General features: G+C 53.5%; 3 protein-coding genes, 4 long non-coding RNA genes and 1 pseudogene across 18 annotated transcripts; 3 read left to right on the top strand and 5 right to left on the bottom strand.

Moving 5' to 3' along the window:
• Positions 1-46637: 46637 nt before the first annotated feature.
• On the bottom strand, positions 46638-59702 carry TNFAIP2 (TNF alpha induced protein 2). 4 transcript variants are annotated; one of them, XM_077123650.1, is made up of 13 exons: positions 59460-59702; positions 58803-58902; positions 56440-56799; positions 55640-56270; positions 53328-53442; positions 52485-52607; positions 52198-52298; positions 51601-51711; positions 51110-51233; positions 50326-50448; positions 49937-50092; positions 49608-49729; positions 46638-48428 (listed from the first exon to the last, which is right to left on the bottom strand). In XM_077123650.1, the coding sequence occupies exons 3-13, from the start codon at positions 56783-56785 to the stop codon at positions 48287-48289; spliced, it is 2094 nt and encodes a 697-aa protein (XP_076979765.1). In that variant the 5' UTR covers positions 56786-56799; positions 58803-58902; positions 59460-59702; the 3' UTR covers positions 46638-48286. The 4 variants fall into 4 exon arrangements, with proteins under 4 accessions (XP_076979765.1, XP_076979764.1, XP_076979767.1 ...); XM_077123649.1 differs by lacking the exon at positions 58803-58902; XM_077123652.1 differs by lacking the exons at positions 58803-58902; positions 59460-59702 and adding an exon at positions 58676-58752.
• Positions 59470-63962, top strand: LOC143652252 (uncharacterized). 2 transcript variants are annotated; one of them, XR_013160534.1, is made up of 5 exons: positions 59470-59636; positions 60380-60459; positions 61340-61539; positions 61697-61840; positions 62699-63962. It is a non-coding gene; the product is annotated as an uncharacterized LOC143652252 (long non-coding RNA). The 2 variants fall into 2 exon arrangements; XR_013160535.1 differs by lacking the exon at positions 59470-59636 and adding an exon at positions 59670-59867.
• Positions 62608-80872, bottom strand: LOC143652245 (exocyst complex component 3-like protein 4). 4 transcript variants are annotated; one of them, XM_077123645.1, is made up of 14 exons: positions 80152-80792; positions 76654-77069; positions 74298-74943; positions 73076-73187; positions 72661-72783; positions 72251-72351; positions 72030-72110; positions 71338-71452; positions 70702-70821; positions 70454-70606; positions 69767-69888; positions 68522-68672; positions 64613-64830; positions 62608-64515 (listed from the first exon to the last, which is right to left on the bottom strand). In XM_077123645.1, exons 1-14 carry the CDS (start codon positions 80190-80192, stop codon positions 64341-64343), a joined length of 2574 nt encoding a protein of 857 aa, XP_076979760.1. In that variant the 5' UTR covers positions 80193-80792; the 3' UTR covers positions 62608-64340. The 4 variants fall into 4 exon arrangements, with proteins under 4 accessions (XP_076979760.1, XP_076979762.1, XP_076979763.1 ...); XM_077123646.1 differs by lacking the exon at positions 80152-80792 and adding an exon at positions 80829-80872 and having other exon boundaries at positions 62609-64515; XM_077123647.1 differs by lacking the exon at positions 70702-70821.
• A 5204-nt stretch (positions 80873-86076) lies between these two features.
• LOC143652250 (uncharacterized) lies at positions 86077-90925 on the bottom strand. 2 transcript variants are annotated; one of them, XR_013160530.1, is made up of 3 exons: positions 90602-90925; positions 89946-90100; positions 86077-86210 (listed from the first exon to the last, which is right to left on the bottom strand). It is a non-coding gene; the product is annotated as an uncharacterized LOC143652250 (long non-coding RNA). The 2 variants fall into 2 exon arrangements; XR_013160529.1 differs by having other exon boundaries at positions 86077-86202; positions 90602-90924.
• Positions 90926-95558: 4633 nt separating this feature from the next.
• Positions 95559-111998, bottom strand: LOC143651435 (exocyst complex component 3-like protein 4; the record flags this gene model as incomplete). The annotated part of the gene is made up of 13 exons (XM_077122317.1): positions 111745-111998; positions 107565-107980; positions 105242-105896; positions 104038-104149; positions 103625-103747; positions 103203-103303; positions 102982-103062; positions 102254-102368; positions 101619-101738; positions 101371-101523; positions 100657-100778; positions 99386-99536; positions 95559-95684 (listed from the first exon to the last, which is right to left on the bottom strand). Coding segments are annotated over exons 1-13 (2514 nt in total), but the record flags the coding sequence as incomplete, so codon positions are not given.
• A 3730-nt stretch (positions 111999-115728) lies between these two features.
• On the bottom strand, positions 115729-135874 carry LOC143652249 (exocyst complex component 3-like protein 4; annotated as a pseudogene). The gene is made up of 13 exons (XR_013160528.1): positions 135743-135874; positions 131594-132009; positions 129284-129935; positions 128086-128197; positions 127667-127789; positions 127260-127339; positions 127031-127132; positions 126313-126427; positions 125681-125800; positions 125432-125583; positions 124727-124848; positions 117806-123636; positions 115729-116797 (listed from the first exon to the last, which is right to left on the bottom strand). The product of XR_013160528.1 is annotated as an exocyst complex component 3-like protein 4 (transcript).
• LOC143652251 (uncharacterized) lies at positions 123347-134826 on the top strand. 3 transcript variants are annotated; one of them, XR_013160533.1, is made up of 7 exons: positions 123347-123457; positions 126202-126699; positions 126849-127431; positions 127754-129952; positions 130105-130336; positions 131610-133804; positions 134581-134826. It is a non-coding gene; the product is annotated as an uncharacterized LOC143652251 (long non-coding RNA). The 3 variants fall into 3 exon arrangements; XR_013160532.1 differs by having other exon boundaries at positions 126202-127431; positions 131610-131970; positions 133714-133804; XR_013160531.1 differs by having other exon boundaries at positions 126202-127431.
• LOC143652253 (uncharacterized) lies at positions 134863-139600 on the top strand. The gene is made up of 3 exons (XR_013160536.1): positions 134863-136435; positions 136843-136935; positions 139501-139600. It is a non-coding gene; the product is annotated as an uncharacterized LOC143652253 (long non-coding RNA).
• The last annotated feature ends 462 nt before the right edge of the window (positions 139601-140062 follow it).

Here is a 140062-nt window from a genome sequence, read left to right as displayed (position 1 = left end):
CACAGACTCTGAGGAGGCTTCATTGGAAAAGATTACCATTAAGTGGGAAAGGGTCTGTGGCAGTGCAGGGAAGGGACTTCTGCAACAAGGAGATGGCTCTGACCAGAAGGTCCACAAGAGTCTCAAGGGTTAGGCAAAAGGGTTTTTCCTTTATAGGAGGGTGGCGGGAAAGGGTGGTGTGATCAGGTAGTAGACCCGGAGAATGTTTTAAGCTGTAGCAGCCTGTTTCCTGGGAGGCGCCCTTGGAGTTCAGGGGCCTGGGAGAAGGGGAGAAGCTTCGCCAACTACTGATTAACAAGGATTGATCCGCAGGGTCAGGCAGTTCAGCTCATTGTTTATGAGGCAAAGACTGGGGGTGGGGAGGGTCTGTGCTCTGCCTGGCCATAGGTGAGCAAGGGAAGGGCGGTTCTTTGAGGCAGGTCGTGGGTCCAGGGATTTTTAACCTTGGCTGTCTTCCAGGATCACACCACATTTCCATGGTCTTGCTTGTCAGCAGAAAAGAGCTAAAAGGCCAAGAGCGTGGCCTCCAGCCCCTCCCAACCACCATATCTGGCGTGAGAGGGCCCCTGGAGAACCAGTTCACCCCCAGAGTCCAAGACAGGGTTTGGGGCGTGGTGGGCAGGCTCCGCACAGGCAGTGTCGGGCTCTTCCCTGGAGGCGTTGAGTCACTGCCATACCTGAGTTTCTTCTTCTCCGTTTCTTTCTTTTTAAAAAAAAAAATAAATAAACTTTTAAATTTAAATCTCTGAATCTGAACTCCTGAGTAGCCCAGGAACAGATGGTGTGGTTCCTTCCAACTTGCTTCGCCTCTGGAGCCTCCCACCTTTGGAAAGGGGATCCCACTTGGTTGCTTCCTTTCCCGAAGCTTTCCCAACTCCTCTCCTGCCGCCTCCAGCGCACTCCGGAGGCTGCCCGGGGCTGACGCGGCGGGAGCAGCGTTGGGGGCCGCCTGCAGGTGAACGACGGACGGGTGGGGGTGGGGCGTAGTGGCCCTTCCTCCTTCCTGCACCCCCCACCTCCAACAAGCCCGCCCCGTTCTCTCTTCTACCCCAACCCTCGGCCCGGGGCTCTGGGGCCCAGTTTCGGGACTGGCTGTGGGATCCTGAAGGCACGTGCTCACGAACCAGCCACTGAGGGCTGCAGAATCTGGGGCCTACGGGCTCACCTGCGGAGGGCCGACCTGCCCGGGTCGGGGTGCGGGGACACTAATCAAAGGGCGGCTTCAGGCAGCTAAGGAGGTAGCACCCATTCTGCCCAAAGGCCCAAAGAACCCTTGACGTGGGAGCCTCTTGGAGAGGGAAGGAATTGGAAGTTATCACGGGAGGGCAGGGGCTTACAGCCACCCTGGGGTGGGGGGAGAGGGGCAGGGACGCCCTCACCTGCACACTTCTCCAAACCTCGAGGCCCTTTAGCCGTCCTGACAGGTTTGCATCTTGTAAAGTCACTTTCAAGTTACTTATGCCGCCTTTGATTCCTGAGAGGATCGCCAGGAACTCGTGAGAATACACGCAGGGCACTGCAGACTTGGACGCCGGGATTGGGGAACAAAGAGCACAGAGGTTTGCAGTTGTGGGTAGCAGGGCTGGGCCCCCGCCCCGGGATTCGCGAGGCGCCTACCTGAGGGCGGGGGTCCTGTCATCTGGGCCGTCCGGATCGCCCCGCTGCCTGCCTGCCACAGCCTGGAACTCGCTGGGCTCCCTGGGGGCGCCCCAAACTCAGATCTGCGCGGGGGCCGGGTGGAGCCAGGGTCTGAGGGGAAATGGCTTCTTTGGAAATGTGGTGCCTTTTGACTCGAGGTCTGCTTTCCAGAGAGGTTGAGATGCACAGACTTGGCGGATCAGAGGGAAGAGCCACGCCCTGCATTTCCCTGACAGCCTAGCGCTGGTGCCTTGGCTCCAGACAGGAGAGGGCAGCCTTCCCCATAGTGTCGGGGAAGGTGTCCCCACTCCCACTGTCCCTAACAACAACGAACTCTGGCGTCTCCAGGGGCCTTGGGCACTGGCCGAGCAAACCTGCTTTCTCCATACCTTCCCGTTGCTTCGGACACGGAAGGCGGGGTCCAGAGGTGTAAAGTGACACGGTGGATGGGGCAGTAGCCTCCAAGGACGAGGGCAGCGAGGGTTTTGGGTTTCAAGGCAACAAAAGCGGGTAGTCCAGCCGTGGAGGGAGAGGAAGCTGGTGGAGCCTGGAGAGCTCCCTGCCTCATTTACTGAGAATTCAGATCTTTGGGGTTTGTTCTTGGTTTTGAAGGGTGGTAAGGTAAAACCCTACCATCTTATTTAAATACTATGTAAATATTTAATTATATAAAATATTAATAGAGCTTTCCTTGACAAAGATCAAAACAAGGCTCTGAAGAGTTGGCAGGGTTTTGGGGGGAAGAGGTATTTTATTTTCAAGCATGTTTAAAGGACTAAAGCTGGGCCTCTACAATTGGTGCAATTCAAACACAAACTAAAAGTATTTTAAAAGAGCTAAAAAATTCTAAAGTTATAAAATGTAAAATCTTTCAGGAAAGAGTTCTAGTAGGCCACACCCACAAAACAATACAAAAATGATTTGCTTTATAGGTTATCTTTGCTTCAATGCTGATGCTACTTTTTAAAAATTGTATCATGCATTTTATTGATAGTCTTTATTTTAAATCTGCACTATGACATCTTACATAAGAAAAGTCTTTTTCTTTTAAAAAATAATATTAATCAAACAAACTTGAAATGACTAACTTTTCAAGGTCTTGTTTTGTATTAAAGTTAATTTTAGCAGGTGTAGAGCACTGTACATAAAATGAAAACTCAGTACATTCTCAATATGTAACACAGGGATCTGTATTATATTTCCAACTAGGAGTCTGGTGGATAGATACTAGAGAAGGGTATTATGTTCAGATTTAAATGGAAAGAAAATGAGAAACCAGATAAAGCAAGCCAACCAAATGAACTTCACTGTGTGCGCCTCTCTACTTTTTTTGAAAGTCTCTCCCAGAGATCAGAAGCCCTGGTGCTACTTTTTAAATATCTAAGAGCTGAGACACAATAGATTGATCTGGTCAGCAGTACGGAACAGACCAAGGCTTTTAAAACACATTTGCCAAAACTCAGTGTGGCTTCTTTCTTGTTACATTATTTTGTCCCTCTAATGAAGACACTTATTTGGAAAAGAAGTTTAAAAGCAACCGTGATTGGAAATCATATATCTAACAAGGGTTTAAAGCAGAATATATAAATAACTCCTACAACTCAACAACAAAAAGACAACTGTTCTGGTTTGCTAAAGCTGCTGGAATGCAATATAAATGCAAGCAAATGTTCCAATTAAGGCATAAAATAGCACAATACCTTCTCTGAAGACAGGCTGCTGGCATCCGGGACACCTCCGTCACATAGCAAAGCACATGGTGACATTTGCTGGTCCTTTTCTGGGTTTTGCTGCTTCCAGCTTCTGGCTTCAGTGGCTTCTTCTCTCAGCTTCTGTGAGCTCTCTGAGCTTTTTCTGTCTTTTATCCTCTTATAAAAGACTTCAGTAAAGGATTGAGTTCCACTTTGATTAGGGATCTCAATTGAAACAACCTAACCAAAAGACCCCACCTAAAAGAGGTCTATACCCACAGGAATGGATTAAAAGAGCATGGCCTTTCTGGGTACATAACAGCCACAAACTACCACAACAACACAATTGAAAGTGGGCAAAGGATTTGAATAGACATTTCTCCAAAGAAGATATTCAAATGGCCAATAAGCACATGAGAAGATACTCAAAATCATTAGCCATTAGATAAATGCAAATCAATACAATGACACATCTCACTAGGAAGACTTAAAAACAATAAATGTTGGCAAGAATATGAAGTATGAACCCTCATATATTTTTGATGGGAATGTAAAATGACACAGCTGCTGTGAAAAAAACTGGAAGGTTCCTCAAAAAGTTAAACATATAATTACCATATGACCCAGTGATCCTACTTCTAGGTATATATCTCAAAGAATTAGAACAGGGACTTGATCAGATATTTGTACACCAATGTTCATAGCATAGTCGTAATAGCCTAAAAGTAGAAACAAGGCAAGTATCCATCAACAGATGAATACACAAAATGTGTTATAAACTGTGCTGGTTTGAAAGGAAGTATGTCCCCTAAGAAAAGCCATGTTTTAATATAAATCCCATTTCATAAAGGTAGAATAATCCCTATTCAATACTGTATGTTTGAAACTGTAATCAGATCATCTCCCTGGATGATGTGATTTAGTCAAGAGTGGTTGTTAAATGGGATTTAGGTGGGTCTTGATTGGTTTACTGGAGTCCTATGAAAGAGGAAACATTTTGGAGAGAGTCCCTTTTTGATAGAGCCACGTGAAAGCCAGAAGATGCTGCCATCTTCGCCACGTGCCCTTCCAGCTGAGAGAAAAATGTTGAATGTTGTCGGCCTTCTTGAACCAAGGTATCTTTCCCTGGATGCCTTTGATTGGACATTTCTATAGACTTGTTGCAATTGGGACATTTTCTTGGCCTTAGAACTGTAAACTAGCAACTCATTAAATTCCCTAGATTTTAAAAGTCATTCTGTTTCTGGTATATTGCATTCTTGCAGCTAGCAAACTAGAATATAAACATCCAGTGGAATGTTATTCAGTCATAAAAAGAAATGAATTGTTGATGTATGCTACACCATCGATGGGCATTGAAGCCATGAAGAATGAAAACAGCCAGGCATAGAAGGACAAATATCATGTGGCTTCTCTTATATGAAATATTTAGAATAAGCAAATGCAGAGACAGAGAGCAGAACAAAGGTTACTAGGGGAAAGGGAGAGGGCTTACTGCAGAATGGGTGTGCATGCCTGTGAGGGATGGTGGAAATGTTCTGGAAGTAGATAGTGGTGAAAGACACACAACATTGTCAATGTACTTAATGGCACCGAATTGTGCACTTAAACTGGTTAAAATAATTATTATGGGATGCATGTTTTACCACCTGTGCCAGTTTAAAAGCCATACCCTTTAATTCTCATCCAGTATTGCTGGGTGGCAGCTTTTTGATTATCCATGGAGATGTGGCCCACCCAATTGTAGGTGGTAATTTTTGATTCAATGGTTTCCATGGAGATGTGTCTCTACCCATTCAAGATGGGGTTGCTTATGGAGCCCTGTAAGAGGAACTATTTTGGAAAAAGCTTAAGAACCAGGAGAACCCACATAGCCAAAGACCTTTGGAGATGAAGGACAAAACCGCTCCCTGGGGAGCTTCATGAAACAAGAAGCCTGGAGAGAAAGCTAGCAGATGTCACCATGTGCCTTTCCAGTTGAGAGAGAAACCCTAAATGTCATCGGCCTTCTTGAACCAAGTTATCTTTCCCTGGCTATAGTCTTGCTTGCCTTCTTGAACCAAGGTATCCTTCCCTAGCTATATTTTTGCTTTAATTTGGACATTTTCACAGCTTTAGAACATGATAAACTTGCAACTTAATATATCCCCTTTTTAAAAGCCCTTCTGTTTCTGGTATATTGCATTCCAGCAGCTTGCAAACTAGAAGATCACCGTAAAAAGATGAAAAGATAAAAAGCAATTGTGACAGAGCTTTAAAACCATAGTGATAAAGGGGTGTTCAGGAGGAAACCTTCAGCGGGCGATCTGCAGATGAAGACCCAGGGAGCCTACTCTGGGTCAGGACAGACACATGTGTCAGTGAAGGGCAAAAGTCAGTGCTAGAACCCAGGTATTTTGACCCATGAGATGTTGGGGGGTAGGGTGGGGGAGAGCAAGGAAGAGCTGACAGTTTCTTTTTAACCACCTCTTCGTCTGTCCTCTGAGTACTGTCAAAAGTGGCCTACAATGCTGAGGTGAGGATTTTCAGCCCTTCCAACCCCTCCTCTGGACTCCTCTCCTGCCAACTTACACGAGACAGCCAGAAAGTTTTACACCCTCTAATAAGCCAGAAGCAGCTACAGAAGACGAGTTGACTGTCATCCCTCAGCATCCTTTAAGATTAAGGGGTGAGAACTCTCTGAGGGGGGATTTGAGGCAAGCTAGAATAGGGAGAGAGAGGAGAGAAAAAACTGCGAGGAAGCCCTTAAGCAACATGGGGTTCATGTCCTGGCTTGTCCCCAGGGCTACCACTTAGGGAAACTCAGGCAGCAGCCCAACCACCTGGAGCCAAAGGACCCCCACCTGAGTGAGTGGTCTATGCAGAAGGGTAGAGCCAACTGACCCACCCAAATGCACCCACTACCACCAGACACTGTCCTGGGGAGAGGGGAGGGTGGAAGAAAAAACTCTGAACAAGGAAGGAAAGGGGGAAAAAGTAAAGCTATTCTATAAAAGCAAATGGCTCCACATCACCTATTGCCTCTTGCTTCCCTCACCTCTGTCTTTGCGAGAGCCCAAGTCCTCTTACATGTGTTCTCAGTAAATTTTCTACCTGCTTAAAAAAAAAAAAAGTGGCCCAGCTCCTGTAGGGAGGCAAGGTGGTAAAAGTGTCAATCAGATGAAAGTATTAAAATTTTATAACCTTATAGTCATGGGGCAGCGGGGTAAACATCAATGCATACAGTTGTATTATAGAAAATGATAGGATGGCCAATAAGAGACATTCAGTTAAAATTCTTAGTGGAAAGTGGACTATATATAAATAGGAGTTTCGAGGAGAAAAAGGAATGCTATAATATTTCCAACTATTAAGAAATAACTTACTCATGTATTTTTTAAAAATTCTAGCTTTTTATTATGAATATAATCAAACATACAAAAATGTTGATATATTAATACAAGGAAGGTCCATATACCCACCACTCAGATTCAATAATATGCTCTATTTTTTGCTGAAATATTTGACATTGCAGCCAATTGACACTTCAGTCCAAGTATTATAGCATGTACCTTCTAAATAACATCTTCGTATAAGCCCACCATTGCATCTAAGAAAACAATTTCATAATTCCAAATATCTTGTCCATATTTACATTTCCCCAATTGTCCTTAAAATGTATTTTTTATCTGTGTGTGTTTTCAAACAAAGATCCAATGCATTGCATTATGCATGCATTGCATCTTTTATTCCGGATCAAAATCCTAATTTATTTTAATGAAATGGGCTTTTTGAAAAAAACAGGTAGGTTGAATTGCTCAATATGTCATTCTGGATTTGCCTGACTTTTCCTTCATCCACTTCTTATTTAACTGGTTCCTCTTTCTTCTATATTCCCTGTATAGTAGAGACAGGTCTAGGGGCTTGATTAATTTCAGGTTAAATAGCTTTGGTGAAAGTACTTTATGGGTGATGTTGTGGACATCCCATTGCTTCTCATTAGGAGGTCCCTACTGTCATGTTGTCCCATGTTTCGGTTTGCTAAAACTGAGGAAATGCAATACCAGAAATGGGTTGACTTTTACTATGGGATTTATTAGCTTACAAATTTACAGTTTAAAGCCATGAAAATGTCCAAATTAAGGCATCAGCAAAAACAATACCTTCTCTGAAGAAAGGCCACCATCATCTGGGGTTCCTCTGTCACATGGGAAGGCACATAGCTGGCATCTGCAGGTTCTTCACTTCTGTATTTTGTCGCTTCCAGCTTCTGGCTTCAGTGGCTTCCTCTCTCAGCTCCTCTGGGGGCCTTTTCTCTCAACTCTCTGGCTTTTTCTGTACTTTATCCTCTCATAAAGTACGCTAGTAAAAGAATTAAGGCCCACCTTGAATGAGGTGGGACACATCTCAGTTGAAATAACCTAATTGAAAGGTCCTACCCACAATAGGCCTTCACCCACATGAACGGATTAAAAGAACATGGACTTCTCTCTCCAGCCAATACAACAAGCAAACTCAACACCCTCCCTCTGTCTATGTGGGACATGACTCCCAGGGGTGTGGACCTTCCTGGCAACGTGGGACAGAAATCCTGGAATGGGCTGAGACTTAGCAAGAAGGGATTGAGAAAACCCCTAGAATGAGTTGAGATAGCATCAGGGGATTGAGAAAACCTTCTCGACCAAAAGGGGGAAGAGTGAAATGAGACAAAATAAGTGTCAATGGATGAGAGATTCCAAACAGAGTTGAGAGGTTATCCTGGAGGTTACTCTTATGCATTAAATAGATATCACCTTGTTAGTCAAGATGTAGTGGAGAGGCTGGAGGGAACTGCCTGAAAATGTGGAGCTGTGTTCCAGTAGCCATGTTTCTTGAAGATGACTGTATAATGATATAGCTTTCACAATGTGGCTGTGTGATTGTGAAAACCTTGTGTCTGATACTCCTTTTATCTACCTTATCAGCAGACGAGTAAAACATATGGAATAAAGATGAATAATAGGGGGAACAAATGTTAAAATAAATTTAGAGTGAAATGCTGGTGATCAGTGAGGGGGAGGGGGAGGGATATGGTATATATGAATTTTTTTCTGTTTTCTTTTTATTTCTTTTTCTGAATAGATGCAAATGTTCCGAGAAATGATCATGATCATGAATATGCAAACTATGTGATGATATTGTGAATTATTGATTGTATATGTAGAATGGAATGATCAAAGTTACAAATGTTTGCATTTGTTTGGTGTTTTTTGATTTAAAAAAATTTTAATTAATAAAAAAGAAAGAAGAAAGAGAGGATCTTGAAAGCAGCAAGAGAAAAACAATCCATCACATACAAGGGAAACCCAATAAGACTATGTGTAGATTTCTCAGCAGAAACCATGGAAGCTAGAAGACAGTGGGATGATATATTTAAATTACTAAAAGAGAAAAACCTGCCAACCAAGACTCCTATATCCAGTAAAATTGTCCTTCAAAAATGAGGGAGAAATTAAAACATTCTCAGACAAAAAGTCACTGAGAGAATTTGTGACCAAGAGACCAGCTCTGCAAGAAATACTAAAGGGAGCACTAGAGTCAGATACAAAAAGACAGAAGAGAGAGGTATGGAGAAGAGTGTAGAAAGAAGGAAAATCAGATATGATATATAGAATACAAAAGGCAAAATGTTAGAGGAAAATATTATCCAAACAGTAATAACACTAAATGTTAATGGACTGAATTCCCCAATCAAAAGACATAGATTGGCAGAATGGATTAAAAACCAGGATCCTTCTATATGCTGTCTACAGGAAACACAGCTTAGACCCAAAGATAAACATAGGTTGAAAGTGAAAGGTTGGGAAAAGATATTTCACGCAAATAACAACCAGAAAAGAGCAGGAGTAGCTATACTAATATCCAACAAATTAGACTTCAAATGTAAAACAGTTAAAAGAGACAAAGAAGGACACTATATACTAATAAAAGGAACAATTAAACAAGAAGACATAACAATCATAAATATTTACGCACCGAACCGGAATGCCCCAAAATACGTGAGGAATACACTGCAAACACTGAAAAGGGAAATAGACACAAATACCATAATAGTTGGAGACTTCAATTCACGACTCTCATCAATGGACAGAACATCTAGACAGAGGATCAATAAAGAAATAGAGAATCTGAATATTACTATAAAGGAGCTAGACTTAACAGACATTTATAGGACATTACATCCCACAACAGCAGGATACACCTTTTTCTCAAGTGCTCATGGATCATTCTCAAAGATAGACCATATGCTGGGTCACAAAGCAAGTCTTAACAAATTTAAAAAGATTGAAATCATACACAACACTTTCTCGGATCATAAAGGAATGAAGTTGGAAATCAATAATAGGTGGAGTGCCAGAAAATTCACAAACGCGTGGTGGCTCAACAACACACTCTTAAACAACGAGTGGGTCAAAGAAGAAATTGCAAGAGAAATTAGCAAATACCTCGAGGCGAATGAAAATGAAAACACAACATATCAAAACTTATGGGATGCAGCAAAGGCAGTGCTAAGAGGGAAATTTATTGCCCTAAATGCCTATATCAGAAAAGAAGAAAAGGCAAAAATTCAGGAATTAACTGTCCACTTGGAAGAACTGGAGAAAGAACAGCAAACTAATCCCAAAGCAAGCAAAAGGAAAGAAATAACAAAGATTAGAGCAGAAATAAATGAAATTGAAAACATGAAAACAATAGAGAAAATCAATAAGACCAGAAGTTGGTTCTATGAGAAAATCAATAAGATTGATGGGCCCTTAGCAAGATTGACAAAAAGAAGAAGAGAGAGGATGCAAATAAATAAGATCATAAATGGAAGAGGAGACATAACTACTGACCTCACAGAAATAAAGGAGGTAATAACAGGATACTATGAACAACTTTACGCTAATAAATACAATAATTTAGATGAAATGGACAGGTTCCTGGAAAGACATGAACAACCAACTTTGACTCAAGAAGACATAGATGACCTCAACAAACCAATCACAAGTAAAGAAATTGAATTAGTCATTCAAAACCTTCCTAAAAAGAAAAAGTCCAGGACCAGACGGCTTCACATGTGAATTCTATCAAACATTCCAGAAAGAAGTAGTACCAACTCTCCTCAAACTCTTCAAAAAAATTGAAGTGGAGGGAAAACTACCTAATTCATTCTGTGAAGCCAACATCACCCTCATACCAAAACCAGGCAAAGATATCACAAAAAAAGAAAACTACAGGCCAATCTCTCTAATGAATATAGATGCAAAAATCCTCAATAAAATTCTAGCAAATCGTATCCAACAACACATTAAAAGAATTATACATCATGACCAAGTAGGATTCATCCCAGGTATGCAAGGATGGTTCAACATAAGAAAATCAATTAATGTAATACACCATATCAACAAATCAAAGCAGAAAAATCACATGATCATCTCAATTGATGCAGAGAAGGCATTTGACAAGATTCAACATCCTTTCCTGTTGAAAACACTTCAAAAGATAGGAATACAAGGGAACTTCCTTAAAATGATAGAGGGAATATATGAAAAACCCACAGCTAATATCATCCTCAATGGGGAAAAATTGAAAACTTTCCCCCTAAGATCAGGAACAAGACAAGGATGTCCACTATCACCACTATTATTCAACATTGTGTTGGAGGTTCTAGCCAGAGCAATTAGACAAGAAAAAGAAATACAAGGCATCAAAATTGGAAAGGAAGAAGTAAAACTATCACTGTTTGCAGACGATATGATACTATACGTCGAAAACCCGGAAAAATCCACAACAAAACTACTAGAGCTAATAAATGAGTACAGCAAAGTAGCAGGTTACAAGATCAACATTCAAAAATCTGTAGCATTTCTATACACTAATAATGAACAAGCTGAGGGGGAAATCAAGAAACGAATCCCATTTACAATTGCAACTAAAAGAATGAAATACCTAGGAATAAATTTAACTAAAGAGACAAAAAACCTATATAAAGAAAACTACAAAAAACTGTTAAAAGAAATCACAGAAGACCTAAACAGATGGAAGGGCATACCGTGTTCATGGATTGGAAGACTAAATATAGTTAAGATGTCAATCCTACCTAAATTGATTTACAGATTCAATGCAATACCAATCAAAATCCCAACAACTTATTTTTCAGAAATAGAAAAACCAATAAGCAAATTTATCTGGAAGGGCAGGGTGCCCCGAATTGCTAAAAACATCTTGAGAAAAAAAAACAAAGCTGGAGGTCTTGCACTACCTGACTTTAAGGCATGTTATGAAGCCACAGTGATCAAAACAGCATGGTATTGGCATAAAGATAGATATGTCGACCAATGGAATCGAATAGAGTGCTCAGATATAGACCCTCTCATCTATGGACATTTGATCTTTGATAAGGCAGTCAAGCCAACTCACCTTGGACAGAACAGTCTCTTCAATAAATGGTGCCTAGAGAACTGGATATCCATATGCAAAAGAATGAAAGAAGACCCATATCTCATACCCTATACAAAAGTTAACTCAAAATGGATCAAAGATCTAAACATTAGTTCTAAGACCATAAAACAGTTAGAGGAAAATGTAGGGAGATATCTTACGAAACTTACAATTGGAGGCAGTTTTATGGACCTTAAACCTAAAGCAAGAGCACTGAAGAAGGAAATAAATAAATGGGAACTCCTCAAAATTAAACACTTTTGTGCATCAAAGAACTTCATCAAGAAAGTAGAAAGACAGCCTACACAATGGGAGACAATATTTGGAAATGACATATCAGATAAAGGTCTAGTATCCAGAATTTATAAAGAGATTGTTCAACTCAACAACAAAAAGACAGCCAACCCAATTACAAAATGGGAAAAAGACTTGAACAGACACCTCTCAGAAGAGGAAATACAAATGGCCAAAAGGCACATAAAGAGATGCTCAATGTCTCTGGCCATTAGAGAAATGCAAATCAAAACCACAATGAGATATTATCTCACACCCACCAGAATGGCCATTTTCAACAAAACAGAAAATGACAAGTGCTGGAGAGGATGCGGTGAAAGAGGCACACTTATCCATTGTTGGTGGGAATGTCAAATGGTGCAACCACTGTGGAAGGCAGTTTGGCGGTTCTTCAAAAAGCTGAATATAGAATTGCCATACGACCCAGCAATACCATTGCTGGGAATCTACTCAAAGGAATTAAGGGCAAAAACTCAAACGGACATTTGCACACCAATGTTTATAGCAGCGTTATTTACAATTGCAAAGAGATGGAAACAGCCAAAATGTCCATCAACAGACGAGTGGCTAAACAAACTGTGGTATATACATACGATGGAATATTATGCAGCTTTAAGACAGGATAAACTTATGAAGCATGTAATAACATGGATGGACCTAGAGAACATTATGCTGAGTGAGTCCAGCCAAAAACTAAAAGACAAATACTGTATGGTCCCACTGATGTGAACAGACATTCGAGAATAAACTTCGAATATGTCATTGGTAACAGAGTCCAGCAGGAGTTAGAAACAGGGTAAGAAAATAGGTAATTGGAGCTGAAGGGATACAGACTGTGCCACAGGACTATATACAAAAACTCAAAAATGGACAGCACAATAATACCTAATTGTAAAGTAATCATGTTAAAACACTGAATGAAGCTGCATCCGAGCTATAGGTTTTTGTTTTGTTTTGTTTTGTTTTTTACTATTATTACTTTTATTTTTTTCTCTATATTAACATTCTATATCTTTTTCGGTTGTGTTGCTAGTTCTTCTAAACCGATGCAAATGTACTAAGAAACGATGATCATGCATCTATGTGATGATGTTAAGAATTACTGATTGCATATGTAGAATGGTATGATTTCTAAATGTTGGGTTAATTTCTTTTTTTCCGTTAATTAATAAAAAAAAGAAAAGAAAGAAAGAAAAAGAACATGGTCTTTTCTGGGGTACATAACAGCCTCAAACTATCACATCCCATTCTCGGTGAGCCTGAGTTGTCCACCACCTTGGTTAAGGTGATAGCTGTTATATCTCCCCATTGGTAAAGGTATAGTTTTCTTTTTGAAACAAGCATGTTAGTTTAACACTTGTTGCATCTTGCAAATATCCTGTTCCCCAACCAATTTCGTCTAAGGAGTTTAGCATTGCTTAGATCTCTGGTAGATCATTGTTCCCAATTCTTCACTCATTCCCAGTTTTAGAATTACACACAGTTTTAGTTTGCTAGGCTGCTGAAAGCAATATACCATGACATGGGTTGGCTTTTAACAATGGGGATTTATTAGCTCACATGCGTAGAGCATTGAAGCCATGAAAATGTCCAAATCAAGACATCACTAAGGAGGTGCTTTCTTTCTGAAGACCAGCTGCTGACATCCTGGACTCCTCTGTCACATGGCAAGGCACATGGTGGTGGATTTCTCCCTTCTCTTTCAGGTTTCCTTGCCTTCAGCTTCTTGCTTCCGTGGCTTTTCTGTATGGATTCGTCTCAGTTATGAAGGACTCCAGTAAAAGATTAAGACCCAGCCTGAGCTGTGCCTTAACAGAAGTAACCTCAGGAGGACCTACCTACAATAGGTTTACACTCACCTATTGTAGTGGAATGGATTAGCTTTAAGGACATGATTTTCTGGGGTATATACAGTTACAAACCACCACACACACCAATGCTCTTTGCCGTCTGATTTTACAGCAGAGCAGAGATAATATAGTTCCCCATCCCATTGATTCTGACCCTGGACATGTGACTTGCTTTAGTAGGCTTAGTATGGACAGAGGCTTTGCATATATACTTGTGCCATTTGGCTTGGGCTCTTTCCCTGCTGCCATCTGCCTTCAAAAGTACATGCCCAGGTAGAGGCTGGTGCAAGAAGAATGAGGAACACATGGGGTCAAAGGGAACCCAACCCACAGCCTGCAGACAATCCCAGTCAAGCATTCATGAAAACTGCAAACTCTTGAATGAGAAATAAATGCTTCTTAGTGTTGCCTTTTGGAGTTGTTTGTCATGCAACACTACTGTTGCAAAAACCTGATTCAAGAATGATCCTTTCCTGAATCAGTTATTTCACCGAAGTTTTCAAAATTGGTGATTTTCTAATTCTTTATTTGTTTCTCCATTTACTAGCTGGCATTCTTCTATAAATATGAACGTTCCTTTTTTCTTTTCCACTTTTTTAAGTATAAGAATTAAGTCATAGATTTTATTTATTGAATGATTTACAAATCAATTACAATCATGATTCCTTTTAGTGCTAAAATCGTCCCATCACTGACTAATAAGAGTCCCTTTCACGTAGGCTCCTGTGTCCTTTTAACAACCCCCCCCCCCCAGTAAACTCTGAGCACTTTTATGCTTTTCTAGCACCATGAGATGTCACAAGCTTTCTGAATCAGTCATCAAGCCCTGATAACTTTTGGTTAGAAATGGTATTTGGAAACCAAGACCCGGTAGTAGTGTGCCCATTGCTACTGGGGTGTCATACCTTCTAGGAGGCCCTTTCAGGAAGCCTATCGAGGGACTGTGAGGAAATACGTGCGTGTGTCCATGTAGATATCTCCAGTGCAAATTTAACATTCAGAGTGTTCTTCTGAAATTATTTAATTTTATATTTATATACCTTTACCCTTTCACCAAAAATCTTGTTTCAGATAAGTACTCCTTATTTATTCACTTTACCTTTTGATTCCTTCAAATAGCTTATCCAGCATTTTTTTCAATTAGCTTCAACATTCCAATACCAGTACTTCTACTAACAATAAAACTACCGAATGATTTAAGCTTTTCTTTGTAATTCACTTGGCTCTTACAATATATCCCACTAAAGATGTATCATCAGAGCACAGGTTCAAATGCTACAAGAAATAATTTTTTTTTTTCCTGTATGGCTATGTTATCAGTTTGAAATAAATTAGATTCATATGGTTTCGTTTTTGGAGTAAGTTTACTTTTCCCACTTTTGAATTAATTTTGATTTTTAAGTTACGATTTAAGCCACTTAAAGAGATATTCTCGGAGAAGTTTCATTTTCATCCCTATGCCCTCCACTCCATTCCAACCACCACCGTCCCTTATTGTAGCCACATCTGTTTCCAGTTTATCCTTTCAACAGTTCTTTTTGCCCAAATAAATATATCTGGGTCAGAAAGGCTCTAAGGTGGTCTCCATAACCCCTGCCTCCTGACATTCAACCTTTATGTGACCCCTTCCCCTTGAGCAGCACGTGTGCTTTTCTTCTGAAGGGCAGAATATGGTAAAGGCAACAGGACAGACATGGTCACAATGCACATAGGATTAGCAAGCTGCTATCTCATGAGCTACTCTACGGAGAGCCTCATGTGACTAGATGCTGAGGACAGTCTTTGGCCAACAACCAGCGAGAAACCAAGGTCCTGGGCCTAGCAGCCTGCAAGGAAGCAAATGCTGCCACCAATCGTGTGAGCTTGGAGGTAGGGCCTTCTTAGGTAGCCTCAGATGCGACTGAGCTCAAAAGCATTGGGAAACCCTGAAGTAAACCCAGCTGAGCAAGCTCAGACCCCTAACCCGCAGAAACTGTAAGCTCATAAATACATATCGTTTTAAACCACTAAATTTGTGGCGATATTGTTACACAGCAATAAAGAGCTAATACAGTATCTTTTCTTTCCTTTCTTTTCATTCAATTATTTCAACCACTCCAAAACAAAACCCTGTACCCAATAAGTAGTTTCTGCCTCTTTTGCCCTTCTCCCATCCCCAGACAACCACTAATCTGCTTTCTGTTCCTGTGGATTCACCTATTCTGGACATTTCATATAAATGGAATCATCCAATAGGTAACCTTTGTGTCTGGTTTCTTTCACGTAGCATAATGTTTTTGAGTTGTGGCATGATCAGTAATTCATTGTCTTTTCTTGGTCAAATAATAGCCCACATTTTGTTTATCTATTCAACCATTGTTGGACGTTTGGGCTATTGTGGATAATGCTGCTAGGAACATTTGCATATGTGTATTTGTGTTCTTTGGGCTATATAACAAGGAGTGGAATTAGCAAATCATGCGATAATTCTATATTCAGCTTTTTGTGTAAATGCCAAATTATTCTTCACAGTGACTGAACCATTTTACATTCCCACCAGCAATATCAAAGTGTTCCAATTTCTCCACATCCTCACCAATACTTTTATTTTCTGTTTTTGCTTTTTATTATAGCCATCCTAGTGGTACCTCATTGTGGTTTTTTTTTTTTTAACTTTTTTTATAAATTAAAAAAAAATTAACAAACAAAACATTAAGATATCATTCCATTCTACATACACAATCAGTAATTCTTAATATCATCACATAGTTGCATATTCATCATTTCTTAGAACATTTGCATTGATTTAGAAAAAGAAATAAAAAGACAACAGAAAGAAATAAAACGATAACAGAGAAAAAGAAAGATTATACATACCATGCCCTTTTACCCCTCGCTTTTATTTACCACTAGCATTTCAAACTAAATTTATTTTAACATTTGTTCCCCCTATTATTTATTTTTATTCCATATATTCTACTCGTCTGTTGATGTAGTAGCTAAAAGGAGCATCAGACACAAGGTTTTCACATTCACAGAGTCTCATTGTGAAAGCTATATCATTGTTCAATCATCATCAAGAAACATGGCTACTGGAACACAGCTCTACATTTTCAGGCAGTTCCCTCCAGCCTCTCTGCTACATCTTGAACAACAAGGTGATATCTACTTAATGTATGAGAATAACCTCCAGGATAACCTCTCGACTCTGTTTGGAATCTCTCAGCCATTGACACTTTGTCTCATTTCACTCTTCCCCCTTTGGTCGAGAAGTTTCTCTCAATCCCTTGCTGTTAATTCTCAGCTCATTCTGAGGTTTTTCTCAGTCCCTTGATGCTGAGTCTCAGCTCATTCCAGGATCTCTGTCCCACATTGCCAGGAAGGTCCACACCCCTGGGAGTCATGTCCCACGCAGAGAGGGGGAGGGTGGTGAGACTGCTCGTCATGTTGGCTGGAGAGAGAGGCCACATCTGAGCAACAAAGGAGGCTCTCTTGGGGGTGACTCTTAGGCCTAAATTTTAAGTAGACTTGACCTATCCTTTGTGGGGTTAAGTTTCATATGAACAAACCCCAAGACTGGGGGCTCAGCCTATAGCTTTGGTTGTCCATACTGCTTGTGAGAATATCAAGAATTCAACTTGGGGAAGTTGAATTTCTCCCCACTCTCACCATTCCCCAAAGGGGGCTTGCAAATACTTTTCCAGTCACTGATCAAATCACTCTGGGATTCATTGGGGCATCACTCTGGACAAACCAAGAAAATCTCATGTCCTACCTGGGATTCCAAGTACTTATGACATTCAATCAAACTATCTACATGAGTTATATTAGGAAATGCTCTAGTCAAAATAAAAATTTTGTAACAAATAAACATTTTTTGCTTTAGTCTCACACATAAGGTGACATTTTAAAGTACTAATTATCATCTATTTTCAGCACCCTGCAATAATGACATTCCTTTGTTCTTCCTCATGCAAAAACATTTTTAAAATTTGTACATTGTACATTTCACTATTATTATACACTCTAGACATTCCTAGATTATACCATCTCAATTTTTACCATCTATCTTTCTTTCTGATTTCATTTATGTCCCCAGCCCTCCTCCCTCTATCATTCTCGCATGCAGCTTCATTCAGTGTTTTAACATAATTGTATTACAGTTAGGTAGTATTGTGCTGTCCATTTCTGAGTTTTTATATTCAGTCCTGTTGCACAATCTGTATTCTTTCAGCTCCAGTTACCCAATATCTTACCCTATTTCTACGTCCTGATGGTCTGTCTCTGTTACCAAGGAAATATTCCAAGTTTATTCACTAATGTCAGTTCATATCAGTGAGACCATATTGTATTTGTCCTTTTGTTTCTGGCTAATCACACTCAGCATAATGTCCTTAAAGTCCATTCATGTTGTTACATACGTCATAACTTTATTCTGTCTTACAGCTGCATAATATTCCATCTTATGTAAATGTCACAGTTTGTTTAGCCGACTGTCTGTTGATGGACATTTTGGCTGTTTCCATCTCTTGGTAATTGTTAATAATGCTGCTATAAACATTGGTGTGCAAATGTCTGTTTGTGTCCTTGCTTTCATGTCCTTTGAGTGGAGACAGCATATAGATGGGTCCTGTTTTTTAATCCATTCTGCCAGACTATGTCTTTTGATTAGAGAGTTTAATCCATTAACATTCAGTGTTATTGCTGCATGGGTAGTACTTTCTTCTACTATTTTGCCTTCTGGATTTTATATGTCATATCTGATTTTCCTTCTTTTTACCTTTACTCATAGTCTTCCTTTCTACACTGTTCTCCACACCTCTCTCTTCTGTCTTCGTATCTGTCTCTAGTGTTCCCTTTAGTATTTCTTGCAGAACTGGTCTCTTGGTCACAAATTCTCTCAGTGATTTTTTTGTCTGAAAATGTTTTAATTTCTCCCTCATTTTTGAAGGACAATTTTGCTGGATATAGAATTCTTGGTTGGCAGTTTTTCTCTTGTAATAATTTAAATATATTAGCCCACTGTCTTCTTGCCTCCATGGTTTCTGCTGAGAGATCTGCATATAGTCTTATTGGGCTTCCCTTGTATGTGATGGATTGCTTTTCTCTTGCTGCTTTCAAGATTCTCTCTTTCTCTTTGACCTCTGACATTCTGATTATTAAATGTCTTGGAGTATGTCTATTTGGATCTATTCTCTTTGGGGTACGCTGCACTTCTTGGATCTGTAATTTTAAGTCTTTCATAAGAGTTGGGAAATTTTCAGTGATAATTTCTTCCATTAGTTTTTCTCCACCTTTTCCCTTCTCTTCTCCTTCTGGGACACCCACAACACGTATATTCGTGCACTTCATATTGTCTTTCAATTCCCTGAGTCCCTGCTCATATTTTTCCATTTTTTTCCTATAGTTTCTGTTTCTTGTCGGATTTCAGATCTTCCGTCCTCCAGTTTTGAAATCCTGTGTTCTGTCTCTCAAAATCTACCATTGTAGGTTTCCATTGTTTTTTTCATCTCTTCTACTGTGTCTTTCATTCCCATAAGTTCTGTGATTTGTTTTTTCAGACTTTCAGTTTCTTCTTTTTGTTCTTTCCTTGCCTTCTTCATATCCTCCCTCAATTCATTGATTTGGTTTTTGATGAGGTTTTCCATGTCTGTTCGTACATTCTGAATTAATTGTTTCAGCTCCTGTATGTCATTTGAATTGTTGGTTATTCCTTTGACTGGGCCATATCTTCAATTTTCTTAGTGTGATTTGCTATTTTTTGCTGGCTTCTAGGCAGTGAATTACCTTAATTAGTTTATTCTGGAGATTGCTTTCACTTCTTTTATAGGGTTTTCTTGCTAGATGAATTTGTTGTCTATCTGTTCTTTGACATTCTCTTCAGCTTTATCTGGACCTTTAGCTTAAGTTTTGTTTAACAGAGGAGAATTTTTCAGTTCTTGTTTTCTTGTTTCTTGCCCTGCTTGTGTGTGCCTTCCCCCCACACACACTTAGGAGGGTCTACTTAGATATTATAGACCCCAGCCAGATTTTCCCAGACCAAACTGGCCTCCTATCAGGAGGAAAGAGTCACCTGCGTCGGTTTTCCCTGAGGGTGAGACCCAGCAGGTTGGAAGACTTTCCTGTGAAGTCTCTGGACTCTGTTTTTCTTATCCTGCCCAGTATGTGGCGCTTGTCTGACTGCAGGTCCCACCAGCAAAAGATGTTGTGGCTCCTTTAACTTTGGCAGACTCTCCCTGCTGGGGGCGTGGTGAAGACAGAGGAGAGGTTGTAGGCTGGTTTTAATGGCTTCAAATTACCAAGCCCTGGTGTCTGAATTCCTTGATGGAGGGATTCCACCTGGGTGGGGCTTCACCCCTCCCCTGGGGAAGGCACAGGCTCCAGATAAGCCCCCCAAAGAGCTCACTTCTGCCTATGCCTGGGGCAGTTGCAGCCTGAAATGTCCTGCCACTGTATCCAGAGGCAGTCAAGCCTTTGTAGATACACAGCCACAAAAACCTCTGTTTCCTTCTTTTTTTTCCCCCCTTTTTCTGTCAGTCCTGCCCCTTTGGCACCGGGGCAAAAATGAGCAGCCTCTGCTTTGATCAGGTTCACCTATGCTGGGGGCCTATTTTTAGTAGTCAGAATGTGTTAATTAATTCCACAATTGGCGTTTGATTGTGCCCAGTCCCTGGTGCTGGTAAAGTCCTTTCCTTTCCCCTCTGGGAAGCGGCCTGTGGGGGAGGGGTGCTGGCCGCCGCAGCTTTGGGAACTCACGGTTCTGGGGGGTGCTCGCAGCCGGTCCATTTGGTCCAGACTGGGATATGCTGTGTGTCTGGTCACTGACGTGGCCCCAGAGGCTGTTCTGTACTGTTTCTGGTTATTTAGTAGTTGTTCTGGAGGACGAACTAAAATGTGCACGTTGTTAAGCCGCCATCTTGACCCGGAAGTCCCTCATTGTGGTTTTGATTTGCATTTCCCTAATGACTTAAGAAGTTGAGTATCTTTTTTTGTGCTTCTTGACCATTTGTATATTCTCTCTGGAGAAATGTATATTAAAGACCTTTGCCCATTTTTAAATTGGGTTCTCATTTTATTGTTGAGTCGTAAGCATTCTGTATTATTCTGGATACTAGATCTTTATCAGATATATGATTTGGAAAAGTTTTCTCCTATTTGGCAGGATATCTTTTCATTTCCTTAGTAGTGTCTTTTGATACACAAAAATTTTTAATTTTAATGAAGTTGAATTTATCTATTTTTTTTTCTTGGTTGCTTTTGCTTTTGATCTCATTTCTGAGTCCATTCCCTAATCCAAAGATCATGAAGATTTACCTCCAAATTTTCTTCTAATCTTGACACCTTTGTCAAAATTAATTGGCATAGATATGTGAATTTATTTCTAGACTCTCAGTTCTGTTCCTTTGGTCTATATGTCTATCCTTGTGCCATGATCACACTGTTTTGATAACTGCAGGTTTGTATTAAGTTTTAAGTAGGAAAGTGTGACTATCCAAGTTTTTCTTCTTCAAGATTCTTTTGGTTTTTTGGTTCTGCTTGGAACTCCTTATGAATTTTAGGATTGGCTTTTCTATTTCTGCAAAGCGCTATTGGGATTTTGATAGGGATTGCACATTGACTCTGTAGACCAAATTGGAGAGTATTGTCGTTTAAAAAAATATTAAGTCTTCCAGTCTATGAACACAAGGCATCTTTCCACTTATTTAGATCCTCTTTAATTTCTTTAAGCAAAGTTTTGTAGTTTCCAATGTGTAGGTCTTACATTTTCTTAGTTAAGTTTATTTCTAAGTATTTTATTATTTTTCTGGTTATTGTAAATGAAATTATTTTCCTAATTTAATTTTCAGAATGTTTAAGGCTGATAAATAGAAGCACCATTGTTTTTTTGTGTGTTATCTTGCACCCTGCAACTTTTCTGAATTCATTTATTAGCTCTAGTAGTTTTTGCGTGTCCCCTTCTTTCTTACATGAAAGTGAAATACTAGATCACTGTCCTTTACCTTGTTTTTTTCCTCTCTGAACAATGTATTACTCTTTGTCAGAAACTAAAGATCTTCCCCATTCTTTTTTGTACAAATTATGTCATAGTGGAGATGGAGCATATTTTATTCAACCAATTTCTCTATGTGTGTGTATTACTTCAAATACTTTTCACTTTAAATCATATTTCAATATGCCACCTTTTGCATAAGAATTTTTGTAGGTTCATGTGTTTTGTTTTGTTTTATTTATTTATTTTGGCATGGCATATCTTTGGCATAAATTCTGAGATTAGTAATTTCTGGGTCAGCAGGTAAATGTATATGTAATCTGGCTACATAGAACAAATTCCCTTCCATGGGTTTTTTCCATTTGGCATTCCAAATAAACAGCTGTATATCTCTTTGGCTTTCCCAACAGAGTAGACTGTCAAACTTTTGGATCTAATGCATGAGAAATAGTATCTCAGAGTGGTTTTACCTTTTCATTTCTTTTACCATAATGAAGTTAAGCATCGCCTGATAAATTTAATGGCTGTTTTCTTGCCTTTTCTGTAAACAATCTCTTCATGTATTTTGTCCATTTTTCTTTTGGACATTTTTTCTTCTTGTTGTTTTAGTTTTATTTTCTTGATTTTTAAGAACTTTTTCCTATGATTTTTCCTGGCACCTGACTGTATACTAATATACCCAGCAGCTATTATAACCCTAGCCTATGGAATAGATTACCAACTCATTTTCTAACATAATGGAATAACAGCCATTATGGTAAGAAAGCCAAATGTAAATTACTAAAACTGATTCCCACCCACCATGAAGCAACCAGAAGTAATACTGTAACCAGGAGGAATTACAGAGATTGGTACTAACTTCAAAAACATAAAGAACATAGGACGAGTAGTCCCCATAATGTTTCTGATCTGTTCATCTGTAGGGATCCTGAAAAATGCAAATGACCAAGGATGCTGATGGCAGGTATTGTCAACCAGGTAGTAGCCAAAATTGCTGCCGCTGTGCCAGATGTATTATCTTCACTGTAAAAGACTGGCAGAAGCTAACTGGCAATGCATTTCAGCTACTGATCAGGCAAGTACATTCTTTCCCATTATCGTCAGTAAAAAGGATCAAACATAATTTGCATTTATATGGAAAAGAGTAGAACACGTTCACTGTCCCAAGGATTATTTTAACTCTCCTCTCTCTGTCACATGTATTTCACAAAGATCTTAGTCATTTTGACATTCTGCAGAATTTTGCACTATCCCACTATTGCTATAAAATTGTGCCAGTCAAATATGTTCAACAGTTTGCTGGTTTGAATCTGTGGTGCACCCCAGAAAAGCCATGTCCTTCAATCCTCATTCAATATTGCTGGGTAGGAGCATTTTGATTGTTCCCATGGAGATGTAACCCACCCAATTATGAGTGGTAACTTCTGATTAGAAGATTTTCATGGAGGTGTGTCTCTACCCATTGAAGGTGGAGTTGCTTATGAATCCTTTAAAAGAGGAAACGTTTTGGAGAGAGTCCCCTTTTTTTAGAGCCATGAAAAAGCCAGCAGATGTCGCTATGTTCACCATGTGCCCTTCCAGCTGAGAGAGAAACATTGAACTTTATCGGCTTTCTTGAACCAACGTATATTTCCCTGGATGACTTAAATTGGACATTTCTATAGACTTGTTTAAATTGGGACATTTCTCAGCCTTAGAACTGTAAACTAGCAACTTATTAAATTCCGCCTTTTAAAAGCCATTCTGTTTCTGGTATATTGCATTCTGGCAGCTAGCAAACTACAACAAAAAGGAAGTGGCAAGTTTTCTGATTGGACTGTTAAATCACATGTGTGCCAGAGGGTGAGACATACCTTTTGAGTCCTGACACATTGACAAAGGTTTTAGGGATCCAGGGGTGTTCAATATGTCTGGATATTCCCTGTATAATAAAAGACAAGTTATTGTACATTGACTTTTTAAAAAAATTTTATGAATAAAACCAATCAACATACAATATGAACATTATTTTTTTCATCACATAGTTGTATATTCATCATCATGATCATTTCTTAGAACATTTGCATCAATTCAGAAAAAGAAATAAAAAGAAAACAGAAAAAAATCATGCATACCATACCCCTTACCCCTCCCTTTCATTGATCACTAGCATTTCAATCTACTAAATTTATTTTAACATTTCTTCCCCCATTATTTATTTGTTTTAAATCCATATGTTTTACTCATCTGTCCATAAGATAGACAAAAGAAGCATCAGACACAAGGTTTTCACAATCACACAGTCACATTGTGAAAGCTTTATCATTATACAATCATCTTCAAGAAACATGGGTACTGGAACCCAGCTCTACATTTTCAGGCAGTTCCCTCCAGACTCTCTGTTACGTTTTAACTAAAAAGATGATATCTATTATAATGCATAAGAATAACCTCCGGGATAACCTCTCAATTCTGTTTGGAATCTCTCAGCCATTGACACTTTATTTTGTCTCATTTCTCTCTTCCCCCTTTCGGTTGAAAAGCTTTTCTCAATCCCTTGGTACTGAGTCCCAGCTCATTCTAGGATTTCTGTCCCACTTTGCCAGGAAGTTCCACACCCCTGGGAGTCATGTCCCACATAGACAGGGGGAGGGTGGTGAGTTTGCTTGTTCTATTGGCCGAGAGAGAAAGGCCACATCTGAGCAACAAAAGAGGTTCTCTTGGGGGTGACTCTTAGGCCTAATTTTTTTTATATAAGCATTTCAGTTTATTTCTGCAGTAGTTGGGAAAAGGATGGTGGCTTTTTAAAATAATTTTTTATTAATTAAAAAATTACAAGAAAGAAACGCAAACATCCTTAATATATGCTCATTCCATTCTACATATATAATCAGTAATTCACAATATCATCACATAGTTGCATATTCATCATCATGATATTTCTGAGAACATTTGCATCAATTCAGAAAATGAAATAAAAAGACAACAGAAAAATAAAACAAAAACAGAAAAAGAAAAAAAGAATTTTACATACCATACCTCTTACCCCTCCTTTTCATTAATCACTAGCATTTCAAACTGAATTAATTTTAACATTTGTTCCCCCTATTATTTATTTTTATTCCATATGTTCTACTCATCTGTTGACAAGGTAGATAAAAGGAGCATCAGACACAAGGTTTTCACAATCACACAGTCACATTGTGAAAGCTGTATCATTATACAATCATCATCAAGAAACATGGCTACTGGAACACAGCTCTACATTTTCAGGAAGTTCCCTCCAGCCTCTCCATTACATCTTGGATAACAAGGTGATATCTTCTTAATGAGTAAGAATAACCTCCAGGATAACCTCTCGACTCTGGAATCTCACAGCCATTGACACTTTGTCTCATTTCACTCTTTCCCCTTTTGGTCGAGAAGGTTTTCTCAATCCCTTGATGCTGGGTCTCAGCTCATTCAGGAGTTTTTCTCAATCCCTGGATGCTGAGTCTCAGCTCATTCTAGGATTTCTGTCCCATGTTGCCAGGAAGGTCCACACCCCTGGGAGTCATGTCCCACGTAGACAGGGGGAGGGTGGTGAGTTTGCTTGTTGTATTGGCTGGAGAGAGAGGCCACATCTGAGCAACAAAAGAGCTTCTATTGGGGGTGACTCTTAGGCCTAATTTTAAGTAGGCTTAACCTATCCTTTGTGGGGTTAAGTTTCATGTGAACAAACCCCAAGACTGGGGGCTCAGCCTATAGCTTTGGTTGTCGTACTGCTTGTGAGAATATCAATAATTCAACTTGGGGAGGTTGAATTTTCCCCCGTTCTCACCATTCCCTGAAGGGGGCTTTGCAAATACTTTTCCACTCACTGATCAATTCACTCTGGGATTCATCGGGATTTCACTCTGGATAAACCAATAAAATCTAATGTCCTACCCAAGGTTCCATGTACTTATGTTGTTCAACCAACTGTCTACATAAGTTATATTAGGAGATGCACAAGTCAAAATATAAATTTTGTACCAAATAGACATTTTTTTATTTAGGTTCACACATAAGTTGAAATTTTAAAATATTAATTACCATCTGTTTTCAGCACCCTGCAGTAATGACATTCCTTTGTTCTTACTCATGCAAAAACATTTTAAAATTTGTACATTTAGTCATTATCATTATACACTCTAGGCATTCCTAGATTATACCATCTCAATCTTTAATGTCTATCTTTCTTTCTGATTTCATTTATGCCCCCAGCCCTCCTCCCTCTATCATTCTCACATTCAGCTTCATTCAGTGTTTTAACATAATTGTATTACAGTTAGGTAGTTTTGTGCTGTCCATTTCTGAGTTTTTATATTCAGTCCTGTTGCACAATCTGTATCCTTTCAGCTCCAGTTACCCAATATCTTACCCTATTTCTATGTCCTGATGGTCTCTGTTACCAATGAAATATTCCAAGTTTATTCACTAATGTCAGTTCATATCAGTGAGACCATACAGTATTTGTCTTTTTGTTTTTGGCTAATCACACTCAGCGTAATGTCCTTAAGGTCCATCCATGTTGTTACATACTTCATAATTTATTCTGTCTCACAGCTGCATAATATTCCATCGTACATATATGCCACAGTTTGTTTAGTCACCCGTCTGTTGATGGACAATTTTGGCTGTTTCCATCTCTTGGTAATTGTAAATAATGCTTCTATAAACATTGGTGTGCAAATGTCCATTTGTGTCCTTGCTTTCATGTCCTTTGAGTAGAGACAGCATATAGATGGGTCCTGTTTTTTAATATATTCTGCCAGACTATGTCTTTTGATTAGAGAGTTTAATCCATTAACATTCAGTGTTATTACTGCATGGGTAGTACTTTCTTCTACCATTTTGCCTTTTGGATTTTATATGTCATATCTACTTTTCCTTTTTTTTTTTTTTTTTACCTTTACTCATAGTCTTCCTTTCTACACTGTTCTCCACACCTCTCTCTTCTGTCTTCGTATCTGTCTCTAGTGTTCCCTTTAGTATTTTTTGCAGAGCTGGTCTCTTGGTCACAAATTCTCTCAGTGATTTTTTTGTCTGAAAATGTTTTAATTTCTCCCTCATTTTTGAAGGACAGTTTTGCTGGATATAGAATTCTTGGTTGGCAGTTTTTCTCTTTTAATAATCTAAACATAGCATCCCACTGTCTTTTCGCCTCCATGGTTTCTGCTGAGAAATCTACACATAGATTTATTGGGCTTCCCTTGTATGTGATGGGTTGCTTTTCTTTTGCTGCTTTCAAGATTCTCTCTTTTTCTTTGACATCTGACATTCTGATTAGTAAGTGTCTTGGAGTACATCTATTTGGATCAATTTTGTTTGGGGTATGCTGCACTTCTTGGATCTGTAATTTTAAGTCCTTCATAAGAGTTGGGAAATTTTCAGTGATAATTTCCTTCATTATTTTTTCTCCTCCTTTTCCCTTCTTTTCTCCTTCTGAGACACCCACGTATATTTGTGTGCTTCATGTTGTCATTCAGTTCCTTGAGTCTATGCTCATATTTTTCCATTCTTTTCCCTATATTTTCTTTTGCTTGTCAGATTTCAGATGTCCTGTCCTCCAGTTCACTAATCCTATCTTCTGCCTCTTGAAATCTAGCATTGTAGGTTTCCATTGTTTTTTCATCTCTTCTACTGTGCCTTTCATTCCTATAAGTTATGTGATTTGTTATTTCAGACTTTCGATTTCTTCTTTTTGTTCATCCCTTGCCTTCTTTATATCCTCCCTCCATTCACTGATTTGATTTTTGATGAGGTTCTGCATGTCTAGAACCAGAATGTTTTGTTCAAACATTCTGAATTAATTGTTTCAACTCCTGTATCTCATTTGAATTGTTGGTTTGTTTCTTTGACTGGGCCATATCTTCAATTTTCCTAGTATGAGTCATTATTTTTTGCTGGCTTCTAGGCACTTAATTGCCTTAATTGGTTTATTCTGGAGATTGTTCTCACTTTTTTTTACCTAGGATTTTCTTGCTGGATGACTTTGTTGTCTGTCTGTTCTTTGACATTCAGTTCAGTTTATTCTGGACCTCTAGCTTTTTTGTTTAACAGATCAGAATTTTTCAGTTCTTGTTTTCCTGTTTCTTGCCCTGCCTGTATGGTGCCTTTTTCCCCCCTTAGGAGGGTCTACTTAGGTATTATAGACCCCAGCCAGATTTTCCCAGACCAAACTGGCCTCCTGTCAGGAGGAAAGAGTCACCTGCATCAGTTTTCCCTGAGAGTGAGACCCAGCAGATTGAAAGGCTTTCCTGTGAAGCCTCTGAGCTCTCCATTTTTCCTATCCTGTGCAGTATGTGGTGCTTGTCTGCCTGTGGGTCCCACTGGCATAAGGTGATGTGGTACCTTAAGTTCAGCAGACTCTCCCTGCTGGGGGCATGGTGGAAACAGAGGAAAGGTTGTAGTCTGGTTTTAATCGCTTCACTTTTCCAGGCCCTGGGGTCTGAACTCCTTGATGGAGGGGTTTCACCTGAGCTGGGCCCCACCCCTCTCCTGGGGAAGGCACAGGCCCCAGACAAACACTCAAACAAGCTTAATTAGGCCTATACCTGGGGCAGTGGAGCCCAAGAAGTCTTGCAGCTGTATTCAAAGAGCAGTCAAGCCATAGAAACACAGCCACCAAACGAAAGAGAAAAATCCTTTTCAGAACAGGACCCCCATTCCTCAGGTTTGCCAATCAAGAACTTAAGTTGGTACGTTGCTCTGTGTATCTCCAGGTCCTATGTGCCCCCTCCTTTCCTTCAGGACCCAGACCCTTTCAAGTATTTTGCACTGCTGATCCAAAAAACCTCTGTTTCTTTTTTTCCTTTTTTCTTTTTCTGTCAGCCCTGCCCTCTTGGTGCCAGGGCAAAAACCAGCAACCTCTGCTTTTACTCAAGGTTCAGCTGAGCTGGGGGCCTATTTTTAGTAGTCAGAGTTAGTTAATTCCACAATTGGAACTTGGTTGCACTCAGCCCCTGCTGCTGGTAAAGTCTCTTTCCTTTCCCCTCTGGGAAGCAGCCTGTTGGGGAGGGGCACCAGCCACACGGCTTATGGGACTCATGGTTCTGGGTGGGCTCACAGCTGGTCCAGCTGGTCCAGACCAGGGAACGCTGTGTGTCCGGTTACTGACGTGGCCCCAGCAGTTGTTCTGTACTGTTCTGGCTATTTATTAGCTGCTCTGGAGGACAAACTAAATCCTATACCTCACTAAGCCACCATCTTGGCCAAGACCCCTATACATTGACCTTTAACTGCTAAGAAATAAGTGTGGCAATTTAGGTTTTGGAAGCAACATATAGCACACTTGGCACTACTACTCTAACCCATTTACCAAATGTGGTAGTTAGATTCAGTTGTCAACTTGGCCAGGTGAAGGCACCTAGTTCTGTTGCTGTGGACAAGAGCCAATGGTACGTGAAACTCATCTGTTGCTGATTTACATCTGCAGTCAGCTAGGAAATATGCCTGCTGCAATGAATGATGTTTGACTTAATTGGCTGGTGCTTAAATGAGAGAGCTCAACGTAGCACAGCCCAAGCAGCTCAGCATACCTCATCTCAGCACTCACAGCTCAGCCCAGGCCTTTGGAGGTGCAGAGAGAAATCAGCCCAGGGAAAGTTGTTGGAACCCAGAGAACTGGAGAGAAGGCCAACAGAGTCCTGTGCCTTCCCACGTAAGCAAGAAATTCAGATGAAAGTTAGCTGCCTTTCCTCTGAAGAACTAATGAAATAAATCCCCTCTTATTAAAAGCCAATCCATCTCTGGTGTGTTGCATTCCGGCAGCTAGCAAACTAGAACCAAATAATTCAGAAGGCTGCTAGAATTTAATAGAACTCAGAGCTACAGTACCAGCTGCCCTGTCACAGTATTATCCATAGGTACTTGAAATATCTGTATGAAATCAAGATGCAATATGAAGTCTCTGGTGTGCCTCCATTGAAGAGCCATAGGGCAGACCCTCTAGGGTTCTGGGACAAGGCTGTGTATCTGTAGGAGAAAACCATGCACAATTTGAAAAATATTGCATGCAACTAGATCCCAGTAGAGGCTGTGCATCTACCCATAGAATATTAAGTGACCATAACTGCTCATTTTGATTGAGATACGAAGTCTTAGGACAAGGAAGGTCTAGCAGAAATTCATCAGGAAAATGTAAGTTCAAGTTCATGAACAAGTCCAGAGGACACAAATATGTTACATGAGCAGATAACCCAGACCCATGTGCTACCCAACTCTGTTACACCAACATCTCTCCTTCAACACACACCTATGCATTCATGAGAGGTTTCCTTGGACCATCAGATAGAAAAAGAAAAAATTGGCCTCACTCACAAGTAAGTCAAGTTGATGTTTTGGTGCAAGCTGACTATGGATTCCTTCCACACCTGGGCTTGTCTCAAAGAAACAGTGGCAAGGTGAAATCCTCCCAGTAGGGCAGAGCTGTGAGCAGTATCATGGTGTTCTACTTTGGAGTTGGGGAAATGGTCTGAGAAAAGGATATATCCTGATTCATTGACAATGGTGAATGGTTAGCCGTCTAGTTAGAGACCAGAAAAGAACAAGACTAGAAGACTTGTAATGAGGAGATCTGGAGACAAAGCATATGAATGGACCTAAGGGGGGTGGAATCCAATTAAATGGATCTTTGTGTCACTAGAGAGCCTGCTAGAGAGCCCCTTCCTTAAGGAACTATTCAACAACCTGTACTTGCACAATGGACCGTGAACAGAATAGCAATGATGGCAGAGATGGAAGCTATGTATGGCCTACCTCTCACCAAGATTTACCTCACCACTGCTGAGTACTTAACCTCAGTGTTGGCAGAAGAACTGAAATCTTCAGGGGTAACCCTCAAAATGACACCATCCTTCAGGAATACCAATTAAACATCTGTCGAGTTTGTTATAAACAGACCTCTTCTAAATAGGAGAGGAAACAAATGTTTCTTACCATAATTGATACCTAGTCTGGATGTAGACTATCCTTCTGTGCCCACAGCCCCTCTGTCAGCTGTGCTATCTAAAGACTTACCAAATGCCTGATATACTGACACAGAATGTTATATAACATCACCTGAGAATAAGGGCCACATGTGACAATTGGTTATGAACCCAGGATCTTTTATTCCTAATACAGATCATATCATTCTGAAGCAGCTGGCCAGATAGAAGATTGGAATAATCTACTAAATATTCAGCTATGGCACCATATTGGGGATGTCACTCTGCAGGGCTGGGGCTCTATCTACCAGGATGTGGAATATGCCCTCAACCAATGGCCCATATATACTACTAAATCCCAATAGCTGGAAGACACTGGCTGGAACTATGAATGGGCACTGTCATCATCATTCCCAGAAACCTATGTGAAGAATTCACATCTCCAATCCTGAAAACTTAAACTTGGGGTCCACTCTGTTGGAGACTCTAGTATCCAAGGGGTGAATTCTTCAGTAAATGTTCCACTGAACTTGAAGCTATGACTTCTATGGTTTGGGTCTGTATGCCCCCCAGAAAAACATGTTCTTAAACTTAATCCATTCCTGTGGGTGTGAACCCCTTGTAAGTTGGACCTTTTGATGAGGTTACTTCAGCTGTGTGTCCCAACCCAGTCAGGATGTGTCTTAATCCTATCACTGGAGTCTTTTATAAGCAGAGTGAAATTCAGACACACAGAAAGAAAGCCACAAGAAGGAGCTAAAGGTCAGTGGAAGTCAGAAGAGAAGAGAGAGATCAAGAGAGGCTGCCATGTGTATTGTCATGTGACAGAGGAGCCCAGGACCAAGGATCACTGGCAGTTGGCCCCAGAATGCCAGTTTGATGGCACCTTGATTTGGATTTTTTCTTATCCTTAAAACTATGAACTAATAAATTCCCAGTGTTTAAGCCAAACCATTGCATAGAATTTGCTTGAGCAGCATGGAAACGACAATAGCTACCATCTGGTCATTTCAGGCTCCTTATTCTGATGTGGCACCAGGAAAAGCAAGGAGTTATTTCACTGATGGTGGTAATTGACTGTGATTGTCATGAGAAGCTAGGGTTGCTGCTCCACAGTGAAGACAGAGAGGAATATATCTGGAACTCAGATGAACTGGGCTATCACTTGATACTTACAGACTAAGAAAGAGTGGTGAATGGGCAATTTCAACAACCACATCTTGGCAAAAGCAAGGCAACTTGCTTAAGTCTGAAGGTCTTGGTCACCCTACTAAGCAAGCAATCTAGACCAATTAAAGTGATTGCTGAAATTGAGGGAAAACTAGAATGGGTGTGCAGGGGGAAGAAGATCAATATAAATTACAATCCCAGGACCAATAACATCAGCAACTGTGCCTGTTTGAATATTGTTTACCCCAGAAAAGCCATGTCCTTTAATACTCATTCAATATTACTGGGTGGGAGCTTTTTGATTATTCCCAGGGAGATGTGATCCACCCAGTTGTGGGTGGTAACGTTTGATTAGGTGGGTTCCATGGAGATGTGTTTCCACCCATTCAAGGTGGGGTTCCTAACTGGAGCCCTTTAAGAGGGAACCATTTTGGAAAGAGCCACGAGAGCCCACACAGCCAGAGACCTTTGGAGATGAAGAAGGAAAATGCCCCCGAGGGAGATTTATGAAACAAGAAACCTGGAGAGAAAGCTAGCAGGCATCACCATGTTCGCCATGTGCCCTCCCAGCTGATAGAGAGAAACCCCAAACTTCATCGGCCTTTCTTAAGTGAAGGTAACCTCTTGGTGCCTTAATATGGAAAATTTTACAGCTTTAGAAATGTAAACTTGCAACTTAATATATTTCCTTTTTAAAAAACCATTCCATTTCTGGTATAATGCATTCCAGCCGCTTGAAAACTAGATCAGCAACTCTAACTTACTCTCCTAATTTTTGTGTATTAAGCCTTTTATAGAGATGGAAAGAAACTGTGAAACACTGGACTTGAAGTATGGCATGAAAGGATCTGAGCAATGCCAGAAGTAAACTGTAGCTGAACCCTCTGATGCCCCATGCCACAGACAATCAGCCCACTCTGGCTTCAGTCACAGTTGTGTAAAGTTCTCTGTAAGCCCAGATTCACCTCAGGCTGATAGCATCCCAGCTCAAGTGAGCACCTTCCTACTTCCTACTTTGTATAGTGGGATCATGATAGATTTTTTTTTAATGACCCCAAATTCTTTGCTGATCTTCTCATTGTTGATGGGGGGTTATCTCTCTACTTAAATTTAGGCTTAGACATGTGACTCTGGCATTAGTAAATATTTCACAAACAGAGGCTTGAAAAATGCTTGCAAATTGAAACTTGCCATTTTGATTATTCCCTAACTGTAAAGTATAGGCTACTATGATAGGAAGAAGCAAGCAATCATACCATCATCAAAAACTTTAATGGTGCAGAGATTGTGGTTCCTTCAAAATATTCATTCAACTCACCTGACTGGCTTCAACATAACCTAGTGAATTATGGCAGATGATGGTGGACTAACACAAATGTGAGTCGCTGGCAGTTCCCATCACATTACTGTGCTGGATTTAGTATTTTTGCTGGAGCAGAACAACAGTCTCTGGAATTTGATATATGGTTATTGATTTGGTGAGTGGTTTCTTCCCAATACCTATGACTAAGAAGGAACAAAAACAGTTCAACTTTATATGGTAAGGGTATTAATATCACTTCACACCGTGCTGCAGCACTGTGCTAACTCTACTGCTTTCTGTTCCAATACAGTCTCTAGAAACTTTATCATCTTAATACTTCGCATAACATTACTCCAGTCCACTATTTAATGACATAATACCAATTGGACCTGTTAAACAGGAAGTGCTAAGTACTTTGGATATGCCAGAAGTTTCATATGTGCCAGAGAATGGGTGATTCAACCCTAATAAGATTCAATAGCTGCTACATCAGTGAAGTTTTTATAGGATCACTGGTCTGGGGCAAGTTGAAATGACTCCTTGAAGGTAAAATACAAGTTGCTGCTACTTGAATCTCCTATGGTTAAAAAAGTGGCACAGCACTGTAGAGGTCTCTTTGCATTTTGGAGGCAACAAATAATGCACTTAGGAATACCACTCAAACCCATATATTGAAAGATCCATGAACTTCCAGTTTTGAATAGGGCCAAGTGAAAGAAAGGGCTTTGTTTTAGGACCAAGGTGCCTCTTAGGACACATGATCCAGAAGATCTAATGGAGTGGATTTGAATAGCACATCGATTCTCTGGCAAGCACAAATAAGAGAGTTGCTTACAGCTGAGGGAAATGAGCATCTTTTCATGTGCTTTTTAGCCATTTGTATTTGCTCTTTGGAAAAATGTCTGTTCATATCCTTTGCCAATTTTATAATTGAGCTGTCAGTTCTTTTGTTATTGAGTTGTATAATTTCTTTATGTACACATGATATCAAACCTTTGTCTGATATGTGGTTTCCAATATTTTCTCCCATTGAATTGGCTGCGTCTTCACCTTTTTGACAAAGTTCTTTGAGGCACAGGAGTTTTTTATTTTAAGGAGTTCCAATTTATGTATTTTTTCTTTCAATGCTTGTGCTTTAGGTATAAAGTCCAAGAAGCTACCTCCTATTACTAGGCCTTGATGATGTTTCCTTATCTTTTCTTCTAGGAGTTTTATGATACTGGCTCTTATATCTCTCCCTGTGTCTTCTGGTTCTTGCCACCAGCATATGTTTAATTGACATGCAGACATAGCTTTTTCTTGATTATTAGTTTTAGATGTTCTCTATTGAGAACATCTTTTAGATCTTGAACAATTGTTTTTTTAACTTACTCCCATGCTTTTCATAGTTTTAGCTAATATTGTGAATCAGGTCTTTTCCCCATTGTACTAGGCAGGGTTCTCTAGAGAAATAGATAGAAAAGGAGATATCTGTATATATTGCAAGATCTTATAAGTGTCTCACGCAACTGCGGGGATGCATGAGTCCACATTCTTATATATTGTAAGATCTTATAAGTGTCTCACGCAACTGCAGGGATGCATGAGTCCACATTCTGTAGGGGAGGCTGCAAGCTGGCAACTCCAAAGAGGGTTTTCCATGAATTCCCCAGGAAGAGCTAGCTGGCTGAAGTAGTCTCTTTTCACTGCTGAAGTCATCATCTCTCCTTTTAAAGCCTTCAACAGATTGGTTGAAGCATCTCTTATTGTTGAAGACACTCTCCTTAGTTGATTGTAGGTGCAATCAACTCGCTGATGATCTAAGTCCACAAAATGTCGCCACAGCAAAAAGCAGGCCAGTGCTTGCTTGATAAGACAACTGGGCACCATCACCTGGCCAAGCTGACCAACGAACCCAATCATCACACCCATTAAATATCTTATCAGGTGTTGTACATAAAATGTAAACCTAATGAGTGTACATTTATCTTGTAAGCTTACCAATTACGTTGCTTGTTCACATAGGTTTTTATCTCAGTCTCTTGGATTTTCCAGGTAAACTATCCTATCTGTTCATATATGCATTGTGTAATGGCTGTACAAGATGCACATAAGCAGTATAATGTATGGATAATATGTATATAAACAGTTGTCAGATGATCACATTGTTTCTGGGGGTCCAATAAGTATCCTCCACCCAACCTGAAAGTGGCAGGCAGGTGCAGGTCAAAATAGCATCTTCATTCCTGATAAAGCTGCTGCGGAGAACAAGGCTTAAATCTACAGGCTCCAACAGGCATTCCTGCCCAGGCACAGGGCAGGGGCTTCCCTAGGCAGATTCCACCCTGAGAAACTTCAGAGGGAGAGAAGGAAACAGATTCAAAAGTAGAAATAGAAAAGCTGGTCAGGTGAGTCCCTCTTCCTCCTCAGGGGTGGGGGAGGGGAAGAGAGGTGAGGCCCAGGCGATGGCCCCATCCAGGGACTACATGGACCCCTGTCAGCACCCATATTGGAACAGGGAACTTAAATATTATAGACCCCAGCCAGATTTTCCCAGACCAAACTGGCCTCCTATCAGGAGGAAAGAGTCACCTGCGTCGGTTTTCCCTGAGGGTGAGACCCAGCAGGTTGGAAGACTTTCCTGTGAAGTCTCTGGACTCTGTTTTTCTTATCCTGCCCAGTATGTGGCGCTTGTCTGACTGCAGGTCCCACCAGCAAAAGATGTTGTGGCTCCTTTAACTTTGGCAGACTCTCCCTGCTGGGGGCGTGGTGAAGACAGAGGAGAGGTTGTAGGCTGGTTTTAATGGCTTCAAATTACCAAGCCCTGGTGTCTGAATTCCTTGATGGAGGGATTCCACCTGGGTGGGGCTTCACCCCTCCCCTGGGGAAGGCACAGGCTCCAGATAAGCCCCCCAAAGAGCTCACTTCTGCCTATGCCTGGGGCAGTTGCAGCCTGAAATGTCCTGCCACTGTATCCAGAGGCAGTCAAGCCTTTGTAGATACACAGCCACAAAAACCTCTGTTTCCTTCTTTTTTTTCCCCCCTTTTTCTGTCAGTCCTGCCCCTTTGGCACCGGGGCAAAAATGAGCAGCCTCTGCTTTGATCAGGTTCACCTATGCTGGGGGCCTATTTTTAGTAGTCAGAATTTGTTAATTAGTTCCACAATTGGCGTTTGATTGTGCCCAGTCCCTGGTGCTGGTAAAGTCTTTTCCTTTCCCCTCTGGGAAGCGGCCTATGGGGGAGGGGTGCTGGCCGCCACAGCTTTGGGAGTTCACGTTTCTGGGGGGTGCTCGCACCCAGTCCAGCTGGTCCAGACTGGGGTACGCTGTGCGTCTGGTCACTAACGTGGCCCCAGGAGCTGTTCTGTACTGTTTCTGGTTATTTAGTAGTTGTCCTGGAGGACGAACTAAAATGTGCATGTTGTTAAGCCGCCATCTTGACCCCGAAGTCAAAAAAACAGGACTAACATTTTAATCATAAGCCTAGAACTGTTGTTTGACTTTCTCAACTATATTCCCATGTAACTCTAGGAAAAATGTAAATCAAAACTTTAGAAGTTCACAGGAAAGAACAAATTTGTGAGAAGTGACAAGATATTTTTGAACCCTTGGAATTAACTTCTTTAAAAAATCAAATCACCCAACTCCAGAAAGTTTGTGTGAAAATACTGCCCCCGGCAGTGCATGTGTGTTTTTAATTTCAGACAGTCTCATCCACAGCATGCATGGTTTTAAAATTTTCTATTTAGAAAGGTAAAGTATTTCCTCATTCTACACATAAACAACATTTAATTTTAAAACAGGCTCACACTTAACGGAACTGCACAGTCCTGTCCTTACCCTTGAGGTAAGCTTCCAACCCCACACCATCATCGCCCCTGGGTACTCTCATGGGTATTTTCTGCAAACCCCACCCAGCAACAATCAAAAGTAGGATTTTAACCGTTTTAGTTTCCTAGGCTATTTAGGTAAACACCATGAAATAGTTCACTTTAAACAATAGGAATTTATTCACTCATGGTTTTGAGGCCAGGAAAATGTTCAAATCAAGACATCATGAAGGTAAAGCTTTCTTCCTGAAGACTGGCTGCCAGTGATCCTTGGCTCCTTCGCCACGTGGCAAGGCACATGGAAGCATCTGCTTGTGCCTTCCTGTCCCTGAGTACAGAGAGTTCCAGGTTTCCTTGATTTCAGCTTCTTGTTTCCGTGGCTTTCTCTTTGTCTGAATTTCATTCGCTTATGAAGGACTCCACTAAGAGGATCGAGACCCATTCTGAATGAGGTGGGCCACACCCTAACTGAAGTAGCCTTTTCAAAAGGCCCTACTTACAATGGGTCCCCACCCACAAGAAGGAATTAGATTTAAGAACATGGTTTTCTGGGGCACACACAGCTTCAAACCATCACTCCATCTAATTCTCAGACCCATGCAAGCTTTGCCATTTATCCCAAATAACATCCTTCATAGGGGAATGAACCACTCATTGCATTTAATTGTCATGTCTCTTTAATCTCCTCCTGTCTGGATAAATCCTTAGGTCTTGCCTTGACTTTCATGACCTTGACACTTGTGTAGATTACGATGCTGTTATTTTGTAGCACGCCCCTCTATTTGGATTTGTCTGATGGATTTGTCATGGTTAGACTCAGACTGCGCACCTTTGGCTGGGTTCCTCTCAGTGTAGCCTGTCTCACAGGCCCACTGTGTTGATGATATTATGCTGATAGGATCTGGTCATCTGGAATCAGCAAGTACTTTAGATGATGTTCTAGTTTGCTAGCTGCCGGAATGCAACACACCAGAGAAGGATTGGCTTTTAATAAAAGGGGATTAATTTTGTTAGTTCTTCAGAGGAAAGGCAGCTAACTTTCCACTGAGGTTCTTTCTTACGTGGAAGGCACAGGATGGTCTCTGCTGGTCTTCTCTCCAGGCCCCTGGGTTCCAACAACTTTCCCCGGGGTGACTTCTTTCTGCATCTCCAAAGGCCTGGGCTGAACTGCTAGTGCTGAGATGAGGAATGCTGAGCTGCTTGGGCTGTGCTATGTTGAGTCTCTCATTTAAGCACCAGCCAATTAAGTCAAATGTCACTCATTGCAGCAGACACACCTCCTAGCTGACTGCAGATGTAATTAGCAACAGATGAGGTTCATGTACCGTTGGCTTATGTCCACAGCAACAAGACTAGGTATGCTCACCTGGCCAAGTTGACAACTGAATCTAACTATCACAGATGACATGATAAGACATATATGAACTAGAGGGGAGAAGATAAACTCTGTGAAGATTTAGAGGTCTGTGGTCTCTACACTTCTAGGGGTTAAATAGTTTGGAGAATTTCTTTCACCCTCTAAGGTAAAAAAAAAGTTGCTGCACCTCACACCACCAATCATGAAGTAAGAGGCAGAGGCTTGGTAGGACTTCTGGAGTTTGGAAGTGACTGTTTTCGTGTGCTTTGACCCTTCTACAGAGACACCCTGGGCATTCAGTTTCAGGTGGGGACCAGAACAAAAGAAGGCCCTGCGTTCTCAGGCCCCTCTCTGCACACTCATTCCCCTCGCTGCTCACAAGCTGCTCTACCTTTGATCTAGCAGGTGCAATGGCACCTAAGTACCCAGGACACACAGAGGGGTCATGGGAGCCTCTGACTAGCACCATTAGGGGAGCCACAGCCCAAACCTCTAGAATTCTGCAGCAATTCTCTACTCTCTTCTGCAAATAATTGCTTTCCTTTTGAGAAATCATCCTGGCTTCCTACTAAGATTCAATGGAGACCAAATGCCCAGCCAGGGGACATTGGGTGGCCATGCAGCCTGAGGTTCCCATCATGAACTAGTGTTGCTGGGCCCACGCAGCCACGAGGCTTGGTGTGTGCAGCAATGATCTGTCATCACATGGAAACAGCATAGAAGAGATCAGTTTGGACAGTGCCAGGAGGTATTGGTAATTGGCACAGGGGTGGCTCCGACTCCTCCAGCACCTATTCCTGTGGCACTGCCCCTACCCAGCCCTGTACCTGTGGCCTCCTGACCAGCTGACTGAAGAAAAAGAACTCAATCCACCAACCTGGTTGCCAGGAGGGTCTGTACACTGTGCTAGCTCTACCTTCAAGTTGGCAGCTGCAGTACCAGGTCACTAAGGAGTGACTTTGAAGGAGTCTCATGGAAAGTCTTCCCTGTGGGCTGAGCTTTGAGTCAAGGCATTTGGTTTCTCGCTGCACCTAGCATGAGATGGTTAGGGGTGCGGTCCCACACTGACTTATAGACAGTGGTTGGTGGTTTGGCTGCACGGCCAGGGACTTGGAAGAAACAGGACTGAAGTGTAGTGACCAGGGAGTCTAAGAAAGAAGTATGTAGCTAGAGCTCTCAGAGAGGCACAGACTAAAAAGATCTTTGAGTGCTGTCTGCAGGCCTAGTGAAAGGTATCCAATTTGGAAGAGACCCTTATACTCGGGAAGGGAAGAATGAAACTCTCTGTGGATGCCAGTCAGCCCCGTCTCCCCAGCCACCCAGTGCTTCCTCAATGGACTCAGGAGTGAAGTAGCTAGGGTGACAGGGGACAGAGGCCATGTGTGGACTCCCTAGTGTGGGCTGCCTCTGGCCAGGCTGACCTGTCTTCAGCCACTGCTGCTGTGTGCCCTAACAACAACACAGAGATCCACACTGAGCTCCCCAGTGGTCCCCATGCCCAGCAGGGACCAGCCAGGCCCTGGAGATTCTTCCATAAGGGAGGAGCAGAGGTCACCCCCCTCCCAGAACAGGCACGCTCTGGACGCGGGTTTGCTTTCATTGCACACAATTCTTCTGCCAGCACCCCATTCCCAGTCTCGCAGGACACCTGGGCCACCAACACGCTGTTTCACACACCTTCCCTCTGAGGAAGGGACTCATTTCCCAGCACAGGAGACCGTGCGGTGAGCTCAGGTCTGGCCACGTATCCGCCCCCAAAGCGGCAGTTCTGGCGGTCAGATGACTTAGTGAAGACTCAGTTAAAGGAATTGGGAGACAGCACCAGGAAGGATGGGTCCTGTCTTTCAGGACGGTACATGTTTGAATCAGAGACTGTTGTGTGGGTCTCTCTTCCACAGAGCCAGATGGTGTTGGTGCAGGGGCCAAGGAGCGGAGGGGGGCAAGTGTCCTCCTGCTGTTATACCCAATAGCCCACTGGCCAAAGTTTTGCTTCCTGTCCCAGCAACTTGAGCTCTGTTGATCTTACCCGACACGGGAAGAATGCCCCAACCAGGGGATGCCACAACAGTTCCATGACTTTGGAAGATGATACTGCCAGCTGGCCATTTGGGGGTCACTCTCCTGGCTGGAGGGACTGAATCTGCCAAGAAACTTGTGCTGCTGCTGCACAGGGTGAGCTGGGAGGCTGGCTGGAAAGCAGGGGACCCTCCGAAGCACCTCTGAGCACTTCCATGGACAATTGGGAAGGTTAGTGAAGTGGTTCCGCACCCAGGGAAGACCAGGCACCCCTAAAATGGTAGCACCCCTAAAACGGCAGAATAATCAAGGGTTCAGACCCTTCAGATTTGCTGAGATAATTTCATCCAGTAAAGAGTCCCAACTAGCTGAGCTCCTCACTTAGGGCACGGAAGTATGAGCTCAGCAGTAGAAGAGGCCAGAGCTCTCAGGTATGCGTCGTCACCTCTTATAGAAACAAGGACTAGAGTTGCTTTGCTTTCTTGGTTGTTTGTGTGTGTTTGCACAGCTAAACATGTGCTTTTCTCTCCTCACCATGTTTATTTTATCTGCAAACCATTGGAGTTTAACTTTTCAATTTCGTTTTTGTGTGACAGAGTGCTAAGGGACTGTGAATTTGAGGAGCAGCTGATATAGCCAGTGGTGGACAGAGTTACTACACTGACCCCTTGTTCTGGAAAAAAAACGTGAGAGCTTCTCGACTTGCACAAAGGATAGCTGCATCTTGTTTACAGGGCCTTTAGAGCTGGTGCGTTGTCTTGTAAAAGTTCAAATTCATGTACCAGGGCACACCCAAAAGCTGATGTCCAGTTATCTACTGCCGCTTGGCTCCAAATCCATCCTCCACTGCCCTGCTTGGGATTCTGGGACATTCTCTCTTGCCCAGGGCACAGTGTCGAGCCTCGTCAGCAGAGGGCGCTGGAGAGTGAACGAAGGAAAACATTTTCTTCCTGCCTCACCTGAGCTTTTGTTATCTGGTCACCTCAAGGCCCCTCCCCGGGGACAGCTCCCCTCCCCTGTCCCCCTAGGGCAGCTTTGCAGCTCATAAGGTGCTCAGCGAGCTCTGCCATCCCAAGGGCTGAGGTCGCACCTCTCCATGAGGTCTGAATCCCAGTCTGGTGGGAGTGGGGGGTGGGGGGGGAGGTAGACAGGGGCTGCAGGCTTCCAGATGTTTGCTTCCTTGGGAGCCTGCCCCCGCCTCAGGAGGAGGTGGTTGCCCCCTCCACCTGCAATTCCTGGAGGTTTAGAATTCCTTTTACTCCTCAGTGGCCAATCTCTTGTTCCTCTGCTCCCCCACTATAATCAATAATTCCTTGTATTGACCTGTCCTTATTCAAATGTTGGTGTGGTTCCTACCTCTGGATTGGACCCTACGTGATACAAAGACTGAGAACATTATTCAACCACACAAGTGGGCCACTTTTGGGGGAAAAGGGGGGCTTCTCAGAGGGCAGGGGTTAGAATCAAGAGCTGGACGTAAGGATGCACAGGGTGAGCCGGGAGGCTGGCTGGAAAGCAGGGGACCCTGCGAAGCACCTCTGAGCACTTCCATGGACAATTGGGAAGGTTAGTGGAGTGGTTCTTCACCCGGGGAAGACCAGGCACCCCTAAAATGGCAGCACCCCTAAAACCCCAGGGAACAGGATCACCAGGGGACAGGCCCCCCAGGGAACAGGACTCCCAGGAAACGGGACCACCAGAAAATGGAACTCAGGGGAACTTGAACCCCAAGGGATGGGACCCTTAGGGAACAGGGCTCCCAGGGAATTGGACCCCCGGAGGACATATCTGGCCCAGGTCTAGGAGTATTCCCTCCCCTAGAGTGGGGGATGCAGCAGTATGGAGTCAGCTGGGTTTCAGAATTGCCTCCGTCCCTTCTGAGTAGCAGTGACCACGCCGCTGTCCACCCTTGTTCCCCCACTGTAGGTGGGGGCTGCTGGGGGTCTCCCCCATCTTTAGTCCTCGGGTCTCTGCTTCAGGGGTGGCTGTACCAAATGAGCTGCCCTTGAGGAGCCCCTTCTCCACTCAGAACTGTTGGAGACCACTGGGTCACGAATCTCAGGATCCCCTGGGAACTTGCCAGACCCAACTGCCCTGGAAACCAGGACCCAGGGGGCAAGAGGCTGAGGGTCCATCCTCTAGGGGCCACCCCAAGCCACCGGCCAACAACCCCCTACCCAAGAGTGCAGAGTCTGACCCATGGAGCCACAGCTGGTGCCTTCGCCTCCTCCGGGACCTGGGGGGTCTCTACAGGAACAATGACCATCCCTCCACCAGGAGCACAAGCACTGGGCTCACTGCATCTACAGCAACCCCAGAAAGAGCAAGAAATCGGGGCCACCCCACTCTGGCCCTCCCAGCCAAGGCCCTGACCCAGCCAAGGACCCTAAAGAAAGGGTCCCTGACCCAATGCAAGAGCCCTAGAGCAAGGGGTAGCATCTGTGCTAAGGACATGTCCTCAGCTGGTGGACGTGTTCCCTTCCCGTCTTCTCATCTCCACCCGCTGACACCCATCCAGCCATGCCAGGGGTGAGGTCCCCTCCCCCCCCCCCACCACTGCTGCATCCTTGCCCATAATGCAGCCCACCTCCCCCAATTCAGTCCAGGGGCCTCCTCTGTGATGTGGACCCTGTCCTTCCCCTCACTCCCCTAATGGCACCCAGCCGCCCCCACTAGCCTCTGGGCCCCCAAGCCTCTGAATCAGCACCATCTCATAGCCCTTCACCCCTTATGTCCCCACGACCTTCCCCGTGTGCCGAGACCTCGCGGCCGGCCACTCTAACATCTTGCGAGACCCCCACACACCCCTCAGCTCTGCTTGTCCACTGTCGCCACCGGTTTTGAGTGACTCCAGCTCTGGTGACTCCAGGACTGCACCCGAGCAGTTGAATGTGGCTGCAGAGGACACAGGCGGTTGCGGCCCCCTCTCCTGGCTGTGCACCACCGCGGGGCCACCCCACACCCAGGACGTGCCCTCTCCTCTCGCCTCCAATCTCCAAGAGCACCTACTTTCATTTCCACAAGCAAACTTCAGATATGTAACGTTGTGATGGATGATACATTTCCATGGTTCGATAATCAAAAACCCTGACAGAACCTACAGTGAGAAAATCTTCCCATCTCTCCATCCCAGCCAGTTCACACTCACACCACTCACACTCACACACACACACACACACAACCACTGCGCTTGGTTTCTATTGTATTCTTCCAGACTGCCTGAATGTGCACATGCAAATACAAAGGCATGTTTCCTCCTTCTCCCTTTATTTGAAGGCAGCTCGCCACACTGTTTTGCAATGTGCTTTTTCCTCTTAACGACTCTATGTTGGCACAATTTTTTAATTACAATGTCAAGAACTTCCTTATTCTTTTTCTGCTGCTGCACAGTATTCCATTGTGTGTGTACAGGGTAATTATTTAACCAGGCTTTACTGATGAAATCTAGGGAATTTCTAATATTTTCCTCCTACAGACCTGGTATCTGCATCCTTTGGCCTCTAGGCTAGAGTAAAGATAAGATAGGAGACCTTGCTCAGAGCTGTGCATTTGTTGGTTTGATCCATGTTGCCAAACAGCTCTCATAGGGGCCGTGCAAAACTGCACCCCGAAAGCAGTGTATGAGCAACTGGCTGCCAACTCCTGTGCCCCAGAGTGTCCCCACCCATTGGTCCCAGTCTCATGAGCAGCGCCCCACTGTGAAGACCTCTCAGGCTTCACTTGTATCCTGTAGCCCCCCCAGGCCTTCCCCTCCGCCACCCGGTTTGGTTAGGGTTAGGGTCTTAAAGACCCCTCGGCTCTTTCCTTCCCATCTGCCTGGCCAACCCCAATAAGTGTTTCCTGCTCCACGTCCAGAGCCAGCCTAGTCGCCCCTCTGCAGCCACGGCCCCAGGCAACCTCTTCTCCCTCCTGCAAAACCAACACCCCTGCCGGGCCCCCAGCCTCCCCTCTGCCCCCACTGTCCACAGAGCCCCAGGGGCCTTCCTGCCCGAAACCCCAGCAGGCCAGCGTGGCCCTGTGAACCCCTGCACTGCTGGAGGGACAACCCCACCCGTACCCTGGACCACCCCGGCCCTGACTCCTGCTTGCCCAGGCCCGGCCCCACTCCCTGCCTTTGCCACCCTGCCCTGGCTGCTTTCCTTCCCTAAACCCAGGAAACTTCCTCATGCCTAGCTCGCAGCCTGAGCCCAGCTGATCCCTCCCTGTCTGGCTCCACCACGTCTGGGCAGAGGATTCCTCAGGCCTGGGTCCCCATCAAAGCACCCCCCTCGGGGAGGCCACCCCGTTGCCAGGGACTTGACGGGAATTTATGGTCTCGGGACTTGGGCACTAGAAGCCCCGAGCAGGGTGGCAGCAGAGCCCACTTCCCCACAGTGTGGCATCTTACTGGCCATCGTCACTTGTCCCTTCCTCTGTCTGTCTCTGCATCCGTCTCCTGAGTCTTCTCCTCTGAAGGCCTGTCATATTAGGGTGAAGACCCCTGGACCCGCTTTGGCCTTCACCTTAGCAGTATCTTCAAAGCTCCTGTTTGCAAATGAGTTCCCTCCCCAGGGCTGGCGGGCAGTGCTGGGGAGGGCTAGGTGGGGGGCTGGGTAGGGGGTGACTCAAACTGACCCCCCCACTCCATCCCCTGCAGAGTCGACCCTGGAGCTCCCCACTACACCCCATCCCCACCCAGCCTGGGCCTGAGATGCCTGGTGGACTTGGGCAGCATCTCAAAGCTCCCCTGGCATGTTGGCCCTTTGGGGGGCCTGTCCAACTGCTCCCGGTTCGTGTCCTCTTGGTCCCAGTGGGTGATGGGGCCTCATTGATGCTTGGTGCTCCCAGGCCTCTGGGGCTGGGGTCACGTCCTCGTAGGAGCAGAAGCAGGTGCCAGCCCAGCCCACCAGCCTTGCCCCCACCTGCACCAACTCCTTCCGGGATTCTCCTGCATTGAGGAGGAGGTGGGGAGGTGGGTGATGCAGTGGGGTAGGCCTGGCCAGACTCCACCCCATGGCAGGAACAGATGAGGTGCCAACCCCACTCCTGCTTCCCCATTGGGCCTCAGCCCTGCCAGACCCCGAGCCCAGCCTCCCCCGGGAAGGCAGTGGCCACAGTGGCACCAAGGGGTGGGCAGGGAAACCCCAGGTTCAAGAGGATCCAGGGCTGTGGGGACCCCAGCCTGGCCCGGGGTGCAGCGATGACCCCCTGGGTGTTAGCTCCTTCCACCACGGGTCCCTAAGAGCTGCCCGAGACATGTCAAACTGCAATATGGTCTTCAGGTCCCATCTCTCCTCCCTGCTCATTCCAGGGAATGGTTTCAGAGGAGGGGAGCACTCTCTGGTGCCCCATGTCCCCCCACCCCAACCCCTCCACCCCCCCCACCCCTCCACAGCCCAGTGCTGCCCCGAGAGGGGTGCAGGAAAGCAGCCAGCTCTTCCACGGCTGCTGTCCCCTTGAGTATCAAATCCACCCCAGGACCAATGCCACATGGATAGGTGGGTGCCCCGAGAGGGGTTCCTGGGGCTGCTGTCCCCCTCCAGGTTCCTCCTTCCCTCTCTGCTCCCCAGTTCTCTGGGGGGGGGTCAGTCTCCATGGGCCCCATAGAAGGAACCCCCTGGAAAGGCTCCCTGGTCCATCCCTCAACTTTGTCAAGGCACCCCTACACACATCCAGGGTCTCTGCTCCACCACAAATCCTCGGCTAGGGTGGGGGGCAGGACCCTTCCGGAAAGCCTAGGGTGCCCAGGGCAGTCCTTCCCTGCAGGCTGGAGCCATCCTGAACCAAGACTGGGCACCTCGGCTGCTTGTTTGCTGCCGAGCCTGCGACAGCCACTGCAGAGGCACGAGCCCCAATGCTCAGTGCCATGGAGCCGAGAGGTTAGCAGTGGCTCCCACACCCCACCCGCCGGGGTGAAGGATTTGGGGTAGGCCCAGCAGGAAGCCAATGCACAGAGGGGCGAAGTCAGTGGCCCGGCCCTTCCAAAGCTCCAAGGGGTGAGGGGTGAGGGCTTTCTCCCTCATGGACCTAGGAGGCACTGGGGGGCTGCCTGGCCGGGCACTGGATCCCACCTAAGAGCACAAGGCTCGCCTTGGCCCAGGGGTTGAGGAAGCCACCAAGGATAACCTGAGTTGGGGTAAAGAACCCCACACCCCCACTTTGTAGTTCCCCCAAAAAACTACAGCACAGGCACTTTTGACATCAGTTTTATATCAAGTTATAAAAACTCGGGTCCCACCCGACTACACATATACAATGACAGTGCTATCAAAAAATATATAAAATAATAATAATCATATTAATATCAAGCACACAGACGCCTTACAAATGTACAAACGTTTCTGTGCACCAATCACACGGGCCACTTCCTGGCCAGGTGTGCAAGGAAGTACCTGAAAAAGGGGGTCCACCCCTCCCGGCACGCTCAGGGGCAAAAGCATGGCTGAGTGCACGCCTGACCTCACCCTCAGGCTCACAGAGCTGCAGACCCAGGGAGAAGCGAGGCCTTTGGGTGTACAGAGGTCGACGGGGCCTGCAGGGCAGGAGATGGAGGGACCGTGGTGGGTAGAGTTAACAGCCCCAACGGGCATCTGCCTCTGAATCCCAAGCCCTGTGAATCCGGGAGGGGACATGGCAAGGAGGAGTCCAGGTTGCAGGTGGATTGAAGGTCACAAGGAGCTAACCTTAAAACAGAGAGGTGCACCTGGTTTATCCAGGTGGGCCTTACAAAGGGAGTGGGAGGCAGAGACGAGCCAGGGAGATGGTACCATGGGAGGGACAAAAATGGAAGGGGCCATGAGTTGGGGCTCCAGAACTAGAGAAGTTAAGGAAAGGCTTCTCCCCAAGAGGCCCCAGAAAGGAGCTAGCTTGCCAACGCCTTGATTTTAGCCCAGTCTGTGTCAGACTTCTGGCTTATAGAACCGAAAGACAATCAACTCTTTAACAATCATCAGTTTGTAGTAATTGGTTGCAGCAGCAATAAGAAACCAACACCGAGCCCAGGGGTCAGAGGTCAGGTTTGCCCTGCCACTGCCCAGGCCTCAGCCCAGCTTCCAGGAGGGGTGCCTGGCAGCAGGGTCCGTGGGGTCGCCTCTGGGCCTGCCCCCATGCAGAGCAGGAGGGCCCTGAGAAGGTCCAGGAGGGCCTGGCCTGGCAGTTATGGACGCTGAGGCCCCCTGGGACCACCTCTTGGGAAGTGCAGGGAGGGGGCGTGGGCCAAACTCCAGAGCCAGCCTACATGGGCCCAGGGGCAATCTGAAGGTGGGGTCTGATGCTGGCTCCACAGCCCCCCGCCAGAGTCCCTGTCCCCATCTAGGGCTTCCAATGACACTTCCAGGCCCAGAGGGAGCCCATCTTCTCCACTCTTCCCTCCAGGTGACACCTTCCATCCCACAGACTTGCTGGCCTGGCTCATTTTGGCCTTGGGCTGGAGGAGACAGCATGGATGAGGCCCGGCGCCAGCCTGGGGAACTGGGATGAGTGCTCCAGACCACCCATGATGGGGGCGGTTAAGAAGCAGACCAAGGAAGGGCTCTGCAGACAGGAGGTGGCCATTCTCCCTCCTCTCCCTCCTTTTGTGCATGCATAGTAAACAATAACTCACAAAGTGTCCTCTCAGGCTCTGCCTGGTGGGCTCCCCACATTGGGAGCTCCTGCCCCACTAGATGGATACCCTGGGGTCTGTCCAGTTCCAGCCACCCAGGGGCTGCGTCACGGCCAGGGCTGGGCAGAAGCAGCGGCAGGCAGCAGGCGTCAAGCCGGGGCTGGTTGGATCGGGGTGTCCCACATGGGGGTACACGCTCATCTGCTGTGCACAAGCAGGTCCGGCCACAGGAGAAGCTAACCAAGCTTTACCAGTGAAAAGAGGGGCCTGGAGGGCTTGTGCTCCCCCGTGCTCACATCCAAGATGCTCCGGATGCTCTTAACGTCGCTACTCGACAGGTTCCCCTTGATGGCCAGGATGGCACTCAGGTGGTCTTTGCTGGAAGGAGAGGAGCCATCAACCCAGACTGCCCACCAGCACCCCTGCTCCCTGAGCCCCTGCCCACTGCTGGGACTCACCCTCCCTTGTCCCCCATGCTCCCAGCACACTGACAGCTTCCTGTCTCCTCCTGGTCCCGGAGGTCTTGGCTAAAGTGTCCTCCCACCTCCCTGGCTAAAGTCAGCACCCCTGCTATGATGACCTGCCGTGGTGTATTCTGCTGCATGGTTGTGTCAACACACTGTACGCTACTCGACAGAAGACTGGGAGCCAGCCTGTCTTGAACCCCACAGCATCTGGGCCTGGAACTGAGCCTGGCCCAGAGCAGGAGCTCCTTAAATAACTGTTGGTGGGATGGATGGGTGGATGGACGGGAGGATGGATGGGAGGACGGACAGAGGGACAGGAGGAAGAATGGAAGGAAAGAAAGATGGAAGGATGGATGGGCATGTGGGTAGTTAAGTAGATGGGGGATGGGTGGCTGAGCAGACAGCTGGGCAGCTGGGTGGGGGGAGTAGATGGGTGAGTGAGTGAATGGATGCATAGACAGGTGAAGGGGTTGATATGGGTGGGCGAGTGGATGGATGATGGGGAGGTGAGCATACTGGGTGAGTAGACAGATGGATGGGATAAGTAAGCCAGGGGACAACCCAACTCAAGACCTGTCCAGACGTTCCTGATCATGTCAGAGAACCTAGCCTAGTGGGCAGCCAGGGAGCCAGGAGCTAAGCCTCACTCCTGAACAGGTCGCCAGGACATAGTTGCAAGCCCGAGGACCCCTAGGCTGAGCAGGGGACCTCAGCTTCACTACCGATTTGCCACGGCCTCTAGCAGATCCCCGGCCTCTCCTGTCTGTGTCTCTTGTGAGAGGCAGTGGCATGGAGAGGTTAACAGCAGAGGCTAGGGAGCCCAGCCACCCAGCTTGGTCATCTTAGCGCTCCCCTGCCTAACTGTCACTTGGGCACACTCCTATGCTCCCTGGGCCTCATCTGTAAAATGGGGTCAGAAAGCATCAGCCTCCCAGAGCTGAAGCAAGGAACAGTAAACAGATCCCCGAAAAGACCTCAGCAGGGTGCCCAGCACCTGGTAAGCTCTCAACAAGGGTTATCTGCTGCTGTCACCACCTCATGACCTGTGTCTGAGGTCTGGGCAGGGGTGCACTGTGACCCTTGGGCTCACCTGAAGTCAGGGTACTGGGTGGCATAAGTGGCCACTGCAATCTTGATGGCGCTGGGGTCTTGCAGGCGGATGACCTCGGCCAGCATGGGGAGGGCAGGACCCAGCCAGGTAGCTTGGGAACCCTGTGGGCACAGGCCTTGTTGGAGGAGGTTACCCTTGCCCCCTGCCCAGCCCCCTGGGCCCAGGGGGGCTCAGGTCAGGAAGTGGTTAGGGTTTGGAGAGGTCCGGGGGTGGGGGGGCAGTTGGGGGGGGGATTCTGTCCTGGACCCAGAAGGGGCTTGGGGGAGGAGCAGCCACCCATCCCAGGGGCGCGGGCAGCAGGCGCTCACATGCTGCAGGCAGAAGTGCTGGATGCGGTCCCCATTGGCCTGGACGAGCTTCGCCAGCTGCTGCTGCTGCTCAGCCGTCTTGAGCACCAGGCTCCGCTTGCTGAGGCGGACGAGGTACTCCTTCACCAGATGCAAGTGCACGGCCTCCGTGAGCTCCTGCGCAGGTGAGCAGCCAGGGGCTGAGTCTCCCCCTCCCTTGAAGCTCCCTGGCCCGCACACCAGAGACAGGGGTCCAGGGAGGGGCAGAGCAGAAAGGGCATCATGTGTACGTGTGCGTGCAGGCTGTCACGTGTACGTGTGCGTGCACGTGTGTGTGCGCGTGCACGTGTGTGTGCAGGCTGTTGGGACGGCCCCCCTCCCGCCCCACCTGCAGCCCAGAGCCTGCCCACCTCCCGGAAACAGTCTTGCAGTTCCAAAAACTCGGGCAGCCTCTCGCCCACGGCAGAGATGATCCTCTCCAGGGTCTCGGCCGGGTCGGCCCAGTGGGTCTGTGTGAACCTCTTGAACAGCGGCTGTGACAGGAGAAAGGCAAGCTGCCCAGGTTACACCCTGCAGATGGCAGTCGCTGCCCACAGCTGGCGCAGCCTCTAAGTGCTGACCCCTCTCCCAGACACACATGGCCCAGCCTGGGGAAGGACTCCCACGGGACCCAGGCAGAGCTCAAGTCCCCGTTTCTGGGCAGGAAGCAAAGGCAAGGTCTCTGTGCCCTTCTCCAAGGCCACCCAGCTGGGGCACAGGACCCAGGACAGCCTGGCTGTCTGCCCAGAGGCCCAGGCCATGGCACCTCGTGGATAAACACAGCCCTGCATAACCAGGCTCTGCACGAGGCCGGGACTGGGAGAGTCACTGCAGACCTTCACCACTGCCTCCAGGCCAGGTGTCTGGCTGCCACAGACTCCCACCCTGGGGATCAAGAGCAGGCAGGGAACCCCCTCCTCTTCCTTTTGGGGAGACAGGAACCCATGATGAAGGACCTCAGGGGCTTCTGTGGACTCCTCAGCCCCAAGCAGATGTGATGGACAGCTACGAGAGGCTGGGCATCAGGAGCCCTCCAGGGCCCCATCACCTGCATGCCACCAACCCCATTCCACCCCTGGCCCACTTCAGGCCTACGCCACCCCCACCCGCTACCCTCATGCCCTCCAAAGCTGGGCTCAGCGTGGCTCCAGCTACCTTCAGAATCGCGAACAGGTTCTGAAGCAGGATGTCAAAGCCGCGACTCTTAAGCTCATTCAGGGGCCCCAGCAGGTAGCCAAGGGCATCTGGCAGAGTCTGCCAGTTCTGCTGTATGGACGTCCTGGAAGGGGAAGGCAGGGAGGTCACGCAAGGCCCACCCAGGGCAGCCTCACACCCAGAGAGCAGTTAGTCCCGGACAGGCCTCCTTCCCTCTAGGACCAACAGTGGCTCCCCATGCCCTGGATTGGGGGGCATCAAATGCAAGTCATCCCACCTATGCTCCCCACCCCCCAGCCTTGCCTCTCAGCACACCTGCAACCACCCACAGCAGACAGTTCCCAGATAAAACAAAACAAGAGGACAGTGAGGTACAGCGGCGCAGGCAGCCAGAATGACCGCATCTCCGCGTGCCTCCCTTCATCGCCGCTGCCACCCGGGAGCCCTCCCCGCTCCCAACTGGCCCTCCACCCGCAGCCCCGTGTTCTCACCGGAAGGACAGGCAATTGTTGATGTTGGCCATGACGTTGGCCCTGAAGTTGGCCCTGAAGTTCCGCGGTGGTTTGCACTTCTCCAGAAATTCGTCAAAGGCCCGCTGGTAGCTGCAAAAGCGGAAGGGGCATGTGAGTTTGGGGCGCCAAGCTAGAGAGCAGCCTGCCCACCACCTTGAGCTCCAGGGTCTCTGACAGCGTGGGGAGGGGCCGCCAGTCCACTGGCAGCATGGAGCCCAGCTTCCAGACCCCACCCCACCCCCTGGCCCTGCAGCTAGGGCCAGGCTTTCTGATTGGGAGTCTGGAGGGGGCAAGGGCTGGCTGGAGGAGTTCTTGAGGTCCTGGAAGGAAGGACCCTGAGAATTGGGGGGGGGGGGGGGAACACGTGAAGGAGAGGCAGGGGTCTCACTCCCTCCTGGGTCATCCATCTTGAAATCGGAAGCAACACGGACCAGGTGAGGCCTGCACTCACTCTCTGGGGAGGGGGCAGGGCCAGGATGGGGCAGGCCCAGGAGAGGGGACTCCCTGGGGGTGGGGAGGGGGAAGAGCCACAGCTTGGAGGGGGGCAGGGACCCATCGGGACACACTCACACCCACCTTCTCAGGAAGCCAGCCAGCTCCAACAGCAACACCTGCTTCATCTTCACACCCAGTTCAGGGGTGATAGTCTCGGCCTTGGCCTGGCCCTGGGAGATGATCTGGGGGTGATAGGGGATGGGGTTGGGGTGAGCCGAGCAGGGGTCACCTGTCCTATCCTGGGGCTACAGCCTGGGAGCGGGCTGGTGTTGGGCAGGGGACAAGAGAGTGCCCCAGGGAGGAGGTAGGGTAGGGACACTGTCTGTGCCCTGTGGCCCTTGCTTGGGTATCTGTTGCAGAGCGTGTACCTGGATGACGTCGATGGCCAGTTCACTGTGGCAGCGGCCATCCAACCTCTGGGGACCCACATCCTGGACCCAGTGCTGCGACTCCAACTCGAGGGCTCGGGCCATCAAGTCTTTCACACTGGCCTTAGGGGATAAGGGGCGGGTCAGGGTGGGGTGCCCTGCCCAGTCGCGCTGCCCGGGCACCCTGCCTGTCCTGCCCCTTGCTCAAGTGAAGGTCCCTCCCTTTCAGGAACACCCATGGGTGAAGGCCTCTCTTCCTTGCTCCTTCCTGGCCAGGTGTGCAAGGAAGTACCTGAAAAAGGGGGTCCACCCCTCCCGGCACGCTCAGGGGCAAAAGCATGGCTGAGTGCACGCCTGACCTCACCCTCAGGCTCACAGAGCTGCAGACCCAGGGAGAAGCGAGGCCTTTGGGTGTACAGAGGTCGACGGGGCCTGCAGGGCAGGAGATGGAGGGACCGTGGTGGGTAGAGTTAACAGCCCCAACGGGCATCTGCCTCTGAATCCCAAGCCCTGTGAATCCGGGAGGGGACATGGCAAGGAGGAGTCCAGGTTGCAGGTGGATTGAAGGTCACAAGGAGCTAACCTTAAAACAGAGAGGCTTAAGGGGCTGCTTCCACCCAGGTGGGGAAGGCAGCCGGGGGATGGTTACCACGCCCTCCGCCCTGCTGTCCTGGCTGTTCCCTGTTTTGCCCACCTCCCTCACTGGCCTATCCCTCTGCCAGCCCTCTCTGGACTGTCTCAAACTTTCTTGTCCATCTGTCTGTCTGTCCTCTACCTGGGATTCTGTCTGTCTCTGGGCCCCCCGCTTCCCTCCCGGCTGCCTGGCCCAGGTGCTTCGCTCACCGCCTCGTTGGACAGGAACGTGGCCTCCAGCAACTGGATCTGACTGGGGGGCAGGAGGCTCCCAAGCTGGACGCCCTGAAGCTCAGACGCCAACTTGGGGCTGTTGATGACGTCACTGGGCAGAGGGAGGCTGGCATGAGGACAGCTGCCCATTCTGCTCCATCCCTTATGCAAGACCCACCCCCACCGCCTCTGCCGCACGCCAGCAGGCCCAGCACTGGCCTGTGCCCTCACCCCCACCCCTACCAGGGCTTCCCCAACTCCCACGGTGGCTTCTCCACCCCTTAGTTGATTCATGCCAAAACCCTTGGACACCACGCCTCCTTTTCCTCTTACCTCTTCTGCCCCTGTCCCCAAATATGCCCTGGAATTGATGAACCTCACACACACACACAGCCCACCCTGTGCCCAGCTCTCGCCTGGCTCATAGTAAGGGATGCTCACTGCTTCCTTCCTTCAGCCCTTGTCTCCGACTGTCCCTTCCACACCCCGCAGCAAGAGCCACCTTGGAAGCTGAAGCTTGGTTGCTCCTGCTCTCTGCTGCACCGACCTGGCCACCACCCCCACCCCCCAACACTGGTTCCCCTCTTACTCGGAAAAACAAGCTTCTTATTGCAGCCACTGAATGCAGTCTGGCCCATTCCCCTCATTGCTGCACCCAGTCCTGTCGACCTCAGGGCACCCCGCCAGCCACTGCTCCCTGTCCAGCTGGCTCTGCTGGGTGCACCAATCAGGGCAGAAAGGGTGGCCCAGACTGAGACGCCTCAGCTCACACTCGTGGTGCTTCGGCAGGGTCCCAGAGCTTCCAAGGGACCAGCCCTGGTACTTCCTGAGGGATCTCTGTCCCTTCAGAATGGCCCTCTCTGTGTCCCTCACCCAGCCTGACACAGCTGTGTCCCTTTGTCCCCCACTGTGGCCCTCTGGGCCTTGACAATGCTTCCCTGGACTTTCCCACTCAGGGATTCGTGCCCAGGTTTGGCCTCGATTCCCAGGAAAGCTAACCCTGCTGGGCCCCTGGCTGAGTGACCCTCAGGCCACTGGGACAGGAAGGCTGACCAACAGAGTGCCATGGCTGGCACTTCCTGGAGACTCAGGACAGGCAAGAACTAGCTCAGGGCTGGGTGGGCTCTCCCCCAGCCCCTGCCCAGGGCCACAGTTTCCTCGGTCCTGCTGAGCTCCTCACCTCCCACTCGCATTGGGTCCTTCTGCCCCAACTGAGCCCTGGCATTGCCCACCCACCCGGGTCTTACCATGGACGTGCCCCAGGACACACAGAGACACCTCGCAGAATCTATACCTGCAGGGTTTGTGCCTTGGGGCTGGGGCTACAGGGACCAACTCCCAGCAATTACAACCACTGGCCTCCCTGCCTGGGCATTTCCACCCTGGAGTTCTGCTCTCTCTCTGCCCAGCAGTGGTTGGTGAGAATGGTGACCAGCCGTGGAGTTGGGGTAAATCAGGAGATGCCTAAGGCTGTACCCAGCTGAGTTCTCAGGTGCCCTCCACTGGCACTGCCACTTCCACTGTCGGCAGCAGGGCCCTGCACAACAGGGATCTTTCCAACTTGCTGTCTGTCCGTGCCCATCCCTGACCCACTCCCCTGCCTGCGAGGGCCCCACAGCTGTCAGGTACTCCAAATCCTCTGACAAGCTCTGCATAGCTCCTAGAACATTCCATGGCTCAGCCTCCCTTTGCCAGGAATATTGTTCTTCCCCACCAGTCTGCCCCCTCTACACCCAATTACACTGGGAATCCCCAGGGCAGGGACATGCTCTCCTGAGTCAGGCAGTATTCTCTTCAGTGACTCCTCCTCCAGGTTGCCTTCCATGACCCCTGCTCTGGGCTCCCAGCCTCCCTGGCCTCCTCTGCCACAGCCCTTCCTGCTCTGGATTGTCATTACCTGTCTTGCCCTATCTCCAGACTGGGAATTCATAAACGAATGATGTAGTTCCTGCCATTCTCCTGCCTCAGTTTCCCCAACTGCAGAATGTGACTGGGTGTATCAAAGGCCCAAGAAAGTAAGGATTCCAAGGGAAAAGCAGACCCATCCCAGGCCCCTCCCATGTGCTCCGGCCCCACTCAGCCCCACCCCTGAGTCCTGGGACTGCGGATCACCAGCACAAACCTCTCCCTGCACACCCTGACCCCCTCCTGCAGACCAATCCTCTCCACCTGGCCCAGCCATCTCTGCCCCCGCACATGGCCCAAGCCTCCTCACTCCAGCCCCATCCCTGGCTCAGCTGCACCCCCCTCACCCCACCCCACCCCACCCTGCCAGCCCTGGCGCACTGGGTCCCATTGCCCCTGCTCACTTGGGGTAGAAGTTCTTCACCCAAACCAGCAGCATGTAGGTGTCCCGCTCACACAGCTCGAACTGCGCCATGGTGGCCAGGTGGGCCGCGAAGTGCTCGTGATAGCTCTCAGCGTAGGTCGCCACGACGTTGAACTCGGCAGGGAACAGTGGCTTGAGGCGCTCCACCACCACCTCCAGGTCCTCCCTCATGGTACGGCCCAGGTGCAAGAAGGCGCGCTCGGCCTCTGAGCGGCCAGGGGACTCTGCAGCGGGCTGGCGAGCCAGGCGCTCCTCAGCCAACCGAGCCACTTCACGCCGCCACAGCTGCAGCCAACTCCGCGGACGCGTGGCCATCAGCACCGAGGTTCTGGGCCTCGCTGCCGCCTGTCGGTCCTCCCGCTCCTGCTCGGCCACCACGGCAAGCGCCTGGCGCAGCCGCTCGGGTGCAGCGTCCAGGGGCCGTCGCAGCACGGCTAGCACCTGGGCGCGCAGCAGCACATACAGCGCCTCCACCTTACTCTGCCGCTGCACCAGCTCCTCCTCCTGCAGGCCGCCGGCCGCCGCCGCTGCCAGCAGCTCCCGCTCCAGCACCAGCAGCGGCCACGCTGCGTCCAGCCGTCCATGCTCCAGGTCTGCCTTGAGCTCTTCCACTGTGCAAGGGACACAGCCATTAGGGCAGGACTGGGAGACACCCAAGGCCAAGGGTCTTGCCCACAGAGACAGGACTGAAGCCCAGGCCTCCCCTCTCCCAGGTCCCATGGTGGGAGAGAGCAGGGAGGGAGAGACACCTCCTGCCCATGTGGGTCCCGGCCAGCCTACCTGAGGGCAGGGGGCCACCCGTCTGGGAGTCAGACTCCAGCTCCGCCTCCGGCTCCGCAGGGCTGGGATGCTTCTTCTTCTTCCTCCCTTTGGTGAAGATGCTGAACATGTTAGCTAGTCCTTTCGACTTCTTCTTCTCCTTCTTGGTGGCCTCCTCATCCCTCTCCAGGGCTGCCCCCACCTCCAAGGGTGGCACCAGGTCCTCAGAGGAGGCCTCGGACATGGAGGCCTCAGACTCCGCCTCCAAGATAGAGGGCTGCTGCGGGGGGCTTTGGGAGAAGTCACGATCCCCTGGCACAGGCTGATTGCCCAGAAAGCCCTGGAAGGTAGTCATCATCTTCAACATCACTCTGGTCAAGCCTGCAGGTTGGGGAGGGGTGGATGAAGGGGTCAGTAGCTGCAGGGGACAAGCCTGGCTCCCAAATCCAAATGCACAGGTGATGGCAGAAAACACCACGCTCGATTCAACTTTGACAACCGCCAGGGCTCCGGCTAACTCCTGGCCCAGATGAGGAGAACTCAAACCCTTCCCTGGCCACGAGTGTCTCCCCAGCCACAGCTCCTCTTCCAATACCCTCCCCCCCAGAATCACCCCTGAACAAAGAAGACACGAGGGATACCCGGCCTCCCTGGTGGAGGGGCTTTCACCTCACTTTGGCCAATCCTTCCTTGGCAGCCCGCTCTCCGGGCAGGGAGAAGAAAACGAATGCTGGATCCCCCTAGACCCTGGAGAGGAGACAGAGCCTGGGCTGCCTCCCACTGGACAGATGAGAACTGGGGTCCTGAGAGGACAGAGCTAAGCTGGGGTCACAGAGGACCTGGCATCAGCCTGGGGTCTAAGCCTAGGCCCCTGACTGCCAGCATCAGCTCCCTCCTCCTGCTGAGAACAGAAATCCAGCAGAGCCTGATCCTCCTATCCTGGCCTCAGGGCTCAGGCTGTCAAAAACCACAGCACCTCATCAAACATGGCCATTTGGGGCCAAGCTTCAAGGGCTGGGAAGGGACCTTGGAGAGCCTTCATGTGTCATGCAGGGCCAGGGCCCCGGTGAGGCACTGAGGTTGGGGACCCACCCTAAAGCTCTCCAATGGGGCGACCACAAAAGTACCCTTCCTGGGTGACCTTCCCAGCTTGTTCCACTCCCACAAAGGAGGAATATTACTCTTCTTTTACAAAACTGACCCAGAGAGGTTTGAAGTGTCCCCAAGATCAGCAGTTGGGAACTCAGGACACTTGGCTCCAGAGCTCAGCAATTCCTCTGCCCTGAAAGCTGTATTCAGAGAAGTGGGACCACTTGTACCCAGCAGCCCCCTCCCCAGGGAGTGACCATTGCCAGCAGGGCTGAGACCCAAGCACTTGAGAGAAACATGCCTCCATGAGGGAGGGAGCAGGGCAGGGCTAGGCAATGGGAGCAAAAAGGAGCTGGGCCTCTCTGATAACTGGGGTGACCCTTAACCATGGTGCCACCTGCCCGCACCATCCCCCAAGTGCAAACACAGCAAGTCTTGCCTCACACAACATGTTGACTTCACTTAACCCCTGTGACAGTACCATAAGGTAAACAGGTGGATCCATCAGCCAGATGGGGAAACTAAGGCTGAGGGGCAGGTCTGGCTCTTCACAAAACCCGGCTGTCCTATGCCATTGCCGCAAGCAGAAATCCGGGGCTTGGCCGGAGACATTTGGGGGACAAGAAGTCTGGGTTCCTCCCACTCCCAGCCCCACCAGCCTCTGTCCTGGGCTAAACTCCATCACCCTGGGCCTCAGTTTCCTTTCCTTGCCATTTGGGCTGAGAGTCTTTCTGCAGGGTTCAGCAGGGAATGCTCTGAGGTCCCCAGGTAGGAGGCCACCAGGCCCTTCTGCCCTGCTCCCACTAGCCCAGCTTCCCCTCAACCCCTCTCGCTCTCATGCCAAGCATCCACTGCAGCTGGGCCTACCGGCCTAGCTAAGCTGCTCAGCCCTACCCTGGCTCCCAGGCCCCACCTCTGCCTTCACTGTCCCATACCTCCCAGTGGGACACAGCTCCTGGGTCCCCAAGACATGGCAGACTCCATCTCACCACAGGCCTGGCTCCTGCCTTGCTGGTTTTGCATCTGTGCCTGCAGGCCTCAGCTGCACAAAACCCTCCTCCCCTCTGGGGTCCTGCACAACCCCTCTCAGCCCCCTCCCTGCCCTTAGTCTTGGAGGCTGCTGAACCAGTAGAAAGGAAAGTGGCTGGGAGTTCAGTGCCCCACTCACTAGCTGTATGCACTGGACATACCCTTCCTTCACAGGCCTCAGTTTCCAAACTGTGGAGTTGGGGCAAAGACACCCACCTCAGTGCTGTAGAGAGGATTCTGGCAAAAACACAGTCAGGCCTCAGTACCTGTGAGTATCCTGTCTGTCAGGCCAACCCTGGGGGGTGCACAAGCAGAGGGACTGCAGGGGGGGCTGTCCCTTTAAGCCCCAGCTCCCAGATGAGGACACTGAAGCAGAACAGAACGGGACTGCTCAGTCACAAAGTGTGGCCCCAGCCAAACTCCCCAAGCTCCTCCCCACTCCCCAGCGCTCCACATGCACAAATATCCCAACCCCCATCAGAGCCTCCCCAGCTCTGTGCCTGGCTTTCTCTGCCCTGGGCTGGATAGCACAGCCCACCCCCAACCCAAGACCAGGACCCTGGGGCACAGGGTGGAGACAGTGACTCGACCTAGGTCACATCGTCGGGAACCACGCCCCTGGGCCTCGGTCTCCCTACTGGCCAGGGAAGGGAGCCCCTGGGCCTTACCCCACAGCCCCTCCTCCCTGCCTTCCGTGAGACAGAGCCCTGCGCTGCGGGTGCCAAAGCTGAATCCTCTGTGTCCCGACCCCAGGCGCTCAGCATGGGGTTGGGTTTCCCCAGCAGCGGGTGGGACCGCCCAAAGCCCGGGCCTCGCCAGCACTCAGCTGCCCTGGGCCCGGACGCTTGGCCGGGCCGCTCCCTCGGGAATCCGGCCGGGGGATCGGGGCGGTGGAGACGGACGCACGGCGGAGGTCAACTTACTGTGTCCGGGCCGGGTTCCCCGCTACCCCGGCCCGAGCCCAGCACGGCCTGAAATAGTCCCCGGCTCCGCCCCGCCCCGCCTGGCCCGCCCTTTCGGCAACCTCGGAAAACCCGCGGGCGGAGGCCAGAGCCCGCTCGGGTCGCTGTGCTGCGGGAGAACGGGGGAACAGGGAGGAGGTAGCAGGGGAGGGGAGGGGAGGGGAGGGGAGGCCCGGCAGGCCCCGGGTCTGTGGGAAGCAGGGCTGGCACCCCTGGCCCCGGGATTGGCCAGGAGCCTGGCCCATTGTCCGACGGCGGTTCCTGATTGGCTGCCTGGGAGCCGGCCGAACTTTCCCGCATCCCAAAGTCAGCACCCACTCCAGCTCAGGAGAGCGCCCCCACCGCCCCCCCGAAGCGGGGTGCGGGAAGGTCCTTAAACCTTACTTAGGGTCGCCCTCTGCAACAAGAAGGCCCCCTCCTGGCCAGATCCATGGCTGCATAGAGGCACAGGGTTGGGCTTACTGGAGGAGGGGCCCTAAGGGGACAGCAGGGTGGCTCAGAGTCTTGACACAGCACCACTCTGGGCTGTCCTGGGCTGGGGGTGGGCACAAACCTTCATTATCTAGCCTTGTTGAAATGAGGAAACTGAGGCTCAGAAAGAGCACATGATGGACTTAAGGTCACACACAGATCAGAGATGGCAGAGTCCAAATTCACACTCAGGCCTGGGACTTGTCCTGGAAGCACTTCTCATTGCTAGCACTGGGCCAGAATGGAATCTTGCAGGCAGACAGGGGAGAGGGACACACCTTGGCACACCTTGACCAGGTCACACTCCTTTGGGGCCTCAGTCGCGCCCATCTAAGCCTTGTTTCTCTTGAGTCTTGGGGGGAGGGGTGAAAAGGACCCCCCCACTGACATACCCCTTCCTCATTTCACAGCCCAGGAATTCCTGCGCTCTGGAACTGACCATGTCATTCAGGAATTTCCCCCTTGGGCACCAGCTTCCCTTTCGATTCTGGCGAGTACTCCTCCCCCTGTTCCTCCACCCCCTTCCCCTGCTCCCCTCCCCAGCCTAGACTCAGGGAAGAACAGCCTAATTTGGGGGGGGGGGGGCGGCATTCCTTGGGGCTGAGAACTTCCTCTTCCTCTTTGAGAGACCAGTGTGTTTGGGCCTGGACTGTCATTAAGCCATGGTGGCGGGAGTGGGGGTGGGGGGGTTCCAGGAGGCTGTCAGGCTGAGAGGCACCCCACCCTTCTCTCCCTATGACCCTGGGGGTGACCACCACCCCAGTTTTCAGATAAGCTAACAGTCACTGCACCCCTGGGCTCAGAGGGTCAGCCTCTGCTCCCCAGTGTACACACAAGGAAACTGAGGGCCGGGCCAGGGCCCAGCCTAAGGGGGTGAGGAGAATGAGAACTGAGGGTCTTGGCCGGCTGCCCCTTGGATTCTTTCTTTGGACTTGTTGTGCAATCTCCGTGCTGCGTTACTGCTGCTGCCCACTCTTTTAACCCCACCCACATTAGGGAATCACTAGTGAATTTGCATCTGTGCACAGCGAGGCGAAGGAGCTGGGCTGCAGACCTGGCCTCCTGGTCTCAGTCCCAGTTAGCCTGGGCAGGTGCTGGACCCCCCATCTCATACCTGGCTGCCTGCAAGTCTGAGCAGCCCCACATCCACACCAGCAGCAGGGTTTGGAAAAGCTGATGCTGCCTTCTCCTTATGTGGCTGCATTGTCCACTTCTCTGTGCACTCCAGGAGTAAGGGTCAATGGTCATGCATGTGAGGTCCCCAACACCCTAGGAAAACTTGAGAAAGTGGGGCTGCAGAGTGGGCCAAAGGATGGTAGCCAGTGGAATCGATTGGGCAGGCTGGAGCTATTCTTATTCCCTTTTGACAGATGAGGAAACAACCTCCAAGAGTCCAGGGACTTCCAGAGGGAGGCAAAGGCCAGCCAAGAAAGCTGCCCCAGCAGGAAATGAATATCAGATGCTGGCCCAGAATGTTCACAGTCAGCTGCTGCCCCCTACCCTGCCTCCCCAAGGATGGGCATTGAGCTGGCTGCACCTGGCAGAGGATTCAGCTGACAGGAGCCGACAGGTAATGCAATGTTGCTCAACTGTCTGAAATGCAGCTTGAAGAACTTGTTAGACACAAGGAAGGACTGCCAGGCCAGACAGTTTAGATACAGAAATGGGAGGTTTCACTACATTTTGCTCCTTTTTCATCTTTGAAAAGATTTCCCCATCTTTTTCAGCACCTTGTTGAACCAGTTAATTGAAACATCCACCTCTGTCTATGGGACAGCAGGAGGGTCCCACCAGTCCAGCCACCCTCAATGCCAGGATAGAGGACACATCTGGAGGGTCGGAGGCCAGAGAACGATACAGAGTGATGTGTGGTAAGTGGGCCTCCCACTGACCACTCTCTAGACTGTGCAAGAGCTTGGCTGGAGGGAAGCTCCCTAGAAGGTGGAGAATAGAGGGTATCTGGGGGCAGTACAAAGGCTAGGTGGGGGTACTGTGGCCCCCTGGGCCTGGCTACAGCAGCAGGACCTGGCCATAAGGCTTGACAAATGGCCTGGGTCAAAGGGTGGTACTGCCCATGGGTGGACTCCCCAGGAGGCTGGAAAAGGCATTCCTCAGTGTCCACACGGCCCCTCCCTCTCTGGCCCAGGCAGCCCAGGCCTCCGCAGACCCACTTCCCTCTGCACGATGACTTGTGCTTCCCGCTGCCCTAACCTTGGCTGTCAGGACGCGGCACCTGACCCTGCTTCTCCCTTTCACTTCTCGGGCCATCAGCACCCATTGAGAGCCTTCCTGGGCCTCCTTCCTGGGACATTTCCAGGGCATGTCCCACTCACAAAATGCACTGGGCAGAGCCATTTTATCCCCTGTTGACAGATGTGGAAACTGAGTCTCAGAGAGGTTAGTGGATACATAGGTTGAGGCTTTGAGGCTAGGGTCCCTGCTGCCACCCAGCCTTCCCCAAGATGGGAAGTGACCTGCCCAAGCTCATTCATAGCATACGGAGCCTCAGCTAGGGTCTGCTGGCCTCCCCTAGGCCCATAGGGTGGCTCCTGGTCAGCTCTCCTGGGTGGCCAGGACAGCTGACCAGTAGCCACCCTCATAGCATGTCCCTTCACTGAAGGAAGGGGCTGAGGATAGTCAGCAGACCAGGCACACACCAGCAGGCTGTTTCCCTACCCCTCCACCCATGGGGAGTTGTTTATTTAATAGCTTCTTCCTTTTCTCCCAAGAGGAAGCCATGCCAAGGACGACTCTGGGTCTGGCAGACAGGGAAATTGAGGCCTGAGGGGGAATGCTCACCAAAGGTGCTCAAAGGGCCTGACCCACTTGCCGTGGTGGAGATGGGCCTGCACAAGAGAGTACAGACCAGGAGACAACAGAACCCCAATCCTGGCAGCCCTCCAAGGAGTGCAGTGCAAGAGGACTTCCTGGAAGAGGCGTTGAGGCAGAACTCAAAGGCCTCAAGGACTCTCCTCGGGGAGGCCAGCTCACTCTTCTAATAGGGCCTTTCACAAGACTCTGGGCAGCAGAGAGTGGGGCAACCACCCAAGTTTGGTTCCCACCCCTTCTGGCCTGGGACTGCCCTGTTGCTCACAGCACCGTGGACGCTTCCCAGAGCTGCCATGATTTCCGGGAACACAGCCATGAGCCTTAGACCGCTAGGGCCCTGGTCGGTACATAACAGAAATTGGTCACATGGCAGGGGCTCTGGTGGGAACCCCAGCACTGCATGGAGCACGGAGGGAGGGGGAAAGAGGAGGAGAAAGGGGAAAGGAGAGAGCCTGCCCCAAACCACCACAGGGCTCGTCACTTCCCCTCACCTCACCCAACAGCCAGGAGGTCCAGGCTCCTGGACTTTAGGGAAGGAAGACATATGTGGGAGTGGGTATGGGATCAGCTCTATCCCAGACAATTCTGTCATGTCCATCTGTGTCTTTGGACACATGGCTTCAGTCTTTCTCGCCCTCAGTCTTTCCTCCTAGAAATGGCACTGACACATCCTCAGAGGATGCCTCATCCTCAGAGGATGCCTCCAGGCTTAAAGGACAGGAGGCTGGTCTCCCAGCCTCATATGTGTATTTTCTATGTCATCCTCCCATTTCACACAGGGAGACTGAGCCCAGAGAGGTGGAGTAATTTGTCCATGGTCACACAGCTAGGTGGGTGTTGTACTGCGATTCCAGCCCAGGGGTATCTGAACCCAGAGGCTGAGCTCTTAACCACTGCATGGATTCCGTGGGAAGCAAGAAAAACATAATTCACTGAGGGGAAATTCCACCGTTCCTGTTATATTCTTTGGATAAATATTGCCTTTTACAAGTTCAAGAATCCTACAAGGACCAGTAACACTGGCTGCTTCTGGAGAAGGGGACAGAGTGAAGAAGAACAAGAAAGAGACTTGTCACTTTATATCCTATTGACCCTTTTAAATACTGGACCTTATAAATATGCTCTAAGACATTATCACAATTAAAACTGAAAACCTTTTTTTCTTAGCCCACCTTTTTCTTTATTTCAGTGTCTGTGCACATGATATAGGTCATATGTGAGGTGACACATAGATGCTCAAATACGCTGAAAACTGAAAAGTTTCAACAAAGTTGAAAAGGATTATAGGTGGGTGGGTGGATGTGCAGGTCGAGAAAAGTCCTAGGAGGAGAACAGGTCTCTGCAATGGCTACTGCAGGCTCCTGGGACCCCAGGAGAGGAGTGGACCCAGGGGAGGGTGTGACTTGTCCAAGACTGGTTCCCCACGAGTGTTTGCAGAGCAGGGACCCAGGAGGTGGGCTAAGAACTCTGGGGGCACGCACCCACAGGAGATCCTGGCTCCTGCCAGGCAAGTTCCCTCCATACCACAATCAATACTCCCTACTAAGGGGTGCCTGAATTGCCATCCAGCAGGACATGACCCTCCAGACGTGGGGTGGGTGGGTTGGCCCTGTGCCACCAGAGCTTGCTGTGTGCCTTCAGCTGCGTTGTGGAGTCCATGATCGTCTCACTGCAGGGCTGGTCACAAGACAGCTGCCCAGCCCTGCAGACCGCGTGACTGTGGAAGGACAATGTCGTGAGGTGGGGTGGGGGTGGGGCGTGGGCAGCCCTGGGCCTGCCCCCAGGCCTGAGGTGACTGGCAGGCAGACACTGACCTTGGCAGGCAAGTCTCCAAGCTGTCCCTGCTGGAGGTTCCAAAGGCACCTCTTTGAGTCAACAAAGGAAGGAAGTGAGGTTGTGAGGCCGTGGTGACCCTATAGCGTCCCTCTCTTCTCAGGCAGCAGGGAAAGATCCTGCAGCAAGATCTGAGACCAGATCCCAGAGCAGCAAGGACGCCGTTCCAGTGTATAGGGGGCCTCCCAAGGACGGGGGCCTGGAAGAAAAGGTCAGGGTCACCAGGCGAGGAAGGAAGAGGGAGAGGCCATCCAGGCACGCTATGCCACGGCTGACCGCCATGTCTGGTGTGTCCTTTGTGCCAGGACTTCCAGGCTCATTGACCTGTGAGCTCTCGGGCCGGCTGGGCCCTCTCTCCTGCGTGGCAGACAAGACAGAGTCTGAGAGGAAGGTGCCTCCAGGTGACCAGTAAGAACCCAGCACAGCTGGGGTCCACAAACAGTCCTGCGGACTCCACCTCGAGGGCTTTCCCACCACGACACACAACAGCAGGAGCAGGGGCAGGGCCCGGGCAGCAGAGGACCAGAGGGAGAGGCAGCCACCGAGGGCCGCTTGGCCCAGCCTGAGGCAGGAGGACATGCACATCTCCTCCCCTCCCAATACCTCACGTGCTGTCCTTGGCCAGGAGGGCTGTAGTTCATCAGACCTCGGCACCCTGCCTTGGGCCGTCCTGCCCTCTGGACCCTGTGCCTTCCCTTTGCTCTCCTAGCCTGGCTTGGGCCCAAACCCAAGAAACTTCTCCGAGCAGGCCCAGGGACAGAAATGGAAGCCACCTCCTGTTCACGAAGGAACCCAGGGAACCGGTGGTCAAGCTGAGCCACTCAGGCAAGAAAGAGGGGAGCCAGGCAGAGGCTGGGAACCAGGGGCCATCTGGCCAGGCCTGGGTTCCAAGCTCTCCAGGCAGAATAAGATGTCCCCAGGTTATGCTGTCCTAGGGAGGGGCTGAGGCCAGGCAAGCCTCTTCCAATCCAAGGAGCTCTGAAAGGGGCTAGCATATCCCTTCAATGCGCACGCGCGCACACACACACACGTATACTTCCTTATCAGCAGGACAATCTGGCCAGTGAATCCGGAAGCTGTTCTCTGAGAGCAACCCACCCCCAGGCCCCCACGCCTAGCCTAGACAACAGGGTGGCCAAGGAAACCCTCCATGCTCTTTGCAAGGCCTCCCAGGACCGGCCCCAGGACAGAAAGGTCAGTGCTCAGAGACCTGGGCCTGAGCCAAACCGCCCCCTGAGTCTCAGCCCCACCTAAGGCGCTCTCCTAGGAGCTGGGGGCAGCCTCCTTCCCTCCCCGGTAAGGCCTTGGGACGTCGACCTGGCCGCCAGACGCCACTGGGCACACGGAACATGCACACCCGTGTGCACACCTACCACAGGTCAGAGCGTTGAGTACACACGCGCACACGGTTCCTGCCAGGAAGACTTCGCTTAGCCTCGAAATCCTCAGGAAGACAGTCCTGGTCAGCCTGAACCCCCGTGCCATCAGGGAACCGTGACATGCTGAGCGTCTCTTCCCAGCTCCCCTGGGTTCTTCCCTATCCAGTGACCCCTACCCGCCTTGGGCTGTCATCCACACTTAGGGTCCCTACCTGGCACCCAAGACCTTCTTAGCATCTTCTTGAACCATGGCCTGCTTGGAGCCCTGGGAACATGGGTTCTGAAGGGGCAGGAGCCTGGCTTTAGGGTTCACACTATGTCACCCTCCCAGCTGGGAAGCATCCCCATTTCACAGCTGGAAAAGCTGAAATACACAGAGGAGAGGGAATATGCCCAAGTCTCATGACTGGAATGAGGCAGAGCCATGACTGACCACCCCCATCCCTCCACCCCCTCACTACTCCGGCCTGGAAACACGTTTCCAGGTCCCTCCACGTCCAGCCCAGGGCCTCAGTCAGGCACAGCTAGAGGCTGTAGAGGGGCCTGAGCCTCAAACGGGGTGAGAGCACCCAGGGCCCAACCAGATCAAGGCTTCCCACGCCCCCACCTGCTGCCCTGCAACTCCTACCCAGGGTGCTGGTGGCCACTGCTGTCCCATTGTGGGGTCAGGCAGGGGAGAGGCTGACCTGTCAATCACCTGCCCTTCCCTTGGATGTCTCCCCTAAGGGCAGGGTCACCCTCTCTGGATGTCCTAACCCTGTGTTGAGGTTCTCGGGCCACCCATAGGCCTCAGTTTCCCTATGGCCACCAGGATGGCTGGCCAGTGTTTCAGGACTCACATGCACCCTGCCCCACACCCAGCCCTGAAGCTGGGAACTCCCGCACCTCTCCACTTCCTCATTTCTGCCCCACCTACCCCAACCTCCTCACCCCACCCTACTGGATTCACAGCTCAGGGAGGTTTAGATTCCCTCCGGCCCCCTGCCTGCCCCGCCCCTGACCCCAACTCCAGGGCACCCACGGTTGGGTGGGAGGAGTACCCTGGCACCTGCTCCCAGGGAAGATGATACCTTCCCCCAGCACTCAACCCACTCTCTCCGGAGCCCCTCAGAAATGCAGCTCTGTGCTTGGGCCTGGGATGGGGAGAAGGGGAGAATGGCCTGAGCACTGCCCCCACCCTCCTGGCTGTCCACACTGTAAGGTCCAGGAGGTGCTGGGTGGGAGCTGGGTCGGCCACGCGGGGGCCCCACAGCATCAGAACCCTTGCCCTATCCCTGAGAGAGTCAACTTTACTGAGCTCCCGGGACGTTGGCCCACCTATAGTAACCCCCCTCTCTAACCTTGCCCTTCCCCTTCTGCCAAGGTTGGGGTCAGGCCCGGAGACAGGTGAGGTCTGCTGCGGGGGAGCTGGCGTGCTGGAGGCACCTGTAGCAGCCTGTCTGAGCCGCTCCCTGTCACCTTCCCCATTTCAGAGGTTCAGCCCCCCTGGCCAGCCAGGGGCTGCCAATGCAAATTGGTTTCCCAGCAGCCTCCCCCACAAGCTGGAGCCTAGTTTTATGCCTAGCATTCCCTGAGATGATTTGGAGTGGGGGGCAGGGGAAATGCAGGGTGCACATTCAAGCAGCCTCCTGGTAGTCACAGATACAGTCCCCTGGCCCTCCCCAGCCACAGCTGAGATCTGCAGGATCACCGCCCCCCCTCCATACACACCCACACCCACACACACACACACATGCCAGCATTCCACGGGGCATGCAGTGCAGCTGGATAACTTTCACAACTGGGAAGTCCCTCCCACATCCAACCCAAATACCCCAAGCTGCAGAACAAGCCTTGACTCCTTGTCCACCAAAGACACAGCCAGCCCAGAAGGTGACAGAGCAGGACCCAACCCTGCTGAACCAAGGTCCTTTGGCATGAGGTCAGTGAGCAGGTGTGGGCCTTCTCTGCTCAGGACCTGCCTCAGTCTCCCCATCCATAGAATGGGGCGACAGGAAGGAAAGGGCCCTCCAACACACAGAGTCATCACAGGGACCTCCAGCTGGTCCTCGGTGCGCGGGGACCCAGGCCTCCATCCCAGCCAGTGTGGCAGCGTCGCCTCCTTAGGGAGGCTACATTTCAATTCCCATTTATTTAAAAAATAAATACCCTATTCTTAACTGGAGGTGGTGCAGGACAGTCAGCTGGGAGGCCTCCCAGGGAGTAGCACTAAGGGAGCCTCTGACCCCCAGGAGACTCTGGCGCAAATTCCTAAAATGCCTCTAGCACCGTAGTTCTTCGGCCCCCGCAGCCGTGCACGGCTGAAGAGAAAACTTCCATGACTCGGCTTCAGGGAGGGGCACAGGGCCGAGAGTGACTCCCTGAGCTCCCACCTTGATGCTGCCAGCCTGGGAATGGGTGCCTGGGGGAGGGTGGCTGACACTCACCTATGCCCACACGCCTGAGCCTGAGGTCCCTCTACCCAGTGGAGAGACAGAGGCAGGCAAGTAGCACATTCACAGACAGGCACACCTTGATCTCCCCAAAAAGCACACGGTCCCTGGTGGTCCCGGTGGTCTCAGGGCCCTCCGCCCTCAACAGGTCCTGGGTGTGCCGCCAGAGGCGCTGGTTCCTTAGCCGGCCCAGTCCGCGCAGTGCCAGGATGGCCCGAATGTGTTCCCACCTGCAGAGACAGCGGCCCCCTCACTGCAGACCTAACACCTCCAGGGACACCCTCAGCCCCAGGACATGGGGATCCCAGGGTGTAGGCCTCCCCTGGGCTGTTGCTGTAGGATGAGTGCACCCAGGCTTCCCAGAGCAGCATCTGTGAGGGGGGAAATGGCCAAGGGGAGAAGGGGCAGTACTGGTACATGAGGTGCAAATGGCTGGGTCTGCAAGGGTGCAGGGCCCTAGGGAAGGGGCAAGGGGCAAGGGGGCGCGTGGGCCTTGGGAAGAGGCTGGAGCCTCCTGCTGGTAGCACTGCTGGGCAGAATCCAGCCAGGCAGAAAGGAGAGAGGCACCATGGAGGCAGGAGCAAGGCACAGGGCCAGGAAGGGCGGAGCGACTCGAGGGCTGAAAGCAGGAGCCCAGGAACGAGGGCTGGTCCCTCTGAGCCAATGCTTGGGAGACTGGCCTGGCCTCACCCTGCGCTTGCTGGAGGCAGGAAACTCGTTTGGGCCACTGTGGGGTCGGGAAGAGGCTGGGCCGGGGATTTCTGCGCCTTCCCCTCCTGGAATCTCCAAGGCCCCAGAGATATTCGAGCTGGGATTTCCACTGGTTTCCATGAGTCATCGTCTCCCCAACACACGCCCCAGGATCAAAGCCTCCTTCCTCCCAGCCGGGTCTCAATGGCAGCGAACCTCCCAGAGAAGGCTGTCCCCTGGGCGGAACGTGTGTCCCTCTCAGACTCCTGGGGCCAGGCTACTTCCCCAGCAGACTGTCGTGGGTGGCACCAAGTCTCCTCCCCTAGACTCCTCAAACTCCAGGCTGGCCCTTGTCGCCCCACAGGATTCCCAAGCCGGTGCACCTCCTCCCTTAGACGCTGGGGACTGGGACCATGACTGCTCCTGCCCCGATGGGCCAAGAACAGGTGCACGGGTGGTCCTGAGGCCCCGCGGCCCTCCACACGTGCACGTACAGGCCCAGGCCCGTTGGGGCGCTGCCAACAAACTGCTTGGCACTCCACCCCCACCCTCGCAGCCACTTGGGCCCCTTCCCTAGACGTCAATCACCGCGGCACTGGGTCAAAACCTAGCGGGGACCAGGTGAGGCACACACCTGATGTCCGGGTAGCTCCAGATGAGCCTCTCCAGGTGGGGCCTGATGTTGTCTTTATTCGTCTCCCCCAGGATATCGGCCACGCACAGGATGGCCGTGCCCAGCCACGTGGCCTTAGAGCCCTACGGAGACAGGGTGGCAGGTACAGGGCAGGACTTTCCTCCACGGGACACAGCACGGGAGGCCCCTGGCTGCCCCTGCCCACAGCCCTCCACGGGGCACCTCTCAGCCCTGTGCAGCCCCTCCTCAGGGCTCATCCGCCACGCACTGTTCCTCTCCCTCCCCACCACGCAATGGGCAGAGGATTCTTCCTTCTCAGTCCACGTGGGAAAACCGTGTCTGGCCCAGGCAGTGCTGCGGGAAGTCCCACAGGCCAGGCAACCAACAGCCCAGCAACGGGGGGAGCGGGATGTTTATCACCTTCAAGTCTCGGCCCACCAGATGTGTCTGTGACCCTGGTCCCTTCCCCCACAGACCCACAACTGGTACGCAAATGTTTACAAAGCGACGTGCAAACTGGCTCCGTCCAAGCTCTGCCTGCTGCCTAGCCCCTCCTCCCACCTGGTGGAGGGGGGCACTGCGCTAGGGCCCTTTGAATCCGTCCCCACTTTGGGGGCACTGATGGAGGGGCTGCGGGCAGGACACCCCGCGTGGAGGTGCTCTGAGGCAGGCGGGCACTGCTCCTACCAGGCCTCGGAATGTGTCATCAATGGCCTTTGCATCGAGGCTCATCCTCTGGGAGGCGGTCACACGCTTGCTGCCCCGGAACCGCTCACACGGCCTCAGTGCCTGTGCCAGGTACTCGCGGACCACGTAGCGGTGCAGCTCGTGCAGAGTCTCCTGGGTGGGCCCGGGTGGGGGTCAGCTGGGGCGGTGCTCTGAACTCGCTCCAGCTGTGGCCCCCACGTTTCCCACACTCCGGAGTCCTGCCACACCTGTGCACATGGCGGGGTCACATGTGACAGACGACGGGCAAAGGCCACGACCTTGTCCATGACAGGCTGCAGCGTGTCCTCTGTCAGCCAGGACTTGCTGCACACAACCCTGAACAGAGGCTGTGGGGCCAAGAGAAAAGAGTCTTCCCACCCTGTGCTTTCCACCACCACACTCTCCTCCCCTCCCCACATGGAGCCTGGTCCCTCCTGGCAGGCCCCGTTCATATACAGCAACAATCTGTCACCAGGAGGGCACTTTGGGCTGCTACCTGGTCTCTTCTCCACCAGATTCCCTTGTACCATCTCCTCTCCATTCGGGATCTAGGTCACTAGGCCTATGCTAGGAATTGCTCCCAGGGTGTGCCCTGGGCCTCCAGGTGCCAGTGAGAGCCGAGGTCTGGTTTCTTGGACATACCCTTGGCTCACACCCACGTGGGGTTGGGTCGTCAACCCTGAGAGGTAGAGACTGTCCCTGTTCAGCTGGGAACTTGCCTGGGTCCTCTCTCATTCCCCACACACAGCACTGAAATGGCCCCTGGAGTTACATGGACACTGTGACCTGCTGCGCATGGAAAGCGAGCAGAGACAGGTAGGCTTCGAAGGTCTGGGGCGGGGCGGGGAGTCCGTCCCAATCACCTGTGCATCGCGCTGCAAGACCTGGAGCAACTGCTTCTGGAAGCTGCAGATGGCTGCTGCCAGGGGCTGTTGCAGCTCGTCAAAGGCTCCCGGGAACGTGGCTGGGAGACTGGTCCTGGGGAGGGGCCAGGACAGGTGAAGGGGCACAGGCTGGGTACCGTGCCAACTGAATTCACTTAGACTACAATGTGAAGGTCAGCCTTGGGGCCACGCTGTATCTTGGGGGCAGAGACAAATGAGGAGACAGCACCGAAGCCCAAGGGCCAATCATAGAAAGTTTAGTGGAGGGGCGTGGCCCAACCCAGGGCAGACCTCCCCTCTGGCAGCTTTGTACTGAGCCCACCATCCTCCTTGATGACAAGCAGTGGAGAATGGCTGGCACAGGTAGGACTCTCCTTTTCAGCCTCATAATTGTCCCCCCCCCCCCACCAAGGTGACCACGTCCTCATTTCACTGTTGAGGAAACTGAGGCCTAGGCTGTTGCCAGTTTCCATAACCCAGGAACACAGGAGGACAGGTGGGGGTTCTCTCAGGGGAAGGGCCCAGACCCGCCTTCACAGGAGGCTCCCTGCCTGTGCCACCCCTGATGGAGATGCCTGGGACTCAAGCGCGTCCCCCTTCTGCCGCCGCCTTCCCTGCGCTCGCCCGCCCCCTGCTGGCCGCGCCTGGGAGTGCCGGACGCCGAGACCCACCTCAGCTCCTCACAGGCGTTGATGTAGGCGCCCAGGTACGGCTCGCTCACGGCCTCCGACTCCACACAAGCCTTTTCAAAACTGGGGACGGGGGGCGCCAAGTTCATGGGGACCTAGCCCTTCCCCATCTCAAGGTCCCCACCCGACCTCTTGCCTTGGGATGGGGTCGCTCCCTTCCAGTGCTCACACCTGGCTCCTGGCCCGGGCCCTTTCCCCAGTACCTGAGCACGAAGAGGCCGAACGCCCTCGCGCAGATCCTCAAGGTGGTGGCCTCCAGCCGCGCCGAGACAGCGCGGGCCGCCTCCACGTGCTGCTCCACGAGCTGCGAGCATGGGACGTGCTCAGCGCCTGTCCTCCCCCTGTCTGGTCCACCGATGTCCCCAGCCCAACTCGCTCTCTCGGCTTCTTCCAGGTGCTCCCGCAGCCCGGGGAGCCAACCCTCCCCACCCCTACACGTGCCAGCCACCTGCCGAGCCAGGAATGTTCTCCACTGCTCCCTGCCCCGCCCAGCGCCCTGGGGGCCCAGATTGCGCCCCCCTGAAATGGGGAGGGAGGCCAGGACTGGAATTCGCCCCAAGCCCGAAGCCAGACCCCACACACATCCACCCCTCGGCCCTGCGTTGGGTCGCACCATGTGCACATCACTGGACAGCGGACTGTGGTAGAGGCCCTCCAGTATGTCAGGGGCCTCAGCAGCCTCCCAGCACCTCTGCTCCAGCCGCAGGATGTTTTCGAAGCAGCTGGTGATCTTCGTCTGTGCAGGGAGCAGGGGCGCAGTGAGGCCCTGGCAGGTAGGTGGACCTCCCGGGGGATGTCCAGAGCTCTCTGGGGCAAAGGCCCCGCTACAGGGACATAGGCCCGCAGGCCGGCACCCCTAGGGGCAACCTTGATGTGTGCATTACCTTTCCAAGGCGACCCAGGGCACCTTCCAGCAGTCCATTAGAGCCCTCAGCTTGGCTCCACCCCTTCAGCCCCGCCCCTCTGGTCTGGCCACACCCCTGCTGTCCAGACCTGCCCCCTCCAAGCTGGCCCAGCTTAGTCCTCACCTCCAGGAATCTGGCATAGTCGTTCTCTAGTCGCTCCCACACGTCGGGTGGCAGCAGCGGAGGCAGAGGCTCTGAGGGGAGTGGCAGGTCTGGAGCACCCAGTAAGTCAGAACTGGGAGGCAGGACACGGGCTTGAGGACCTGGGCAGGCTCCCATCCCACAAAGGGCAGCAGCTGCCCCCCGCAATTACCCTGGGGCCTGGCTCAAATCCTGACACTCTCCCCACAGGGCTCCTGAACCTGGGCCATGTACACACACTCACACACACACACACACCCACACACACACAGGCCTGCCTCCAAGGTCCTTTGCCATACTCCCTCCCAGAAGCTTCTGAGTGCTCCATTTCCTGGCACTCCTCACAACCAGCTGTGTGAGGATGAGGGCATGTAGTCGGCTGTCCAGATGAACCTGGGGGCCAGGCTGCCTGGATGGTGACCTCTGCCCTCATGGTGGAGGTCACCCAAGACTGGGCTCTAGGCCTCTGCTCCCACCAACCTCACCATCAGCACCACAGAGCTCAGGGACCTGCCGCCACTAGCCCACCCCAGGAAGGCCCTCAGACGACAGGTACCTGCCTTAGCCACAGGACAAGTGAACAGGTTAGGGGCCTCTGGGCCCCTTCCTCCAGCAGACCCTCCTGCCGGTGGAGGTGGGAGGGCTCTTACCAGGGGAGGAGGGGGACATCCATCGCCACGTCACAGCGCAGAGTGCAGGCTCCTAGCAGCCTGTGCCTTGCACAAAGATTCCAATCCAAAGGGGGTGGATGGGGATGAAATTCAGCGCACACTAAGTGCTATGAATGCCAGCCTGTGTCCTACCAGGAGGGTTGCCCTTTTCTATTCACCCAAAGGTACTGAGCAGAAGAGGACACACCTTCTAACTGGTCCCTCTGCCCTACTGGGACCCTGGCCTCAAATGTTTCCCACCTTGGGAAACTTGCCTGCAAGTGACCACTTAGGAAACCCAGAGATGGAAGTGCACCATGGCCTTCCCCACTGCCCCCAACCCAGAAATGAGCATGTGTGTGTGTGTGTGTGTGTGTGTGTGTGTGTGTACAGGCCCGGGGGAATGTCCGGGACTGAGTCACCAGGCCCCACCCCAAAAGAGAAGGGAGAAGGAAGATGCTCTGTGATGGCCCGGGGTCCTGAAGGCCTCCCCAAACCCAGGGCGGTAGTGCCAGCCCATTCCGGTCCCGTGGCCCTCCCGCCTGTAACCTCACCTGCTGTAGACGTTGGCGGCCCAATCCAGCAGGACATAGGGCTGCTCGCAGCCACCGGGGTCCTGCGCGAGCTCCCGGAGGCGCTGGGCCACCGCGCGGTGGAAGGCTTGCAGGTAGGTCTCCCATGCTGGGAAGCCGGCGGACGCGTATGCTGGCTGCACGTCCCTCCACACCTTCTGCAGGTCGCTTCGGACCAAGCGGCCGAGTTCGGCCAGGAGCAGCGCCAAGTGCGAAGGGCCCTCGGCTTCCCCTGGAGCCTCGCTCACAGCTACGCTTTGCACGCGCTCCTGTGCACTCCGCTGCACCGCGTCCTCCCAGCGCTGGCGCCAGCGGCGCGGCCTGCACAGTAAGTCGCCGTCTGCGGAGGACACCGGGTGGGCCTCCTCCTCGGCGCGCACCACGCGGGCTAGCTCGCTGAGCGTAGCGCAGTCTACGCCGTCTGGTCCGAGCGTCTCACGCACAATGGCACCGATCTCCGCAGCCAGCCTGTCGTAATACTGGCAGAGGTCCATGACACGTCGCGGGAAACCCGTGGGGTCCTGCCCAAAGGCCTTGGCGGCCAGCAGCCCCTTCTCTAGGCGCTGTAGCTGTTCGAAGGCAGCCAGCAGCTGCCGTTCAATGATGAGGTCGGCCACGGATTTGCTTTCTGCAGGGGACAGGAGTCTATGTGAGCAGAGAGGGAGCCAGGACCTCGGCCAGAACTAAGGTGTGTAGTCCTTCTGCCACCCACCACTCCACCCACCCCCAACACCACCACCCCCAACACCACCCCTGCCACCACCACCAGGCTGCAGTGGGAGTCAGGGTGAGCCGTGATGCCTGAGCCTGAGTGGAGCTGCCTGTCCCCTGGTCCCAACACCCAACTCAAGACCTGCTCCAGGAACAACACTGCCCCCACTAGCCAAGGACCCTCCCTTGGACTCATGTTTGAAATGGCAGAGCACCAGCTCCCAAGCCTGGCTGAAAACAGCAATTTGGATCAGCAGTGGGGAACAAGATGGAGCCTGAGGCTCCCAGCACTGGCCAGCCCGGGGGTCCCCACACTGGCACCCAGTTCGGCTGAACCAGACCTGGTGACCTTATACGCAGCTCTACTACAGGTCTAATGGGTCAGAGCTCAGTCTAGGTGTTTCCTTCCTTGCCCAGGCTCCTGCCCTAGTGCCCACTTCAGCAGCAGTCCCTGCTCCTTGCACCTCTCTCCAGGCCCAGCAGTCTTCTGCCTCCTGAGCCATACTCCTTCAGAACCCACATCAGTGCTTCCTCCTCTGGGCAGCCACCCAGACCTCCCCTCTAAGCAGCCATAGCCCACCTGTACCCCTGCAACCTCCTGATCAGAGAATGCCAGCGCCTTGCCATAGCCCTGGTATGGGCAGGCCCCCTGCTGTGGAAGGCAGCTTGGGCTGTGCACAGGCCAGAGCTCTTGGAGTCATGCAGATCTGGGTTCAATGCCATCTTCTCTACACTTCTGAACCTCACATCTCATCTCCCCAGTGAGTGCTCACGTGGAGGGTGGAGATGCAACAATAAATTAAGATTCAACAAATAATGATGCCTGCATTGCTATATCGATGACGCTTTTATTTTTTAGTACATTGTAGAATAGCCAGAAGGAAATACCTAGAATGACTGAACCCAACTTTAGCTTGTGATTGCAAAACCTTGTGACTGGCCCCACTTATACCCCCTTACCTGTTTTACAACTTCAGAGTCTTGTGATCACAAGAGACAGTCCCTAATGTTTATTAATGAAGGTACCCTTCCCAAAGCCTGTTCTCTTACTAGACAGAGCTACAGCTAACCAAAACTGGCCTTCCTGCCATGCACAGGGGCTTAAACTTTAACCTATATCTGACCTTTACCACATTAGAATTCTAAAGTCATGCCTAGCATCTGTTAAGGCCACCATTTCCTTAGGAATGTTCTGTGACCAAGCATGTAACCAATCTGCCCGTGCGCAGTGATTAGATCACCTCTAGTGGCATCATCTGCAGCCATTGTGCTCACTATCCTATTTTTCCCCCCACTACACCTATGTTTTCTTTATTTGTTTTTTTATTTTTTTATTGAGAAAAATCTTTACACACACACTTTCTATGTACATTGCCCATCTCTTGAAACTATAAAACTACCAGAATTTTAGACAGGTTTTAGGCTGATGGGCCATTTGTTCTCCTTCCACAGCAATAAACTCTTTCTCCTTTTGAAACCCGGGTGCCATGGATTGGCTGTTATGCACACTGGGCACAGAACAATGCATTTGACCCATATCAGGAGGGACTGGGAGGCCAGGACTCTGCTGCTCCATGGCCTGGCCTCAGATTCCCCCCGTGCTTAGTGCTGTTTGTGAGGTCTTCACCTGATTCTGGTCCCAGTTTTACAGACACAACACCAGGAGATGCCTGCCAGCTGACCCCGTCCAGGCTGCTCAAGGATGCGCGGAGGCTGGGGGCCATCTCAGGAGCAGCGGGACCCTGAACTTCCATGGTAAACACACCCTGATCCAGGGACCATCGGAAGGACCAGTGTAAGTTGGAGCTGCGCCGGAGCAGGCCCAGGTCCTCAGCACTGTCCCTGCCCGAGGCTCGCTGCTTTGCCCAGGAGAAAGCCCGCCGAAGGGTGCCCAGGCTGGGCCGCGCAGTGTCCTCGCAGTGGGCGCCACTCACAGGCCGGGGCTTCCAAGTTGGTGTCGGCTGTTGGGTCGGGTCCTGGGAACTCGGCAACTCAGGGCCAGAGGTCAGTATCCAGGGCAATGGCATCTTGGTGACAGGACAGCTGAGGGTGAAAACAAGACTTAGGAGGCCTGGGGGGCACAGGTGATGCCCGGCCCTAAGGAGCCGACGCAGAAACCCAGGAGAGACCTGTGGGGCCCGGCCGGGCCCAGGGGCTTGATCAGGGAAGGCCTCCTGGAGGAGGCGGCCACCAAGCTGTCAAAAGGGAAATGTCACCAGACAGCACTCATGGCTGGAGCCTTCTTTGGGCCAAGCCCCAGCTGAGTGCTGAGGTGTGGGCAGCCAATGGAAAGCTTTGCTGATACTCCCAACAGGTGCTGCTCCAGATGCCCCCCAACCCTGCCCGACTCCTCATGTGGCCCTCTGGGACAATCTCTGCTGCATGCCCCTCCTCAATAGAATTGGAGGGGGTAGTTAAACATGCAGCTTCTGGGGCTCAGCCCAAACCCACAGCCCATAGATGGGGGGCTGGGCCTGGCAGCCACACCCAGGACTCCCAGGACGTTGGGCTTTTACTGCTAATATGCAGCTGCCACCCCCTTCACCATCCTCCAGAGCCCTTTCTCCCCCACTTTATCCGAAAAAGCCTGTTCTTTCCACTCAGGGAGAAGCACAAGATAAGACCCCCTGTGGGTATCCATCCCCTTCCCTGGACTGTGGCAGAAACAGCAGAGGCAGAGCCCGGGTCAGGCCACAGGGTGACAAGCAAGGTCGCCCCCAGCTTCCCGTGGACAGTAGGAAGGTGGCAGAAAGGGCCCCAGGTCTATATTTAACTTGGGGTTTGGGGAAGACTCCCAATGCTGCCTCCCCCATCCCTAGCCACTGTGTGGTGTTGCCCAGACCCCTACCCCTCAGGGAGTGCAGGGGGGGCCCAAGGGCATGGGGTGCTGGGCAGAGTTTGCCCTCCCCATCCTCCCCACTGCCTGAGCTACCGACGTCTGCTGCCTGGACCCCGACTAGGGCTTCACTCCCACATCCTTCCACCCAGAGGACCCCGGTGTTTCCTTTTCTGACTTTAGGTTAAGCTGGGGCTAGGAGAAAAAGGAACATTCCAGACCTGCTGGCACCTCCCCTTATCCCACTGTGCTTGGAGGATCCAACGATCGAAGGGGGTCATTGACCCAAGATTCTCTGCTCCCTCCCTGCATCACCTTAATTCGAGTATCAGGACAAAGCCAGCCCCCGAATCCTGGGTGACAGTGGACACCAGGCCTGTTTGTCTGGGTGAAATGACGCTCACTAGGGTCAGCCAAAGTCCCCCGTCCTTGGGGCTACAGGAGGACACAGGGAGCAGCTGGAGGGAGGCCCCCCTGAGGGTCCCTGACCACTGCCCTCCCCTGATACCGGGGCACATGGCCCTGCTCCTGACCCCACTCACACACGACAGGGAACACAGGCGCGGGAGCCGCTTATACTGGCCTCCGCTGTCCTCTCTCTTCTGGGGTCCCTCTCAGCACTAGACACATGGTCTGACACCCCAGCAGCGGCGGGAGTGGGGGTGAAGAGAATGGTTCCGGCCGGTAGGCTCCCACTGTGCGCCCGGAAAAGCCCGGCACAGATCAGGTCCACGTGGACCCAGGATTACAGGGTGTCACTCACCCAGTTTCCTAGATGCCGAAACTGGGGCTGAGAGAGGGGTAGGGTCTTGCCTCAGGTCACACAGCTCAGGGGTCCTCCTGGAAATCCAGGAGCCAAGGTTCCCCTGGCCTGTGTCTCCCTGATCACTGTCTGTGGCACCTTTTCTCCCGGCAGAGGGGCCAGGGTGGTGATTCCCAGGTGCCAAGATGGGACCTGGCAACCTCTGGAAGCACTTCTCCCAGGAATCCTAGAGGCAGATTCTGCGGTAAGGAGGGGCAGGTGGGCCGCTGGATCCATTGAAAAGTCACAAGGTTTAGCCACCCCAGGCTGCCTCACCACACTTGTCTTACCAGAGCTGCCCTGAAGGGCCACTGAAGCGCCAGTCAGCCGCTACTCTGCCGGCCACACCCCTCGACCCTGCTCTCAACACCTTCCTAAGCCTTCCTTGACCTTCCCGAAGCACTAACCCAGTGGGACCCTCTCCTGCTTTAAACCCTTACGTGGCACCCTCTGCCCTCAGGCCAAGCCCTGCCACCACCTGGCATTCAGATCCTTCCCTTTCTGGACTGAAGTTTCCCCACCATCCATCTTGGTTCTTCCTGACACCTGAACCCCTCCAGTCTCCTCTCTGTCCCCTGCAAGTCCAGCCTCCCTGCCTCTGCCAAGGCCATGCCCTTTCTGCCTGCTTTCTGTGCTTTCCAAATCTGCCCTAGGTTTCAGGCTCCGGGCATGTGCACCCTCATCTCCAGGGGACTCTTGGCCTGCATGCACCACCTGCCATCACCCATCTGCTCAGCAGCCACTCAGGATCATCCCTGGGGACAGGTTGCCACCTGGCTGGGCCTGGCAGCCTCCCTCTACCCACCTCCTCCCTCTTCATCACCCCGCTGAAGGAGGGGCGAGCCGACCAGCCTGAGCGTCCCCCTCTTCAGCTGCCCTGGCCAGGGCCACGCAGGTGCCTATCAGTCTGAGACCCCTGCTGACTTTGTCACCCAGCATGACCTCTGGCTGATAGGTTAGCTCCCTTTATCCTTCAGACTCTCTGTCCCCAGTGTCCCCACTTTTGAGCTCGGCTCCCTGCCTGGGGCTCAGAGCTGGCTGAGCTTCAAGTCCCTGAACCCCCGGCCCAGGGCCCAATCTCTCTGGCTCAGCTGATGTGCCAGGGTGGGGCAGCGATACCACCCAGCAGATGCGGTCACTGGGAGCTCCTGCCCAGGCCCCCATGAGCTGTCAGACTTGAGCAGCAAGAAGGAAGGAAGCTGTCCCTCCCTTCCTGCCCTCTTCTGCAGCCCCAGTCCTGGAGGCAGGTCACTCCCCCTACCATGACCATCCTCCTGCCCAGCCCATGTCCCCTCCTCTCTCCACCTGCCACCCCCCAATCACCTGACCCCCAACCAGCCACCTAACTGTGTTCTTCCTGACCCCCTTGGATTATCTCCAAAGAGCATCAGGGGCCTCCCGGCAAAGTACACACCTCCCTTGCGGTCGTCCCTTACAACCTGGAAGTCTCTTGGAAATGAGGGCAAAACAAGGGTGTATGTTCTCACCATGGCCACGAACATCTCCCTGGAGGACTTCCCTTCATCATATCCAGCTGTCAAGTCCCTCGAGGCTCAGCAGAAGTTGTTCCTTCTCCAAGAAGCCTTCCCTGATCAGCTAAGCCCCAGCCCACACTCAGCGTCCCATGCCCTGGACCTGGTCCAAGCCTGGGGACTTCTTCTGTGGCTGACAGTCATTTTTAGGGTCTGGGGTGTTTCTGCCACTTGAGGAGGAGCCCCACATGGCAGGATTTTTGCCTGACCCAGCACCCAGCCAGACCAGTACACAGTGAAGACCCCAGGCAGACACATGAGTGAGACTCACGTTTAGTGTGAGCTCATGTGTGTGTCCACATCTTTGTGTGGCTCTGTTTTGCACATCTGTGGCCTGAGTGTGTCTCCCATATGTATGTGACTCTGTGCTTGTGTTTGTGTGCCTCCAAGTGCCTGCAAGAGGTTCTCCCTGTCAATCTGTGATGTCCATCTGTCTATGTGCTTTTGCGTGTGTGTGTGTATCTGTGTGTGTGTGTGTGCGCGTGTTCGCTGCCACCCAAGCTGGCACTCCATCATAGTCAGACTGGGCTCCAAAGCCCTCAGCCTGAAGGCCACTGGCAGACCCAGAATCTTCTGCAGCCCCTGCAGGCCCTGCCCTCCTCCCCCATCCGTCCCACCTGCCAGGAACATACCTGCTAAGTGGATGAGACCCTGGCTCCACAGTAGAAGAGGCTGCCTGGGGGAGCTGCCTGAGAGGGACCCTAGGAGCTGGGCCAGGGCCTTGGTGCCACTGCAGCAGCCACAGCGAGTGACAAACAACTGTGACTTCCAAGCTCTGTTCGGGACCCACGCCCACCATCCCCACCCTTCTCTTCCTTCCCCAATAGTTTCACTTTCAGAAATACTCAATCCCCTTTCCATTCTACTGACATTCACTCTGACCTTTGATTCTGATAATCCAGGGCTCACACTGAGGGTCAGGAACCAACGGGGAGGGCCAGGGGCCAGAGGAGGGGAGCAAGGGGAGGACAGCATGCCGGAGGTCAAGGCCATGGGGTGGTCTAAGCCGGGACAGCTCCCGCCTCCTGTGGACAACCTTCCTGTGGTCACACAGGTCAGAGGGAACTGGCACCGGCCTGGGGGAGCACCCAGCCCACTGTGCCCACAGAGCTGGAGCACACAAGGACTCGCCCTCCCGGGCAGGGGCGGACACCAGGCCTACACATTCACCCCAGACCCCCTACCATGTCCTGCCTGGAGCTGAGGGCCAGAAGAGTAGCAAGGAGGGTCTGTCCTGGGGGTGGGGGTAGGGCGTCTAGGGAACACGGAGGAGAAATACTGCAAGCCATTGGACATTTCCAAGGGCTTCAGGTGCTGGACAGAGGGAGCGTGGCCCCAGAGGACAGACAGGGTGACACTGAGTGGCAAGGAGGGGTGGCATTTGGGGCAGGGGTCAGGGCCTGAGCAAATGTGTGGAGGTGGACTTGAGCCTCAAATGGGGAATGCAGGCCTGCCAGAAAGCAGGAGGTGCACCTGGCCAAAGACACTTTGTGGGGTGAGTCCCGGAGCCTTCTCAGAAGGGGCAGCTCTACCTCTTCATGGGGGGATTCCACTATGAGTGTCCTAGGAAAGGAACTCAGGAAAAATCCAAGAACAGATCCCAGCCTGTCCCAACCTGCGGTGGAGCCACTGGGGCTGTGATGTGGAGAGGGATGGTGCTTGGAAAGGGAACGGATTCTGCAGGCTCGCACACAGCAGATGAGCCTGTCTGGGCACCTCCTCCAGGAAGACCTCTGCTCAGCCATTTAGACCACCAGCCCTGGCCTCCCCTCTGTGACCTGGGGAGGCACCCAGCTGGCCAGTTACACTCAAAGGCACCGAGCCCTTCCCACTGGCCCAGGCTGCTCTGCCCACCAGCCTCCAACACAGTGTCAGAAAGATCCAGAGATGGGAGGGACAGGCACAACTCAAGATGAAGCCAGGTGAGGCTGGGGGGATGAGGTGACTGTCCAGGGCTCCTCAGTGGGTGTCCCGGGAGCAGCTCTGTCTTTTTGGGAGCTCCCGGCCCCGTGAGATAGAAGTTCTCAACCCATGCTGCAGAGGGTCACTGAGACTCGGTGGCCTGGGAACCTGCTCACGGGCACGCAGCTGGAGAAAGGGGCCAGTAATCTATCCTAGGTCCCTAGCTCAGAGGAATTCCGGTCCCTGGTGCCCCCTGGGGGCTCCCAGACTAAGAAGCAGGTCCCTGAAGAGCTGGAGGTGGGGGAAAAGTCTGGGGATTGCACCGAGGCCTCCCGCCAACATCCAGCGCTACCCCAGGCCCTTCAAGCTGCGCCCACTTCCCAGCAGGAAGCTGCCGTGCTTCTTTCCTTGTATTCTGTGTTGTCACACACACATTCTCTAAAAAATTCCTTTAGAGAAGTCCCAGCCTCATGTCAGTGTGGCCTCAGGCACAGGACTGGTGCTGGCCAAGTTCAGGAGAGCATACAGTGAAGGAAGCGGTTGGGAGGCAAGGCAGCTCAGGAGCCCCAAGCTGAGTACAAAGCCTGGCTACCCATGGGGGCTGCATGAGCTCAGGCGAGGCACTTTTGCTCCAAGCCTTAGCTCACCCTCCATAAGGTGGGTTGTTGTTACTATGGAATGGGCAGTAAGACTGCAAATCATCTCATAGAGAACCTGCAGCAGAAGGAGGAAGTGTGGGGACAAAGACCCTTAACGTCCACGCTTGTGTGTCCAAGGGCTCTGCGGTGGCCAGGCTTCACAGCCTTCAGGTAGACCCCAGAGCTGCAAATTCCTCAGGGCAGAGCCGGCTCCAGGCGTTCCAGCCTCGGCCCTAACCGGCTGTGGCACCAAGCAGGGGCAGCACCTCCCTCTGAGACTCAGTTTCCCTGAGACGAGCATCTGAGAGGCACTGACGACCATTTCTTCTGCAGGAATCTCAGGGGCAGCTGTAGGACACGTGCTGATGGGTATTCCCGGGGTCACCCTGCACCTACCGGGGGTGAGGTCTGGAAGGTGTGGGGCTGGGCTCCAGTCTCTGGTCCCGCCCCCTCACTCCCCCTCCAGCAGGCTCGTGGGGGCAGCCTGAAGCTCTGGGGGTCTAGATGGGCTTGGGGCCTCCCGGCGGCTCTGTCCCCCCAGCCCCCACACACACTGGTCTGACCACCCAACCCCACTGCCCAGCCCCAGGACTCAGGACCCTTCTGGATGAAAGCCCCTCAGTTGAGGCCCCTCCCCACCCTCCAGGAGCCACGGGACTCCGGCCTTTCCCGCAGAGGTATGTCGCTCCGGCTGGACCCTCAGAGACACAGATTCCAGTCCCCCCGGCATCTGGCAGCAGGTCCTGGGACACCCCCACCCCAGTCAGGAGTTGTTTACACCGAGGAGCTCCATGTTGGGTCGTAAGCTCCTGCCGTAACCTGGGTACCAGCCGCCTGCCCTGGCTCAGGTGCTGACCCCCGGCCCCCAAGAGAAGCCAGCACCACCTGGACCCCATTCTTGAAATCAGCCTCTCTGGGCTGGGCAGAGTGAGACTGTGGGAATATCTTTGGCTTGGGTGGCAGACTGGCCTGGGGTTCGGACTGGGCTCGGCTGTCTTTCAGCGGTGGGACCTTGGTTCAGTTGTCTTTAAAATGGGTAATTGCTGCCTGGTGAGAGTTAAATCTCCACAAGTATCACCATGACCCCACCCCCCACCTGCCATACCGGGAATCCAAAGGCATCCGTGTTTCCTCCATCTCCCTCACCCTGCATCTCCCATGTCAGCAAGTCCTGGCCCTGCCCCTGTGAAATGTTCCCCCACCCCCACCTCACTCCCTCCCCACTCCTGCTTCACCACCCCCCCCCCCCCCCGCCTCCGCAGGCTGCAGTGGGAGTCTGGGGGGGCTGTGATGCCTGAGCCTGAGCGGAGCTTCCTGTCCCCTGGTCCCAGCACACATCTCAAGACCTGCTCCAGGAACAACACTGCCCCCACCAGCCAAGAACCCTCCCTTGGACTCATCTTTGAAATGGCAGAACACCAGCCCCCAAGCCTAGCTGAAAACAGCAATTTAGATCAGCAGTTGGCAAGAAGATGGACCCTGAGGCTCCCAGCACTGGCCAGCCCAGGCCTCCCAACCCTGGCACCCAGTTCGGCTGAGCCGGACCTAGTAACCTTATACGCAGCTCTACTACAGGTCTAATGGGTCAGAGCTCAGGCTAGGCGTTTCCTTCCTTGCCCAGGCTCCTGCCCTAGTGCCCGCTTCAGCAGCAGTCCCTACTCCTTTCACCTCTCTCCAGGCCCAGCAGCCTTTTGCCTCCTGCGCAGAACTCCTTCAGAACCCACCTCAGTGGCTATTCCTCTGAGCAGCCACCCAGACCTCCCCTCTAGGCAGCCCCTGTACCCCTGTGACCCTCTGATCAGAGAATGCCAGCGCCTTGCCATAGCCCTGGTATGGGCAGCCCTCCCCACTGTGGAAGGCAGTTTGGGCTGTGCAGAGGCCAGAGCTCTTGGAGTCATGCAGATCTGGGTTCAGTGCCATCTTCTCTGCACTTCTGAGCCTCACTCTTCTCATCTCCCCAATGAGTGCTCATGTGGAGGGTGGAGATATAACAATAAATTAAGATTCAACAAATAATACATTTCTATATCGATGACTCTTATTTTTTAGTACATTGTAGAATACCCAGAAGGAAATACCTAGAATGACTGAACCGAGCTGTGCTGACCTTTAGCTTGTGATTGCCAAACCTTGTGACTGGCCCCACTTGTACCCCCATACCTGTTTTACATTAGAGTCTTATGATCACAAAACACAGCGCCTAATGTTTATTAATGAGGGAACCCTCCCCAAAGCCTGTTCTCTTACTAGATGGAGCTACGACTAACCAAAACTGGCCTGCCATGCACAGGGGCTTAAACTTTAGCCTATATGTGACCTTTACCGCATTAGAATTCTAAAGTCATGCCTATCATCTAAGACCACCGTTTTCTTAGGAATGTTCTGTGACCAAGCATGGAACCATCTGCCCGTGCTCAGTGATTAATCACCTCTAATGACATCATCTGGAGCCACTGTGCTCACTATCCTATTTTTCCCCCCACTACACCTACTTTTATTTTTTTATGGAGAAAAATCTCAACACACACACTTTCTATACATTGTCCATCTCTCATTTTTTAATTATTTGTTTTTTTAAAAATACAAAACCGACCAAACGCAAACATTGTTAACTTTTGATCATTCTGTTCTACAAACATAATCAGTAATTCACAATATCATCACATACTTGCATATTCATCATGGTGATCATTTCTTGGAACATTTGCATCTATTCAGAAAAAGAAATAAAAAGACAACAGAAAAAAATTCATATATACCATACCGCCCACCACTCCCCCTCATCAATCACCAGCATTTCCATCTAAATTAATTTTAACGTTTGTTCCCCCTATTATTCATCTTTATTCCATATGTTTTACTCCTCTGTTGATAAGGTAGATAAAAGGAGCATCAGACACAAGGTTTTCACAGTCACACAGTCACATTGTGAAAGCTGTATGATTATACAATCATGTTCAAGACACATGGCTACTGGAACACAGCTCTACATTTTCAGGCCCTTCCCTGCAGTCTCTCCATTACGTCGTTTTTGTTTTTGTTTTTGTTTTTGGCGTTTAAAAAGGGGAATTTTTATAAGTTGCTAATTCACACTTCCAAGGCCAAGAAAATATCCCAATTAAAACAAGTCTATAGAAATGTCCAATTTAAGGCATCCAGGGAAAGATACCTTGGTTCAGGAAGGCTGATGAAGTTCAGGGTTTCTTTCTCAAGTGTAAGGGTGTGTAGCGAACACAGTCAGAGTTTCTCTCTCATCTGGAAGGGCACATGGCGAATATGGTGTCATCATCTGCGAGCTTCTTCTCCTGGCTTCCGGTTTCATGAAGCTCCCCGGGAGGCATTTTCCTTCTTCATCTCCAAATGTCGCTGGCTGTTGGACTCTGCTTCTCATGGCTGTGTCGTTCTGCTCTGCTCTCTCTGAATCTCTCTTTCTCCAAAATGCTTCCTCTGCATGCATCTGTTGAAACTATAAAACTATCAGAATTTTAGACAGATTTTAGTCTGATGGGCCATTTGTTCTCCTTCCATAGCAATAAATTCTTTCTCCGGGTGAAACCCGGGTGCCATGGATTGGCTGTTATGCACACTGGGCAGAGAACAATGCATTTGATCCATATCAGGAGGGACTGGGAGGCCAGGACTCTGCTGCTCCATGGCCTGGCCTCAGTTTCCCCCCCTGCTCAGTGCTGTTTGTGAGGTTCTCACCTGATTCTGATCCCAGTTCCTCAGACCCGACACCAGGAGATGCCTGCCAGCTGACCCCGTCCATGCCCCTCAAGGATGCCCAGGGGCTGGGGGCCACCGCAGGGGCAGCGGGAACCTGAACTTCCACGGCAACCACACCCTGGTCCCGGGCCCGTCGGAAGGACTGGAATAAGTGGGAGCTGCGCCAGAATAGGCCCAGGTCCTCGGCACCGTCCCCAATCGAAGCCTGTTGGTTTCCCCAGGAGAAAGCCCGCCGAAAGGTGCTCAGGCTGGGCTGCGCAGTGTCCTCGCAGTGGGCGCCGCTCACAGGTCAGGGACCCCGTGTTGGACGCGACTGTTGGATCGGGTCCTGGGAGCTCGGCAGCTCGGGCCCAGAGGTCAGTATCTGGGGCAATGGTAACTTGGTGACAGGACAGCTGAGGGTGAAAACAAGACTTAGGAGGCCTGGGGGGGCTGGTGGTACAGGTGGTGCCCGGCCCTAGGGACCAGATGCAGAAACTCAGGAGAGAACTTTGGGGCCAGGCGGGGCCCAGGGGCTTGATCAGGGAAGGTCTCCTGGAGGAAGCGGCCACCAAGCTGTCAAAAGGGAAATGTCACCAGACAGTACTCATGGCTGGAGCCTTCTTTAGGCCAAGCCCCAGCTGAGTGCTAAGGTGTGGGCAGCCAATAGAAAGCTTTGCTGACACTCCCAACAGGTACTGCTCCAGATGCCCCCCCACCCCGCCCGACTCCTCACGTAGCCCTCTGGGACAATCTCTGCTGCATGCCCCTCCTCAACAGAATTGGAGGGGGTAGTTAAACATGCAGCTTCTGGGGCTCAGCCCAAACCCAGAGCCCATGGATGGGGGCTGGGCCCGGCAGCCACACGCAGGACCTCCAGGACTTGGGCTCCTATGGTCTTATATACAGCTCCCACTCCCTTCACCATCCTCCACAGTCCTCAGCTCACCCCCACTTTATCCGAACAGGCCTATTGTTTCCACTCAGGGTGGAGCACAAAGAAGGATCCCCTGTGGGTGTCCATCCCCTTCCCTGGACTGTGGCAGAAACAGCAGAGGCAGAGCCCGGGTCAGGCCACAGGGTGACAAGCAAGGTCGCCCCCAGCTTCCCGTGGACAGTAGGAAGGTGGCAGAAAGGGCCCCAGGTCTATATTTAACTTGGGGTTTGGGGAAGACTCCCAATGCTGCCTCCCCCATCCCTAGCCACTGTGTGGTGTTGCCCAGACCCCTACCCCTCAGGGAGTGCAGGGGGGGGCCCAAGGGCATGGGGTGCTGGGCAGAGTTTGCCCTCCCCATCCTCCCCACTGCCTGAGCTACCGACGTCTGCTGCCTGGACCCCGACTAGGGCTTCACTCCCACATCCTTCCACCCAGAGGACCCCGGTGTTTCCTTTTCTGACTTTAGGTTAAGCTGGGGCTAGGAGAAAAAGGAACATTCCAGACCTGCTGGCACCTCCCCTTATCCCACTGTGCTTGGAGGATCCAACGATCGAAGGGGGTCATTGACCCAAGATTCTCTGCTCCCTCCCTGCATCACCTTAATTCAAGGATCAGGACGAAGCCAGCACCCAATCCCTGGGTGACAGTGGACACCAGACCTGTTTGCCTGGGTGAAATGACCCTCACTAGGGTCAGCCAAAGTCCCCCGTCCTTGGGGCTACAGGAGGACACAGGGAGCAGCTGGAGCAAGGCCCCCCTGAGGGTCCCTGACCACTGCCTTCCCCTGATACCGGGGCACATGGCCCTGCTCAATTTGACCCCACTCACACACGGCAGGGAACACGGGCTCGGGAACCGCTGTACTGGCCTCCGCTGTCCTCTCTCTTCTGGGGTCCCTCTCAGCACTAGACACACGGTCTGACACCCCAGCAGCGGCGGGAGTGGGGGTGAAGAGAATGGTTCCGGCCGGTAGGCTCCCACTGTGGCCCGGAAAAGCCCGGCACAGATCAGGTCCATGTGGACACAAGATTACAGGGTGTCACCCACCCAGTTTCCTAGATGCCGAAACTGGGGCTTAGGGTCTTGCCTCAGGTCACACAGCTCAGGGGTCCTCCTGGAAATCCAGGAGCCAAGGTTCCCCTGGCCTGTGTCTCCCTGATCACTGTCTGTGACACCTTTTCTCCTGGCAGAGGGGCCCGGGGTGGCGATTCCCAGATGCCAGGAGTGGGATCCGGCAACTGCTGGAAGCACTTCTCCCAGGAATCCTAGAGGCAGATTATGCGGTAAGGAGGGGCAGCTGGGCCACTGGGTCCCTTGAGAGGTCACAAACTTAGCCATCCCCCAGGCTGCCTCACCACCCTTGTCTCAAACCAGAGCTGCCCCAAAGGGCCACTGAGGTCCCCAGTCAGCCCCTACTCTGCCGGCCACACCACCTTGACCCTGCTCCCAGCACCTTCCTAAGCCTTCCTTGACCTTCCCGAAGCATTAGCCCAGTGGGAACTTCCCCTGCTTTAAACCCTTGCATGGCACCCTCTGCCCTCAGGCCAAGCCCTGCCACCACCTGGCATTCAGAGCCCTCCCTTTCTGGACTAAACTTTCCCCACCATCCCTCCTGGTTCTCCCTGACACCCAACCTCTCCAGTCTCCTCTCTGTCCCCTGAAAGTCCAGCCTCCCTGCCTTGACCAGAGCCATACCCCTTATGCCTGCTTTCTGTACTTTCCAAATCTGACCTAGGTTTCAGGCTCCGGGCATGTGCACCCTCACCTCCAGTGTCTCTTGGCCTGCATGCACCACCTGCTCTCACCCATCTGCTCAGCAGCCACTCAGGACCATCCCTGCAGACAAGTTGCTTCCTGGCTGGGCCTGGGAGCCTCCCTCTACCCACCACCTCTCTCCTCATCACCCCATTGAAGAAGGGACGAGCTGACCACCCTTAGGATCCCCCTCTTCGACTGCCCTGGCCAGGGCCACGCGGGTGCCTATCAGGCTGAGACCCCTGCTCACCTTGCCACCCAGCATGACCTCTGGCTGATGGGCTGGATCCCATTATCCCTCTGTCTCTCTGTCCCCAGTGTCCCCACTTTTGACCTCAACTCCCAGCCTGGGGCTCAGAGCTGGCTGAACTTCAAGGCCCTGAACCCCCGACCCAGGGCCCAATCTCTCTGGCTCAGCTGAGGCTCCAGGGTGGGGCAGCGATACCACCCAGCAGATGCAGTCACTGGGAGCTCCTACCCAGGCCCCCATAAGCTGTCAGACTTGAGCAGCAGGAAGGAAGGAAGCTGTCCCTCCCTTCGTGCCCTCTTCTTCAGCCCCAGTCCAGGAGGCAGGTCACTTCCCCTACCGTGACCATCCTCCTGCCCAGCCCATGTCCCCTCCTCTCTCCACCTGTCAACCCCCAATCACCTGATCCCACCCAGCCACCTGACAGTGGTCTCCCTGACCCCCTTGGATTATCTCCAAAGAGCATCAGGGGCCTCCCGGCAAAATACAGACTTCCCTTGCAGTCGTCCCTTACAACCTGGAAGTCTCTTGGAAATGAGAGCAAAACAAGGGTGTATGTTCTCACCATGGCCATGAACATCTCCCTGAAGGACCTCCCTTCATCATATCCAGCTGTCAAGTCCCTCGAGGCTCAGCAGAAGTTGTTCCTCCTCCAAGAAGTCTTCCTTGATCAGCGTCCCATGCCCTGGACCTGGTCCAAGCCTGGGGATTCTCCTGTGGCTGAAGGGCATTTGTAGGGTCTGGGGTATCTCTGCCACTTGAGGAGGAGCCCCACACGACAGGATTTTTGCCTGCCCCAGCTCCCAGACTGACCAATGCACAGCGAGAGCCCCAGGGAGACAGATGAGTGAGACCCACATTTAGTGTGAGCTCATGTGTGTGTCCATATCTTTGCGTGGCTCGCACGCACATCTGTGCATTGGCCTGAGTGTGTCTTCCATACATATGTGACTCTGTGCTTTTGGTTGTGTGCCTCCAAGGGCCTGCAAGAGGTTCTCCCTGTCAATCTGTGGATGTCCATCTGTCTATCTGCTTTTACATGTGTGTGTATCTGTATGTGTGTGTGTGCACGTGTTCCCTGACATCCAAGCTGTCACTCCATCATAGTCAGCCTGGCCTCAAAAGCCCTTAGCCCGAAGGCCACTGGCAAAAACAGAAACATCTTCACCCCCTGCAGTCCCTGCCCTCCTCCCCAACCCATCCCACCTGCCAGGAACATACCTGCTAAGTGGATGAGGCCCTGGCTCGCCAGTAGAACAGGCTGCGTGGGGGAGCTGCCTGAGCGGGACACTAAGAGCCGGGCCAGGGCCTTGGTGCCACTGCAGCAGTCTCAGCGAGTGACAAACAACTGTAACTTCTCGGTTCTGTTTGCGGCCCGCGCCCACCGGCCCCACCCTTCTCTTCCTTCCCTGACAGTTTCACTTTCAGAAATACTCGATCCCCTTTCCATTCCAGTAATATTCACTCTGACTTTTGATTCGGATAATCCAGGGATTAGACTGAGGGTTGGAAACAAGGGGGAGGGCCAGGGCTAGAGGAGGGGAGCGAGGGGAGGACAGCATGCCAGAGGTCAAGCCATAGGGCTGGTCAAAGCTGGGACTGCCCCCCCTACTGTGGTCACACAGATCAGAGAGAACTGGCTCCCGTACGGGGGAGCACCCAGCCCACTGTGCCCACAGAACTGTGGCGCAGAAGGACGCCCCCTCCCGGGCAGGGGTGGGCACCAGACCTACCCATTGGGTTCGCCTCAGGCCCCCCGCCATGTCCTGCCTGCAGCTGAGGGCCAGGAGGGTAGCAAGGTGGGTCAGTTCTGGGGTGGGGGTGGGGCCTTCTAGGGAACAGGGAGGGGAAATGCTGCAAGCCATGCTGCATTTCCAAGGGCTTCGGGGCTGGCCAGAGGGAGCATGGCCCCAGAGGACAGACAGGGTGACACTGAGTGGCAAGGACGGGTAGCATTCGGGCCAGGGGTCAGAGCCTGAGTAAATGTGTGGAGGTGAACTTGAGCCACGAATGGGGGAGGCAGGCCTGCCAGAAAGCAGGAGATGCACTTGGCCAAAGACATTTCGTCGGGTGAGTCCCTGAGCCTTCTCAGAAGGGGCAGCCCTACCTCTTCATGGGGGGATTCCACTATGAGCATCCTAGGAAAGGAACTCAGGGAAAATCCAAGAAGAACAGATTCCAGCCTGTCCCAACCTGCGGTGGAGCCACTGGGGCTCTGATGTGGAGAGGGATGGTGCTTGGGAAGGGAGGGGCACAGAAAATAGCAGAAGCGGATATTGCAGGTTCATACACAGCAGATGGGCTGGTCTGGGCACCTCCTCCAGGAAGACCTCTGCTCAGCCATTTAGACCGCCAGCTCTGGCCTCCCCTCTGTGACCTGGGGCCATGAGGCACCCAGCTGGCCAGTTACACTCAAAGGCACCGAGCCCTTCCAACTGGCCTGGGCTGCTATGCCCACCAGCCTCCAACACAGAGTAAGAAAAATCCAGAGATGGGGGCACAGGCACAACTCAAGATGAAGCCAGGTGAGGCTGGGGGCATGAGGTGACTGTCCAGGGCTCCTCAGTGGGTGTCCCGGGTGCAGCTATGTCCTTTTTGTGAGCTCACAGCCCCGTGAGATAGAAGTTCTCAACGCATGCTGCAGAGGGTCACAGAGACTTGGTGGCCTGGGAACCTACTCACGGGCACGCAGCTGGAGAGAGGGGCCAATAATCTCTCCTAGGTCTCTAGTTGTGAAGAATGCCAGTGTCTGGTGCCCCCTGGGGACTCCCAGACTAAGAAGCAGGTCCCTGAAAAGCTGGAGGTGGGGGAAAAGTCTGGGGATTGCACCGAGGCCTCCCCCCACATCCAGCGCTACCCCAGGCCCTTCAAGCTGCGCCCACTTCCCAGCAGGAGGCTGCCGTGCTTCTTTCCTTGCATTCCGTGTTGTCACACACATTCTCTGAAAATTCCTTTGGAGAAGTCCCAGTCTCATGTCAGTGTGGCCTCAGGCTCAGGACTGGTGCTGGCCAAGGTCAGAAGAGGGTAGACTGAAGGAGGCAGTTGAGAGGCAAGACGGCTCAGGAGCCCCAAGCTGAGTACAAAGCCTGGCTACCCTTGGGGCTGTATGAGCTCAGAGGCCTGGGGATTCAGGCTCTCCAGGCAGAATAAAATGTCCTCAGGTTACACTGTCCCTAGGGAGGAGCTGAGGCCAGGCAAGCCTCCTCCACCCAAGGAGCTCTGAAAGGGCCGGCACATCCCTTCAATGCACGCACACGCACACACGCACACACGTACACTTCCTTTTCAGCAGGACAAACTGGCCAATGAATGTGGCAGCTGTTCTCTGAGAGCAACCCACAACCAGGCCCCCACGCCTAACCTTAGACAACAGGGTGGCCAGGGAAATGCTCCAGGCTCTTTGCAAGGCCTCCCAGGACCTGCCCCGGGACAGAAAGGTCAGCAGGGCCTGGCCATAAGGCTTGACAAATGGCCTGGGTCAAAGGGTGGTACTGCCCATGGGTGGACTCCCCAGGAGGCTGGAAAAGGCATTCCTCAGTGTCCACACGGCCCCTCCCTCTCTGGCCCAGGCAGCCCAGGCCTCCGCAGACCCACTTCCCTCTGCACGATGACTTGTGCTTCCCGCTGCCCTAACCTTGGCTGTCAGGACGCGGCACCTGACCCTGCTTCTCCCTTTCACTTCTCGGGCCATCAGCACCCATTGAGAGCCTTCCTGGGCCTCCTTCCTGGGACATTTCCAGGGCATGTCCCACTCACAAAATGCACTGGGCAGAGCCATTTTATCCCCTGTTGACAGATGTGGAAACTGAGTCTCAGAGAGGTTAGTGGATACATAGGTTGAGGCTTTGAGGCTAGGGTCCCTGCTGCCACCCAGCCTTCCCCAAGATGGGAAGTGACCTGCCCAAGCTCATTCATAGCATACGGAGCCTCAGCTAGGGTCTGCTGGCCTCCCCCAGGCCCATAGGGTGGCTCCTGGTCAGCTCTCCTGGGTGGCCAGGACAGCTGACCAGGAGCCACACTCATAGCATGTCCCTTCACTGAAGGAAGGGGCTGAGGATAGTCAGCAGACCAGGCACACACCAGCAGGCTGTTTCCCTACCCCTCCACCCATGGGGAGTTGTTTATTTTATAGCTTCTTCCTTTTCTCCCAAGAGGAAGCCATGCCAAGGACGACTCTGGGTCTGGCAGACAGGGAAATTGAGGCCTGAGGGGGAATGCTCACCAAAGGTGCTCAAAGGGCCTGACCCACTTGCTGTGGTGGAGATGGGCCTGCACAAGAGAGTACAGACCAGGAGACAACAGAACCCCAATCCTGGCAGCCCTCCAAGGAGTGCAGTGCAAGAGGACTTCCTGGAAGAGGCGTTGAGGCAGAACTCAAAGGCCTCAAGGACTCTCCTCGGGGAGGCCAGCTCACTCTTCTAATAGGGCCTTTCACAAGACTCTGGGCAGCAGAGAGTGGGGCAACCACCCAAGTTTGGTTCCCACCCCTTCTGGCCTGGGACTGCCCTGTTGCTCACAGCACCGTGGACGCTTCCCAGAGCTGCCATGATTTCCGGGAACACAGCCATGAGCCTTAGACCGCTAGGGCCCTGGCCGGTACATAACAGAAATTGGTCACATGGCAGGGGCTCTGGTGGGAACCCCAGCACTGCATGGAGCACGGAGGGAGGGGGAAAGAGGAGGAGAAAGGGGAAAGGAGAGAGCCTGCCCCAAACCACCACAGGGCTCGTCACTTCCCATCACCTCACCCAACAGCCAGGAGGTCCAGGCTCCTGGACTTTAGGGAAGGAAGACATATGTGGGAGTGGGTATGGGATCAGCTCTACCCCAGACAATTCTGTCATGTCCATCTGTGTCTTTGGACACATGGCTTCAGTCTTCCTCGCCCTCAGTCTTTCCTCCTAGAAATGGCACTGACACATCCTCAGAGGATGCCTCATCCTCAGAGGATGCCTCCAGGCTTAAAGGACAGGAGGCTGGTCTCCCAGCCTCATATGTGTATTTTCTATGTCATCCTCCCATTTCACACAGGGAGACCAAGCCCAGAGAGGTGGAGTAATTTGTCCATGGTCACACAGCTAGGTGGGTGTTGTACTGCGATTCCAGCCCAGGGGTATCTGAACCCAGAGGCTGAGCTCTTAACCACTGCATGGATTCCGTGGGAAGCAAGAAAAACATAATTCACTGAGGGGAAATTCCACCGTTCCTGTTATATTCTTTGGATAAATATTGCCTTTTACAAGTTCAAGAATCCTACAAGGACCAGTAACACTGGCTGCTTCTGGGGAAGGGGACAGAGTGAAGAAGAACAAGAAAGAGACTTGTCACTTTATATCCTATTGACCCTTTTAAATACTGGACCTTATAAATATGCTCTAAGACATTATCACAATTAAAACTGAAAACCTTTTTTTCTTAGCCCACCTTTTTCTTTATTTCAGTGTCTGTGCACATGATATAGGTCATATGTGAGGTGACACACAGATGCTCAAATACGCTGAAAACTGAAAAGTTTCAACAAAGTTGAAAAGGATTATAGGTGGGTGGGTGGATGTGCAGGTCGAGAAAAGTCCTAGGAGGAGAACAGGTCTCTGCAATGGCTACTGCAGGCTCCTGGGACCCCAGGAGAGGAGTGGACCCAGGGGAGGGTGTGACTTGTCCAAGGCTGGTTCCCCACGAGTGTTTGCAGAGCAGGGACCCAGGAGGTGGGCTAAGAACTCTGGGGGCACGCACCCACAGGAGATCCTGGCTCCTGCCAGGCAAGTTCCCTCCATACCACAATCAATACTCCCTACTAAGGGGTGCCTGAATTGTCATCCAGCAGGACATGACCCTCCAGACGTGGGGTGGGTGGTTTGGCCCTGTGCCACCAGAGCTTGCTGTGTGCCTTCAGCTGTGCAACGAGGGGCTGGTCCCCCCTGTGGAGTCCATGATCGTCTCACTGCAGGGCTGGTCACAAGACAGCTGCCCAGCCCTGCAGACCGCGTGACTGTGGAAGGACAATGTCGTGAGGTGGGGTGGGGGTGGGGCGTGGGCAGCCCTGGCCCCGCCCCCAGGCCTGAGGTAACTGGCAGACAGACACTGACCTTGGCGGGCAAGTCTCCAAGCTGTCCCTGCCGGAGGTTCCAAAGGCACCTCTTTGAGGCAACAAAGGAAGGCGGTTAGGTCGTATAGTTGTGGTGACCCTATAGCGTCCCTCCCTTCTCAGGCAGCAGGGAAAGATCCTGCAGCAAGATCTAAGACCAGATCCCAGAGCAGCAAGGACGCCGTTCCAGTGTACAGCGGGCCTCCCAAGGACGGGGGCCTGGAAGAAAAGGTCAGGGTCACCAGGCGAGGAAGGAAGAGGGAGAGGCCATCCAGGCACGCTATGCCACGGCTGACCGCCATGTCTGGTGTGTCCTTTGTGCCAGGACCTCCAGGCTCATTGACCTGTGAGCTCTCGGGTCGGCTGGACCCTCTCTCCTGCGTGGCAGACAAGACAGAGTCTGAGAGGAAGGTACCTCCAGGTGACCAGTAAGAACCCAGCACAGCTGGGGTCCACAAACAGTCCTGCGGACTCCACCTCGAGGGCTTTCCCACCACGACACACAACAGCAGGAGCAGGGGCAGGGCCCGGGCAGCAGAGGACCAGAGGGAGAGGCAGCCACCGAGGGCCGCTTGGCCCAGCCTGAGGCAGGAGGACATGCACATCTCCTCCCCTCCCAATACCTCACGTGCTGTCCTTGGCCAGGTGTGTTGTAGTTCATCAGACCTCGGCACCCTGCCTTGGGCCGTCCTGCCCTCTGGACCCTGTGCCTTCCCTTTGCTCTCCTAGCCTGGCTTGGGCCCAAGCCCAAGAAGCTTCTCAGAGCAGGCCCAGGGACAGAAATGGAAGCCACCTCCTGTTCACGAAGGAACCCAGGAAACCGGTGGTCAAGCTGAGCCACTCAGGCAAGAAAGAGGGAAGCCAGGCAGAGGCTGGGAACCAGGGGCCATCTGGCCAGGCCTGGGTTCCAAGCTCTCCAGGCAGAATAAGATGTCCCCAGGTTATGCTGTCCTAGGGAGGGGCTGAGGCCAGGCAAGCCTCTTCCAATCCAAGGAGCTCTGAAAGGGGCTAGCATATCCCTTCAATGCGCGCGCGCACACACACACACACACGTATACTTCCTTATCAGCAGGACAATCTGGCCAGTGAATCCGGAAGCTGTTCTCTGAGAGCAACCCACCCCCAGGCCCCCATGCCTAGCCTAGACAACAGGGTGGCCAAGGAAACGCTCCAGGCTCTTTGCAAGGCCTCCAAGGACCTGCCCCAGGACAGAAAGGTCAGCACTCAGAGACCTGGGCCTGAGCCAAATCACCCCCTGGTGTTCAGCCCCACTGAAGGCGCTCTCCTAGGAGCTGGGCATGGCCTCATTCCCACCCCGGTAAGGCCTTGGGACATCAACCCAGCCGCCAGACGCCATTGGGCACACGGAACATGCACACCCGTGTGCACACCTACCACAAGTGCAGAGCGTTGAGTACACACGTGCACACGGTTCCTGCCAGGAAGACCCTGACTTCCTGTCACTTGGCCTCTAAATCCTCAGGAAGACAGTCCTGGTCAGTCTGAACCCCCGTGCCATCAGGGAACCGTGACATGCTGAGCGTCTCTTCCCAGCTCCCTTGGGTTCTTCCCTATTCAGTGACCCCTACCCACCTCGGGCTGTCATCCACACTTAGGGTCCTCACCCGGCACCCAAGACCTTCTCAGCATCTTCTTGAACCATGGCCTTCTTAGAGCCCTGGGAACATGGGTTCTGAAGGGGCAGGAGCCTGGCTTTAGGGTTCACACTATGTCACCCTCCCAGCTGGGAAGCATCCCCATTTCACAGCTGGAAAAGCTGAAATACACAGAGGAGAGGGAATATGCCAAGTCTCATGACTGGAATGAGGCAGAGCCATGACTGACAACCCCCATCCCTCCACCCCCTCACTACCCCGGCCTGGAAACACGTTTCCAGGTCCCTCCACGTCCAGCCCAGGGCCTCAGTCAGGCACAGCTAGAGGCTGTAGAGGGGCCTGAGCCTCAAACGGGGTGAGAGCACCCAGGGCCCGACCATTTCAAGGCTTCCCACGCCCCCACCTGCTGCCCTGCAACTCCTACCCAGGGTGCTGCTAGCCACTGCTGTCCCATTGTGGGGTCAGGCAGGGGAGAGGCTGACCTGTCAATCACCTGCCCTTCCCTTGGATGTCTCCCCTAAGGGCAGGGTCACCCTCTCTGGATGTCCTAACCCTGTGTTGAGGTTCTCGGGCCACCCATAGGCCTCAGTTTCCCTATGGCCACCAGGATGGCTGGCCAGTGTTTCAGGACTCACATGCACCCTGCCCCACACCCAGCCCTGAAGCTGGGAACTCCCGCACCTCTCCACTTCCTCATTTCTGCCCCACCTACCCCAACCTCCTCACCCCACCCTACTGGATTCACAGCCCAGGGAGGTTTAGATTCCCTCCAGCCCCCTGCCTGCCCCGCCCCTGACCCCAACTCCAGGGCACCCACGGTTGGGTGGGAGGAGTACCCTGGCACCTGCTCCCAGGGAAGATGATACCCTCCCCCAGCACTCAACCCACTCTCTCCGGAGCCCCTCAGAAATGCAGCTCTGTGCTTGGGCCTGGGATGGGGAGAAGGGGAGAATGGCCTGAGCACTGCCCCCACCCTCCTGGCTGTCCACACTGTAAGGTCCAGGAGGTGCTGGGTGGGAGCTGGGTCGGCCACGCGGGGGCCCCACAGCATCAGAACCCTTGCCCTATCCCTGAGAGAGTCAACTTTACTGAGCATCCGGGACGTGGCCCACCTATAGTAACCCCCCTCTCTAACCTTGCCCTTCCCCTTCTGCCAAGGTTGGGGTCAGGCCCGGAGACAGGTGAGGTCTGCTGCGGGGGAGCTGGCGTGCTGGAGGCACCTGTAGCAGCCTGTCTGAGCCGCTCCCTGTCACCTTCCCCATTTCAGAGGTTCAGCCCCCCTGGCCAGCCAGGGGCTGCCAATGCAAATTGGTTTCCCAGCAGCCTCCCCCCGCAAGCTGGGCCAAATTTTATGCCTAGCATTCCCTGAGATGATTTGGAGTGGGGGGCAGGGGAAATGCAGGGTGCACATTCAAGTAGTCTCCTGGTAGTCACAGATACAGTCCCCTGACCCTCTCCAGCCAGAGCTGAGATCTGCAGGATCACCGTCCCCCCCATACACACCCACACACACCCACACACACACATGCCAGCATTCCACGGGGCATGCAGGGCAACTGGATAACTTTCACAACTGGGAAGTCCCTCCCACATCCAACCCAAATACCCCAAGCTGCAGAACAAGCCTTGACTCCTTGTCCACCAAAGACACAGCCAGCCCAGAAGGTGACAGAGCAGGACCCAACCCTGCTGAACCAAGGTCCTTTGGCATGAGGTCAGTGAGCAGGTGTGGGCCTTCTATGCTCAGGACCTGCCTCAGTCTCCCCATCCATAGAATGGGGCGACAGGAAGGAAAGGGCTGTCCAACACACAGAGTCATCACAGGGACCTCCAGCTGGTCCTCGGTGCGCGGGGACCCAGGCCTCCATCCCAGCCAGTGTGGCAGCGTCGCCTCCTTAGGGAGGCTACATTTCAATTCCCATTTATTTAAAAAATAAATACCCTATTCTTAACTGGAGGTGGTGCAGGACAGTCAGCTGGGAGGCCTCCCGGGGAGTAGCACTAAGGGAGCCTCTGGCCCCCAGGAGACTCTGGCGCAAATTCCTAAAATGCCTCTAGCACCGTAGTTCTTCGGCCCCCGCAGCCGTGCACGGCTGAAGACAAAACTTCCATGACTCGGCTTCAGGGAGGGGCGCAGGGCCGAGAGTGACTCCCTGAGCTCCCACCTTGATGCTGCCAGCCTGGGAATGGGTGCCTGGGGGAGGGTGGCTGACACTCACCTATGCCCACACGCCTGAGCCTGAGGTCCCTCTACCCAGTGGAGAGACAGAGGCAGGAAAGTGGCACATTCACAGACAGGCACACCTTGATCTCCCCAAAAAGCACACGGTCCCTGGTGGTCCCGGTGGTCTCAGGGCCCTCCGCCCTCAACAGGTCCTGGGTGTGCCGCCAGAGGCGCTGGTTCCTTAGCCGGCCCAGTCCGCGCAGTGCCAGGATGGCCCGAATGTGTTCCCACCTGCAGAGACAGCGGCCCCCTCACTGCAGACCTAACACCTCCACGGACACCCTCAGCCCCAGGACATGGTAACCCCACGGTATAGGCCTCCCCTGGGCTGTTGCTGTAGGATGAGTGCACCCAGGGTTCCCAGAGCAGCGTCTGTGAGGGGGGGAAATGGCCAAGGGGAGAAGGGGCAGTACTGGTACATGAGGTGCAAATGGCTGGGTCTGCAAGGGTGCAGGGCCCTAGGGAAGGGGCAAGGGGCAAGGGGGCGCGTGGGCCTTGGGAAGAGGCTGGAGCCTCCTGCTGGTAGCACTGCTGGGCAGAATCCAGCCAGGCAGAAAGGAGAGAGGCACCATGGAGGCAGGAGCAAGGCACAGGGCCAGGAAGGGTGGGGTGACTCGAGGGCTGAAGGCAGGAGCCCAGGAGCGAGGGCTGGTCCCTCTGAGCCAATGCCTGGGAGACTGGCCTGGCCCCAGCCTGTGCTCGCTGGAGGCAGGAAACTCGTTCGGGACACTGTGGGGTCGGGAAGAGGCTGGGCCGGGGGTTTCTGAGCCTTCCGCTCCTGGAATCTCCAAGGCCACAGAGATATTCGAGCTGGGATTTCCACTGGTTTCCATGAGTCATCGTCTCCCCAACACACACCCCGGGATCAAAGCCTCCTTCCTCCCAGCCGGGTCTCAATGGCAGCGAACCTCCCAGAGAAGGCTGTCCCCTGGGCGGAACGTGTGTCCCTCTCAGACTCCTGGGGCCAGGCCACTTCCCCAGCAGACTGTTGTGAGTGGCACCAAGTCTCCTCCCCCAGACTCCCCAAACTCCAGGCCGGCCCACGCCGCCCCACGGGATTCCCAAGCCGGTGCACCTCCTCCCTCGGACGCTGGGGACTGGGACCGTGACTGCTCCCACCACAACAGGCCAAGAACAGGTGCACGGGTGGTTCGAAGGCCCCGTGGCCCTCTGCACGTGCGCGCACAGGTCCAGGCCCGTTGGGGCGCTGCTAACCACCTGCCACATCCAGCTAGAGACTCCCCTGCTTCTCACTCCGCTCCTCCCATCGCAGCCACTTGGGCCCCTTCCCTAGACGTCAATCACCGCGGTGCTGGGTCAAAACCTAGTGGGGAGCAGGTGAGGCACACACCTGATGTCCGGGTAGCTCCAGATGAGCCTCTCCAGGTGGCTCCTGATGTTGTCTTTGTTCGTCTCCCCCAGGATATCGGCCACACACGGGATGGCCGTGCCCAGCCACGTGGCCTCAGAGCCCTACAGAGACAGGGTGGCGGGTGCAAGGCGGGCCCTTCCTCCACGGGACACAGCAGGGGAGGCCCCTGGCTGCCCCTGCCCACAGCCATCCACTGGGCACCTCTCAGCCCTGTTGCAGCCCCTCCCAGAGGATGGGACGAGGCCTTGGTCCCCAGGGCTCATCTGCCACGCATTATTCCTCTCCCTCCCCACCACGCAATAGGCAGAGGCTTCTGCCTTCTTGGTCCATGTGAGAAAACTGTGTCTGGCCCAGGCAGAGCGGCGGGAAGTCCCACACGCGTGGGGTCCAACTGCCTAGCAAAGGGGGGAGCGGGATGTTGATGAGCTTCAAGGTCTCCGCCCACCAGATGTGGCTGTGACCCTGATCCCTTCCCCCACAGACCCACAACTGGTAGGCAAATGCTTGCAAAGTGATGCCCAAATTGGCCCCGTCCAAGCTCTGCCCGCTGCCTAGCCCCTCCTCCCAACTGGTGGAGGGGGACACTGCGCTAGGGCCCGTGGAATCCGCCCCCACGTTGGGGGCACGGATGGAGGGGCAGCAGGCAGGTCATCCTGCGTGGAAGTGCTCTGAGACAGGCCGGCTCTACTCTACCAGGCCTCGGAACGTGTCATCAATGGCCTGGGAGTCCTGGCTCATCCTCTGGGAGGCGGTCACACGCTTACAGCTCCAGATGCACGTGCACAGCCTCAGTGCCTGCGCCAGGTACTCGCGGACCACGTAGCGGTGCAGCTCGTGCAGAGTCTCCTGGGTGGGCCCGGGTGGGGGTCAGCTGGGGCGGTGCTCTGAACTCGCTCCGCCTGTGGCCCCCACGTTTCCCACACTCCACAGTCCTGCCGTACCTGTGCGCACGGTGGGGTCACATGTGACAGACGACGGGCAAAGGCCACGACCTTGTCCATGACAGGCTGCAGCGTGTCCTCTGTCAGCCAGGACTTGCTGCACACAACCCTGAACAGAGGCTGTGGGGCCAAGAGAAAAGAGTCTTCCCACCCTGTGCTTTCCACCACCACACTCTCCTCCCCTCCCCACATGGAGCCTGGTCCCTCCTGGCAGGCCCCGTTCATATACAGCAACAATCTGTCACCAGGAGGGCACTTTGGGCTGCTACCTGGTCTCTTCTCCACCAGATTCCCTTGTACCATCTCCTCTCCATTCGGGAACTAGGTCACTAGGCCTATGCCAGGAATCGCTCCCAGGGTGTGCCCTGGGCCTCCAGGTGCCAGTGAGAGCCGAGGTCTGGTTTCTTAGACATACCCTTGGCTCACACCCATGTGGGTTGGGTCGTCAACCCTGAGAGGTAGAGACTGTCCCTGTTCAGCTGGGAACTTGCCTGGGTCCTCTCTCATTCCCCACACACAGCACTGAAATGGCCCCTGGAGTTACATGGACACTGTGACCTGCTGCCCATGGAAAGTGGGGAAAGACAGGCAGGCCTCAAACGTCTGGGGCGGGGCGGGGAGTCCGTCCCAATCACCTGTGCATCGCGCTGCAAGACCTGGAGCAACTGCTTCTGGAAGCTGCAGATGGCTGCTGCCAGGGGCTGTTGCAGCTCGTCAAAGGCTCCCGGGAACGTGGCCGGGAGACTGGTCCTGGGGAGGGGCCAGGACAGGTGAAGAAAGGGTGAAGGGGCACAGGCTGGGTACCGTGCCAACTGAATTCACTTAGACTACAATGTGAAGGTCAGCCCTTGGGACCACACTGTATCTTGGGGGCAGAGACAAATGAGGAGACAGCACCAAAGCCCCAGAGCCAATCATAGGAAGGTCAGTGGAGAAGGCATGGCCCAGCCCATGGCAGAACTCCCCTCTGGCAATGTTGGACTGAGCACACCATCCCCATTGGTGACAGAGCAGTGGAGAATGGCGGGCACAGGTAGGACTCTCCTTTTCAGCCTCATAACTTACCCCCCCACCTCCGGAAGGTGACTATGTCCTCATTTCAATGTTGAGGAAACTGAGGCCTAAGCTCTTGCCAGTTCCCATAACCCAGGAACACAGGAGGACAGGTGGGGGTTCTCTCAGGGTCAGGGCCCGGAAGCCGCCTTCAAATGAGGCTCCCTGCCTGTGCCACCCCTGATGGAGATGCCCGGGACTCAAGCGCGCCCATTCCCGCCGCGGCCGCCTTCTGCAGCCGCCTTCCCTGCGCTCGCTCGCCCCCTGCAGGCCGCGCCTGGGACGACAGAGCCCGGGCGCCGAGACCCACCTCAGCTGCTCGCAGGCGTTGATGTAGGCGCCCAGGTACGGCTCGCTCACCGCCCCCGACTCCACGCAAGCCTTTTCAAAACTGGGGATGGGGGGCGCCAAGTTCGTGGGGACCCAGCCCGGCCCCATCTCAAGGTCCCCACCCGACCCCATGCCTTGGGATGGGGCCGCTCCCTCCCAGTGCTCACACCTGGCCCCTGGCCCGGCCCCTTTCCCCAGCACCTGGGCACAAAGAGGCCGAACGCCCTCGCGCAGATCCTCAAGGTGGTGGCCTCCAGCTGCGCCGAGACAGCGCGGGCCGCCTCCACGTGCTGGTCCACGAGCTGCGAGCATGGGACGCGCTCAGCGCCTGTCCTCCCCCTGTCTGGTCCACCGATGTCCCCAGCCCAACTCGCTCTCCCTTGGCTCCTTCCAGGTGCTCCCGCGCCCGCGACAGCCCCCTGGGGAGCCAACCCTCCCCACCCCCACACGTGCTGGCCACCTGCCGAGCCAGGAATGTTCCCCCGGGCTACCAGCCTTGCCCAGTGCCCCGGGGGCCCGAATCACGCCCCCTGCAATGGGGAGGGAGGTCAGGATTGGTTAGTGCCCCAAGCCTGAAGCCAGAACACACACATCCGCCCCTCTGCCTGGTGCCCGGGTCGCACCATGTGCACATCGATGGACAGTGGACGGTGGTAGAGGCCCTGCAGCACGTCGGGGGCCTCAGCGGCCTCCCAGCAGCTCTGCTCCAGCTGCAGGATGTTTTCGAAGCAGCTGGTCATCTTCATCTGCGTGGGGAGCAGGGGTTCAGTGAAGCCCGGGCAGGTAGGTGGACCTCCCAGGCGATGTCTAGAGCCCTCTGGGGCGAAGCCCAGCTACAGGGTCATAGGCCCACAGGCCGGCACCCCTAGGAGCAGCCTCGGTGTGTGCATTACCTTTCCAAGGCGACCCAGGGCACCTTCCAGCAGTCCATTGGAGCCTTCAGCTTGGCCCCACCCCTTCAGCCCCGCCCCTCTGGTCTGGCCATGTCCCTGCTGTCCAGACCTGCCCCTCCAAGCTGGCCCAGCTTGGTCCTCACCTCCAGGAATCTGGCATAGTCGTTCTCTAGTCGATCCCACACGTCTGGTGGCAGCAGCGGAGGTAGCGGCTCTGAGGGGAGTGGCAGGTCTGGAGCACCCGGTAAGACAGAACTGGAAGGCCGGACGCAGGCTTGAGGACATGGGCAGGCTCCCATTCCACAAAGGGCAGCAGCTGCCCCCCGCAACTACCCTTGGGCCTGGCTCAAAGACTGACACTCTCCCCATAGGGTTCCTGAACCTGGGCCATGTGCACACACTCACACACACACACTCACACATTCACCCACACTCAGGCCTGCCCTCCAGGGTCCTTTGCCATACTCCCTCCCAGAAGCTTCTGAGTGCTCCATTTCCTGGCACTCTTCACAACCGGCTGTGTGAGGATGAGGGCATGTAGTCGGCTGTCCAGTGACTTGGGGGCCAGGCTGCCTGGATGGTGACCTCTGCCCTCATGGTGGAGGTCACCCAAGACTGGACTCTAGGCCTCTGCTCCTACCAACCCCACCATCAGCACCACAGAGCTCAGGAACCTGCCGCCACCAGCCCACCCCAGGAAGGTCCAGAGAGGACAGGTACCTGCCTTGGGCCACAGGACAAGTGAACAGGTCAGAGGTCTCTGGGTCCCTTCCTCCAGCAGACCTCCTGCCAGTGCAGGTGGGAGGGCTCTTACGAGGGGAGGAGGGGAACATCCATTGCCACGTCACAGCTCAGAGTAGAGGCTCCTAGCAGCCTGTGCCTTGCACAAAGATTCCAGTCCAAAGGAGTTGGATGGGGATGTAATTGAATGCATACTAAGTGATGTGAGTGCCAGGCTGTATCCTACCAGGAGGGTTGCCCTTTTCTATTCACCCAAAGGTACTGAGCAGAATAGGACAGACCTTCTAACTGGTTCCTCTGCCCTAGTGGAACCCTGGCCTCCAATGCTTCCCGCCTTGGGAAACTCGCCTGCAAGTGACCACTTAGGAAACCCAGAGATGAAAGTGCACCATGGCCTTCCCCGCTGCCTCCAGGCCCAGAGATGCGTATGTGTGTGTTTATACAGGCCCAGGGGGATGTCTGGGACTGAGTCACCAGGCCCTGCCCCAAAAGGAAAGGGAGAAGGAAGATGCCCTGTGACAGCCCAGGGTCCTGAAGGCCTCCCCAATCCCAGGGCGGTAGTGCCAGCCCATCCCTGTCCCGCGGTGCTCCGGCCTGTAACCTCACCTGCTGTAGACGTTGGTGGCCCAATCCAGCAGGACATAGGGCTGCTCGCAGCCACGGGGGTCCTGCGCGAGCTCCCGGAGGCGCTGGGCCACGGCGCGGTGGAAGGCTTGCAGGTAGGTCTCCCATGCCCGGAAGCCGGCGGACGCGTATGCTGGCTGCACGTCCCTCCACACCTTCTGCAGGTCGCATCGGACCACGCGGCCGAGTTCGGCCAGGAGCAGCGCCAAGTGAGAAGGGCCCTCGGCTTCCCCTGGAGCCTCGCTCACAGCTACGCTTTGCACGCGCTCCTGTGCGCTCTGCTGCACCGCGTCCTCCCAGCGCTGGCGCCAGCGGCGCGGCGTGCATAGGAAGTCGCCGTCTGCGGAGTACACCGGGTGGGCCTCCTCCTCGGCGCGCACCACGCGGGCCAGCTCGCTGAGCATAGCGCCATCTACGCCGTCTAGTGCAAGTGTCTCACGCACAATGGCACTGATCTCCTCACCCAGCCTGTCGTAATGCATGGACACGTCCCAGGCACGTTTCCCGTAGTCAGTGGGGTTCTGCTCAAAGGCGCGAGAGGCCTTGGCGGCCAGCAGCCCCTTCTCCAGGCGCTGTAGCTGTTCGAAGGCAGCCAGCAGCTGCCATTCAGTGATGAGGTCGGCCACGGATTTGCCTTCTGCAGGGGACAGGCAGGTATGTGGGGTAGAGGGACCCAGGACCTCGGCCAGAACTAAGACATGTAGACCTTGCCCCACCCCCTATCCATCACCACCAGGGTGCAGTGGGATTCAGAGTGGGCCATGATGCCTGAGCCTGAGTGGAGATTCCTGTCCCCTGGTCCCAGAACACAACTCAAGACCTGCTCCAGGAACAACACTGCCCCCACTAGCCAAGAACCCTCCCTTGGACTCATCTTTGAAATGGCAGAACACCAGTCCCCAAGCCTAGATGAAAACAGCAATTTGGATCAGCAGTGGGGAACAAGATGGAGCCTGAGACTCCCAGCAATGGCCAACCCTGGCCTCTCCACCCTGGCACCCAGTTTGGATGAACTGGACATGGTGACATTACAGGCACCTCTACTGCAGGTCTAATGGGTCAGAGCTCAGGCTAGGCGTTTCCTTCCTTGCCCAGGCTCCTGCCCTAGTGCCCACTTCAGCAGCAGTCCCTGCTCCTTGCACCTCTCTCCAGGCCCAGCAGCCCTCTGCCTCCTGTACCCACCTCCTTCAGAATCCACCTCAGTGCATCCTCCTCTGACCAGCCACCCAGACCTCCCCTCTAGGCAACTATAGCTCCCCTGTACCCCTGTGACCCCAGATCAGAGAATGCCAGTGCCTTGCCATAGCCCTAGTTTGGGCAGGAACCCCCCACTGTGGAAGGCAGCTTGGGCTGTGCAGAGGCAAGAGCTCTTGGAGTCATGCAGATCTGGGTTCAATGCCATCCTCTCTATGTTTCTGAGCCTTACTTTTCTCATTTCCCCAGTGAGTGCTCACATGGAGGGTGGAGATGTAACAATAAATTAAGATTCAACAAATAATGATGACTGCATTGCTATATCAATGACTCTTATTTTTTAGTACATTGTACACTAGCCAGAAGGAAATATCTAGAATGACTGAACCCAGCTGTGCTGATCTTTAGGTTGTGATTGCAAAACCTTGTGACTGGCCCCACTTGTACCCCCTTACCTGTTTGACAACTTTAGAGTCTTGTGATCACAAAAGACAGCCCCTAATGTTTATTAATGAAGGAACCCTCCCCAAAGCCTGTTCTCTTACTAGATGGAGCTACAGCTAACCAAAACTGGCCTGCCTGCCATGCACAGGGGCTTAAACTTTAACCTATATCTGACCTTTACCGGGTTAGATTTCTTAAGTCATGCCTATCATCCAAGGCCACCATTTTCTTAAGAATGTTCTGTGACCAAGCATGGAACCATCTGCCCGTGTTCAGTGATTAGATCACCTCTAATGACATCATCTGGAGCCATTGTGCTCACTATTCTATTTTACCCCCCATTACACCTATTTTTTCTTTATTTGTTTTTTTTTAATTGAGAAAAATCTTAATACATACACTTTCTATATATTGCCCATCCCTTGAAACTAGAAAACTATCAGAATTTTAGACAGATTTTAGGCTGATGGGCCATTTGTTCTCCTTCCATAGCAATAAACTCTTTCTCCTTTTGAAACCTGGGTGCCATGGATTGGCTGTTATGTACACTGGGCAGAGAACAATGCATTTGATCCATATCAGGAGGGACTGGGAGGCCAGGATTCTGCTGCTCCATGGCCTGGCCTCAGTTTCCCCCCCTGCTCAGTGCTGTTTGTGAGGTTCTCACCTGATTCTGGTCCTAGTTCCTCAGACCCGACACCAGTTGGTGCCTGCCCGCTGACCCCGTCCATGCCCCTCAAGGATGCCGGGGGGCTGGGGGCCACCGCAGGGGCAGTGGGAACCTGAACTTCCACGGCAACCACACCCTGGTCCCGGGCCCATCGGAAGGACTGGAATAAGCGGGAGCTGCGCCGGAACAAGCCCAGGTCCTTGGCACCGTCCCCAACCGAGGCCCGTTGGTTTCCCCAGGAGAAAGCCCGCCGAAAGGTGCCCAGTCTGGGCCGCGCAGTGTCCTCGCAGTGGGTGCCGCTCACAGGTCTGGGACCCCGTGTTGGACGCAACTGTTGGATCGGGTCCTGGGAGCTCGGCAGCTCGGGCCCAGAGGTCAGTATCCAGGGCAATGGCATCTTGGTGACAGGACAGCTGAGGGTGAAAACAAGACTTAAGAGGCCTGGGGGGTACGGGTGGTGTTCAGCCCTAGGGAACAGACGCAGAAACCCAGGAGAGACCTGTGGGGCTGGCCGGGCCCAGGGGCTTGATCAGGGAAGGCTTCCTGGAGGAAGTGGCCACCAAGCTATATAAGGGAAATGTCACCAGACAGCACTCATGGCTGGAGCCTTCTTTGGGCCAAGCCCCAGCTGAGTGCTGAGGTGTGGGCAGCCAATAGAAAGCTTTGCTGACACTCCCAGCAGGTGCTGCTCCAGATGCCCCCCCACACCGCACAACTCCTCACGTGGCCCTCTGGGACAGACTCTGCTCCATGCCCCTCCTCAACAGAATTCGAGAGGGTAGTTCAACATGCAATGTCTGGGGCTCATCCCAAACCCACAGCCCATAGATAGGGGCTGGGCCCGGCAGCCACATGCAGGACTCCCAGGACTTTGGGCTCTTACAGCCTAATATGCCGCTCCCACCCCCTTCACCACCCTCCAGAGCCCTCAGTTCACACCCACATTATCCAAACAGGCCTATTGTTTCCACTCAGGGAGGAGCACAAGGAGGGACCCTCTGTGGGTGTCCATCCCCTTTCCTGGACTGCGGCAGAGACAGCAGAGACAGAGGCGAGGTCAGACCACAGGGTGACAAGCTAGGTCACCCCCAGCTTCCCGTGGTCAGCAGGAAGGTGGCAGAAGGGACCCCAAGTCCATATTTAACTTGGGGTTGGGAGGAGACTATGAACGCGGCCTCCCCCATCCCTAGCCACCCTATGGTGTTGCCCAGAACCATAGACCTCAGGGGGTGCAGGGGGAGCCCAAGGGCATGGGGTACTGGGCAAAGTTTGCCCTCCTCACACCCCCACCACCTGAGCTCCCAAATCCTGGTTTCTGAGGCCCGACCAGGGCTCCACCCCCACATCCTTCCACCCAGAGGGGCCTGGTGTTTCCTTTTCTGGCTTTAGGTTAGGCTGGGACTAGGAGAGAATGGAACATTCCAGACTTGCTGGAACCTCCTTTATCCCACTGTGCTTGCAGATACCAAAGATCAAAGGGGGGCATTGGCCAAGGATTCTCGGCTCCCTCCATGCCCCACCTTACCTCAAGTATCAAGACAAAGCCAGCACCCAATCCCTGGGTGACAGTGGGCACCAGGCCTTTTTGCCTGGGTGGAATGACCCTTGCCTGGGTCGACCAAAGTCGCCCTTCCTTGGGGCTACAGGAGGGCACAGGGAGCACCTGGAGGGCCTCTGACCACTGCCCTCCCCTGATACCAGGGCACATGGCCCTGCTCCTGACCCCACTCACACACGGCAAGGGAGCGCGGGCTTGGGAACCGCTTGTACTGGCCTCCGCTGTCCTCTCTCTGCTGGGGCCCCTCTCAGCACTAGACAAACGGTCTGACACCCCAGCAACGCTGGGTGGGGGGGGTGAACGGAATGGTTCTGACTTCTAGGCTCCCACTGGGCGCCCGGCCAAGCCCGGCACAGATCAGATCCACATGGCCACAGGATTACACGGTGTCATTCACCCAGTTTCCTAGATGTGAAAACTGGGGCTGAGAGAGGGGTAGGGTCTTGCCTCATGCCACACAGCTCAGGGGTCCACCTGGAAATCCAGGAGCCAAGGATCCCCTGCCCTGGGTCTCCCTGATCACTGTCTGTGGCATCTTATCTCCCGGCAGAGGGGCCCGGGGTGGCGATTCCCAGATGCCAGAAGTGGGATCCAGCAACTGCTGGAAGTGCTTCTCCCTGGAATCCTAGAACAGATTCTGCGGTAAGGACGGGCAGCTAGGCCGGTGGGTCCCTTGCAAGGTCACAAGGCTTAGCCTCCGCCAGGATGTCTTACCACCCTTGTTTCAAACCAGAGCTGCCCCAAAGGGCCACTGAGGTCCCCAGTCAGCCCCTACTCTGCCTGCCACTCCACCTCGACCCTGCTCTCAGCACCTTCCTAAGTCTTCCTTGACCTTCCCGAAGCACTAGCCCAGTGAGAACCTCCCGTGCTTTAAACCCTTGCGTGGTGCCCTCTGCCCTCAGGCCAAGCCCTGCCACCACCTGGCATTCAGAGCCCTCCCTTTCTGGACTGAACTTTCCCCACCATCCCTCCTGGGCCTCCCTGACACCTGAACCCCTCCAGTCTCCTCTCTGTCCCCTGCAAGCCCAGCCTCCCTGCCTCGGCCAAGGCCATGCCCCTTCTGTCTGCTTTCTGTGCTTTCCAAATCTGCCCTAGGTTTCAGGTTCCGGGCATGTGCACCCTCACCTCCAGTGTCTCTTAGCCTGCATGCACCCTCTGCCCTCACCCATCTGCTCAGCAGCCACTCAGGACCATCCCTGGGGACAGGTTGCCTCCTGGCTGGGCCTGGAAGCCTCCCTCTATCCACCTCCTCCCTCCTCATTACCCCATTGAAGGAGGGGCGAGCCGACCACCTTGAGGTTCCCCTCCTCAGCTGCACTAGCCAGGGACATCCGGGTGCCTATCAGACTGAGACACCTGCTGACCTTGCCACCCAGCATGACCTCTGGCTGATGGGCTGGCTCCCTCTATCCCTCTGTCTCTCTGTCCACAGCATCGCCACTATTGACCTCGGCTCCCTGCCTGGGGCTCAGAGCTGGCTGAGCTTCAAGGCCCTGAACCCCCGGCCCAGGGCCCAAACTCACTGTCTCAGCTGATGCGCCAGGGTGGGGCAGCGATACCAACAGCAGATGCGGTCACTGGGAGCTCCTACCCAGGCCCCCATGAGCTGTCAGACCTGAGCAGCAGGAAGGAAGGAAGCTGTCCCTCCCTTCAGCGCTCTTCTTCAGCCCCAGTCCAGGAGGCAGGTCACTTCCCCTACCGTGACCATCCTCCTGCCCAGCCCATGTCCCCTCCTCTCTCCACCTGCCACCCCCCAATCACCTGATTCCCCGCCCAGCCACCTAACTGTGTTCTTCCTGGACCCCCTCGGATTATCTCCAAAGAGCATCAGGGGCTTCCTGGGAAAATACAGACCTCCCTTGCAGTCGTCCCTTACAACCTGGAAGTCTCTTGGAAATGAGGACAAAACAAGGGTGTATGTTCTCACCATGGCCATGAACATCTCCCTGGAGAACCTCCCTGCCCATATCTGGCTGTCAAGTCCCCAAGGCTCCGCAGAAGTGGCTCCTCCTCCGACAGGCCTTCCCTGACCACCTAAACCCCGGCCGACACTCAGCGCCCCTTGCCTGGGACCTGGTTCCAGCCTGGGGACTTCTCCCATGGCTGAAGGACACTTGTAGGGTCTGGAGTGTCTCTCCCCCTTGACGAGGAGCCCCACAGGGCAGGATTTTTGCCTGACCCAGCACCCAGCTAGACAAGTACACGGTGAAGGCCCAAGGCAGATGAGCAAGTCTCACGTTTAGTGTGCGCTCATGTGTGTGTCTGCATCTTTGTGTGGCTGTTTTGCACATCTGTGCATTGGCCTGAGTGTGTCTCCCATACGTACGTGACTCTGTGCTTGTGGTTGTGTGCCTCCATGTGCCTGTAACAGCTTCTCCTTGTCAATCTGTGGATGTTCATCTGTCTATGTGCTTTTGCATGTGTGTGTGTATCTGTATGTATGTGTGTGTGTGTGTGTGTGTGTGTGTGTGTGTTCCCTGCCACCCAAGCTGGCACTCCATCATAGTCGGCCTGGGCTCCAAAGCCGTCACCCGAAGGCCACGGGCAGAACCAGAATCTTCTGCAGCCCCTGCAGGCCCTGCCCTCCTCCCCAACCTGTCCCACCTGCCAGGAACATACCTGCTAAGTGGACGAGACCCTGGCTCCGCAGTAGAACAGGCTGCCTGGGGGAGCTGCCTGAGTGGGGCCCTCACAGCCAGACCCCGGACTTGGTGCCACGGAGGGAACCACAGCGAGTGACAAACAACAGGGACTTCACACCTGTGGTCGGAACCCGCACCCACTGACCCCACCCTTCTCTTCCTCCCCCGTACTTTCACTTTCAGAAATATTCTATCCCCTTTCCATCCCAGTGACATTCACTCTGTCCTTTGATTCTGAGAATTCAGGGCTCAGACTGAGGGTCAGGAACCAAGGGGGAGGGCCAGGGGCCAGAGGAGGGGAGCAAGGGGAGGACAGCATGCCGGAGGTCAAGGCCATGGGGTGGTCTAAGCCGGGACAGCCCCCGCCTCCTGTGGACAACCTTCCTGTGGTCACACAAATCAGAAAGAACTGACACCGGCCTGGGGGAGCACCCCGTGCACTGTGCCCACAGAGATGGAGCCCAGAAGGACTCACCCTCCCGCAGAGGTGGGCACCAGGCCTACCCATTGGGTTCACCCCAGGCCCCCCGCCATGTCCTGCCTGGAGCTGAGGGCCAGGAGGGTAGCAAGGTGGGTCTGTCCTGGGGGTGGGGTGAGGTCTTCTAGGGAACAGGGAGGAGAAATGCTGCAAGCCATTGGACATTTCCAAGGGCTTCAGGGGCTAGCCAGAGAGACCGTGGCCCCAGAGGACAGACAGGGTGACACTGAGTGGCAAGGACGGGTGGCATTCAGGGCAGGGGTCAGGGCCTGAGCAAATGTGTGGAGGTGGACTTGAGCCTCAAATGGGGGACGCAGGCCTGCCAGAAAGCAGGAGGTGCACCTGGCCAAAGACACTTTGTGGGGTGAGTCCCTGAGCCTTCTCAGAAGGGGCAGCCCTACCTCTTCATGGGGGGATTCCTCTATGAGCGTCCTAGGAAATGAACTCAGGGAAAATCCAAGAAGAACAGATCCCAGCCTGTCCCAACCTGCGCTGGAGCCACTGGGGCTGTGATGTGGAGAGGGATGGTGCTTGGGAAGGGAGGGGCACAGAAAAGAGCAAAAACGGATATTGCAGGCTCATACACAGCAGATGGACCAGTCTGGGCACCTACTCCAGGAAGATCTCTGCTCAGCCATTTAGACCGCCAGCCCTGGCCTCCCCTCTCTGACCTGGGGCCATGAGGCACCCAGCTGGCCAGTTACACTCAAAGACACAGGGCCCTTCCCACTGGCCTGGGCTGCTATGCCCACCAGCCTCCAACACAGAGTCAGAAGGATCCAGAGATGGGAGGGACAGGCATAACTCAAGATGAAATCAGGTGAGGCTCGGGGACGAGGTGACTGTCCAGGGCTTCCAGTCGCAGCTCTGTCCTTTTTGGGAATTCCCAACCCCGTGAGATAGAAATTCTCAACGCATGCTGCAGAGGGTCACTGAGACTTGGTGGCCTGGGAACCTGCTCACGGGCACGCAGCTGGAGAGAGGGGCCAATAATCTCTCCTAGGTCTCTTGCTGTGAGGAATGCCAGTCCCTGGTGCCCCCTGGGGGCTCCCAGACTAAGAAGCACGTCCCTGAAAAGCTGGAGGTGGGGGAAAAGTCTGGGGATTTGCAGGAATTTGCAGTCCCTGAGGAACTGGCCTGGGGTTCGGATTGGGCTTGGCTGTCTTTCAGCAGGGCTTTCAGCAGGTTAAGTTGTCTTTAAAATGGGTAATCAGGGCGGGCCGCGGTGGCTCAGCGGGCAAGAGTGCTTGCCTGCCATGCCGGAGGACCCCGGTTCGATTCCCGGCCCTAGCCCATGTAAAAAACAAACAAACAAACAAAATATAATAAAACAAGAAAATGTTTAAAGATGTTTCCCTTTCTTCCTCCCTTCCTTCCTTCTATCCTTCCTTCCTTCTCTGTCTTTCCTTCCCTTCCTCCCTCTCTCTTAAAAAGAAAAAAAAAAAAAAAAAAAAAATGGGTAATCACTGCCTGGTGAGGGTTAAATCTCCACCAATATCACCATCACCCCACCCCCTACCTGCCATACCGGGAATCCAAAGGCATTCGTGCTTCCCCCATCTCCCTCACCCTGCATCTCCCATGTCAGCAAGTCCTGGCCCTGCCCCTGTGAAATGTTCCCCCACCCCCACCTCACTCCCTCCCCACTCCTGCTTCACCACCACCCCCCTGCCTCCGCAGGCTGCAGTGGGAGTCAGGGTGGGCCGTGATGCCTGAGCCTGAGTGGAGCTGCCTGTCCCCTGGTCCCAGCACACAACTCAAGACCTGCTCCAGGTAAAACACTGGCCCCACCAGCCAAGAACCCTCCCTTGGACTCATCTTTGAAATGGCTGAACAACAGCACCCAAGCCTGGCTGAAAACAGCAATTTGGATCAGCAGTGGGGAACAAGATGGAGCCTGAGGCTCCCAACACTGGCCAGCCCGGGGGTCCCCACCCTGGCACCCAGTTCGGCTGAACCAGACCTGGTGACCTTATACGCAGCTCTACTACAGGTCTAATGGGTCAGAGCTCAGGCTAGGCGTTTCCTTCCTTGCCCAGACTCCTGTCCTTCTGCCCGCTTCAGCAGCGGTCCCTGCTCATTGCACCTACCTCCAGGCCCAGCAGTCTTCTGCCTCCTGTACCCAACCCCTTCAGAACCCACCTCAGTGCTTCCTCCTCTGACCAGCCACCCAGACCTCCACTCTAGGCAGCCATAGCCCCCCTGTACCCCTGTGACCCCCTGAACAGAGAATGCCAGCACCTTGCCATAGCCCTGGTTTGGGCAGGACCACCCACTGTGGAAGGCAGCTTGGGCTGTGCAGAGGCGAGAGCTCTTGGAGTCATGCAGATCTGGGTTCAATGCCATCTTCTCTACATTTCTGAGCCTCACATCTCATCTCCCCAGTGGGTGCTCACGTGGAAGTTGGAGATGTAATAATAAATTAAGATTCAACAAATAATGATGACTGCATTGCTGTATCAATGAATCTCTTATTTTTTAGTACATTGTAGAATAGCCAGAAGGAAATACCTAGAATGACTGAACCCAGCTGTGTTGACCATTTGCTTGTGATTGCAAGATGTTGTGACTGGCCCCACTTGTACCCCCTTACCTGTTTGACAACTTGAGGGTCTTGTAATCACAAAACACAGCCCCTAATGTTTATTAATGAAGGAACCGTCCCCAAAGCCTGTTGTCTTACTAGATGGAGCTACGGCTAACCAAAATTGGCCTGCCTGCCATGCACAGGGGCTTAAACTTTAACCTATACGTGACCTTTACCTCATTAGAATTCTAAAGTCATGCCTATTGTCTGTTAAGGCCACCATTTTCTTAGGAATGTTCTGTGACCAAGCATGGAACCATTTGCCCGTGCTCAGTGATTAGATCACCTCTAATGACATCATCTGGAGCCATTGTGCTCCCTATTCTATTTTTCCCCCCATTACACCTATTTTTTCTTTATTTGTTTTTTATGAGAAAAATCTTTACACACACACTTTCTAAACATTGCCCATCTCGCTTTGTTTATATTAATATATCTATTGTTTTTAAATACCAAAACCCACCAAACAAACGCAAACGTTCTTAACATTGATCATTCCATTCTACACATATAATCAGTAATTCACAATATCATCACATAGTTGCATAGTCATCATCATGAACATTTCCTGGAACATTTGCATCTATTCACAAAAAGAAATAAAAAGAAAACAGAAAAAAATCCATATATACCATACCCCTCACCCCTCTCTTTCATTGATCACTAGCATTTCAATCTAAATTTATTTCAACATTTGTTCCCCCTATTATTTATTTTTATTCCATATGTATTACTTGTCTGCTGATAAGATAGATAAAAGGAGCATCACACAAGGTTTTTACTTCACACAGTCACATTGTGAAAGCTATATCATTATACAATCATCTTCAAGAAACAAGGCCACTGGAAACAGCTCTACATTTTCAGGCAGTTCCCTCCAGACTCTCCATTACGTCTTTTTTTTTGGCGTTTAAAAAGGGGAATTTAATAAGTTGCTAATTCTCACTTCCAAGGCCAAGAAAATATCCCAATTAAAACAAGTCTACAGAAATGTCCAATCTAAGGCATCCAGGGAAGGATACCTTGGTTCAAGAGAGAAGTTCAGGGTTTCTTTCTCAAGTGGAAGGGCATGTGACAAACACAGTCAGAGTTTCTCTCTCATCTGGAAGGGCACATGGCGAACACGGCATCGTCTGCGAGCTTCTTCTCCTGGCTTCTTCTGCTTCATGAAGCTCCCCGGGAGGCATTTTCCTTCTTCATCTCCAAAGGTCACTGACTGGTGGACTCTGCTTCTCGTGGCTGTGTCATTCTGCTTTGCTCTCTCTGAATCTCTTTCTTTCTCCAAAATGTTTACTCTTTAATACATTGCCCATGTCTTGATACTATAAAACTATCAGAATTTTAGACAGATATTAGGATGATGGGCCATTTGTTCTCTTTCCATAGCATAAACTCTTTCTGCTTTTGAAACCCGGTGCCACGGATTGGCTGTTATGCACATTGGGCAGAGAACAATGCATTCGATCCATATCAGAAGGAGGGACTGGGAGGCTAGGATTCTGCTGCTCCATGGCCTGGCCTCAGTTACCCCCGTGCTTAGTGCTGTTTGTGAGGTCCTCACCGGATTCTGGTCCTAGTTCCTCAGACCCGACACCAGGAGATGCCTGCCCGCTGACCCCGTCCAGGCTGCTCAACGATGCCTGAGGGCTCGGGACCACCTCAGGGGCAGCAGAAACTGAACTTCCACGGCAACCACACCCTGGTGGGTCCATTGGAAGGACCAGAATAAGCGGGAGATGCACCGTAGCAGGCCCAGGTCCTCAGCACTGTCCCCACCTGAGGCTCGTTGGTTTCCCCAGGAGAAAGCCCGCCAAAGGATGCCCAGGCTGGGCGGTGCAGTGTCCTCGCAGTGGGTGCTGCTCACAGGTCGGGGACCCCTTGTTGGAGTTTGCAGTTGGGTCGGTTCTTTGGAGCTGCGCAACTCAGGCCCAGAGTTCACACCTGAGACTCTTCTCCATGCCCCTCCTGAATAGAATTGGAAGGGGTAGTTAAGCATGCAGCTTCTGGGGCTCAGCCCAAACCTACAGCCCATAGATGGGGGGCTGGGCGTGGCAGCCACACCCAGGACTCCCAGGACTTTGGGTTTCTTAGGCTTAATATGCATCTCCCACCCCCTTCACCACCCTCCAGAGCCTTCACCTCGCACCCACTTTATCCGAACAGGCATACTGTTTCCACTCAGGGAGGAGCACAAGGAGGGATCCCCTGTGGGTGTCCATCCCCTTCCCTGGACTATGGCAGAGGCAGGGGCGGGGTCAGGCCACAGGGTGACAAGCAAGGTTACCCCCAACTTATCGTGGACAGTAGGAAGGTGGTGGAAGGGGCCCCAGGTCTATATTTAACTTGGAGGGTGGGGGAGACACCCAATGCTGCCTCCCCCCTTCCCTAGCCACTCTATGGTGTGGCCCAGACATAAGCCTCAGGGGGTGCAGAGGGAGCCCAAGGGCATGGGGTCCTGGACAGAGTTTGCCCTCCCCATCCCCCCACCACCTGAACTCCCAAACCCTGCTTCCTGGGCCGAGACTAGGGTCCACCCCCACATCCTTCCACCCAGACAGGCCTGGTGTTTCCTTTTCTGGCTTTAGGTTAGGCTGGGGCTAGGAGAGAAAAGGAACATTCCAGACTTGCTGGGACCTCCCTTATCCCACTTTGCTTGCAGATACCGAGGATTGAAGGGGGGCATAGACCAATCAGAGGCAGAGTCCCCAGTCTGCCTCCAGGATTCTCTTCTCCCTCCCTGCCACACCCTAACTCAAGTATCAGGACACAGCCAGTACCCGATCCCTGGGTGACAGTGGACACCAGACCTGTTTGCCTGGGTGGAATGACCCTCGCCAGGGTCAGACAAAGTCCCCCGTCCTTGGGGCTACAGGAGGACACAGGGAGCAGCTGGAGGGAGGCCCCCCTGAGGGCCTCTGACCACTGCCCTCCCCTGATACCGGGGCACATGGCCCTGCTCCTGACCCCACTCACACACGACAGGGAACACAGGATCGGCAACCGCTTTTACTGGCCTCCGCTCTCCTCTCTCTGCTGGGGCCACTCTCAGCACTAGACACAGGGTCTGACACCCCAGCAGCTGCAGGAGTGGGAATGAAGACAATGGTTCTGACTTCTAGGCTCCCACTGTGCGCCCCGCCAAGCCTGGCACAGATCAGATCCACGTGACTACAGGATTACAGGGTGTCACTCACCCAGTAGATGTGGAAACCGGGGCTCAGAGAGGGGTAGGGTCTTGCCTCATGCCATACAGCTCAGAGGTCTTCCTGGAATTCCAGGGGCCAAGGTTCCCCTGGCCTGGGTCTCCCTGATCACTGTCTGTGGCATCTTATCTCCAGGCAGAGGGGCCGGGGTGGTGATTCCCAGATGCCAGGATGGGATCCGGCAACCGCTGGAAGAGTTCTCCCAGGAATCCTAGAGCTGATTCTTTCATAAGGAGGGGCAGCTGGGCCAGTAGGTCCCATGAGAGATTACAAGGCTTAGCCATCCCCCAGGCTGGTCCACCACCCTGTCTCAAACCAGAGCTGCCCTAAATGGCCACTGAGGTCCTCCGTCAGCCCCTACTCTGCCGGCCACACCACCTCGACCCTGCTCCCAGAACCTTCCTAAGACTTCCTTGACCTTCCCGAAGCATTAGCACAGTGGGACCTTCCCCTGCTTTAAACCCTTGCGTGGCACCCTCTGTCCTCAAGCCAAGCCCTGCCACCACCTGGCATTCAGAGCCCTCCCTTTCTGGACTGAACTTTCACCACCATCCCTCCTGGGCCTCCCTGACACCCAACCTCTCCAGTCTCCTCTCTGTCCCCTGAAAGTCCAGCCTCCCTGCCTCAGCCAAGGCCATACCTCTTGTGCCTGCTTTCTGTGCTTTCCAAATCTGACCTAGGTTTCAGGCTCCGGGCATGTGCACCCTCACTTCCAGGGGACTGTTGGCCTGTATGCACCACCTACCATCACCCATCTGCTCAGCAGCCACTCAGGACCATCCCTGGGGACAGGTTGCCTCCTGGCTGGGCCTGGGAGCCTCCCTCTACCCTCCTCCTCCCTCCTCATCACCCCATTGAAGGAGGGGCGAGCCAACCAGCCTGAGTCTTCCCCCTCTTCAGCTGCCCTGGCCAGGGCCACGCAGGTGCCTATCAGGCTGAGACCCCTGCTGACCTTGCCACACAGCATGACCTCTGGCTGATGGGCTGGATCCCGTTATCCGTCTGTCTCTGAGTCCCCAATGTCCCCACTTTTGACCTTGGTTCCCTGCCTGGGGCTCAGAGCTGGCTGAGCTTTAAACCCTGAAGCCCCGGGCCCAGGGCCCAATCTCTCTGACTCATTTGATGCGCAGGGTGGGGTAGCGATACCGCCCAGCAGATGCGGTCACTGGGAGCTCCTACCCAGGCCCCCATTAGCTGTCAGACCTGAGCATCAGGAAGGAAGGAAGCTGTCTCTCCCTTCAGCCCTCTTCTTCAGCCCCAGTCCTGGAGGCAGGTCACTCCCCCTACCATGACCATCCTCCTGCCCAGCCCATGTCTCCTCCTCTCTCCACCTGCCACCCCCCAATCACCTGACCTCCACCCAGTCACCTATGTTCTTCCTGGAACCCTTTGGATTATCTCCAAATAGCTCCAAGGCTTCCTTGCAAAATCAGTCCTCCTTTGCAGTCGTCCGTTAAAACCTGGAAGTCTCTTAGAAATAAGGGCAAAACAAGGGTGTATGTTCTCACCATGACCATGAACATCTCCCTGGAGGACCTTCCTTCATCATATCCAGCTGTCAAATTTTCTAAGCTCAGCAGAAGGGACTCCTCCTCCGAGAAGGCTTCCCTGACCAGCTAAGCCCCGTTCCACACTCAGCGCCCTCTGCCCTGGATCTGGTCCCAGCCTGGGGACTTTTCCCATGGCTGAAGGTCATTTCAAGGGTGTGGGGTGTCTCCTTGACAAGGATCCCCACAGGGCAGGATTTTTGCCTCACCCTGCACCCAGCATGACCGGTGCACAGCAAGGGCCCCAGGCAGATGAGCAAGTCTCACATTTCGTGTGAGCTCATGTGTGTGTTCACATCTTTGTGTGGCTCTGTTTTGCACATCTGTGCATTGGCCTGAGTGTGTCTCCCATACGTATGTGACTCTGTGCTTGTGGTTGTGTGCCTCCACGTGCCTGCAAGAGGTTCTCCCTGTCGATCTGTGATGTTCATTTGTCTGTGTGCTGTTGTATGTGTGTGTGTATGTGTGTGTGTGCGTGCGTGTTTCCTGCCACCCAAGCTGGCACTCCGTCATAGACAGCCTGGGCTCCAAAGCCCTCAGCCCGAGGCCACTGGCAGAACCAGAATCTTCTGCAGCCCCTGCAGGCCCTGCCCTCCTTCCTCACCCGCCCACCTGCCTGGAACATACCTGCTAAGTGGATGAGACCCTGGCTCCCCGATACATTAGGCTGCCTGGGGGAGCTGCCTGAGTGGGGCCCTCATAGCCAGACTCCAGACTTTGTGCCACCGCAGCAGCCACAGTGAGTGACAAACAACTGGGAGTTCCCACCTGTGGTCAGGGCCCGCGCACCCCAGCCACACCCTTCTCTTCCTTCCACCATACTTTCACGTTCTGAAATACTCCATCCCCTTTCCATCCCAGTGACATTCACTCCGCCTTTGATTCTGATCATCCAGGTCTCAGACTGAGGGTCAGGAACCAAAGGGGAGGGCCAGGAGCCAGAAGAGGGGAGCAAGGGGAGGACAGCATGCTGGAGGTCAAGGCCATGGGGCTGGTCAAAGCCCGGACTGCCCGCCCCCTCCTGTGGACAACCTTCCTGTGGTCACACAGTTCAGAGGGAACTGACTTTGGCCTAGGGGACCACCCAGCCCACTGTGCCCAGACAGCTGGAGCACGGAAGGACTCACCCTCCCGGGCAAGGGCGGACACCAGGCCTACCCATTGGGTTCACCCCAGGCCCCCCGCCATGTCCTGCCTGGAGCTGAGGGCCAGGAGGGTAGCAAGGTGGGTCTGTCCTGGGGGTGGGGTGGGGTCTTCTAGGGAACAGGGAGGAGAAATGCTGCAAGCCATTTGACATTTCCAAGGGCTTCAAGGCTGGCCAGAGGGAGCATGGCCCCAGAAGACAGACAGGGTGACACTGAGTGGCAAGGACGGGTGGCATTCGGGGCAGGGGTCAGAGCCTGAACAAATGTGTGGGGTGGACTTGAGCCTCGAATGGGGGATGCAGACCTGCCAGAAAGCAGGAGGTGCACCTGGCCAAAGACATTTTGTCGGGTGAGTCCCTGAGCCTTCTCAGAAGGGGCAGCCCTACCTCTTCATGGGGGGATTCCTCTATGAGCGTCCTAGGAAAGGAACTCAGGGAAAATCCAAGAAGAACAGATCCCAGCCTGTTGCAACCTGCGCTGGAGCCACTGGGGCTGTGATGTGGAGAGGGATGGTGCTTGGGAAGGGAGGGGCACAGAAAAGAGCAAAAACGGATATTGCAGGCTCACACACAGCACATGGGCTGGTCCGGGCACCTCCTCCAGGAAGACGTCTGCTCAGCCATTTAGACCACCAGCCCTGGCCTCCCCTCTGTGACCTGGGGCCATGAGGCACACAACTGGCCAGTTACACTCAAAGGCACAGAGCCCTTCCCACTGGCCTGGGCTACTCTGCCCACCAGCCTCCAACACAGAGTCAGAAGGATCCAGAGATGGGAGGGAAAGGCACAACTCAAGATGAAGCCAGGTGAGGCTGGGGGGACGAGGTGACTGTGCAGGGCTCCTGAGTGGGTGTCCTGGGTGCAGCTCTGTCCTTTTTGTGGGCTCCCAGCCCCGTGAGATAGAAGTTCTCAACCCATGCTGCAGAGGGTCGCTGAGACTCGGTGGCCTGGGAACCTGCTCACGGGCACACAGTTGGAGAGAAGGGCCAATAATCTCTCCTAGTCTCTAGCTTTGAGGAATGCCAGTCCCTGGTGCCCCCTGGGGGCTCCCAGACTAAGAAGCAGGTCCCTGAAAAGCTGGAGGTGGGGGGAAAATCTGGGGATTGCACCGAGGCCTCCCCCCCCACATCCAGCGCTACCCCAGGCCCTTCAAGCTGCGCCCACTTCCCAGCAGGAGGCTGCCTTGCTTCTTTCCTTGTATTCCGTGTTGTCACACACACATTCTCTGAAAAATTCCTTTGGAGAAATCCCAGCCTAATGTCAGTGTGGCCTCAGGCACAGGACTGGTCCTGGCCAAGGTCAGGAGAGGGTAGAGTGAAGGAGGCGGTTGGGAGACAAGGAGGCTCAGGAGCCCCAAGGTGAGTACAAAGCCTGCCTACCCATGGGGGCTGCATGAGTTCAGGCGCACCTGGGGATTCAAGTTCTCCAGGCAGAATAAGATGTCCCCAGGCTATGCTGTCCCTCCGGAGGCAAGCCTTCTCCACCCAAGGAGTTCTGAAAGGGGCTAGCACATCCCTTTATGCACGCACACACGTACACTTCCTTATCAGGAGGACAATCTGGCCAGTGAATCCGGAAGCTGTTCTCTGAGAGCAACCTACCCCCAGGCCCCCACACCTAGCCTAGACAACAGGGTGGCCAAGGAAATGCTCCAGGCTCTTTGCAAGGCCTCCCAGGACCTTCCCCGGGACAGAAAGGTCAGTGCTCAGAGACCTGGGCCTGAGCCAACCCTCCTCCGGGGCTCAGCCTCACTGAAGGCGCTCTCCTAGGAGCTGGGGGCAGCCTCCTTCCCTCCCCAGTAAGGCCTTGGGACGTCTACCCTGCCGCCAGACAGCATTGGGCACACGGAACATGCACACCCGTGTACACACCTACCACAGGTGCAGAGCGTTGAGTACATATGAGTGTACACTGTTCCTGCCAGGAAGACCCTGACTTCCTGTTGCTTGGCCTTGAAATCCTCAGGAAGACAGTCCTGGTCAGCCTGAACCCCCGCGCCACCAGGGGAACCGTGACATGCTGACCGCCTCTTCCCAGCTCCCTTGGGTTCTTCCCTATCCAGTGACCCCTACCCGCCTTGGGCTGTCATCCACACTTAGGGTCCCCACCCGGCACCCAAGGCCTTCTCAGCATCTTCTTGAACCATGGCCTGCTTGGAGCCCTGGGAACATGGGTTCTGAAGGGGCAGGAGCCTGGCTTTAGGGTTCACTCTTATTTCACAATCCCCAGCTGGGAAGGTGTTGAGAACACCCCCATTTCACAGCTGGAAAAGCTGAAATACAGAGAGGAGAAGCAATATGCCTAAGTCTCATGGCTGGAATGAGGCAGAGCCATGACTGACCACCCCCATCCCTTCACCCTCTCAGTACCTCGGCCTGGAAACACATTTCCAGGTCCCTCCACGTCCAGCCCAGGGCCTCAGTCAGGCACAGCTAGAGGCTGTAGAGGGGCCTGGCCTCAAACGGGGTGAGAGCACCCAGGGCCTGACCAGATCAAGGCTTCCCACGCCCCCACCTGCTGCCCTTCAACTCCTACCTAGGGTGCTTGTGGCCACTGCTGTCCCATTGTGAGGTCAGGCAGGGGAGAGGCTGACCTGTCAATCACCTGCCCTTCCCTTGGATGTCTCCCCTAAGGGCAGGGTCACCCTCTCTGGATGTCCTAACCCGGTGGCCTGAGGCTTCTGGGCCACCCATGGTTAGGGTCACTCTACCCATTGGAGAAACAGAGGCAGGTGAGTTACACATTCACATCAGGGACACCTTGTTCTCCCCAAAGAGGACACAGTCTCTGGTCGTCCTGGTGGTCTCAGGGCCCTCCGCCCTCAACAGTTCCTGGGGGTGCCGCAAGAGGTGCTGGTTCCTTAGCTGGCTCAGTCCGCGCAGTGCCAGGATGGCCCGAATGTGTTCCCACCTGCAGAGATAGCGGCCCCCTCACTGCAGACCTAACACCTCCGGGGAAACCCTCAGCCCCAGGACATGATGACTCCACGGTGTAGGCCTCCCCTGGGCTCGTGCTGTAGGATGAGTGCACCCAGGCTTCCCAGAGCAGCGTCTGCGACGGGAGGAGATGGCCAAGGGGAGAAGGGGCAGTACTGCTGCATGGGTTGCAACATGGCTGGGTCTGCAAGGGTGCAGGGCCCAAGGGAAGGGGCAAGGGGCAAGGGGGCATGTGGGCCTTGAGAAGAGGCTAGAGCCTCCTCCTGCTAGCACTGCTGGGCAGAATCCCAGCCAGGCAGAAAGGAGAGAGGCAGCATGGAGGCAGGAGCAAGGCACAGGGCCAGGAAGGGCAGAGCGACTCGAGGGCCAAAGGCTGGTCCCTCTGAGCCAATGCCTGGGAGACTGGCCTGGCCTCAGCCTGTGCTCGCTGGAGGCAGGAAACTCATTAGGGCCGCTGTGGGGTCGGGAAGGGGCTAGGCTGAGGGTTTCTGCGCTTTCCCCTCCTGGAATTACCAAGGCCCCAGAGATATTCGAGCTGGGATTTCCACGAGTCATCATTCCACAATACACACCCCGGGATCAAAGCCTCCTTCCTTCCAGCCAGGTCTCAAGAGCAGGAAACCTCCCAGAGAAGACTGTCCCATGGGCGGAACGTGTGTCCCTCTCAGACTCCTGGGGCCAGGCCACTTCCCCAGCAGACTGTCGTGGGTGGCACCAAGTCTCCTTCCCCAGACTCCCCAAACTCCAGGCTGGCCCACGCCACCCCACGGGATTCCCGAGCTGGTGCACCTCCTCCCTCATATGCTGGGGACTGGGACCGTGACTGCTCCCGCCCCAACGGGCCAAGAACGGGTGCACGGGTGGTGCTGAGGCCCCGCGGCCCTCTGCACGTGCACGCACAGGCCCATGCCCATTGGGGCGCTGCCAACCACCTGCCACGTCCAGCTAGAGACTCCCCTGCTTCTCACTCCGCCCCCGCCCTCGCAGCCACTGGGCCCCTTCCCTAGACGTCAATCACCGCGGCGCTGGGTTGAAACCTAGTGGGGAGCAGGTGAGGCACACACCTGATGTCCGGGTAGCTCCAGATGAGCCTCTCCAGGTGGAACCCGATGTAGTCTTTGTTCATCTCCCCCAGAATATCGGCCATGCACGGGATGGCCGTGCCCAGCCACGTGGCCTCAGAGCCCTACGGAGACAGGGTGGCGGGTGCAGGCTGGGCCCTTCCTCCACGGGACACAGCAGGGGAGGCCCCTGGCTGCCCCTGCCCACAGCCCTCCACTGGGCACCTCTCAGCCCTGTTGCAGCCCCTCCCAGAGGACGGGATGAGGCCTGGGTCCCCAGGGCTCATCTGCCACACACTGTTCCTCTCCCTCCCCATCACGCAATGGGCAGAGGCTTCTTCCTTCTCAGTCCACATGGGAAAACCGTGTTCGACCCAGGCAGTGCTGCAGGAAGTCCCACACACGTGGGGATCAACCGCCCAGCAAAGTGGGGATCGGGATATTTCTCAGTTTCAAGGTCTCTGCCCATTGGATATGGCTGTGACCCTGTTCCCTTCCCCAGCAGACTCACAAATGGTATACAGTTGTTTGCCAAGTGATGCCCAAACTGGCCCCGCCCCAGCTCTGCCCAGTGCCTAGCCTCTCCTCCCTCCTGGTGGAGGTGGGGCACTACGCTAGGGCCCGTGCAATCAGCCCCCACTGATGGAGGGGCTGCACGCAGGACACCCCGCATGGAGGTGCTCTGAGGCAGGCGGGCACTGCTCCTACCAGGCCTCGGAATGTGTCATCAATGGCCTTTGCATCGAGGCTCATCCTCTGGGAGGCGGTCACACACTCGCTGCCCCGAACTGCGTGCACAGCCTCAGTGCCTGCGCCAGGTTCTCGCGGACCACGTAGTGGTGCAGCTCGTGCAGAGTCTCCTGGGTGGGCCCCGGGTGGGGGTCAGCTGGGGCCACACCCAGAGCTCACCCCGGTTGTGGCCCCCACAGCTCCGCACACCCCGGGGTCCTGCCGTACCTGTGCACATGGCGGGGTCACATGTGACAGCCGACGGGCAAAGGCCACGACCTTGTCCATGACAGGCTGCAGCGTGTCCTCTGTCAGCCAGGACTTGCTGCACACAACCCTGAACAGAGGCTGTGGGGCCAAGAGAAAAGAGTCTTCCCACCCTGTGCTTTCCACCACCACACTCTCCTCCCCTCCCCACATGGAGCCTGGTCCCTCCTGGCAGGCCCCGTTCATATACAGCAACAATCTGTCACCAGGAGGGCACTTTGGGCTGCTACCTGGTCTCTTCTCCACCAGATTCCCTTGTACCATCTCCTCTCCATTCGGGAACTAGGTCACTAGGCCTATGCCAGGAATGGCTCCCAGGGTGTGCCCTGGGCCTCCAGGTGCCAGTGAGAGCCGAGGTCTGGTTTCTTGGACATACCCTTGGTTCACACCCACGTGGGGTTGGGTCGTCAACCCTGAGAGGTAGAGACTGTCCCTGTTCAGCTGGGAACTTGCCTGGGTCCTCTCTCATTCCCCACACACAGCACTGAAATGGCCCCTGGAGTTACATGGACACTGTGACCTGCTGCGCATGGAAAGTGGGGAAAGACAGGCAGGCCTCAAACGTCTGGGGCGGGGCGGGGAGTCCCAATCACCTGTGCATCGTGCTGCAAGACCTGGAGCAACTGCTTCTGGAAGCTGCAGATGGCTGCTGCCAGGGGCTGTTGCAGCTTGTCAAAGGCTCCCGGGAACATGGCTGGGAGACTGGTCCTGGGGAGGGGCCAGGACAGGTGAAGGGGCACAGGCTGGACACCGTGCCAACTGCAGTCACTTAGGCTACAATGTGAAGGTCAGCCCTTGGGACCACACTGTATCTTGGGGGCAGAGACAAATGAGGAGACAGCACCAAAGCCCCAGAGCCAATCATAGGAAGGTCAGTGGAGAAGGCATGGCCCAGCCCATGGCAGACCTCCCCTCTGGCAACGTTGGACTGAGCACACCATCCCCATTGGTGACAGAGCAGTGGAGAATGGCGGGCACAGGTAGGACTCTCCTTTTCAGCCTCATAACTTACCCCCCCACCCCCGGAAGGTGACTATGTCCTCATTTCAATGTTGAGGAAACTGAGGCCTAAGCTCTTGCCAGTTTCCATAACCCAGGAACACAGGAGGACAGGTGGGGGTTCTCTCAGGGTCAGGGCCCAGAAGCCACCTTCAAAGGAGGCTCCCTGCCGGTGCCACCCCTGATGGAGATGCCCGGGACTCAAGCGCGCCCATTCCCGCGGCGGCCACCTTCTGCCGCCGCCTACCCTGCGCTCGCTCGCCCCCTGCTGGCCGCTCCTGGGACGGCAGAGCCCCGGACGCCAAGACCCACCTCAGCTGCTCGCAGGCGTTGTTGTAGGCGCCCAGGTACGGCTCGCTCACGGCCTCCGACTCCACACAAGCCTTTTCAAAACTGGGGACGGGGTGCGCCAAGTTCGTGGAGACCCAGCCCGGCCCCATCTCAAGGTCCCTACCCGACCCCATGCCTTGGGATGGGGCCGCTCCCTCCCACTGCCCACACCTGGCCCCTGGCCCGGACCCTTTCCCCAGCACCTGGGCACGCCCTCACGCAGATCCTCAAGGTGGTGGCCTCCAGCCGCGCCAAGACAGCGCGGGCTGCCTCCACGTGCTGCTCCACAAGCTGCGAGCATGGGACGCGCTCAGCGCCTGTCCTCCCCCTGTCTGGTCCACCGACGTCCCCAGCCCAACTCGCTCTCCCTTGGCTCCTTCCAGGTACTCACGCGCCTCGCGACACCCGCAGCCCGGGGAGCCAATCTTCCCCACCCCACACGTGCCGGCCACCTGCCGAGCCAGGAATGTTCCCCACTGCTCCCTACCCTGCCCAGAGCCCTGGGGGCCCAGATTGCGCCTCCCTGCAATGGGGAGGGAGGTCAGGACTGGAATACGCCCCAAGTCCGAAGCCAGACCCCACACACATCCACCCCTCGGCCCTGCGCCCGGTTCGCACCGTGTGCACATCGATGGATAGTGGACTGTGGTAGACGCCCCACAACACGTCGGGGGTCTCAGCGGCCTCCCAACACCTCTGCTCCAGCCGCAGGATGTTTTTGAAGCAGCTGGTGATATTCATCTGCACGGGGAGCAGGGGTGCAGTGAAGCCCTGGCAGGTAGGTGGACCTCCCGGGCTATGTCCAGAGCCCTCTGGGGCAAAGGCCCGGCTACAGGGTCATAGGCCCACAGGCCGGCACCCCTAGGGGCAGCTCGGTGTGTGCATTACCTTTCCAAGGCGACCCAGGGTATGGAGCAACAGTCCATTGGAGACTTCAGCCTGGGCCCACCCCTAAGACCCTGCCCCTCCCTTCTGGTCTGGCCATGCACCTGCAGATCAACTCTTCCCCCACCCACCTGGCCCAGCTTGGTCCTCACCTCCAGGAATCTGGCATGGTCAATCTCTAGTCACTCCCACACGTCGGGTGGCAGCAGCAGGGGCAGCGGCTCTGAGGGCAGTGGCAGGTCTGGAGCACCAAGTAAGACAGAACTGGAAGGTAGGACGCGGGCTTGAGGACCTGGGCAGGCTCCCATCCCGCAAAGGCAGCAGCTGCCCCCCGCAACTACCCTTGGGCCTGGCTCAAAGCCTGACACTCTCCCCACAGGGCTCGTGAACCTGGGCCATGTACACACACACACACTCACACAGAGGCCTGCCCTCCAGGATCCTTTGCCACACTCCCTCCCAGAAGCTTCTGAGTGCTCCATTTCCTGGCACTCTTCACAACCAGCTGTGTGAGGATGAGGGCATGTAGTTGGCTGTCCAGATGAACATGATAGCCAGGCTGCCTGGATGGTGACCTCTGCCCTCATGGTGGAGGTCACCCAAGACTGGACTCTAGGCCTCTGCTCCTACCAACTCCACCATCAGCACCACGGAGCTCAGGGATCTGCCGCCACTAGCCCACCCCAGGAAGGCCCTCAGATGACAGGTTCCTGCCTTAGCCACAGGGCAAGTGAACAGGTCAGGGGCCTCTGGGCCCCTTCCTCCAGCAGACCCTCCTGCCCGTGGAGGTGGGAGAGCTCTTACCAGGGGAGGAGGGGGACATCCATCGCCACATCACAGTGCAGAGTGCAGGCTCCTAGCAGCCTGTGCCTTGCACAAAGATTCTAGTCCAAAGGGGTTGGATGGGGATGAAATTCAGCGCACACTAAGTGCTGTGAGTGCCAGCCTGTGTCCTACCAGGAGGATTGCCCTTTTCTATTCACCCAAAGTTACTGAGCAGAATAGGACACACCTTCTAACTGGTTCCTCTGCCCTAGTGGGACCCTGGCGTCCAATGCTTCCCGCCTTGGGAAAGTCGCCTGCAAGTGACCACTTAGGAAACCCAGAGATGGAAGTGCACCATGGCATTCCCCGCTGCCCCCAGGCCCAGAGATGCATGTGTGTGTTTGTGTGTGTGTGTGTTTATACAGGTCCGGGGGAAGTCCAGGACTCAGTCACCAGGCCCCATCCCGAAAGGAAATGGAGAAGGAAGGTTCTCTGTGACGGCCCGGGGTCCTGAAGGCCCCCCCAATCCCAGGGCGGTGGTGTCAGCACATCCCTGTCCCACGGCGCACCGGCCTGTACCCTCACCTGCTGTAGACGTTGGCGACCCAATCCTGCAGGACTAGACCTGCTCGCAGCCACGGGGGTCCTGCGCGAGCTCCCGGAGGCATTGGGCCACGGCGTAGTGGAAGGCTTGCAGGTAGGTCTCCCATGCCCGGAAGCCGGCAGCCACGTACGCTGGCTGCATGTCCCTCCACACCTTCTGCAGGTCGCATTGGACCAGGCGGCCGAGTTCCGCCAGGAGCAGCACCAAGTGCGAAGGGCCCTGGCTTCCCCCGGAGCCTCGCTCACAGCTATGTTTTGCACGTGCTCCTGTGCGCTCCGCTGCACCGCGTCCTCCCAGCGCTGGCGCCAGCGGCGTGGCGTGCACAGGAAGTCGCCGTCTACGGGGTACACCGGGTGGGCCTCCTCCTCGGCGCGCACCACGCGGGCCAGCTCGCTGAGTGTAGCGCTGTCTATGCCGTCTGGTCCGAGCGTCTCACACACAATGACACCATCTCCGCAGCCAGCCTGTCGTAATGCAGGCACACGTCCCAGGCCCGTTGCTCAAAGCCCGTGGAGTCCTACTCGAAGGCGCGAGAGGCCTTGGCGGCCAGCAGCCCCTTCTCCAGGCGCTGTAGCTGTTCGAAGGCAGCCAGCAGCTGCCATTCAGTGATGAGGTCGGCCACAGATTTGCCTTCTGCAGGGGACAGGCAGGTATGTGGGCAGAGAGGGACCCAGGACCTCGGCCAGAACTAAGGCATGTAGACCTTGCCCCACCCCCTAACCACCACCACCAGGCTGCAGGGGGAGTCAGGGTGAGCCATGATGCCTGAGCCTGAGCGGAGATTCCTGTCCCCTGGTCCCAGAACACAACTCAAGACCTGCTCCAGGAACAACACTGCCCCCACTAGCCAAGAATCCTCCCTTCAAATGGCAGATCACCAGGACCCAAGCCTAGCTGAAAACAGCAGATTGGATCAGCAGTGGGGAACATGATGGAGCCTGAGGCTCCCCACAGTGACCAGATCAGGTCTCCCCATCCTGGCACCCAGTTCAGCTCAGCTGGACCTGGTGACCTTATACGTAGCTCTACTACAGGTGAGAGCTCAGGTTAGGCATTTCCTTCCTTGCCCAGGCTCCTGCCCTAGTGCTGCTTAAGCAGTGGTCCCTGCTCCTTGCACGTCTCTCCAAGACCAGCAGCCTTCTGCCTCCTGCACGGAACTTCAGAACCCACCTCAGTGTTTCCTCCTCTGATCAGCAACCCAGACCTCCCCTCTAGGCAGCCACAGCTCCCCTGTACCCCTGTGACCCTCTGATCAGAGAATGCCAGCGCCTTGCCATAGCCCTGATTTGGGGAGCCCAACCCCCCACACCCCCTTCCACTGTGGAAGGCAGCTTGGGCTGTGCAGAGGCCAGAGCTCTTGGAGTCATGCAGATCTGGGTTCAATGCCATCTTAACTATGTTTCTGAGCCTCACTTTTCTCATCTCCCTAATGGGTGCTCACGTGGAGGGTGGAGATGTAACAATACATTAAGATTCAACAAATAATAATGACTGCATTGTTCTATCAATGACTCTTATTTTTTAGTACATTGTAGAATACCCAGAAGAAAATACCTAGAATGACTGAACTCAGCTGTGCTGACACTTAACTTGTGATTGCAAAACCTTGTGACTGGCCCCACTTGTACCCCCTCACCTGTTTGACAACATTAGAGTCTTGTGATCACAAAAGACAGTCCCTAATGTTTATTAATGAAGGAACCCTCCCCAAAGCCTGTTCTCTTACTAGATGGAGTTACAGCTAACCAAAACTGGCCTGCCTGCCATGCACAGGGGCTTAGCCTTTAGCCTATACATGACCTTTACCGCGTTAGAATTCTAAAGCGTTGTCTATCATCCAAGGCTGCCATTTTCTTAGGAATGTTCTGTGACCAAGCGTGTAACCAGTCTGCCCATGCTCAGTGAACAGATCACCTCTAATGACATCATCTGGAGCCATTGTGCTCACTATCCTATTTTTCCCCCCACTACACCTCTTTTTACTTTGTTTTTATTTTTTTATTGAGAAAAATCTTTACACACATACTTTGTATACATTGCCCATTTCTTGAAATTATAAAACTATCAGAATTTTAGACAGATTTTAGACTGATGGGCCATTTGTTCTCCTTCCATAGCAATAAACTCTTTCTCTTTTTGAAACCCGGGTGCCATGGATTGGCTGTTATGCACACTGGGCAGAGAACAATGCATTTGATCCATATCAGGAAGGACTGGGAGGCCAGGCCTCTGCTGCTCCGTGACCTGGCCTCAGTTTCCCCCATGCTTAGTACTGTGTGTGAGGTCCTCACCTGATTCTGGTCCCAGTTTTACAGACACGACACCAGGAGATGCCTGCCAGCTGACCCCGTCCAGGCTGCTCAAGGATGCGTGGAGGCTGGGGACCACCTCAGGGACAACGGGACCCTGAACTTCCATGGTAAACACACCCTGGTCCAGGGACCATCGGAAGGACCAGCGTAAGTTGGAGCTGCACCGGAGCAGGCCCAGGTCCTCAGCACTGTCCCTGCCCGAGGCTCGCTGCTTTGCCCAGGAGAAAGCCCACCGAACGGTGCCCAGGCTGGGCCGCGCAGTGTCCTCGCAGTGGGCGCCACTCACAGGCCGGGGCTTCCGAGTTGGTGTTGGCTCTTGGGTCGGGTCCTGGGAACTCGGCAACTCAGGGCCAGAGGTCAGTATCCGGGGCAATGGCATCTTGGTGACAGGACAGCTGAGGGTGAAAACAAGACTTAGGAGGCCTGGGGGGCACAGGTGATGCCCGGCCCTAAGGAGCCGACGCAGAAACCCAGGAGAGACCTGTGGGGCCTGCCCGGGCCCAGGGGCTTGATCAGGGAAGGCCTCCTAGAGGAGGCGGCCACCAAGCTGTCAAAAGGGAAATGTCACCAGACAGCACTCATGGCTGGAGCCTTCTTTGGGCCAAGCCCCAGTTGAGTGCTGAGGTGTGGGCAGCCAATGGAAAGCTTTGCTGACACTCCCAGCAGGTGCTGCTCCAGATGCCCCCCAACCCTGCCCAACTCCTCACGTGGCCCTCTGGAACGGACTCTGCTCCATGCCCCTCCTCAACAGAATTCGAGAGCGTAGTTCAACATGCAAAGTCTGGGGCTCATCCCAAACCCCCAGCCCATAGATTGGGGCTGGGCCCAGCAGCCACACCCAGGACTCCCAGGACTTTGGGCTCTTACAGCTAATATGCCGCTCCCACCCCCTTCACCACCCTCCAGAGCCCTCAGTTCACGCGCACATTATCCGAACAGGCCTATTGTTTCCACTCAGGGAAGTAATAGCACAAGGAGGGACCCCCTGTGGGTGTCCACCCACTTCCGTGGACTGTGGCAGAGACAGCAGAAGCAGATGCTGGGTCAGGCCACAGGGTGATAAGCAAGGCCACCCCCAGTTTACCATGCACAGTAGGAAGGTGGCGGAAGGGGCCCCATGTCTATATTTAACTTGGGGTTTGGGGAAGACTCCCAATGCTGCCTCCCCCATCCCTAGCCACCCTGTGGTGTTGCACAGATGCCTACGCTTCAGGGGGTGCCTGGGTGGCCCAAGGACATGGTGTGCTGGAGAAAGTTTGCCCTCCCCATCCCCCCACCGCCTGAGCTACTGATGCCTGCTTCCTGCGCCCCCACTAGGGCTCCACCCCCACATCCTTCCACCCAGAGGACCCTGGTGTTTCCTTGTCTGGCTTTAGGTTAAGCGGGAGCTAGGAGAGAAAAGAAACATTCTGACCTGCTGAGATCTTCCCTTATCCCACTGAGCTTGGAGAAATCCACGATCGAAGGGGGGCATTGACCCAGGCTCTCTGCTCCCTCCCTGCTCCACCCTACCTCAAGTATCAGGACACAGCCAGCACCCAATCCCTGGGTGACAATGGACACCAGGCCTGTTTGTCTGGGTGAAATGACCCTCACTAGGGTCAGCCAAAGTTCCCTGTCCTTGGGGCTACAGGAGGACACAGGGAGCAGCTGGAGGGAGGCACCCCTGAGGGCCTCTGACCACTGCCCTCCCCTGATACCGGGGCACATGGCCCTGCTCCTGACCCCACTCACACACGACAGGGAGCACGGGCTCGGGAACCGCTTGTACTGGCCTCCGCTCTCCTCTCTCTTCTGGGGCCCCTCTCAGCACTAGACACACAGTCTGACACCCCAGCAGCGCAGGGAGTGGGGGGTGAAGAGAATGGTTCCACCCTCTAGACTCCCACCGTGCGCCCGGACAAGCCCGGCACAGATCAGGTCTACATGGACACAGGATTACAGGGTGTCACTCACCCAGTTTCCTAGATACCGAAACTGGGGCTTAGGGTCCTGCCTCAGGCCACACAGCTCAGGGGTCCTCCTGGAAATCCAGGAGCCAAGGTTCCCCTGCCCTGGGTATCCCTGATCACTGTCTGTGGCATCTTTTCTCCCAGCAGAGCGGCCCGGGGTGGTGATTCCCAGATGCCAGGATGGGATCCAGCAACCACTGGAAGCACTTCTCTCAGGGATCATAGAAAAGATTCTGCGGTAAGGAGGGGCAGCTGGGCAAGTAGGTCCCATAAGAGGTCACAAGGGTGCCTCACCACCCCTGTTTCAAACCAGAGCTGCCCCAAAGGGCCACTGAGGTCCCCAGTCAGCCCCTACTCTACCGGCCACACCACCTCGACCCTGCTCCCAGCACCTTCCTAAGCCTTCCTTGACCTTCCCGAAGCATTAGCCCAGTGGGAACTTCCCCTGCTTTAAACCCTTGCATGGCACCCTCTGCCCTCAGGCCAAGCCCTGCCACCACCTGGCATTCAGAGCCCTCCCTTTCTGGACTGAACTTTCCCCACCATCCCTCCTGGTTCTCCCTGACATCTGAACCCCTCCAGTCTCCTCTCTGTCCCCTGCAAGTCCAGGCTCCCTGCCTCGGCCAAGGCCATGCCCCTTCTGCCTGCTTTCTGTGCTTTTTAAATCTGCCCTAGGTTTCAGGCTCCGGGCATGTGCACCCTCACTTCCAGGGGACTCTTGGCCTGCATGCACCACCTGCCATCACCCATCTGATCAGCAGCCACTCAGGACCATCCCTGGGGACAGGTTGCCTCCTGGCTGGGCCTGGCAGCCTCCCTCTACCCACCTCCTCCGTCCTCATCACCCCGCTGAAGGAGGGGCGAGCCGACCAGCCTGAGCGTCCCCCTCTTCAGCTGCCCTGGCCAGGGCCACGTGGGTGCCTATCAGGCTGAGACCCCTGCTGACCTTGCCACCCAGCATGACCTCTGGCTGATGGGCTGGATCCAATTATCCCTCTGTCTCTCTGTCCCCAGTGTCCTCACTTTTGACCTCGGCTCCCTGGCTGGGGCTCAGAGCTGACTGAGCTTCAAACCCTGAAGCCCCGACCCAGGGCCCAATCTCTGGCTCAGCTGATGTGCCAGGGTGGGGCAGCGATACCACCCAGCAGATGCGGTCACTGGGGAGCTCCTACCCAGGCCCCCATGAGCTGTCAGACCTGAGCAGCAGGAAGGAAGGAAGCTGTCCCTCCCTTCGTGCCCTCTTCTTCAGCCGCAGTCCTGGAGGCAGGTCACTCCCCCTACCATGATATCCTCCTGCCCAGCCCATGTCCCCTCCTCTCTCTACCTGCCACCCCCCAATCACCTGACCCCCGCCTAGCCACCTAACTGTGTTCTTCCTGGACCCCTTGGATTATCTCCAAAGAGCATCAGGGACTTCCCGGCAAAATACAGACCCTCCGTGCAGTTGTCCCTTAAAACCTGGAAGTCTCTTGTTAATGAGGGCAAAACAAAGGTGTATGTTCTCACCATAGCCATGAACATCTCCCTGAAGGACCTACCTGCGTCATATCCAGTTGTCAAGTCCTTCAAGGCTCAGAGAAGTGACTCTTCCTCCGAGAAGCCTTCCTTGACCAGCTAAGCCCAGCCCACACTCAGCACCGCTTGCTCTGGACCTGGTCCCAGGCTGAGGATTTCTCCCATGGCTGAAGGACATCTCTAGGCTGTGGGGTATCTACTTGACATGGAGCCCCACAGGGCAGGATTTTTGCCTGACCCAGCTCCCAGCCTGACTGATGCACAGCGAGGGCCCTAGGCAGACAGATGAGTGAGACTCACATTTAGTGTGAGCTCATGTGAGTGTCCACATCTTTGCGTGGCTCTGTTTTGCACATCTGTGCATTGGCCTGAGTGTGTCTCCCATACATATGTGACTCTGTGCTTGTGTTTTTGTGCCTCCAAGAGCCTGCAAGAGGTTTTCCCTGTCAATCTGTGGATGTCCATCTATGTGCTTTTGTGCGTATGTGTGTATCTGTGTGTGTGTGTGTGCATGTTCCCTGCCACCCAAGCTGGCACTCCATCATAGTCAGCCTGGGCTCCAAAGCCCTCAGCCTGAAGGCCACAGGCAGACCCAGAATTTTCTTCAGCCCCTGCAGGCCCTGCTCTCTTCCCCCATCCATCCCACCTGCCAGGAACATACCTGCAAATTGGATGAGATCCTGGCTCCGTCATAGATCAGACTGCCTGAGGGGGCTGCCCGAGTGGGGCAACTCAGAGCCGGGCCCAGGCCTTGGTGTCACTGCAGCAGCTACAACGAGTGACAAACAACTGTGACTTCCCACCTTTGTTAGGGGCCCGTGCCCACCGGCCCCACCTTTCTCTTCCTTCCAGGACAGTTTCACTTTCAGAAATACTCCACCCCCTTTCCATTCCAGTGACATTCACCCCGGAGCAGGACCTCAGAAGAAACGGGGCAGGGCTCCTGCCTCTGGCACCACCCCTCATTCCCCCTCCAGCAGGCTCGTGGGGGCAGCCTGAAGCTCTGGGGGTCTAGATGAGCTTGGGGCCTCCGGGCGGCTCTGTCCCCCCACCCCACACACACACTGGTCTGCCCACCCAACCCCACTGCCCAGCCCCAGGACTCAGGACCCTTCTGGATGAAAGCCCCTCAGTTGAGGCCCCTCCCCACCCTCCAGGAGCCACGGGACACCTTTCCCGCAGAGGTGTGCTGCTCGGCTGGACCCTCAGAGACACAGATTGCAGTCCCACTGGCAGCTGGCAGCAGGTCCTGGGACACCCCCACCCCAGTCAGGAGTCGTTTGCACCGAGGAGCTCCGTGTTGGGTCGTAAGCTCTTGCCCTGACCTGGGCACCAGCCGCCTGCCCTGGCTCAGGTGCTGACCACCAGCCCCCAAGAGAAGCCAGCACCACCTGACCCCATTCTTGAAATCAGCCTCTCTGGGCTGAGCAGAGTGAGACTGGGAATATCCGTGGCTTGGGTGGCAGACAGACCTGGGGTTCGGACTGGGCTCTGCTGTCTTTCAGCAGTGGGACCGTGGTTAAGTTGTCTTTAAAATGGGTGATGCCTGCCCTGATGAGGGTTAAATCTCCACAAATATCACCATCACCCCACCCACCACGTGCCATGCCAGGAGTCCAAAAGCATCCGTGCTTCCCCCATCTCCCTCACCCTGCATCTCCCATGTCAGCAAATCCTGGCCCTGCCCCTGTGAAATGTTCCCTCACCCCCACCTCACTCCCTCCCCACTCCTGCTTCACCACCACCCCCCTGCCTCCGCAGGCTGCAGTGGGAGTCAGGGTGGGCCGTGATGCCTGAGCCTGAGTGGAGCTGCCTGTCCCCTGGTCCCAGCACACAACTCAAGACCTGCTCCAGGTAAAACACTGGCCCCATCAGCCAAGAACCCACCCTTGGACTCATCTTTGAAATGGCTGAACAACAGCACCCAAGCCTGGCTGAAAATAGCAATCTGGATCAGCAGTGGGGAACAAGAAGGAGCCTGAGGCTCCCAGAACTGCCCAGCCCTGGCCTCCCTACCCTGGCACCCAGTTCGGCTGAGTCAGACCTGGTGACCTTATACACAGCTCTACTACAGGTCTAATGGGTCACAGCTCAGTCTAGGTGTTTCCTTCCTTGCCCAGACTCCTGCCCTAGTGCAGCTTCAGCAGCGGTCCCTGCTCCTTGCACCTCTCTCCAGGCCCAGCAGCCCTCTGCCTCCTGCACCCAACCCCTTCAGAACCCACCTCAATGCTTCCTCCTCTGAGCAGCCACCTAGACCTCCCCTCTAGGCAACCATAGCCCCCCTGTACCGCTGTGACACCCTGGTCAGAGAATGCCAGCGCCTTGCCGTAGCCCTGGTATGGGCAGGCCTCCCCACTGTGGAAGGCAGTTTGGGCTGTGCAGAGGCCAGAGCTCTTGGAGTCATGCAGATCTGGGTTCAGTGCCATCTTCTCTACACTTCTGAGCCTCATTTTTCTCAGCTCCCCAATGAGTGCTCACGTGGAGGGTGGAGATGTAACAATAAATTAGGATTCAACAAATAATGCATTTCTGTATCGATGACTCTTATTTAGTACATTGTAGAATACCCAGAAGGAAATACCTAGAATGACTGAAACCAGCTGTGCTGCCCTTTAGCATGTGATTGCAAAACCTTGTGACTGGCCCCACTTGTACCCCCTTACCTGTTTGACAACTTTAGAGTCTTATGATCACAAAAGACAGCCCCTAATGTTTATTAATGAAGGAACCCTCCCCAAAGCCTGTTCTCTTACTAGACAGAGCTACGGCTAACCAAAACTGTACAGCCTGCCATGCACAGGGGCTAAAACTTTAACCTATACCTGACCTTTACCGCATTAGAATTCTAAAGTCATGCCTAACATCTGTTAAGACCGCCATTTCCTTAGGAATGTTCTGTGACCAAGCATGTAACCATCTGCCTGTGCTTAGTGATTAGATCACCTCTAGTGGCATCATCTGGAGCCGTTGAGCTCACTATCCTATTTTCCCCCCACTATACCTATTTTTACTTTATTTGTTTTTTATTTTTTTATTGAGAAAAATCTTTACACACACTTTCTGTGCATTGCCCACCTCTCTTTGCATTTTTTAATTTTTTAAAAAATACCAAAAAATACCAAACGCAAACGTTCTTAACATCGATCATTCCGTTCTACATATATAATCAGTAATTCACAATATCATCACATAGTTGCATACTCATCATCATGAACACTTCTTAGAACATTTGCATCTATTCAGAAAAAGAAATAAAAATAAAATAGAAAAAAATTCATATATACGATACCCCTCATCCCTTCCTTTCATTGATCACTAGCATTTCAATGTAAATTTAGTTTAACATTTGTTCCCCCTATTATTTATTTTTATTCCACATGTTTTACTCGTCTATTGATAGGGTAAATAAATGGAGGATCAGACAGAAGGTTTTGACGATCACACAGTCACATTGTGAAAGCTAGTATCATTATACAATCATCTTCAAGAAACATGGCTACTGGAACACAGCTCTACATTTTCAGGCAGTTCCCTCCAGCCTCTCCACTACATCTTTTTTTTGGCTTTTAAAATGGAGAATTTAATAAATTGCTAGTTTACAGTTCTAGGGCCACGAAAATATCCCAATTAAAACAAGTCTACGGAAATGCCCAATCTAAGGCATCCAGGGAAAGATTCCTTGGTTCAAGAAGGCTGATGAAGTTCAGGGTTTCTCTCTCATCTGGAAGGGCACATGGCGAACACGGCATCATCTGCTAGCTTCTTCTCCTGGCTTCCTTTTTCATGAAGCTCCCCGGGAGGCATTTTCCTTCTTCATCTCGAAAGGCGCTGGCTCGTGGACTCTGCTTATTGTGGCTGTGTTGTTCTGCTTTGCTCTCTCTGAATCTCTTTCTTTCTCCAAAATGTTTCCTCTTTTATACATTGCCCATCTCTTGAAACTATAAAACTATCAGAATTTTAGACAGATTTTAGGCTGATGGGCCATTTGTTCTCCTTCCATAGCAATAAACTCTTTCTCCTTTTGAAACCTGGGTGCCATGGATTGGCTGTTATGTGCACTGGGCAGAGAACAATGCATTTGATCCATATCAGGAGGGACTGGGAGGCCAGGATTCTGCTGCTCCATGGCCTGGCCTCAGTTTCCCCCCCTGCTCAGTGCTGTTTGTGAGGTTCTCACCTGATTCTGGTCCTAGTTCCTCAGACCCGACACCAGTTGGTGCCTGCCCGCTGACCCCGTCCATGCCCCTCAAGGATGCCCGGGGGCTGGGGGCCACCTCAGGGGCAGCGGGAACCTGAACTTCGACGGCAACCACACCCTGGTCCCGGGCCCGTCGGAAAGACTGGAATAAGCGGGAGCTGCGCCGGAGCAGGCCCAGGTTCTTGGCACCGTTCCTGCTGGAGTCTCGTTGGTTTCCCCAGGAGAAAGCCCGCCGAAAGGTGCCCAGGCTGGGTGGTGCAGTGCTCTCGCAGTGGGCACTGCTCACAGGCTGGGGGTCCCGTGTTGGAGTCTGCAGTTGGGTCGGTTCCTTGGAGCTGCGCAACTCGGGCCCAGAGGTCAGTATTGGGACGACGACATACTGATGACATGACAGCTGAGGGTGAAAACGAGATTTAGGTGCCTGGGTGGGACAGGTGATGCCCGACCTTAGGAAGCAGACGCAGAAACCCAGGAGAGACATGTGGGGCCCGGTCAGGGCAAGCGGCTTATTCAGGGACGGCTTCCTGGAGGAGGCAGACACCAAGCTGTTAAATGGGAAATGTCACAAGACAGCACTCATGACTGGACCTTCTTTGGACCAAGCCCCAGCTAAGTGCTGAGGAGTGGGCAGCCAATAGAAAGCTTTGCTGACATTCCCAGCAAGTGCTGCTACAAATGGCCCCCACCCCGCCCGACTCCTCACGTGGCCCTCTGGGACAGACTCTGCTCCGTGCCCCTCCTCAAGAGAACTGGAGGCGGTAGTTAAACATGCAACTTCTGGGG

Source organism: Tamandua tetradactyla, chromosome 12 (assembly GCF_023851605.1).
Source record: "Tamandua tetradactyla isolate mTamTet1 chromosome 12, mTamTet1.pri, whole genome shotgun sequence".
In the NCBI taxonomy this organism is placed as follows: domain Eukaryota; kingdom Metazoa; phylum Chordata; class Mammalia; order Pilosa; family Myrmecophagidae; genus Tamandua; species Tamandua tetradactyla.
Note: the sequence above shows the minus strand (reverse complement) of the source record. Positions and strands in the feature narration are given on the sequence as shown.

Bases quoted from the DNA above. Each gene is read 5' to 3' on its own strand.
- TNFAIP2 (XM_077123650.1), bottom strand. From the start codon at position 56,785: ATGTTGAAGATGATGACTACCTTCCAGGGCTTTCTGGGCAATCAGCCT. The intron at 56,271-56,439 runs GTAGGCTGGCCG...TCCCTTGCACAG, and splicing joins GGGTGGCCCCCTGCCCTCAG to TGGAAGAGCTCAAGGCAGAC. The intron at 53,443-55,639 runs GTGAGCAGGGGC...CCCTCTGCCCAG, and splicing joins GTGAAGAACTTCTACCCCAA to TGACGTCATCAACAGCCCCA.
- LOC143652245 (XM_077123645.1), bottom strand. From the start codon at position 80,192: ATGATGAAGGGAAGTCCTCCAGGGAGATGTTCGTGGCCATG. The intron at 73,188-74,297 runs GTGAGGTTACAG...CCTGCCTCCCAG, and splicing joins GCCGCCAACGTCTACAGCAG to TTCTGACTTACTGGGTGCTC. The intron at 72,111-72,250 runs GTACTGGGGAAA...CCCCGTCCCCAG, and splicing joins TTCGGCCTCTTCGTGCTCAG to TTTTGAAAAGGCTTGTGTGG.